The sequence below is a fragment of the Pelodiscus sinensis genome, chromosome 2 (assembly GCF_052426305.1).
Source record: "Pelodiscus sinensis isolate ZL-2025 chromosome 2, ASM5242630v1, whole genome shotgun sequence".
NCBI lineage: Eukaryota > Metazoa > Chordata > Testudines > Trionychidae > Pelodiscus > Pelodiscus sinensis.
Genome location: NC_143053.1, coordinates 199,717,926 through 199,854,746, shown reverse-complemented (window position 1 = coordinate 199,854,746; position 136,821 = coordinate 199,717,926). Strand labels below are relative to the sequence as shown.

At 44.6% G+C, this 136,821-nt stretch overlaps 1 protein-coding gene and 1 long non-coding RNA gene across 3 annotated transcripts; one reads left to right on the top strand and one right to left on the bottom strand.

The window, feature by feature from the left end:
- Positions 1–41,477: 41,477 nt before the first annotated feature.
- SNX10 (sorting nexin 10) lies at positions 41,478–102,147 on the top strand. 2 transcript variants are annotated; one of them, XM_089776654.1, is made up of 8 exons: positions 41,480–41,686; positions 64,733–64,782; positions 72,539–72,625; positions 83,192–83,278; positions 85,769–85,869; positions 87,047–87,145; positions 99,150–99,365; positions 99,799–102,147. In XM_089776654.1, the coding sequence occupies exons 5-8, from the start codon at positions 85,778–85,780 to the stop codon at positions 99,878–99,880; spliced, it is 489 nt and encodes a 162-aa protein (XP_089632780.1). In that variant the 5' UTR covers positions 41,480–41,686; positions 64,733–64,782; positions 72,539–72,625; positions 83,192–83,278; positions 85,769–85,777; the 3' UTR covers positions 99,881–102,147. The 2 variants fall into 2 exon arrangements, with proteins under 2 accessions (XP_075778290.1, XP_089632780.1); XM_075922175.2 differs by lacking the exon at positions 72,539–72,625 and having other exon boundaries at positions 41,478–41,686.
- On the bottom strand, positions 99,034–104,503 carry LOC102457509 (uncharacterized). The gene is made up of 2 exons (XR_012901987.2): positions 104,122–104,503; positions 99,034–99,307 (listed from the first exon to the last, which is right to left on the bottom strand). It is a non-coding gene; the product is annotated as an uncharacterized LOC102457509 (long non-coding RNA).
- Between the last annotated feature and the right edge of the window lie 32,318 nt (positions 104,504–136,821).

Genomic DNA, 136,821 nt, shown 5'->3' with positions numbered 1-136,821 from the left:
CCAACTTTTAAGCCAGCTTCCCCCATCACTGGCTCCTACTCCCTTCCCCCCCCACACACCCTCCCCTTGCTGCTTTGGAGACCTTATGCTTATCAGATAGTCAACTTGTTGCTTACATCCCTACTTCTGACTCCTGCTCTGAAGGAACTGCTGGTAAGCCATGTATTGGAATGCACATGAGCAATCACTCAAAGAAAAGAGATTACTTACCTTTAATAATTGTTCTTCGAGGTGTGGAGCTCATATCCATTCCAAATCCCAAACTGCTTCCCCTCTGTCGGAACAAACTGGCAAGAAGGAATTGAGAGTGGGAGGAGGTTGGCTGTACCTTATATACATTACACCAGCAGCACAACACCATGGGGTTGCATAGACTCTGTGGATACTGCTAGGGTAAAAGCTTTATATAGTATAACATCTCGAACAACAGTTACAAAATAACCTTTTTTTTCTTTTTTTTTTCTCCCAGCCCTAGCACTGTCAAAAGGCATTTGCAAACCTGTTTCAGATTCTAATCCTAGCTGTGGGTTGCTGCCAGTACTTTATAATATTGAGCTTCTATAAAATAGCAGTTATAAGACACTCAGATGAGACTCTTGGATCTCAATGAATAAAGAGATAATCTACAATATCTTCCCAAATATGTTACTTTGGAGATTCCTGGGGAAAACCAGAATAGCCTGGAGGTCACCAAATCCAGGCTCTGGTGAAACAAGGAGGGAATGTTTATACTTGGGAATGGGAGAGGTACTACCCTTCAAGTGTTTGCTCATGTCCATTCCACTTACGTGTGTGTGCACCACATGCATGGATTGCTGGAGAGTTTTCCCTTAGTGGTACCTGTCGGGCCAGCCAGGGAACCCCATGGAGTGGTGCTGCTATATCAGTGCATATATATCGCCGCTGGCCCTCCACCCCCTCAGTTCCTTCTTACCGCCCATGATGGTCATTGGAGCTCCCTTCTCGCTTGCCTTTAAGTGTGATCTCAGCAGTATTCATAGCATTCTGAGTAGTTAGCACCTTGTTAAACCTTTTGTTCTTATCCAAGTGATCTTCCCTGTTAGTTAAGTTGTTTGGGTTGGGGCTCGCCTGTTGTGTCCCCTTCCTGCCTTGCCCACGGGACATGCCAGGGTGCCACAGTTTTAAGTCCTGCATTGACTGTTCCAAGCCCTGTAGTGACCCACACGATTCGTGCTTAAAAGTGCTTGAGCACGGCCCACAACCTGGCTAACTGCAGAATATGTTGCAGTTTTAAACCCAGGATTCAGCATGAGAAGGACTTGTGCTTAAAGATACTCCTTATGGAGTTGGTGCATCACCCGGCACTGTCTTCGGACTCGGCACCGGAGTCCTGCAGTACACCACCCTTCGTCTGGGAGACTCTTGGTTCCTCGGGAGGCCTCGTCATCATCGAGGCACCCTATGGCACGGCACTGCTCACTGTCGCCGGTGCAGCACAAGAAGAGGAAAGTAGAGAGGGGCAGGTTGTGCCTGCACCCTATTGCACCCACACCGGTGGTGAAGTTAGTGGCTCCTGGGCCAGAGCATGGCCAGTCAAGTATGGCCAGTTGAGCATAACCAAGGTCCATGGGGCAGGGGAGGAGCTGTCTCAGGTTCAACAGCCCTCCACTCTGGATAAGTTAGAGGAAGTGTGGGAGCTGATTGAGTTGACGGCTGATTCGCCATTGCCTCGCCTGGAGCACCAGAACCAGTCTTAGGCCCAGGCCTTGTCAGTGGCACCTAATCCAGGTAGGCCCACACCATCTTCTGCACTTGCACCCCATGCAGCACATCGTTCTTTGCCTTCAATGCCAACGCTGGCACTGGCAGCTTTACTCTCTCAGGTCCAGAGAGAGCTCGGCGTTGAGCATGCTCATCCCAGTGGCCAAGTTGGTGGCACCAGAGCAACTTGTGCCCCCTCTGCTTGTACAGCGCCAGGGCAAGCCAGCCTCTATGGTTCAGCTTGCGGAGAGACATCGGTCCACGGGCTCAACCTCTGCCCTGCCATGGTCGGAGTCTGACTACTCATTGGAGTCCAACGTGAAGTCGGTACCATCAAGGGTGTCCCCGTCTTGCTGTCGGCACCGCACATCTTCCCAGCACCGATCATGGTCCTGGCAATGATCTCTTCCCCCTCCCCCAGCACCATTTTGTCTTGGTGCTGCTCTAGTTGCCAACGCCGCTCCAGATCTTGGCACCGCTCTCAATCCCAGCATTGCGAGGGCCACGATTGTGTCCTGGGCCTCTTGCAGACTTGGCCTCCACAGTGCCAACATCCATACCAGTGGCTGTTCTGGACCCCCTGGGTATACATCAGGGCCATGGGAGTGTTCCCTCTATGGCAGGATCTGCACATTTGGGAATCTGTGCCTCACCTTTGGCCACCCTCCTGCCCAGTGCCCTGGCATCACAGGCCTTCGCGGTACAGAGGTAGCCCCTGCCCCCCCCCCCGGGCGGAGGGTATGGGCATCGGAGCTGTCTGCCCCCTCTTAAGCATCGGAGTGGCCTTATGAGAGGGAGGATTTATCGTCCTCCCTGGACGAGGTCCTAGGGTTGGTTTCTTTGTCAGCACCAGCCATGGACTACCAGACCCATCAAGAGCTCCTTCAGAGACTGGCCCAGAGCCTTGGGGGGTCTAGCTGAAGCAGATCTCTGAGGACTCAGACCTTACAGTCGACGTTCTCAATGCCGAGGTGCCATCCCTTATTTTTGCCTAAATAAGACTGGGCAAAATCACAAAGGCCCTCTGACAGATGCCAGCATCTAGCATGCCCACAGACAAGAAGACAGAGTGCCATTACTTTGTCCCTCAGGCGGGCCATGAGCACCTGTTCTCCCAGCCTCCACCCAGTTCAGTAGTGGTGCAGGCCGCTAATCACTGAGTGGCAGGGCCAACCTGACCCTACCCCTAAGAACAGAGAAGTCAAGTGGTCAGACCTTTTGGATCACAAGGCTCACACTTCGGAGGGGTCTCCTACTCTGGATCGCTAGCCAGCAAGTCCTCCTGAGCACATATGTTTTTAACTCATGAGTGGCTATGGACAAGTTGGGGTAGTTGCTGTCCCAAGATTCAAGGCAGGAGTTCAGGGCCTTGTCCAAGGAAGGTAGCCCGGGACACTACTGTGCACTTCAGGCAGCCTTGGACTCAGTGGATGCGGCAGCCCATACTATGGCAATGGGCCTGGTCCTGCATAGGGGCGCATGGCTCTAGGTGCCTGGTAACCCTCTGGAAGTACAGAACACAATTCAGGATCTGCCCCTTGAGGGTGCCGGTTTGTTCTCCAAGTGAATAGACACCAGCCTTCATGGGCTAAAGGACTCCATGGCAACCTTTAGGTCCCTGGGCATCCATACCCCTGCTCCACAAAGGCGCTCCCTCTTTAGGGCTCCATATTGCCCTTTCCAGCAGGGCCACAGGCCGGATTTCCCTAGGCACAGAGGCCGAAATAATAATAATAGAAACGACAGACATCTCTCCTGCTCCTCCTCCGACCAGAGGGCAGGCCCCTCTGATGGGCCTAGGGCCCTAGGCAGAACCTTTTGAAGATGCAAGTGGGGACAGTGAACCAGTCTCACACCAGAGGCCTTTTATTGACTGCCTTTACCCTTTCCACTGTGCCTGGTTGCTCATCACAATGGAGCGATAGGTCCTGGACAAGGTGAGAAGGGGATACCTCATCCCCTTCTTCTCTTGCCCTCCCTCCCATTTCCCCTCCCTTTTCAGGGACCCCTCTCACGAGCATCTTCTCAGGGTGAAAGTACAGGAACTTCTCGACCTCGAGGTAGTAGAGGAAGTGCTGTGGGATTGCAGGGCTTCTATTCCTGCTACTTCCTGATCCCAAAGGCAATGGGGGGCTTCCATCCTATTCTGGATTTCAGGGATCTGAATATCTTCATAATAAAGTCCCAAGTTCAAGATGGTTACCCTAGCTTCTAGCATTCCTTCCCTAGACACGCAAGACTGGTACACTGCTCTCGATCTCAATGACACCTATTTTCACATTTCCATCGTGCCTGCGCACACGTGCTTCCTCTACTTCAGGGTGGACCTCGGCTGTTATCCATTCACTGCCCTCCTATTTGGCTTTTCCACGGCCCCCAGGGTCTTCACAAAATGTCTGGCAGTGGTTGTTGTACCAAATAAAAGCAAGCAGGATCTTATGAGGGGGATAAGGCAAAAAGCCACATTTATTGTAAAGATAATAATAAAAATAAAGAAAAGATAGAAGCAAACAACGTTGTTTAACTACTTATTCCTATCACTACTTAACCCTTATACACTTGTGTGTGTGTGTGTGTGTGTGTGTGTATATATATATATAAAACCATTCATTTATACATCCATTCATTCAAGTTCTGTGTATAGTTACCAGCCTGGAAGTTGCTTGTGACAGGATACTGGCCAGGTACTCTGTACACAAGTGATGGTAGTGGGGAGCGAAGTCCTGATCAGATGCGCATCTGAAGCTCCTGGTAGGCTGGCAGCAGAACCTTGGACTCTGATTCCATAGTTTTTTAGTCCAGTTCTTATAGGAATTTCTTCCTATGCCAGTCTATGGAAATTGCTGTATCATGCTGATGTCTCCAGGGTGGCTGCCAGGTGCTCATCAGTGATCTCATCGGGTGGACCTCCAGTTTCTCCACTTGACACCTTTTGGTTGCACTGGCACCTGACGCCTTCTTCAGCCCTTTGTTGCTGTATTCTCAGGCTGGCACCTCTTAGAACCATTCACTCATCATCCAAGCACTCTCTCATACATTCATACAGTATTTTGTATAATAATAAAAGTTGTAGTTACAGAAAGTTTCTGGGTGGTATTGCTTAAAACATTCTCTGAGTGCTGAATAAAGTTACAATGTTTTAAAGCGAACAGGCCTCAATTAAGTAACAATGCTCTTAGTCAATTACAGGGCTTGGCTCCCATAGCAGAGTTAGTGGCTTGACAATGCATTGTTACAATGTATCTCTGCAATGTCAATTTCAAGCAGCCCCTTGCACAAGCTTGAGCATGCCCTGGAGCACAGGGGGAGGGGGGGGGGGCTGTTTCTGGCTACATAGGATTATATTCTTAACAGTTCTAAGTTACATGACCTAATACATTATATTCTAAAGGGACAATAATAATAATAAATCTAAACATTTAACAATCTTAACAAATAATAATAAGAAGAAGAATTAATAATAAATCTAAACACTAAGTTGTGGGGAACAAATTATGGGGAGTCACTTCCATTTGGAGGAATCATTTTCAATACATTAATATGTTATCCCTACATGGTGACCGCTTTCCTAAGGAAGCGGCGGGTCTAAATCTACCTGTACCCAGATGATTGACTCATAAGAGGCTCGTCCCAGTCTCAGATGATCAGCCATATATTTCTCATAAGAGAGACGTTCCTCAGTCTGGGTCTCATATTAAACAAGGCCAAGTCTGCCCTGGTTCCCACTCAATCAATAGAGTTCGTGGGAGCCCTGTTGGATGCGACAAAGTGCAGAGCCTCCCTGCTTTTTGGGCGCTTCATGACAATAAGGGACGCTGTTCTGCAACTACAGTCATTCCCCACCACGATGGCCTGTTGTTGCATGAGGCTTCTGGGGCTTATATGGTACGGCACACCAGGTTCAGAATGAGGCTATTTCAACTGGTTGCATCGGACCCACAACCCAGCTTTCCAGCATATGGACATTGTGGTGACAGTGCCCACGGACGTGCTGACATCCCTCAACTAGTGGCTGTGCGTGGAAGTGGCCTGCAAAGGAATACTGTTCCTCACCCCTTCTTTGTCCATTCAGCTGGTGACGAACGTCTCCAACACAGGCTGGGGAGCCTACTTTGGAAAGCTCTGGACACAAGGTATGTGGGGCCCTGCGGACTTCTCCCTCCACATCAATGTCAGGGTGTTGAGAGCTATCGGCCTCACTTGCGGCATGTTCCTACCGCAGTTCCAAAACAGGTACATTTCAATTTTGACCGACAACACAGCTGCAATATTTTATATAAACAGACAGGTGGTGCTCGCTCCTATCCCCTGGGCGAGGAGGCTCTCCTCCTCTGGGATTTTTGCATAGCTTACAATATTCATCTGGTGGCCACCTATCTCCCCGGGGCTCAGAACGAACTGGTGGACTGCCTCAGTAGGTCCTTCCAGGGGCACAAATGGTCTTTGAGTGTGGATGTGGCCCTCTCCATCTTCCGCAGGTGGGGGTTTCCCCACCTGGACCTGTTTGTCATCAGCATCAACAGGAAGTGTCCTCGGTTTTGCTCCCTGTTTGGGCACAGCCTGAGATCTCTGGGGGGATGTGCTGATGATCCCCTGGCCTTGAGGTCTGCTGTATGCTTTCTCCACCCCCATTCCTGCTGATTCCCAGAGTGATCCTCAGGGCCAGGGAGTTCCACGTCTCTGTGATCCTGATAGCCCTGGCCTGGCCTCAGCAGCATTGGTTCCCAGACCACCTCGCCCTTTCAGTGGAGTGGCCTCTGGCTTTTCCTCCTGTGTCCGGACCTGATCTCACAGGAGTTCGACAGGCTCAGGCACCCAAACCTCTGCTCTCTGCACCTGATGGTGTGAAAGCTCCATGACTAACTTCCTCAGAGGCATTGTTCGGAGTAAGTCCAGGCAGTCCTCCTAAGGAGCCGGAAGCCCTCCACCTGGTCTTCCTACATGGCGAAGTGGAAACTCTGGTCAAGTAAGAAGGGATTTCCCCCCCGCCTCCACAGAGGCTCCGGTCCCAGTTATCCTGGACTACCTCCTGGGGCTCAGGCTTCAGGGCCTGGCTCCCTCCATACAGGTGCACCTAGCAGCAATCTTGGCTTTCCGCTCTGGTTCAGGAGGAGGAACAGTCTTCTTGGACCCCATGGTGCATTGATTCCTCAAGGGCTTAGATAGGGTTTACCCTCAGGTGTGGGAGCCAGTGCCCTCCTGGGACCTAAATTTGGTGTTCTTGCAAGTATCGGAACTCGGGGCCCTAGTAATGGATTCCCCCGTATACTGTCTTCTTTCGGGATGAAGTCAGGTTATGACTCCCACCCGGCTTTTTTGCCCAAGATGGTGTCTTCCTTCCATGTTCACCAGCATATCTTTCTCCCTGTGTTTTACCCTAAGCCCCGTAGCTCTATGACAGAACAGGCGTTACATACGCTTGATGTGAGGCATGCTTTAGCCTCTTATTTAGAGAGGACCAAGCCCTTCTGCAAGTCCCCCCGAATTGTTTGTAGCGTTAGCAGATAGGATGAAGGGTCAGCCAGTGTCGGCGCAATTTCATCCTGGATTTCAGATTGCATCAAGGTGTGCTACGAGTTTGCACAGGTTCCAGCCCCGCCCATTAGAGTGCACTCCACGAGGGCACAAACCTCTTCCATGGCTTTTGCGGCCCAGGTGCCCATTGTGGAAATTTTCAGTGCTGCTACCTGGTCTTCATTGCACACTTCTGCAGATCATTATGTCATCACGCAGCATGCCAGGGAGGATGCTGCTGTAGGCAGGACTGTGCTACAGTCCATCTTGAGATAGGCTCTGACCCCGCCTCCTGGGGCGCTAGCTTTGGAGTCACCTAAGTGGAATGGACGTGAGCTAGCACTTGAAGAAAAGACGGTTACTTACCTTGTAACTGTTGTTCTTCAAGATGCGTTGCTCATATCCATTCCAATCCCGCCCACCTCCCTTGCGTCGGAGTGTTCCGGAAATAAGGAACTGAGAGGATGTAGGGCCAGCAGGGATATATATATGCACTGATATAGCGGCACCACTCCAGGGATCTCCCCAGTTGTCCCAGCAGGAACCACTAAAGAAAAACTGTCCAGCAATCCATGCACATGGTGCACGCACACCTCAGTGGAATGGACATGAGCAACACATCTCGAAGAATAACACTTACATGCTAACTTTTTTTTTCTAGACATCCCAGCATTCAGTAACTAAAGTGTTAAACCCAGAATAGAGGGTATCCAGGAAGTGTTAGCAGGGAACTAGGAAAGCCAATAGGAAGAAAGTGTGAGATCTGAATGAAGGATGTTAAAATTTTAATCAACTAGTCGACAGATCACTAGTCGATAACTGGGGGAGCCGTAGTAGGGTTAGCTCCCGACCCCAGCAGCTAACCCTTTGGTGGCTCTGCCTTTTAAATGTATTAAAAGCCTGCTGGCTCTTAATACTTTTAAAAGGCTGAAGCACAGTGGGAGCAAGCCAGGACAGCTGATTCCCAGTTTGCACTGGGTCCTCCCACTGCGCTCTGGCCTTAAATATACAAAGACTCTTAATACATTTAAAAAGCAGATGTGTGGTGTCTGGGACTGGGTGCGAGCCAGGAATCAGCTAAATCCCAGCTTGTGCCTGGTCTCCGCTCTCTCCTGTCCCCGTGGAGCTGATGCTGGGGGGGAACCGGCTTTTAAGCTAGCCCTCCCAGCACCAGCTCCTGCTCCTCCTCCCCTTGCTGCCTCTCATGGAGGCAGCAAGGGAGGAAGGGAGGGACTAGTTGCATCTCTAATTTGAACTGAAAGCAGTGATATCCTTGCTGCAGTTCTGTGGGGGAGGGGGATTGTTGTTTGAGAGAAAAACACTGGGGAGAGAATGAGAGTCTTTGGAGCCAAACATGGAGTGTCCAGCAATATTCATGTCCAAAAAGGATGCAACCCTGGAATAACTAATCTGAGTAGATGGGATATGTGCAGTTAGATGTGATCAGGTTGTGGAAGGTGGTGGGGTGTGTTTTTTTTTTCTTTTTCTTTTGGCTTTTTTTTATTATTAATTCTGGTTTGTGAACTCTGTGCTACGTCCGTGCTGAGTCCATGCCCACCTCCCACTCACACACACAAACTGAATCCCAGGGGTAGCAATTTTGTTCTTAAACCTCTTCTTTTTGTTGCTCTTTAACACCTACCAACCAAATATACTTTACCAAATATATCTTTGTTTGCTAATAAAATCACTTTTTTTTAAAGATCTGTTTCATGTGTCCTACAAAGCAGGAGGGTCTGTGTACATGTGCCTAAGACTGAGAGACCAGTTATTAGAAATTCGTTTGTTTTCAAACTTTCTCCTGAGGGAAAGTAAAAGAGCTTGGGGCACCCCACAGGAAGAATTTCTCAAATGAGTGTTCCTGGGTTTGAAAAAGTGGTTTTGTACTAGGGGTGACAGCATACTCTGAGCTTCAATGGTATCTGTGATGATGGAGAGTGGGTTTTTTTTTTTTAAAGTCTCACAGGCCCCAACCTTCTGCACTTGGTGGGGGCCAGACTGGGGATCAGCTTTGACAGGATCATAGAAGATAGGTGTTTCCTTTGACATTTAAGATACAAAGTCACACTGGCATTTGAACTATAATTGTCGGATTGAAAGACCACACAGGTCAGATTGCATATAATCACACCATTAAATTAGCATTCTTTAAAGCTCTCCTTTTTTTCACAGTCTCTAATATACTTGCTTCTGCCATTTTATTTCTTAGCTATATTTTTTTGTCTTCTGCATCCTCTTCTATACTTCATTTTCTTTCTCCTGAATGTAATTTATTTTGAAGCTGCTATGGAGTGCAAGAATATTTTAGGTCCTTAGACACAGGGCTGATGAGCAACTCCTGCCTGTTCATGGTGGAGACCATTTAAGGGAGTACAGGCAGTCCCCGGGTTACGTACAAGATAGGGACTGTAGGTTTGTTCTTAAGTTGAATCTGTATGTAAGTCGGAACTGGTACATATTGTAGGGGAAACTCTAGCCAAACATTTCTCCAGAGCTCAGTTTTATTCTCCCACACCACTTGCCTCAGTCCTTTATTCTCAAGCTGAGATGTCTGCTGAGAAAAGCCACTCCACGTCTCCCTGGTCTGCTGGGGGTTGGGGGGGGGGGGGATGCTAGCTTCGTGTCTCCCTGGTCTGCTGGAGGGAAGCAGCTAGTACGGGGTTGTCTCACCCCGTTTGTAAGTAGGGATCTGATGTAAGTCGGATCCATGTAACCCGGGGACTGCCTGTACTAGATTTTTCACTCTGACCATGTCTGCACTAGAAGATTATCTCAAATTTATTAAATTTGACTTCTGGGCACCTGATTTTACAAATTAAAAGTTCCATGCCCTTAGTATAGGGAAGAATCGAAAGTAGTCTGGGGCAGGCTCTGTTAATATGGACACACTACTTCGGACTCAGGAAGCACTTTAAGGAGCTGCAGGAGGCCTTCTGGAGGCCACTTAACTTGAATTAGTGGCACTGGAGCGTCCACACTAACATTATTTTGGATTTATGATTTGGGAATAGCATTCCTCATGAAAATCAGGAGTACAGAGTTTGAATTCTGCAGCTCCTTCTAAAATAACAGGCTTTGTAGTGTGGACTCATGGCTTACAAAATCAACCTTTGGGAGCTAATTTTGGAATAAGGTCCTAGTGTAGACCAGTCCTCAGGTAATGTTTGCAGTGAATTTAAGTAGCTTTATCATCTACCACAGCAATTTTATTGAGAAGCTCTGGAATTTGACACACTACAAAGTGAGCAACAACTCAAGTAGACATCAATACAGTGATATGCACAGCATAACTGAGCCTGGGATTTTCCATTAAAATGGAAGCAGGATGGTAGGAGTCTTTAAATCCACACTTTGACATGAGCAATATCTGTTCTGTCACTTTTGTTGGCTGCTTTAAAATCTAAAGTGGACAAACTGAGCTACCAAAGTGAGGGTCTTGCAAAACAGATAGTTATAAAGTTCCAGATTAGATTATTTGGTTGAGTATTTTTGAAGATGGCTATTTACACAAAGCAGACTGATAGTATATATTTAGCTGTAAATGTTTAGGACAGCTACTACAAAATCCATTGATCATTGAAATCAGCAGCTTTGCTTCCCCCCCCTCCCGCCCCCCACCTGTTAGCATTTCCTACACTTTTCCTTTTGGGTGTATGTCCTTTTCACATTCTGATAGCCCCATCACACCTCTTCTCTCTCCCTCCCCCCAGGCTGTCCTTAGCCCTTTGCCAAAAATCTTTAATTATAGCCATCCTCCTTCAGAAGGGGAGTTGTGTTTATACTTACCTCGAGGATCTGTTCCTTTTTCTGACAGTGTCAGGGATAACCTATTTAGAAACTATGTATTTTTAATAAAATGGGATGCATTCAGACATCTTTCACTGACGATCATCAACTTGTCTGTGCTTGGATGTGGAGTGAGAGAGACCTTCATTTTGGCAGATTACTTGCTCTGCAGCATTCCATTACTCTGGTTTTGAACTTTCCTCTGTGCCTGACATGGACTCATTGTCTTGGCCACTTTTCAACCTGTGTAGAGTCTCAATATCTTTAAATCCGGAGCTTTGCCAGAAAAAAATGCCAGTCTAGACGCGGATCTTTCTGAAAATAAAGCCTTTTCCGAAAGATCCCTTATTCCTCTTAAAATAAGCTCCGAGCTGGAAAAAAGCGGCAGCCATTTTTATGCAAATGAAGCGGGGGAGATTTAAATCCCTGCTTTATTTGCAATTGCGATGTGTCTAATTTGCATCCCTTTTACGAAAAAGGGATGCAGTCTAGAGACAGCCCAGGAGACTGCAGATTCTCAGTGTGGCTTTTCCTTTCCTGTGAACTTTTCCTTTTATAATCATATCTTATTAAGAGATACCATCCATTTGAACTGATCTTCCATGGGAGCCTGGTGACAGCACATATATTATCTTGATATTAAAAAAAAAATGTAAACCAATACTTCCAAATCATTGTTTATTTGCAGCCCTCTTTTCCTTCCTATTTTGTTTACTCTCCTAAAGAAAGCTGTTGTTCATGGATAGTTTGAAATACACTAGCTGCTGAGTTGGGGCCTTCAAGCAAGTAAGATAATGTCACTCCTGTGCAGCTTTTGCAAATTCTGTTATCAAACTAAAGTTTAACCAAATTGCAATCCAACTCATCTGAACTTGTTTTTTTCCCACAAAAGGTCATGATTCTAGTCTAAGGGCATATCTACACTAGGAAATTATTTCAAAATAACTAAATGGGACATAACTTCCGCTTTAACAAAATCAAAATAGTATGTCCCCATGATGAAGGAGCATTAAAATTAGTCAGAATTATTTCCAAATACTACATCCACACTGACGGAAGCCTGCCTCACACTTCGAGAGCCCCTCACAGCACTCTGGGGAGGGCACCAGGAGAGTGGAGACTTCTTGTGGCTGCTTGGTTTGGCAAGTTGTGACACGTGCTTTCAGGGGCTCTTCTCCACGGCCGTGTCTCACATGCTACTCTGCCACTGCCTCCCCTCTAACGGGACAAAAGGGACACAGTGTGCTCTGGTTGCCCATGTGGACACCACAGCACTAAAAGCCTGGTGCCAGAGCTGCTGAAAAGCAGTGCTAGGCACACTGGCCTTGTGCTGCATCTCATGGCACTGTTTGTTCAAACCACCCACATGCTGCTCCAGCAAGACGAGGACCATCTTGGACTGCAGACCCTAATCACCCAGGTCCTTGTGCCCCTACTGCTGTGCATGCCCCTCAATCCCTTAGAAACCATGGATTGCCACTTCTGATGGAGGGAGATAAGTTCAGACTGGTGGGACCACATCGTCCTGCAGCTATGGGACGACCAATAGTGGCTGCAGAACTTCCATGTGCGGAAGGCCACTGTCTTTGAGCTCTGCGAGTGGCTTGCCCCTGCCCTCATGTGACAGGATACCCACACGAGACCCGCCATCCCCCTGCAGAAGCCCGTCATCTTGTAGAAGCTCACCACGCTGGACAGCCATCTCTCCATCGGGAACCAGTTCAGTATGGGGAAATGTGGATAAATCCCTGTAATATTATATTTTGTATTAAGATCTTGTCCTTTTAGATATATCTTTGTGTTCTTATAGCATCTCTGTAACATTTCTCCTATAACTTTGTATTAAGACATATAGATCTTGTAAGAAAAAATGTCTTTTGAGCTCTCCCCTTTCCTTGATGGTCCTGTTGAAATGAATGAGGTGTGAATGGAGAATGAAAGGGGAGCACCTCCAGCAGCAGTTGCAAGGGTGGAGAAGGTCTGGGAGCCAGATCCAAGACAATACCTACAAAGTGAGCTCATTAAGAAGACTGGACATACAGATGCTTTGGGAGTCAAGCAGCAAGTGCCTGCCCTTGGAAGGACCCTCTTTGAAGCAGCATTAGGAAAGGCAAGGTGATGACTAATTGGCTGCATGAGAGGGATAAATAGGCATCTTGCAGAGGGGCCCCGGGTTTTCGTCTTGTCAACCCGGGAGCATTGATCCAGATCGGCAGAAGCCCAGCTCCACCCCTCCCCCATCTAACTCACCTGGCCAGTGCAGTCAGGGGGAGCAACTTTTGGTAACAAGATGGAGTGTGCTTGTGTGTGTGTGTGTGAGTGCATGAGTGTAATGTATCCTATGCATATGATAAGTATTGACTGATCTATGTATGTTCAATAAATGTGGCATGTTGCCTTATCCCCCCTGAAAAAGATCCCGGGTGCTTTTAAGCACAACAGAAATCCCCAGTTGGGGCCATACTCCTACAGGTAGCCAAGACTATCACCCAGATGCTGCTACAGAGGGTCATCACTCCGAGGAACATGGACAGTATCATCGCTGGCTTTGCCACCATGGCCTTCCCCAGATGCTGGGGTGGGGGAGGGAAGGGCATACATCCCCATCCTGGCCCCTGACCACCATGCCTTAGCCTACATAAACAGGAAGGGGCACTTCTCCATGGCACTGCAGGCCCCTCTAGATCACAAGGGGCTTTTCACTGATGTCAGTGTCAGATGGTCAGGGAAGGCGCAGGATGCCCACATCTTCTGGAACTCCTGCCTGTTCCTTTCACAGGCCTTGGGAGGCAGGCCAGTCCTTGCCCACAGACAACCTGCCAATCTGAAGCATATTCTCACCAGCAACTACACACCACACTACAATAACTCTAACTCAGGAACCAATCCATGCAACCAACCTCGGTGCCAACTCTGCCCACATATATACACCAGCAACACCATCACAGGACCTAACCAGATCAGCCATACTGTCACTGGTTCATTCTCCTGCACATCTACCAACGTAATATATGCCATCATGTGCCAACAATGCCCCACTGCTATATACATCGGGCAAATTGGACAGTCTGTACGTAAAAGAATCAATGGACACAAATCAGATATTAGGAATGGCAACATACAAAAACCTGTAGGGGAACACTTCAATCTTGGTGGACACACAATTGCAGATCTAAAGGTAGCCATCCTGCAGCAAAAAAACTTCAGGACCAGACTTCAAAGAGAAACTGCTGAGCTACAGTTCATCTTCAAGTTTGACACAATCAACTCTGGATTAAACAAAGACTGTGAATGGCTTCCTAACTACAAAAGCAGCTTCTGCTTTCTTGGAATTCACACCTCCAGATCAGCTACTAGAAGTGGGCCTCATCCTCCTTGATTGGATCCACCTGGTCATCTCCAGCCTGATTCTGGCCTGCATATTTATACCTGCCTCTGGAAATTTCCACTACATGCATCTGACAAAGTGGGTCTTTGCCCACGAAAGCTTATGCTCCTACACTGCAATTAGTCTATAAGGTGCCACAGGACTCCTCGCTGCTTTTGCAGATTCAGACTAACACGGCTACCCCTCTGATACTTGCCTGTTCTGAAAGATGCACACTGGCACTTTTTTTTCCCGACCACACCATCAGAAGCAGTGAGATTGACATGCCCATTTGCATCCTGGGCAAGACAGCCTGCTGCTTCCTCCCCTGGCTCATGTAACCTTGTAGGGCAGCCTGGACCCCAACAAAGAGCACTTTAGTGCTAGGCTGAGCAGGTGCTGCATGGTGGTGGAATGTGCATTCGGCCACTTAAAGGAGAAGTTCAGGAGTCTCCTCCCCCATCTGACCTCAGTGAGTGCAACATCCCCTTTGTGGTGGCATCCTGCTGTATGCTCCACAACCTCTGCAAGAACAAGGAGACTTTTCTGCCAGGGTAGGGGGCAGAGGCTGAATCTGCCAGGGCATACAAGCAGCCGGGTGCCAGCATCATACGGAGAGCACAGCAAGGGGCTATGCTCACCAGAGAGGTCTTGAGGGAGAGTTTGGTCAGTTGTGAGAGACTCCTCAGTGGCTCTCCACAAAGGGTCCCTGGATTCCCTCTGTGTGCCTTTCCTCTCTCACCCCTCCCTTTTCTCCTCCCTCCCCCATCCCGCTTACCTGCAGAGCAAATAATAAAGCCTTCTTTTCTGAAACAACAGGACTGTTTATTAGGGGGGCTATACAACAGCGGAGGGACTGTGTAAAGAACCTGAAATGGGGGAGGTTCAGGCATGGGGCTGGGACTAGCACCTAATTCCAGTTGATCAGGAGGCTTCAGCTGCCCAAGAGGTCCCACTGCCACTCGTTCTGGGTCCCTAGCGGCTTCTGGGGAGGTTATAAGGGGAAGCCATGGGAGTGGAGGGCGAGAACGTGGCTAGGTGGCCTGCTCCATGCATGGAAACTAGGACAACTAACAAAGGATGAATATAGGCAAGCAACACGGGAATGCAGGGGCAAGATTAGAAAGGCAAAGGCACAAAATGAGATCAGACTAGCTACAGGCATAAAGGGAAACAAGAAGACCTTTTATAAATACATTAAAAGCAAGAGGAAGACCAAGGACAGGGTAGGCCCACTGCTTAGCGAGGAGGGAGAAGCAGTAACAGGGAACTTGGAAATGGCGGAGATGCTCAATGACTTCTTTGTTTCGGTCTTCACCGAGAAGTCTGGAGGTGTGCCTAACGTAGTGAATACAAGCAGAGAGAGGGTAAGTTTAGAAGATAGGATACACAAAGAACAAGTTAAAAATCACTTAGGAAAGTTAGATGTCAGCAAGTCACCAGGTCCTGATGAAATGCATCCCAGGATACTCAAGGAGCTGATAGAGGAGGTATCTGAGCCTTTAGCTATGATCTTTGAAAAATCATGGCAGACAGGGGAGATTCCAGAAGACTGGAAAAGGGCAAATATTGTGCCCATCTATAAAAAGGGGAATAAGAACAACCCAGGAAATTATAGACCGGTCAGTTTAACGTCTGTCCCAGGGAAGATAATGGAGCAGGTAATTAAGGAAATCGTATGCAAACACTTGGAAAGTAATAAAGTGATAGGGAATAGCCAGCATGGGTTTGTGAAGAACAAGTCATGCCAAACTAATCTGATAGCTTTCTTTGATAAGATAACGAGCCTTGTGGATAAGGGAGAAGCGGTGGATGTCATATACCTAGACTTTAGTAAGGCATTTGATACGGTCTCGCATGATATTCTTATTGATAAACTAGGCAAATATAACTTAGATAGGGCCACGATAAGGTGGGTGCATAATTGGCTGGATAACCGTAGTCAGAGAGTTGTTGTTAACGGTTCTAAATCCTGCTGGAAAGGGATAACAAGTGGAGTTCCTCAAGGGTCTGTTTTGGGACCCGTACTATTCAATATCTTCATCAATGATGTAGATATTGGGATAGAGAGTACTCTTATTAAGTTTGCAGATGATACCAAACTGGGTGGGGTTGCGACTTCTTTGGAGGATAGGGACATAATTCAAAATGACCTTAGCAAGTTAGAGAAATGGTCAGAGGTAAACAGGATGAGGTTTAATAAAGAGAAATGCAAAGTGCTCCACTTAGGAAGGAACAATCAGTTCCATACATACAAGATGGGAAGCGACTGTCTAGGAAGGAGCATGGCGGAAAGGGATCTAGGGGTCATAGTGGACCACAAGTTGAATATGAGTCAACAGTGTGATGCTGTTGCAAAAAAAGCAAATATGATTCTAGGTTGTATCAACAGGTGTGTTGTAAGCAAAACTCGTGAAGTCATTCTGCCGCTCTATTCTGCACTAGTTAGGCCTCAGCTGGAGTACTGTGTCCAGTTCTGGGCGCCACATTTCAAGAAAGATGTGGAGAAATTGGAAAGGGTACAGAGAAGAGCGACAAGAATGATTAAAGGTCTAGAGAACATGACCTATGAAGCCAGGCTTCATGAACTGGGCTTGTTTAGTTTGGAAAAAAGAAGATAAAGGGGGGACATGATAGCGGTTTTCAAATATCTAAAAGGGTGTCACAAGGAGGAAGGCAAAAATTTGTTCCTCTTGGTTTCTGAGGACAGGACAAGGAGTAATGGGCTTAAAGTGCAGCAGGGGAGGTTTAGATTGGACATTAGGAAAAAATTCCTAACTGTCAGGGTGGTCAAATATTGGAATAAATTGCCAAGGGAGGTGGTGGAATCTCCCTCTCTGGAGATATTTAAGAACAGGTTAGATAGACATCTGTCAGGGATGGTGTAGACGGAGCTTGATCCTGCCTTGAGGGCGGGGGGCTGGACTCGATGACCTCTCGAGGTCCCTTCCAGTCCTATTATTCTATGATTCTATGATTCTATGAGGCCATATGCTCCATCATCAAGGTGAGGTGGAGAAAACTGATCTTCTACTCCCAGGCAGCAAGTCTGCTCCTGGTTCTCCTCCTTGAGCCCCCAGACAAAGGACTGCAGGCAGGTCATCTGCTCCTGCATCAGGTCCTCACATGTTCTCTTCTGCCTGTGCAGATCTCATGGAGCTATGCAGATGGTGTGAGAGGTGGTACATGCCAAGCTCACAGCTGGCCCTTCTGTGAAGAAAAGTTACAAGGGCAGTTATCCCAGGAGACACTGTGTATGAAGCCCAGCCCTAATCTCTGAGCCCAAAGGTCTCAGTTCAGACAATGGCGATGTGCTTCGAGCAAGGCCATATGTTGCCTAGCCAGCAGGCACTTCCCTGCAGGGGCACAGATGTCCCAGGGAAGCATCGCTACACCCACGACCCAGGAACAAGCAGGTATGGGAAGGTGCTGGTCAGGCCAGGAGCCTGCAGGCAGCAGCGGGGGACAGGGTGGCTTGGCTTCCTACTCTGTTCTGCACATGCCAGATCTGGCACTGGCGGCATCCCATAGAGAAAGAACTTCAATTCCTGCCCACTGGAGGAGGGGAGGTGTGTGTGAGCAGCAAAGGCCACTTGCCAGAGAGAGTGCTACTGGGTTCCCCCCCGTCTCCTCTCCCTGGTAGGTGCTACTGAGTTCCCCCTCTTCCTCTCCATGCATAACATCAGTCTTCTTCGCATCACCATGTTTGACCAGGAGCAGTGCTGCCCAAGTGCAGGTATGAGTCTGTGCTGTGTGCAGCACTGCAGTGTGGCTCCATGATCCGACTCCTTAGTGGTGGTTTGTAATGGATGTCCCATCATGGAGGCCAGAGTAAGGCAGGCCTCTCCAGGAACCTGTGAGAAGGACAAAGGGATTCCTGTGTGAGAGCATCATGTGGCTGAGTGCTCCGGAATGGCACGCCACTTGCGAATGCAGGAGCAAATGCTGTTCCCGTATGTGTATAGGGAAAGATATAGAACTTGTCTGATGTGCCTTCCCTGGGTTCATCTGAAGCCTAGGAGACATCCTTAGAGGGGGAGATGAGGCTCCAAGGTGAGGAGCAGCTCCTGGCTTGTGGGCATGGTCACCTGGCTGGCTGCCACCGCCTCTTCCTCCTCCTCCACTACCCCACCCTCGTGGAGGCTAAGGCCGGGCATGTCCTGGCCAGACTTGACAATGGGAGGCATGACTGGCCCAATCCCAGGTTGGCATCAAGCCATTCACAGTAGTGGCATGTTTGTAATGCCGCCCCAGAGTGTCCGCTCTGCTTCCTGGCTTTGTGATAGACCTGCCAGAGCTCCTTGACCTTCATCCGGACCTGGTCTAGGGGCCAGTTGTGATTTTTGTCAGTCAGGCTAGTGGCAATCTAGCCATAAAAGTTTGCATTTCACTTTCTGGTGTGGCAATCTTGGAGGCTGGTCTCCCCACAGATCTCAACGAAGTCCAAGATCTCCACCAGTCCAGGCCGGAGCTCTTCTGTGACCCTGGCCAGTAGCAGCTGAGGGAGCAGCAGGAGCGGTGGTACCATGGGAGGCTCTGAAGCAGCTTTGGGGTCATCCATCACTCCTTCACTGGCTGCTGTCTCTCTCACAGCTGGCAAAGCTGGCCACATGAACATAAGAACATAAGAATGGCCATTACAGGGTCAGACCAAAGGTCCATCTAGCCCAGTAGCCTGTCTGCAACAGTGGCCAGCACCAGGTGACCCAGAGGGGATGGACCGAAGACAATGATCAAGCAATTTGTTTCCTGCCATCCTTCTCCAGCCTCTGACAAACAGAGGCCAGGGACACCATTTCTATCCCCTGGATCATAGCCTTTTATGGACCTAACCTCCATGAAATTATCTAGCTTTTCTTTAAACTCTGTTATAGTCCTAGCCTTCACAGCCTCCTCTGGCAAGGAGTTCCACAGGTTGATTACACACTGTGTGAAGAACTTTCTTTTATTAGTTTTAAACCTGCTACCCATTAACTTCATTTGGTGTCCTCTAATTCTTCTATTATGGGAACTAATAAATAACTTTTCTTTATTCACCCTCTCCACACCAGTCATGATTTTATATACCTCTATCATATCCCCCCTTAGTCTCCTCTTTTCTAATCTGAAAAGTCCCAGTTGCTTTAACCTCTCTTCATATGGGACGCATTCCAAACCCCTAATCATTTTAGTTGCCCTTTTCTGAACCCTTTCCAAGGCCAAAATATCTTTTTTGAGGTGAGGAGACCACATCTGTACACGGTATTCAAGATATGGGTGTACCATAGTTTTATACAGGGGCAGTAAGATATTCTGGGTCTTATTTTCTATCCCTTTTCTAATAATTTCTAACATCCTATTTGCCTTTTTGACTGCCACCGCACTCTGTGTGGAAGTTTTCAGAGAACCATCCATGATGACTCCAAGATCTCTTTCCTGATTTGTCGTAGCCAAATTAGCCCCCATCATACTGTACGTATAGTTGGGGTTATTTTTTCCAACATGCATTACTTTACACTTATTCACATTACATTTCAGAAGACCTTCTGCTGCTTAGAATTTCAAGCTCCTGAGGAGAAGGGGAGCAATGGAGATGGCAGGTGTGGCCAGAGCGGTCAGAACTGTAGCTGTGAAAGGCTTCTGGAGGCCAATTATTTTGAATTAGCAGCAGCTAATACTATTTTGAAATAATTCCGAAATTAGTGTTATTCCCTGAGGAAAGCAGGTATACAGATTTTGAAGTAACCAGCCCGTTATTTTGAAATAACGGGCTTGGTAGTGTGGACGCTCCGCTTATTAATTCAACATAAAGGAGGTTAATTTGAAATAACTCCCTAGTGTAGAGCAGGGCTAAGGTGCCGCAGAAGTACTACTCGCTTTCGGTTTGCTTTAGGCAGTGATGGGGAAGATTCAGTAGATGGCACTCTCTTCTCTGGGAGTCAGATACTTGCCAGCTCCCAGTTCCTGGTTTCAGTTTTCTGTCGCCAGTAGGTGCAGTATTAGTGCACGTACTGTAAAGAACAAAAGAGAAAATGGCCACATAATTTCTAAGCCATATGCTGGTTATACATCATGTTTCTGTTGCCCAAGAAACCAACAGCCTGCACTTCTTTCTGTCAGCCCTCAGAAAACTGCAACATCCTTGGCTCTTCCAGGACCTCTAAAGCTTGGAGGAGTTGATGTGCCAGACTTCTGTAGAAAGCAGTTCCCTAATGTGGATTTCCTCCTCTCTCTGGCTGCTTTTGCGGCGGGAGGCGGAGAGTGTGTAGAGGAATGGAAGGTAAAAACAAAGTAAGGTCTAAGCATTCTTTCTTTTGCTAGGGAAATAGGGTATGTCTACACTACAGCACTAATTCGAACTAACTTAATTCGAATTAGTGCATCTAGATCTAAAAACTAGTTCGAATTAGCGTTTTGCGAATTCAAATTAGCATGTCCACATTGAGTGGACCCTGACTGAGGTTAAGGATGGCTAGAAGCAGTGCCGGCAGGGCATCAGATTAGGACTTAGAGCGTGGAGCTGCTGTCTCAGGCTAGCCGAGGACTGTGCTTAAAGGTACCCGACCCCCACCCCGGACAGACAATTCTCAGGGGTTCCCCGCTTGCTTGTCTAACTTGATGAGGGACAGCAAAGCAGTCCTGGCTTGGAGTGCCCTGAATGCCCACACTCGGCATATCACAGGACTTGGCCATCAGCCCGGCTGCACTTGCCGCAGGCTGCCATCCGGGGGGGGGGGGCAATTGGGGGGCTGCAGGAGAGCTTCCACCCCAAGGAGCCCGCAGAGCCATCCCAGTCCTCCCCATCGGGGGCTCGTACCCCATTCCTCCCTCACCTCCTTCCACTTACCCCTCCCTAGCCCCCCTTCCTGATGTACAAAATAAAGGACACGTGTGTTCAAAAATAGACTCTCTCTTTATTGAACAAAACTCGGGGAGACTGGGAAAAGGAGGTGGGAGAGGGGAGGGCAACTAAAATGATCAGGGGTTTGGAACAGGTCCCATATGAAGAGAGGCTAAAGAGACTAGGACTTCTCAGCTTAGAAAAGAGGAGATGGAGGGGGGATAGGATAGAGGTCTATAAAAGCATGAATGGTGTGGAGAGGGTGCATAAAGAAAAGTTCTTTATTAGTTCCCATAATAGAAGGACTAGAGGACACCAAATGAAATGAATGGGTAGCAGGCTTCAAACTAATAACAGAAAGTTCTTCTTCACAAAGCAAATAGTCAACCTGTGGAACTCCTTGCTGCAGGAGGCTGTGAAGGCTAGAACTAGAACAGAGTTTAAAGAGAAGTGAGATCAATTCATGGAGGTTGGGTCCATGGAGTGCTATTAGCCAGGGGGTAGAAATGGTGTCCCTGGCCTCTGTTTGTGGAAGACTGGTGATGGATGGCATGAGACAAATGGCTTGGTCATTGTTTCGGTCCATCCCCTCCGGGGTCCCTAGTGTTGGCTACTGTCGGCAGACAGGCTACTGGGCTAGATGGACCTTTGGTCTGACCCAGTACAGCCATTCTAAGCTCAGGGCTCAGGGTCAGGGGTCTCACTGGACCACCCTGATTTTCATGCAAACCTGCTCCTGGGTGGCCAGGCTGGCATCTCTCCTGCCCTAGACAGCCACTTTCCTGTGCCTAGTGTGGAGGTCGTGGATGAGGTCCACGATCTCTGCACTAGACCTGGGGGCGCCCGCCTCTTGCGGACCTGGGCAGGCTCCCGGGAGCCACCAGCCTGGTCCCAGGAAGAGGCGGAGGGCTGGGTGGCAGCGGGTGGCTGGTTCGTGCTGTGCCAGGTGCAGGGTCTGCTGGCTGGGTGCTGGCAGGCTTGCACCTGGAACGGGCACTGTAGCCAGACCATGCCTCTTTAAGGGGTCCGGGGCCGGGAGGGGGGCAGACGAGTTTCCCTGGTGGTGCCCAGAGTGGCCACCAGGGCAAGCTGGGAAGGGCTAGCTGGGAAGGGCTAGCCTCCCACTAGTTCGAATTAAGTGCTCCGCTAGTTTGAATTAAGTTCAAACTAGCGGTTTGCCTGTGTAGCGCCTATCAAAGTTAATTCGAACTAACGTCTGTTAGTTCGAATTAACTTTGTAGTGTAGACATACCCATAGAGAGCTTCAAGTCCACTGGTTAATATTCATGCATCAGTTCATGCACTTTCTTAATGAAAAATGTGTTCTCTCTTTCTAAGATATGGCATTGCAGTGTTTTGGGAGTCCAGAAGCATCTAGCTTTGCAGGGAAATTTCCCTCTCTTCAGTGATTTCTTTCTGTTATTTTTTTAAAAGAATTCTATGCCTATGCAGATTTCTAATCTCCAGTACTAGTGCTGTATGTTATTAAATTTGTTTTTGAGATTTCGAGTCAAGAGTTTTGACGGATTACATTTTGCTCAAACAACACATGCATTGCTGATAGCTGTGGGAGTCAGTAAGACCTTCCATTCAGGGACTGGCATCACCAAAAGGTCTCAGTGGACTGCCTCCACCTTCTGGCAGGGCAGAACTATCTTCAAGCATGCAGACTAGTACAGAAGACCTGGAAAAAAAAGGTAGATAAAGAAAATGTTAAGTATTTTGACTAATACAATTTGTTTAATTGTGCTACATAACCTCTACATTGCACCACACTATCGCAGCCTTCTCCTTGCTGTCCCTTCTCAGACACACTTTTTCCATCTGCTATTGCATACTAACCCTCTACCCTTGATATCATTCTGCCCAGAATCCCCACACTTTAATCTTTAATGCATTGCATAACAATGAACATAAATCATCCTTATCGTAACCCTTGACCTCCTATGCTTCCACTTCTTGTCATCCTGTCATCCCTTGCTGTGGTTACATCTTATTTACATTGGAAGTTTCTCTTAGCAAGGTCTGAACATCATTTATTTATCTGCAAAGCATCAATGGTTCTGAACTAATGATAATGGCTTGTCTACACTTAAAATGCTACCCCGTCAATCTAGCACTATTTACACCAGGGGTTATGTTGGCTTAACTACATACCTCAGGGTTGTATATTTTTCAGACCCCTGATGATGCAGCAGGATCAAACTAACTTTTTGGTGTCGGCCAGGCTTTAGTTATGGTTGCAGTGGTCATAGTTCAAATTCATGTAGGTGTCACTTGACTGTGCTCAACATTTGCTCTAAAGCAGCAGTCATCATACTTCAGTGGCTCAGGGCCAAATCAACATTACCTAAAAGAGCTGGAGTAATGTATTCTCACCGCAAAGTGACTGACAAAGTATTTTATCAACTACAGTTGGCCAATATCAGAGTAAAAATATCCTGATTGGTTAATAATTAAATCGCTTCATGTTCTAATATGTGCTGCAAAGAGCCGCAGGAGACACATTAAAGAGGCACCTGCAGCTCCTGAGCCTTGGTTTGAATAGCACTGCTCTAAATTAGCCTTCAGAAACCACGCAGTAGATGATCAAACTGACCTGTGGCTACAGATTTGTTAATGGGTGATCTGGGCCTTTGAGAAGGCTTCAGGTGCTGGCTGTGACAATGACTGGTTCTTGAGCAAAGGCCTGCTGAGAGAGGAAATGGGAATTAAGCCAAACCACATTCTCAGTATGTGGTATTTTTTTATTGTCTTCTCGTGACAAATGCCAATTTCTATAAAAAAACATTCTGAGACATCTGGATGGTAAGAGCTATGCTATGAAGCAAATGAAAATACAAATTGAGTTGCATGTCATTTAGAGATGGAGACAATCTCTCTGAACTGTGTCTTTGTAGCTATTTGTGCATTAGCTAGCATAGTGAGATCTGACCTGACTGGGATCTCTGAGCTATTATGTAAATATTAACTAGAAATAATGAGTAATCTAAATAATAAGTAATAAGAAATAATCTAATCTGCTCACTGTTCTTTGCAAGCTGCTCCTGTCTCAGGCCTGACAAACTCACTTCACCTAATTACACTGCTTTGATGTTATTTATTCATAAAGGATGGAACGTGAGGTCCCTGCTGAAAGCTTGTCACTTAGAGGCATTCATAATTATTGTGAGATGGGGGTACAGGTAATATTTAAGGAATACTGCTATTATAATGAGAATTATGCTCTTATGGTCTCAAAGTAAAGTGCATCAGCAGGAAATAATGGTAATCAGCAGGTCTTGGTAATGGCCCATTCAAGCATAAAGGACTTGTCAGCCCTCTCTGGCTAGCTGATTATATAATGTATTGCTCAATTGTCTACCTTTGCACCAACCCACAGAAGTAAGTGGAAAACCATCAAAGGCAAACTATAAGCATTGAAAGTATTTGGAAAACAGGAATGCTCTGACCATGAATAAAGATAAAAGACTGATTCAGTAAATCACATGATGGATACTCTTCTGGTTCCATTCCCTGAGGGGGTTCCCTGATGAGTGGGGGAGTGCTTCATGAAAAACTGGGTCCTTCTAGTTTCTTGGGGCTTGCATGTGCTGCAAAAGGTGAGACCCTACTGGACAGGTGACAAAGTTATTAAGAAGTGAGGGCCCTAGTTTGTGTTTTATTATCTTGTTTTATGTGGTTTCTTTCCCATCATTCAGACTTGTTTTTCTCTGATTGTCTACTCTTTTCAATGACAATAAAACAAAATGAAATTAACTCAAACCCTATGTGGGATACATAGGAATGGGAAGCTCGTGAAACTTGGAGGATACTATTTCTGTGGACACAGAGAATATGAAACTTTCAAGCAGTATCCAGAAATCAGGGGCTTGATACCACAGGGGGACACTTTCAAGGAATTAGGGGACCTGGCTGGAGGTGCATCTGGTGTCAAACTGCAAAGCAAAGATAGGACTGGTATAGCCCAAAGGGTAGTATTTGAGTGTCTGACAGGCTATTGTGTCAGGAACTAATAGCCAGCTAGCACAGGCATGACTCCCTCCTCACCTGATAGAGGCAGTTGCCAACAAGGTGACACTTCTTGTGGCATCCAGAATTAATAATATGTTCCCAAAGAACAGATTAGTAATTGCATGTGCTCATCTACAAACTGTCCTTATGCTGAGGTGTGTCTGCAAGAGGCAGAAAAAGGTCCTGTTAAAGAGAGCAGTGAGCAAACCAAAAAGTATGTGGCTGCAGCATTGCTTCAACTGATGTGAGTTAGCTGTCTCATTGTAAAATGAAAACAAGGCTCAGGTGGTTGTTACCTCAAGTAGCTATGTGAGGATGATACTATAACCAGGGTTGATTCACCTAGATACATCAAGGTAAAAGAATACCTGGACCTCTAATAAGATTTTAACACTAGCTCCAGTAAAACAAATCAACTCCACTAATTCTTCAGGCTCAGAATCAAATACTAAAAAAAAAAAAAAAAAAAATCCCCTCTGGTTTATCAGATGATTAAAAATGTGCCAAACTGCCAGAGTCTTTTTCACACTAAGGATTAGTGCTGCCAAATATTTTTCCTAGAAGACCTAATGAAGAAAGGGCAGTAGAGTTTGGAGATTTGTAATCTGAAATAGGCAAATAAAACCATGAACCAATTAACTGTCTGAAAGAATGGATAATTTAAGGAATAGCATTTACACACCCAAAATATTTGTTGGCCTGAAAGTCTTGGCTGGCTAAGACAATATCAAGCAAGTCTCTAAGCAATTTAGAGTAGATAAAGCAACAATCTGTGTTATCAAAGAAATGCAAAGTGTACTCTCTCCTTTGATGTGAGGCTGCATATCAGAGGATATCAGACAATAGGATTCCTGGCTTTGAAATGATTCAATATTTAACTAAAGGATGCATTTGGTGGTGAGGTACAAGGGCACCTCAGACAATTTAGGCTAAAAAAGTTTAGTCCTATCAGTACCAGGAAGAGGCAATAAATTGTGCAGCATCATACATGCCCTAAAACAGGCGCAGAGGCCCTTTTGCCCACCCCTCTCGTAGAGCAACCTGGTCAGTAAGCATGTATATGTTCCTCTCAGTTCCACCCCTCCCGGGAATCATGCTCATTCCAGACTCAGTGTGTCACCCTGCACCTTCTTAACAAGTCTTCCTGTTTTCCTTGATCTCTCCTCAGAAAAACTTTCTCCCTCCATCTGTCCCCCACTGTAGGCTCCGTCTGTGCTTTCTCCACAATAACCCTTTAGACTCTGACACCCCCCTGAGTTTTCTCTGCTGGGACAGTGAAAGTTTGTCTTAGCAATAGTAAGTAGATAGGCACTATATTATACTTCTAGAAATAGAACTAGCAGAATCTTGCGGGGATAAGGCAATATGCCATATTTATTGTGAAGGCAGAATTCACGTATTACCCCTAGCTACTAAAGTTATCCACCAGACATACACACAGTTCTACAGATGGGATAGAATTACCAGCCTCAGTTGCTCATGTTATTCCATTGACTAGGACAGTGTTTCCCAAATGGGGTTCTACAAAACCCCAGGGTTCCATGAAGTGAAAATAAGGGTTCAGTGAGAAAATTCTATTACAATAATATTTTATGATTTTTTAAAAAATTAATGTGATTTTTGTTTTTAATATGTGCAATTAAACTAAATGTTGCTCTCGTGACCTTGTTTAGCATTTGTTTATTATTATCATTACTTATTTGTGGTCTACTTTTTCAGCTCTATATATTAGACTGTTATTAGGGGTTCCGCAAAATTCTTTCAAAGGGTTCCATGATCAAATAAAATTGGGAAACACTGGGTTAGGTGATAGAGATGTAGCCATGTTAGTCTGGTGTAGCTGAAACAAAATACAGGACTATGTAGCACTTTAAAGACTAACAAGATAAACCATCTTGTTAGTCTTTAAAGTGCTACATAGTCCTGTACTGGGTTAGGTGGTCTAGATATGAGGAGGGGAGCCAGGTCATGTCAGTGCTCACTGTTGCTCCTGGAGGATGATTGTAGAACTGAAAGACCCAATTCTATAGTTTTGCACCAATCTTTTTTATATGTTTAGTCCATAGATCTTGTGCTGTCCCACTGCCCCAGGACATTGTATGACTGTAGATGAGATTTTGATCTTCTTTTCCCGGTAGGGCTTTTGTTTCTCTTTCTCGGGTGGGTTCTTCTGCAGGTCTCACTTACATTGTTCTTCAGCCATCAAGGCAGTGCTGGCAGCTGGTCTCCAGACAGGCTGGCTTCAGGGTCTGATTCCGTTACATACACACCCACATTCACACTTTTACATAGACACACACTTAACTTTTAACAGAGTTATACAAAGTTTAAAATGAGGTTCCAATTACAATATGCCTAAAATGGGGTTTCAGTTACAGTATATAAAAAAGTTTTTAAAAAGTTACGACAGATTCTCCAAAGGCAATTCTTAACAGGTTACTAACAAATTAATCCAAATCCCATTCATAAACATTGGGTAATTAATTAGGTTATATAATGTCACAGTGGTAAATTTAATTTAGTAAAAGAGTGATTTAATTCTTCAGCCCTACAACTAGTGAGGTGGCTATCAGGGTAGTAATAAGGGCTATATTAAATCAGATCAGTTGTCCATCTCTAGCCCAATGTCTCCTGTCTCTGGAATGCAAGAAACCCTGTAGTAGAAAATCAGGTTAACAAACTTGCCATGTTGAAGGGATCTTCATTTAGAAATGCATCTGTAAAGCATTCAAAAGCAGCTCTTTTGTGAAGGCTTGTGAGGTAGGTTTAATCATCATGGGATTCTGCAGATTGAGGGCAACATTTTAGCAGAATTTTTTTTGCAGATTCCATTGGTTCCACTGCCTTAAAGGAAGGATGGATAAGTGTGGTAACATGGGCATTTAGGCTCCCTAACAGAACACCAGACTGGCAGCCTTAACACCAGCAGCAGTACAGAAGGCAAGATGGCAATAACATACCATGCCACCCTTCCTTCTGTGCTGCAGTGATGCTACTGTCTGCGTTGGGCACTTGGCCACCCAGCTCAGAAGGCAGCCCCACCACCAGTAGCAGTGCAGAAGCAAGGGAGGCAATACCATATTGTTCCAACCTTCCTTCTGTGCTGTGGCTAGTGATGACATTGACTTCTGAGCTGGGCAACTTACCAGTGGCCACTGCTCTGTTGCTGCCCAGATTCAAAGGCAGTGCCACCGCTAGCAACAGTGCAGAAGAAAGAGTGGCAATACCATACCATGCCACCTTTCCCTGTTTCCTGCTGCTGGCAGTGGCACTGTCATCCAAACTGGGTGCCCAGAGAGTAGCCACTGCTCTCTAGCTACCCAGCTTGAAGGCCGGGAAAAATCACAGACATATTTTAATATTTTCAAACCCTGCCTGGAAGAATATCTAAGGATTAAAAAAAAGGTCATCGCTGGGAAAAACTGGACTGCTAGTGACCCCACTTATGACCCCCCTACACTAGCCTTGTGACCCGCGCTTTTGGGTTGGGAGCCCAGCTGGAGAAAGGTTGCACTTGGAGATTCCTGAATGGCCCTGAAGTCCAATACTGTCAAAAGTTTCTGGCAGACCATTCTCCACAATTTCTACTGAACAGGTGGTTGTTTGTTAGATTTATAGTGTCTTCCCTCTCCTGCAGATCTCCACCAGTTAGTCATCACATGCATATGCATCATCTGTGAGAGTCATCATATGCATATGTGGTTAGACATCTGTAGCACCCTCTTTTGGGTAGTGTCTCTATGCTGCCTCATTCTCCTTCAAAGAGGGTGCTTCCAAAAGGAGGCACTTGCTGCAGACTCCCAAGGAGTCCATATGTCTTCATCTTTCAATGAGTCCACTTCACAGGTCCCATTGTTCTTCCAGCCCCTCTCCAACAAGTGCCCAGAGGCGCTTGCCTTTCATGCCTTATCCATTCACATCTCATTCACTGAACAGGGCAATCAAGTAAGCAAAAGGGAGTACAAAGTCTACAAGATACAAGGGTTCTGTGTAAGACTCAATACAAGGTTTCTGTGTTCTATATGAAAGTGTACAAAGTTTCTATTAAAAGGACTTAATGCAACAAATCTAAAGACTTATTAAAATGCTAAAAGGACTTGATACAAAGTTAAAATAAAAATGTCAATGAGAAAATGGTTAATACAAAGATTGAGATGTATCTACACTGGCCTGTCAATAAGATGGTTTGAGGCACCTGCTTCGGGCCCTATGCTTTTGCGGGGGGGGGGGGGGGGGGAGGAGGCCTATGGAAACTGCTGCAATTATCCTATGGAGGGGACAGTCCCCCATATGGAGGTTAACCTGCAGCCAGGAGCCCAGATGACACAAGGTATTCCCTGGGGGGGGGGGGGGGGGGTCTGTGGCCGGCAGCAGGAGTCAAGCCCCCGTGCAGCAGCAGGAGCCATGGGAAGCAGAGAGACTCAGGCAACAGCCTGCTCCACTCCACCACCATCTCCCAGCCGGGTCACTCCACTCCACTGCAGCAGCAGGAAGTGGAGCGATTGATGCAGGGGAGCAGAGCACGTAGGGCTGCTGGGTTGCTCCAGTCCCCGATTCCTGCTACCACTTTGTTTAAGGAGGAGACATTCACACTGACGATCAAGTGGCTGATGGGAAGTCTCATTTCTTTGGAAGAGGAGTTTTAATTTCTCCAGTGGCTGAAACTCCTGCCCACCTTGGGAGCCCCAGCCCATGTTATCAGGGAGCTGCCTTGTTTCACCACTTCAGTGCCACCCTAGTAGCTGATAGGCCACCCTTGGGAGGGGAAAGTGGGTGCCGAGGAGTAGGGCAAAGAGAGTCAGGGATGCAGCACCCAGGCTACGTCTACACTGGCCCCTTTTCCGGAAGGGGCATGTAAATTTCAGGAGTCGTCGTAGGGAAATCCGCGGGGGATTTAAATATCCCCCGCGGCATTTAAATAAAAATGTCCGCCGCTTTTTTCCGGCTTTTAAAAAAGCCGGAAAAGAGCGTCTAGACTGGCCCCGATCCTCCGGAAAAAGTGCTCTTAAGAATAAGAGCCTCCGGAAAAGGGCACTTTTTCCGGAGGATCGGGGCCAGTCTAGACGCTCTTTTCCGGCTTTTTTAAAAGCCGGAAAAAAGCGGCGGACATTTTTATTTAAATGCCGCGGGGGATATTTAAATCCCCCGCGGATTTCCCTACGACGACTCCTGAAATTTACATGCCCCTTCCGGAAAAGGGGCCAGTGTAGACGTAGCCCCCAGTGTTGGCAGGAGAGTGGAGATGAAAGTAAGCTGGCTGCCAGAGTCACAGGGGGTTAATGGGTTTCTTTCTTACAACTGAACTGATGGACAGGGTTCACCTATTAGCTCTGGTTGCTTTTACACTACTCCAGCCCTACATAGAAGCATGGCAGCCCCTGACTGGCCCTGCACCCATCTGGGGCACTGAGGTAGTCCAGGAGGAGGCTGTAGTAAGAAGTCCACAGCTGTAGGACCCTGGATTATTAAGGAAAGGCTCATGGATGAGGACAGCAGATAACTGGAGCACATCTATCTGCCAGAGGCCCACGTAGGGTCTATAAGAGGGGAAACTGAAGACAGGACAGCTGTTTGTTCTGAATGATGAGGGCAGAGGACGATTGTTGTGGGAGAACAGCCTAGGCTCTGTTTGGGACAATGACAAGAGGACACTATGCAACTCAGCCTGATCTGACCCTGGCAGGATGCTGGTAAGTTGAGAAGGAGCTGGGTGTGTCACAGGATATGGCTGGAGAAACACACTGCATTATGTAGCTTTCTTGATATGCTGGTTTCTTTTTTCTTGAAAGATGCACCAAAACCCCAGTTCAACCAGCCAGCCAAACGGGGTCTGCAGCTGCTTTGTGCTGGCAGAGCCTGTTGCTAAATCTGTCCCCAAATATTTACAATGTGTTCACTGTTTCCAGAGGGTGTCCAAAGGAGCCATTTATGGGCAGCTGGGGGGGATGGGACAGTAGCCCCCCTCCTTATTTTGAACCCCTGGATTTCATATTTGAGGTCTGATTAAAGCCCATTTTCTGACTCTAGAGGCAGTTCTTATGTGCAACATAGTTTGAGCTACTTGCAGCTCTGCCTTTGGGGAAAGGAGTTTGTTATAACAAGAGGGAGGAAGGGCAATTAAGATAACAAAAGGCTGGGTATTCAAGCAATTGAAGGATTGTTAGATCATCATGAAAACATTGCTGGATACTCCACTTAAAAATGGGGGGGGGGGAGAATAGGAATGAGTGTTGTGCTGCAGGGATCTGCATTTGGATCACTGCTGTTAAACTTCTCATAAATGTTCTTGAAAAAGGAGTAAACAGTGACTACTGTACTTCAAAACTGACTGCAAAGAGTTACAAAGGGATGTCACAAAATTGGGTTATTGGGAAACACAAGGACAGGTGGAAGTCAGTGTTGATAAGTGCAAAGTCATGCACGTGGAAAAATATAATCATAACTACAGATACAAAAATGATGGGGTCTAAAATAACTTATCTCAAGAAAGAGATCTTGGAATCCTTATGACTAGTTGTCATGGCTCCTTCCCCACTCTGGCATGATAAATTCAGAAGTGGCGGCCAGCAAGTGTACCCCAAAGCCTTATCTACCAGGCTTTGGTATAAAACTTTCCCCAAAATCTTAAAAACCTAGATTTTGGGAATAAAACTTCCACTGCCACCACCCAAATATTAATAATGAGATTAGGGGAAAGATCATTTGGGAAATCTCATCCCTATTATAAAAATCAGGACACACAGTAACAAATGCCAGGTTAATAAAAATAAAGGATAAAACTTGTATTATTACAACAATATTCCTGTTGCAAGCATAAGGATCAGATGGAAAGGTAACAAAATATACTCATGGAGGAATTATACCATGGGCTAGAACTTAGTTAAAAAGAAAAGCCAAACATCTCTTAAGCAGTGCCAGATATCAGATCCCATACCCAACCCTTAAAACAATAAAGCCTAATGAAACTATGTAAACTTTACCCTACTTACAGAAAGTGAAGAATTGTTTCTTGGAGAGAGAAAGACATGCTTGTCCCTCCCTGTATCTGCAGAGGACTCACCCAGACAGACAGAAGGAGAAAGGAAAAAACCCAAATTCCTTTGTCCCAGTTTGAAAGTCCCACCTACATTCCTACTGGTCACTTCACCTGGCTAGGTGTAGTTAACTCCTTAATCCCCAGGCTGCTGGCTAACCCTCATAATCATGACACTAGTTCCCTGAAAACATCTGTTCAATGTGCAGTGTAACAGACTACTAGGAATCATTAGGAAAGGAATAGATAAGACAAAATACCATATTACCTCTATATAAAGTGTGACGGGGCAGGGGCGCCCCGCACTGAGATGACCCGCCCAACCGCGTACGCGGCGGTTCTCGAGGGTCAGGCCGGGAGCCCCGAGTGGGGCGCGCCGCGAACAGCCGCCCGTGCGGCCCTTGCACGCCCCGCCAACCACTGTGTCAGCTGTTCGGCAGCGGCGGCCTTCCGTCTAGAAATGCCGGAGGATCCCAGAGAGGCGGCCAGGCGGATGATGCCATCGCGCTACTCAGGCCGCCGACGGGAGACGTTACCACGCCACGCCGGGTGGGGCCGCGGCGGCGGAGCAGATCCGGGGGATTTAAACGCCGCCGGCAGGGAAGGAGGGGGAAGCAGACCGTGAATGGCCTCCCTCCCCGGGGCCGTTAGGTGGAGGGGCCCGAAGCTGAAGGGGTAAGCCTTGCTCAGCAGGGTGAACCGGAATGGGGAGAGGAAGCAGCCCAGGGCGGGCGAAGGGAGCCTGCGGGCTGACGAGTTGCGGCTACGGCCCCGTCAGCCGGACCGGACGAAGGTTCCGTCTGAGTCCTTAGGGCCCTGGGCTGGGGTCCGTGAGAGGGGGCGGGCCCGGACCCCCCTGTCCCCACCAGGAGGAAACCGCGCAGCCGACGTTTCGGGGAGACCCGGCAAGTTAATGAGCTGATTAGTTGGGACGCACATAGGTGACCGCGAGGAGGGGTTTGAACTAACGACCCCGTGGGTGTTGGGAAGGGGGAGTACCCCAGAACAAAGAGGGAGGGGTACCCCACTACAAAAGTCATTGTACACCCACATCTTGAATACTGTATGCAGATCTGGTCACCCAATTTTAAAAAGATATATTGTATTTGGAAAAGGTACAGAAAGGGCACCAGAAATAATTAGGAGGGGTAAAGAACATCTTCCATATGAGGAGAGATTAATAAGACAGGGACTTTTCAGTTTGGAAAAGAAATGACTAAAGGGTGGGGGAATATGTTAGAGGTCTAAAAAATCGTGAATGGTGTGGAAAAATAGAATAATGAAATGATAGTCACTCCTTTACTAACATAACACAAGAAGTTGACCCAATTAAATTTATAGGCAAAATATTTAACACAAACAAAATAGGCAACAGGGGCTGGATCATGATGATTGCCTCTTCTGTTTATTTCTTCTGAAGCACCTGGCATTGGCCACTGTTGGAAGATACGATACAGCACTAAAAGGACCTTTTGGTCTGAACCAGTTTGGCATTCTGATGTTCTTACAGGCTAGATCTACACTGCACGGTTATTTTGAAATGAGCTATTCCGGAATAGTTATTCCAAAATAGTTTATTTCAAAATAGTACATGTACACTACAGGGAAGCCTCAAAATTAGTCTGAGGCAGGCTTCCCTAATGTAGACGCGCTATCTCACTTTAGAGCCAAAGGAGGCAGTGGGGAGGAATAACTCAGAATGGCTTTGATGAGGTGCTATTTCAAAATAGCAGCAGTCAAGCGTCTACACATGCCTTATTTTGAAATAGCTATTTTGGAATAGGCGTTATTCCTTGTAGAATGAGGTTTACAGATTTTGGAATAAGCCGTCTGTTGTTTTGAAATTATTTTGAAATAACGGAATGGCTGTGTAGGCACTCACATTATTTCAAAATAACACTATCTCGAAATAAGGGTGCAGTGTAGACACACCCATATACAGCTGAAATATATCTGCCCCCTGCTGTAACCCACTAGAGCCCACTCCTCTTCCAGAGCTGAGAGACAGCCCAGAGTCCTGATAGGGTCTCTCCCCTTCCACTCAGTAACAAAATAAGCAGGGCTTGACAAACCGCAGCGAAAGCTACTTGCCAGCCCCGCACCACACATGTGCCAGACCAGCACTGCGCAGGCGCACATGCGCGCAGCGCCGGTGAATGGGGCGCACAGAGCGACTGGCTGAAATCTACTTGCCACAGGTGAGTAGAATCAGTGGTTTGTCAAGCCTTGAAAATAAGAATATATATTAAAATTTTAAGGTTAACCAGTGTCCTGTAAGTGACTTGCCACAAGATGTCAGGATATGCTAGTGTTAGAACGGAGTGGGCTTAATATTTAATGCTCTTTCTTTTATATATGAATTAGATACAGTGCTCATGTCAGCTAACTACTAAGCTGTCTGCCAAAAATAGGTCCTTTCTGTGTCATGCCCAGCCTCCCTGCCCCTACCCCTCCATTTTTCTGAACTGCTGCCCCAAGCCACCTTGACTATTGCCAGGGGCACCCTGCCCCCCATCTCCCTCAACCCCCTCAGCCACTCTGCCCCCCCAGCTTTAGCCCCAGGCACTCCCTGTCCCAATATTCCTGCCCCTAGCCAGAAACCCAACTCCCAGTCTGCTCCTGAACCCTCCCTTCTGGCTAGACACCCTACCCCTAGTCTGCTTCTGCATCCTCTTTCCTGGCCAGACACTGTACTCCCAGCCTGTTTCTGCACCCTACCTCCCATCCAGACTTTGCACCCTTACCTACCTTCTGCACCCCACCTCCCTCCCAGATCCTGCACCCTATCCATATACCACTCACTGGCAGCCCTGTCCCGCACAGTGCACCCCTCATTTTTGTCCCCACCTCCCAGCTTAAGGGGGTCCATAAAATCTACTAACTCTGGAACCCCAGAAAAATAAATCTGGACTATGGGAACCCCTGAACCTCAGTCCTCCTGTCCCTTCTTTTCCCCTCGTCCTGTGGGGCTGGAGTGCCAGAGGAGTGATGTGTCTCAGTTGGGGGCCACATCAGTGAGGCTTGGGGGTCTTGGAGGAGTTTCTTTGCATCTCACTGATGTGGTCCCCAACTGATTTTTCTGTGAGTCAGTGGCCCCGACACAAAAAGGGTTCCCTACCTCTGCCATAAATAAAGAAAACATTGAAACCTTTTGTGTTGGACATAAATTAATATTTTACTTTACATAACATGAAGTCTGATAAGCTAACATGAGAAAGGTAAAGTGCTTAATCTGTTTAATAATTTAAATAAAACCGTTATCCCTAGCTGCAGCACTAGCAAAATGGCTCAGGCATAATTATATAATTAACAGTCCATTTCCATTAGCAACTGGTGGTCCGTGGAAAGGTTTATATTGAGCTAGGTGGTCCACAGGCCAAAAAGTTTGAGAACCACTGGACTAGCCAAATGCAGTACTGTTGAAGGCTGCAGGCGAGGCTCAGATGTTTGAAGAAGTCTCATGGAATTTATTCTTTTAAAGATTTCATGGAAACATCTTAGTGGCTGGAACCCCATACTTATGGTGAACAGATGTCTTATTTTTAAAGGGACAGTCCTGAATTCAAGCCCCTCTGCTGGTGTCCGTAATTTTTTTTAAAAATGGCAAATTGGGCAGTATTTTCTGTCTCTTCCCTTCTACCAGTATTGGTGGTTCCTATTTTTGGCTAGATCCATGCTCGCCAGCCTTCCACCCACCGTGATAGGTGTGTGTACGTCTGTGTGTGGTAAGGGACCAGTGACTTATGAGGGGGTGAATGTGCAAGACTGTAAGTCTGGCAAAATTGCAGCATTCAAGATCAGCTGCTCCCCCTGTTGGTCCATCAATGTAGTCCCTGCTCTGTGCCAGCTCTTGACCACTAGGTGCTGCCCCCCTCCTGCCCCATTTGTAGCCAGGACTGGCTGGTGAGTGCTGGCAGATGGTGGCTGATTAAGGGAGCCAGGCACTGCCATAGCCAGCTGTGGCCACGGGTACCATCACACAGCTTCCTATGGTGCTCAGATCCTCCTGTTGCTTCCCATCCCTCCCCACTCTCACTCCATTATAACCACCAACTACCCTTCCCACAGCCTCACACAACCTGCAGCTTCTGTTTAAACCCATCTAGCCCCACTACTCCACCCCTAAATAAACACACCCAGTTAGAATTATTAATAATATTTGAAATTATTAATACAGGAAAGCACCAAACACTAGTTTAACCATAAATTCCTATATTAAATCCAAAGGCCTAATGGTATTTGTATAATTGCTTTAAACATGTCTAAAAAGCCTAATCAGTATGCAATTTGCTACATTTAAAAAATAACAAAACATTTCTAAGCATTTGATTAAGATACTTACACATGGGCTAACCCATGGCTGCGCAGACCTACATTGGTTGGCTCCAGGATGATCAGGCAGATATTACGAATTAAACCTGTAAGGGCATGTCTATACTTACCAGAAGATCAACGCTCTGGAGGTCGATCTTCTAGCGTTCAATTTAGCGAGTCTAGTATGGACCCCTAAATCGAATACTGAGGGCAACTCCCATGGGCATCCAGTACTCCTCCTTTAGCGAACAGTAAAGGAAGCTGACAGGTGCATTTGCTTCCGTTGACCTCCTGCAGTGTGGACGCCGCCAAGGCTCATCTTAAAGTAAGCCAACTCCAACCACGCCTTTTATGTAGCTAGAGTTGCGTACCTTAAGCTGATCTTCCTGGTCTAGTGTAGACCAGGCTTAAGTGTTTACTCTTTTACACACTTCAGCAAACAAGTGCTGTCATTTCCAAGGCCTTCAGCTAAAACCCAGTCTGAGTTCACCTTTATTTCCAAATTTAATCCAGATTAAGATTTACAACCTTCTTTCTTCTCAAGGCCTTTCCTTCTCTATTAGCTGTTGGTTTTTCCATTGCATGTGGGTTCACATCAGCTTTAACAATGGTATATGGTTTGGGAAGGTCCATGCTGGCTCATTTTAAGATTATCTCTGTTTATTTAAAACTATCTGCAGTTACCCCTATCAGCCAGAAGCCTTCTTTTTAGAAATTTCCCCTTATCTCAGTTATTCTTTGAACCAGACATCTTCCCTACTTTATTCTTTTAGTCTTGTCACTTGTTATTTTCAAGGACTTCCTTCTACTTGCTAGTCAGGGCTTTTCTTTATAACACATAGGATATGTCTACACTACAGCGCTAATTCGAATTAACTTAGTTCGAATTAGTTAATTCGAACTAAGCTAATTCGAATTAGCGCAGCTAGACTTAAAAACTAGTTCGAATTAGTGTTTTGCTAATTTGAACTAGCATGTTCAAACAGAGTGGACCCTGAACAGAAGTTAAGGATGGCCGGAAGCAATGCCGGCAGGGCATCAGATGAGGACTTAGAGCGTGGAGCTGCTGTCTCAGGCTAGCCGAGGGCTGTGCTTAAAGGGACCCGACCCCCACCCCGGACAGACAGTTCTCAGGGTTACCCGCTTGCAAAGTAGTCCTGGCTTGGAGTGCCCTGAATGCCCACACTGGGCACATCACAGCACTCGGCCATCAGCCCGGCTGCACTTGCTGCAGGCTGCCATCTGGGAAGAGAGGGCAATTGGGGGGCTGCAGGAGAGCTTCCACCCCCAGAAGCCCGCAGAGCCAGCCCAGTCCTCCCCATCGGGGGCTCGTGCCCCATTCCTCCCTCACCTCCTTCCACTTACCTTTCCCTAGCCCCTCTTCTTGATGTACAAAATAAAGATAACGTGTCTTCCAAAATGGCATCTGTCTTTATTGAACAAAACTGGGGGAGACTGGGAAAAGGAGGTGGGAGAGGGGAAGAGAGAGGCTGGGAGAGGGGAGGGCAACTAAAATGATCAGGGGTTGGGAACAGGTCCCATATGAAGAGAGGCTAAAGAGACTGGGACTTTTCAGCTTAGAGAAGAGGAGATGGAGGGGGGACAGGATAGAGGTCTCTAAAAGCAGGAGTTGGGTGGAGACGGTGCATACCGAAAAGTTCTTCATTAGTTCCCATAAAGAAGGACTAGAGGACACCAAAGGAAAGGAATGGGTAGCAGGCTTCAAACTAGTAACAGAAAGTTGTTCTTCACAAAGCAAAGAGTCAACCTGTGGAACTCCTTGCTGCAGGAGGCTGTGAAGGCTAGAACTGGAACAGAGTTTAAAGGGAAGTGAGATCAAGTCATGGAGGTTGGGTCCATGGAGTGCTATTAGCCAGGGGGTAGGAGTGGTGTCCCTGCCCAAGGTTGTGGAAGGCTGGAGAGGGATGGCACAAGACAAATGGCTTGGTCACTGTCTTCGGTCCATCCCCTCCAGGGTCCCTTGGATTGGCTGCTATCGGCAGACAGGCTACTGGATGGACCTTTGGTCTGACCCAGGACGGCCATTGTAAGCTCAGGGCTCAGGGTCGGGGGTCTCAGTGGACCCCCTTGATTCTCTTGCACACCTGCTCCTGGGTGGCCAGGCTGGCAGCTATCCTGCCCAAGCCGGCCACTTTCCTGTGCCTAGTGCGGAGATCGTGGACGAGGTCCACGATGTCCGCACTAGCCCAGGCGGGTGCCCGCCTCCTGCGGTCCCGGGCAAGTTCCCGGGAGCCGCCAGCCTGGTCCCGGGAAGAGGCAGAGGGCTGGGGGGCATCGGGTGGGTGGCTCGATCCGTGCCAGGTGCAGGGTCTGCCGGCTGGGTGCTGGCAGGCTTGCACCTGGCACGGGCACCGTAGCCAGCCCGTGCCCCTTTAAGGGGTCCGGGGCCGGGAGGGGGGCAGCTGAGTTTCCCTGGTGTTGGCCAGAGTGGCCACCAGGGAAACCTGGGGAGGGCTAGCCCCCACTAGTTCGAATTAAGGGGCTACACACCCCTTAATTCGAACTAGCTAGTTCGAACTAGGCTTAATCCTCGTGGAATGAGGATTACCTAGTTCGAACTAAGCGCTCCGTTAGTTCGAATTAAATTTGAACTAACGGAGCGCTAGTGTAGCGCCTATGAAAGTTAGTTCGAAATAACGTCCATTAGTTCGAACTAACTTTGTAGTGTAGACATACCCATATATATTTCCTTAACCACAAATGTAGGCTAACTCCAATTTTTTAATTTAATATTTATCCTACACATCTCAACTCTCATTCCCCAGATAAACCCAAACCATGGGTGGTGGGTGAACTGCAAGTGCAGGGAGGACTGCCCCTTCTGCCTGAAGCCAATGCCCTCCTCCCCAAGGGCTGCTAGCCTCCCCATCCCAACCCTGGTCCATCCAAGCACCTCCCTTCCCTGGAGTACCTAGTGTCATGGCTGCAGTGCCAGGGGCCCCCTCAATGTTGGGCAGTTCGTCACCCTAAATTCCAGCCACAAGCTGGCTACTCCAGCTCCAGCCCCAGGCCTACCTGGAATGGAGGCCTGCCTGGACTGAAGTTTGGGGCAACCAGCAGACACGGACTAAGTTATTTTGAAATAATGTTACTGTGTAGACATACCCTAGAGGTGCGTCTGCACTGTACCATAACTCGAAAGAAGTGATGCAATTTGCGTAGCTGAAAAATTGCGTATTTTATTTTGATGCTATTTCGAAACAGCTTATTTTGTCATTTGGCCCTGTCTACACAGCATCACATTTTGAAATAAAGCGCTATTCTGAAACATCCCTTACTCCTTGTAGAATGAGGTTTACAGGGACGTCGGAATAGCGAGACCGAAATAATGGGCTTGCTGTGAAGACGGGGATAGCTATTTCAGGATACAGCATTATAGTGTAGACATACCCTAGGGGTGTGTCTAGACTGGCAAGATTTTGTGCGCAAAAACTTGCCAGCTGTCTACACTGGCCGCTTGAATTTGCACAAGAGCACTGATTTTGTGCTTCTTGTGCAAATACTTTCACGCTCCCGCTTAGGAAAAAGCCCTCTTGCGCAAGAATACTTGTGCAAGAGGGCCAGTGTAGACAGGGAAGAACTGTTTTGCGCAAAAAAGCCCCGATGGCTAAAATGGCAATCGGGGCTTTCTTGCGCAAAATCGCATCTAGACTGGCCACAGATGCTTTTGCGCAAAAGCATCCGTGCCAATCTAGATGCTCTTTTGCGGAAATACTTTTAACGGAAAAACTTTTCCGTTAAAAGTATTTCTGCAAAATCATGCCAGTCTAGACGTAGCCTCTATGTGGTGCCACACCAGGACACCCTGTTTTTAAAGTTACAGACTAACAGGGCTACCTCTCTGAGACTGCTATGCCACTCAGCGAGTGTGACACATCTATGCAAAATAGTGATAGAAATGTAGCCGTGTTAGTCTGGGGTAGTTGAAGCAAAATGCAGGACAATGTAGCACTTTAAAGACTAACAAGATGGTTTATTAGATGATGAGCTTTCGTGGGCCAGACCCACTTCCTCAGATCAAATAGTGGAAGAAAGTAGTCACAACCATATATACCAAAGGATACAATTAAAAAAATGAACAAATATGAAAAGGACAAATCACATTGCAGAACAGGAGGGGGAGGGGGGGGGAGGAAGGGGGGTAAGTGTCTGTGAATTGATGATATTAGAGGTAGGGAGAGTGGGATGTTGGTGAGTTAATGGTATTAGAGGTGATAATTGGGGAAACTGTCTTGGTAATGGGTGAGATAGTTCAAATGTTTGTTAAGTCCTTGTTGGAACTGTCATTCATGTTAAAATTCGACACTTGCCAACAAGGACTTAACAAACATTTGAACTATCTCACCCATTACCAAGACAGTTTCCCCAATTATCACCTCTAATACCATTAACTCACAAACATCCCACTCTCCCTACCTCTAATATCATCAATTCAGACACTTACCTTCCTTCCTCCCCCCGCATCCCCCTCCTGTTCTGCAATGTGATTTGTCCTTTTCATATTTGTTCATTTTTTTAATTGTATCCTTTGGTATATATGGTTGTGACTACTTTCTTCCACTATTTGATCTGAGGAAGTGGGTCTGGCCCACGAAAGCTCATCATCTAATAAACCATCTTGTTAGTCTTTAAAGTGCTACATTGTCCTGCATTTTGCTACATCTATGCAAGTTTTTTCCCCCCGAGGGAGGAGGGTCTAAGATGCAGATTTAAATCAAAGCCCCTCGTATCCCACACCCGCCTCAGAGAAGACACCCAGCTAGAGGTTTACCCCCATCTCCAGCAAGGCAGATCGGTGAGGCAGCAGCCGCAGAATAGCGCGTCTGACTGCGCCGTCGCAGTCCCCAGTGTTGGTGCCAGCAGTGCTCGCGGGGAAGCTACAGCTGCAGCGGCCTTCCCGGTGTGTCCGCCTCCTCCCCCCACCGCAGCCACTGTGCCGGGCCCGATTCCCGGCAGCCGCAGCTCCTCCTCCTGCTGCGGGTCACATGAGCGCCCAGGCACCGCCCCTGGCCCGGCTGAGCTAGGTGAGCTGCGGTGCCGCCGAGTCCGTGCTTCTGCCGGGCGGAGCGCGGGAGCCGGAGGTGCCGCTGCTGGTGTGAGTAGGGTCGAGCTGGGCGCGCGATCGCTGCGGTCCCGGGGCGGGCTCCCAGCGGGGAGCAGGCGCTGAGGGGGAGGGGGTCGCTCTGCGGCTCGAGCACCCTGTGGGGAGGTGGGAACACCGTGTCCAACGGGGGGGAGGGGGGAGTTGGGTTTGGGGACGGCCTCGGGCTCCAAGGGAGCAGCCTTTGCTTTGGGGCGCCTATGCCGGGCATTGTGGGCTCGCCTGGTAAAGCTGCTGAGAGTCGGCTGCGGGGGCGGGGGGTAGAAGTAGGGTGAGCTTGAGCACGGCCATCGCTGAGCAGTTGCTGCCTTGGGTTCATGGGCTCTCCCAGTCCAAATAGAGCACTCTTCCTCCGGCTTCCCTTGCTCTGAGTTTCTTTACATCGTGCCACTTCATAGGGACGGTCACATGAGCTGCCATGGGCTTGGCATTCTCCCTCAAGCCCGTGCCTCCCCTGGCGATTTCAGGTAACTCCCCCGCCAGCTGTAGCAGTGGTGGTGCTGGGGGGGCGGGGGAGTACTGTAAGCTGATTATTTGTATTCAGTCCTGAACCCAGCTAACCACAGGTCTACCCTAGTACTTTCACGGCACAGGCATAACTAGTACTCCTGCGATGAGTGGGAGATTTCACCCATAAATTAATGAATTAGATTTGAGCTATTGCCAGCTTTGGGAACACTGACTAGAGCAGTTATGAGCTCACTGATATGATGGTTATATGTGTACTGGGGACTTTTTCCATTTGAGATCCCACATTTGGTATAAAACTATTACTTATCCCCTTTTGGAATAGGGCTTTCTTGCAAAGTTGTTAGCGATCACAGGACTTGCTTCTCCAGCATAATATAAAAAGTACTAACTGGAACAATAGAGAAATAATTTCTTCTTGTACTAGACTGTTAAGCAAATTTATACAATTCACAGCACTGTTGTTATACTTCATAGGGCATTTTTCTTTATTAAGCTGCTGCTGTTGGGTATAAATAGGTAGTCATTTACTATACTCAGCATTATCTAATAAGGCTTTAACTTGACCAAGTTTTTCTAAAAACATAGTAAGTGTTCATGTCACCCAGGCTGCCAGATGGATTTATAGAACTTGAGCCTTATTCTGCTCATGCGTGCATTAGTGTAAATCAGTAAATAGTAAAATTGCAGTGCAAGTGAGATAAGACATAGATCACTTAAACTGTTATAATTATTAGAGTAACATCTGGGAGCCGTACCCAGGCACCAGGACCATTTTGTTAGGCACTGTACAAATGCAGAAAAAAAGAGTTCCTGGCCCAAAGAGCTTACAGTTTAATATAATAATGTATCCTGCGTTTACACAAGCCACCTGTTATTTCGAAAAATATTTTTCGAAATAACAGGCACGTTATTTCACCATTGCGGTAAACTTCATTCCACAAGAATTAAGGGATGACTCGAAATAGCATGTTATTTCGAAATTTGGCGCTGTGTAGACGTGCCAAATTTCAAAATAGTGCAAATTGCATATCTTCTTCTAAGTTTAGGGTGCTGTGTAGATGCATCCTAAGAGACATCTGATGGATAGACTGTCAACTAAATTCATTACTTGCTATAACCAACTTTTCCTACATATTGTATTTTGCCTCCACCCACACATTTCTGCTATCTTCTTTCTCATCTTTTTGAAATAGCCATGCACATGTTCATTTTTCTATCATTTTCTTATAAATCCAGTATCAGACACTAATGTTAGTTTGTTTTAATATGGCATATAATGTATCCATAATTGTTCATAAGACTGACAATTAAGAAATTCTGCCCTCACTTTAATATATTTCAGATTTCTATGTTTAAATAGGTAACACAACTGTATTACTTGCATGTATTTATATTGATTCTAGGTGAATTCATGGGGAGAGGTTCAAAGTTCCAGATATGGCATTTAATAGATAATCACCATTACAATTTTGCATGTGTATACTAATGCCTCCATTTTTTTCACTTTGGGTATCACTTGAGTTTAAATGATTGGTGTCTCATGAACTGCTAGTGTTAAACGATTAATGCTTTTTTACTACCTGAAAGAAGTTCCCAGCTTTCACATCATAAAGTATTACTTCTCATATCTAGTAGTTTTAGCATTGTGATGGCTGAAATAATATCTTCTTTCAAGTGCATGCTTGAAAAAGATAATTAGAAACAAATTTTAAGGTGGATTTTGCCCACAATTTTAGGGTCATCCCAGTGGAAAAGCATTATTTCTTTTTTTGTCTGTGGTACCTTAACTATTATACCTAAATCTGATCCCTTTAGTTTTCTGGTTTCTTCTTGCTCCCTAATTTTGTGATGTGACTGAGTAAATATAACCTTTATCCTCTCTAGTCTTTCTCTCTGGTTGTAAACACTTGAAAGTTATTTTAAATTGTTTGTGTATTAACTGATCAGGAACAATTATTCCAAAAGCAGCCAGTCCTTACTGCTTATGCCAGTTGAAGCTGCTTCCTTTTGATTCATCATTACAGGGTGCTGTGTTTTATTGAAATATGTGTGCAGCTTTTAGGTTAGAAATCTTATGGTGCTATGTTCCACCACTAGGCTTTAGGCACTTGGGGATTTTTCTTGTGACCGATTGTAGGATACATACTAGGAACCACTGGAATTCTGGGGCATTGAGTGAAATGAAAAAAAAAATCCGATGATTCCTCTTCTTTCCTTTCATCCCATCATTCATCTGATGTTTTGCAAGCCATTTTGTTATTTTTTAAACTGCTGTCAGGCAGCATGGGGGACACGTGGCTGAGTGCTGTAATCCAGATGGTAGTTAATACAAACTGGCAGATGAACCTGTATCATGTTTTGAGTAACTGCCACAGTACCACTGTGGCTGTCTCTCAGTATGGCTACGTCTACACAGCTTCCCTCTTCTGCAAAAGCCTATGCAAATGAAGCATGGATTAGCATATTGCTGTGCTTCATTTGCATAAATAATTAAGACCCGTTTTTGTGCAAGAAGTTTTTGTGCAAAAACCCCCCTCTTGTGCAAGAGCCATTTTTCCTGAAAAAATGAGGAAGAACAGCTCTTGAGCAAGAGGGTTTTTTTGAACAAAAGGTGCTGTGTAGACAGCATCTTTTTGTGCAATAACGACTCCTACTTAATTATGCAAATGAAGCGTGGCAATATGCTAATCTGCGCTTCATTTGCATAGGCTTTTGCAGACAAGGGAAGCTGTGTAGACAGCCTATGAGAACAGGAGGAGGATGAAATTGAGCAGTGATTTCCCTACCTTTTCCAAGAATGGCTTTTCTCAGTGGTTGTCAGGAGTTATTTGCTTCTATCAAGAAACTCTGACTCCTTTTATAACTTATTTTAATGAAACTCTCTTAATTCTATTCCTAGTTACCTTAGTATGGGTTTATCTTACATGTTTACCATACCTCTTTGTAATATCTTCCCCTTTGGGGAGGGAAGGAAGGAAGGAAATGTTTATCTAGCTGATTTAAAAACACAAACATGTTAGAAGTTGCTCAGAGGCAGTGTTCCCCAGAAGCCAAATACGTGGGTGGCCACCCAAGATAGATTCAGATGCTGCCCAGTTGATTAGCAGAGCACCCACAGCCAGCAGCATGTGTTTCTACTGTTGGTGCACATGCACATATGCCTGGGTGAACATAAAGTTTATTCTACCTGTGGAAAAATTAGAGGGAACATTGCTTGCGGATATGGAATGTTTTAAGTAATCCTGGTCCAAATGAAGAAGTTGGCAGAGGGCAGGAGACTAATTCAATGTATCATGCCTCTGCAATATATGTCCCGGTGATATCATGTCTACATATGAGATCTGTAGCCTGCACAGGGCTTTTGGTGTTGGATTCAAGGAAAGGTGCTGCATCTGGATAATTTAAGATCAAGTGATCTTTTTCATAGTTAAATATTCTGCTAAAACATATTTAATCTCAGAAAAAACAATGTTCATCTTATATTTTTGGATACTAAAATTACTTGGATCCAGATCCTTAAAAGTATTTAGGTTCTTAATTTCCATTGAAAGCAGTAGAAGTTGGGATCCTACATTTCTTTGAAGATCTGAGCCTAGGAGAAAACTGTAGCTGAATCCTCCAGGAATTCCTGGCTCCTAACAAAAGAAATCTTGATATAGAGCATTAAATTGTGCTCATCTTACTCACTCAAAAGGCTACAGTCAAACAGGTATTAGTAAGGATTTAGTCCCAAATCATTTAATCATTTTATCGGAGTATTTATATTGCCTGGACAATATAATAGTTAAATTCTGCCCAGTATTTAAAAATAGAAACAAGTAACCTTCCTCTTTCATCTCCCTGCCTATAAAAATAGCTTGGCTAATTTATACAGTTTTTAAATATGTATTTGTTTGTGTGGGTGGAGAATTTATTGAAGCAGAGCTAAATTAAGGAAATTAGTTTGGCATTTAGTTTTAGAAATGGGTAGGCTTGTGGTCACTGCTGTCACTGAGTTAGATCTATAAGGAGATGCATATCTCTTATGAAAACATTCCTCTGTGGATCAATAGGTTAACTGAGATCCCGTGGTCAGCTATGAACAGTCCTAATGGATGGTCTGGAACTGTGTTTACAGTGTGGGTGCTGAGAGCCACTGAACTGAATTGTAAATCCTGTAAATAATGGAACCAGCAGCAGTGCAGGGAGGGCAGGCAGCTCCATGGGAACCAGTGCTTGTGGGGAGCAGTGGCAGCAGCATGGAGGGGGGGATGTAATTATGAGAGTTAACATGGTGTACGTGGGTACATGTTAACAACCCTATAGAATATCAAGATATGACCTTAAACTAGGGTTGTCAGGTGTCCGGTATTCACCTGGACAGTTCGGTATTTTCGCCTCCTGTCCGGTAAAAAAAATTCAGAGAATACCGGACACCTAAAATGTCCAGTATTTTCTGAATTTTCCCCCAGCCAGTAGGTGAAAATGCCGGGCACCTGGCAACCCTACGAACGCTCAGCGCCCGGCCTTCCCTCTCCCCCCCCCCCCCCCCGAGCTTCCCTTGGCTCCCAACACCCCCAGCCCCCATGCTTACCTCCGTCCCCAAGGCTGCAGGCACAAAACAGCTGCTGGCCAAAAGACCTTAGGGGAAGCAATGCTTTCCCCTGGGTCTTAGTGCTCAACCGCTCCCGTGCATTCACTGTTAAAAGGGGACATGCTGTTTTTAATGCTGTTTTATTTAAAAAAATTTTTTTTGGCTTAAGTCCTTTTTTGCTCAACAACTTTGGTCTCCCTCCCTTTTCCGACCCCCCCCACCCCCGTTCAATAGAATTTTTTCCCGTTTTTTTGTGTGTCGGGGGGGGGGGGGGTGTTCGGTATTTTTGTTTCAACCATCTGGCAACCCTACCTTAAACTAAATTCTTTTTTAAGGGAACATCCATGCAGAGAGTTGTACACTGTTGCAACGACTTGTTAACAGTGACTTGTGATTCTGAGGAAACTGGCTGCTGCATTTGATATGAGCTGGAGCTTTATTCTTAAATATGAGGTGAAGTAATTAAATCTAAAGGTAACGAATTCATAAATCTCTGAGCAGCCTATGTCCAATGAGATGTGACACAGATCTTCTGTCCATTTGCAGATGGAAATTCATTTTTCAATCTCATAGCTATTTGGGCATCCATTGGCCCTCAGGATTGCAAAAAGATCCCAAGCCCTAAAAAACAGGTTGACAATTTAAAGACAGATCAAGCCTTCATCAGTGAAGGGTGTTACAGAAGAGGCAAGTTCTTTGAAGCCTTCTCCTCTTCTTACCAGCATTATCTTAAGATTATCTGTAGCCAGCTGCTCTTCATCCAGGTCCTGGTTGCTTCCCAACATAAAGGTAACTGGGAAATGGTGCTAGGCACAGGGTACAGTCCCAGTGTGCATCCCGTCGGAGCCTGGCAAGGTAGTACAGGCACCCTGCCTTCAGTCCCCTTGGGGTTTTCCCCAGTAATTAATTTGCAGTGGGGAGAGAATTTATTAAGTTATTTATTATGGTTTCATTTGGCCCTTCTGACCCATATTCTTCCTTCTCTGGCCTTCCAGTTCACTTCAGGTTCCAATTCCTCTGAGCCCAGGAGCTCTGACTGCTGTGCTCCAGTCTCTGGCTTCTTTGGAGAATCTGTCTCACAGTTTCCTTTTGCTTTGGCCCTTAGACTTATAAACTGCTTCCCCTTGATTCACCCCACAGCCCTCCTTCCTGGTGTTGTGCTGTTATTCACTCAGACTTCCTCATCTCACCGGTGTCTGAGTTCTGATTCTGCTTCAAAGAAGTTCCATGGTTTCTGGACCAATTTTTCCTTGGTTCTGGGGCTGTGCAGTGCTGTAACTTGTTTACTGTTCTTATTTAATTGTCCACAGGAACTTATCAGTGTTTGTACCACAACAATAAAGACAGGTGAAAATTAGTGCAAAAAAACATTTTTTTCTGGATAAATATATTAAGATTATTTTGGTGGGTGGAAAGATGGGGAAAATATTTAGTAGCTTTGAATTCTATACATCAGTGTTGTTTGCTGATTAAAACAGAACTGAAAATACACCATCTCTGAGTTTTTAAGAAAACAATATATCTGTAAGCCCCACATAAAACTTTTAATTTAAATAAACAGTTTACTGTTCTAGACTTATAAATATTTACAGGCTAATAGTTCTATTTAATTGGGCCACATCATTTGTTGCACATGTAATTGTGAAGTGTAGTCTGTATTTTTGTTTTAGCATGTCAGATCTTTAAAGTGTTATCTGCTAGCAGCTTGAAATGTGGATGTGGTATGTGTGAGATTCATTAGTACATTCAGATGTGCACGCACTTCAGAGCATGTATACCTATTCTCTCATTGTATGTGTTGTCTAGATCAGTGTTTCCCAATTTTATTTGGCCATGGAATCCTTTTAAACTTGAAATAATTTTGCAGAACCCCTAATAACAGTCTAATATATGGAGCTGAAAAAGTAGACCACAAATAAGTAAGGATAATAATAAACAAATGCTAAGCAAGGTCATGAGATCAAAATTTAGTGTAATTGCACACATTTAAAAACGAAAATCACATAATATTAATTGTGTTTTATTTTAAATCATAACATGTTATTGTAATGGAATTTTCTCACGGAACCCTTATTTTCACTGAAAGGAACCCCGGGGTTCCACAGAACACCATTTGAGAAACACTGGTCTAGACTAATGCATAGCTTTATGTCAATAGGCAGCTTTGCTTATACACACACAGACTCATGTAGTATACATATATCTCATGCAGTGTATTATATTTTCCCAGTGAAACAAGTTTGTTTATATTTTTCTGTAAAAATTTGTTTAAATTGAAAACGAAGGGGCTTACCTATGACAGATATCCTCAGCCCACTAACTTGCAGATTGTGGTTCCCATCCAGGAACCCTTTCCTCTAGCCCTGTGCTTCTGCTTTCCTTCCCCAACTCAAAGCTCATATTAGTAGATACCTGATTAACACCTGACCCCATTCCCAGATTGCCTGTTGACCTTTCAACATCTGTTTAGGATTCTTAAAGAGGCCATGTCATGGAACGGGTTGGCTGGTACACTCGCTCTACTACCTGTAAAGTGGAGAGACTACTTATTTGGTTGTAAAGGAGTTGTAGGGTAGGATACTGTCTGCATCTTGCTTGCATGTCAGACTCTAGATGCAGAAGCTTCTGAGGGAGAGATTGAATACTCAGAGCAAGAGGATTGATATTTGAAGAAGAAGGCTCATACCAACCCTATTATTGTCTTGGTCTGAAAGAAAGAACTTAAGCCATTTCAAATGAATTTGTTTATTCCTGCATCATCTTAGAGGCAGCATTGCTTTGTTTTCAGTGGTATACAGTGCCATAGAGAGGCCTCACAGGATGCGTACTGATGTACTTACATTGTCTAAAAACAAATACATTGAAACAAAGGTTTTGTTAAGGAGATCTTTTATAGACTCTCTTGAGGAACTCAGTGTGTGAAATGAAAACATGCCTGATGAGCATGATGTTTTTTTCATTGCTGTTGTCTGGTACCATATGTCTTGAAGTGTCTGTCCTTTAGTATTTTGGGGTTTTTCTGTTCCCCTGCCAGAGTGGACAGATGGAAGAGAAACACTATTTTTATAACAAAGCATCTGCTTTACTGGAATGTGACCAGTGATTCATTTACAAGAGAACTATTGTGACCTTTCTGTGCATGTGCAACCAACAGACTGTTGGAATCTTAACTCCAGCTTCCTACTGCTCACTCCCTTCCTGCTGCCTTTCCCTCAGGTTCCTAACACTTAGCCAATGTTTTTATGCACACAATAACAATAATTATAATATAATTGAGTGTCTGTTTAGTAAGGTTGTCAGTTTTAATTACTTGTGTAGTAGGAATGTAGAATTTGGATTAGTCATAATTTTGGTATCTGTTGTAATGAAATCTTGGACACGTGCTGGGAATTAAGGATGTTAAGTATCAGGTAATTGACTAATCAAATAATTGATGCATTTTTGCATCAACTATTCAATTAGTCGATAGGGTGCCTCCGCCTTTGAAGTGTAGCAACAGACTTAGCTCGGCTCCCCACGGAGTTTCAAAGTGGCAGCGCCTCAGCAACTGGAGTCCCCAGCTGATCCCGGGCTCCATGCAGTGCTGCTGCTTTGAAATGCCATGAGAAACCTGATGCCGGGCTCCCTGCGGCATTCAAATTAGTAGCGCTGCACAGATCAGCTGACTCCAGGCTCCGTGCAGCGCTGCTGCTTTGAAGTACCCTCCTTTTCTTCCCCTCCTTTGCTGCCTCTGTCTGATAGAGGCAGTAAGGGGCGGGGGAAGCGACTACTGTAGTCGACTATCCAGTGTTTCTCAACCAGTGGTACGAATACCCTTAGGGGTACTCGAGAGAAGTCTGGGGGTGTATGTCAACACAGCTGACATTTGAAGAAAACTTTTTTTTTAAAGTTTTATAGCACTTTATTATTTTTGTATTTTTTACACCCAAAAATATCATCGCCCACCTGGCTATGATTAAGTTGTTTAAACAAATATGTTGCAATGGTAGAAAAACATTTTGTGTGTCTGAAAACTGTAGGTATTGGTGGGTACTTTTTAAAAAAAAAGGTTGAAACACACTGGACTATCTTGTTGACTATCCAATAAGCATTTACTTATCGGATAGTTGACTAGACCTTCACATCCCTACTGGGAATGGTAATTTTCATCTCTCCTGAGATGTTTTACTCAGAACAGGGGAGAAAGAGGTTCAGAAAATCCAGCATAAAAGGGTAAAGTCAAAAGCTGAATGGAAAAGAATAGTTTACAGGGGAAGGGAAATAACTAATTAACGTAAACTTTGTCTGTTATAGAGCATTTTGGTGGTGCCAACGTGCCTAATATGGCTGTGACATCCACACGTGCAAGAGATTGCAACAGCGCCTGAGTATTTGCAGGTGCCATTATGATTGAAATTGCTTTTAGTAAGACTAAATAGTCTTGTCCACACTAGTGGTGTAGCTAGGAATATAAATTTGGGTAGATATTGAAGTGGATAAGCAATGATCAAAGGTCTGATGTTGCAGCACCCCCCAGTAGGGCGGGTAATAAGTCCCAAGCTGCCACCTTTTTCCTTAGAGGAGACCTGAAGTGCTTTTACCTTGGCTACAGTGTGTCATTTTGTACTATTCCTTGCACTTCTTTGCCTGTTTCAGACAGGGCTGAGTGTAGCTTGCCTTTGTCTCCCTTCCCTGTACAGGTTGGACCTCCCTGGTCCAGCACCCTTGGGACCTGAGCGGTCCCAGATGAGGAATTTTGCTGGACTAAGGAAGATCATATCTGGCTCCCCCCATCCCTGGACCAGCTGCCAGTCTCCTGGCTGGCTCCCCCTTGCCGCCCAGCCTCTCTGCCCTACCGGTCCCTTCAACTCCTTCCCTTTTATGCTGGGCAGCCCAGCTTCCTGCATGCCGGGCCGCCCCACTGGAGTGCTGAGCTCCTAGCCCCACTGGGCAGCCCCGCTGTGGAGTTCTGAGCTCCTGGCTGTCAGCAGCGGGAACCCAGCCCTGCACTGGGACTCTCTGGTCCTGGAACATCTGGGATCCTGCCGGAAAACAGCTGTTGCCTGACCAGGGAGTCCTGGATTACACAGGTTCAACCAGTAGTGGCACTAGGCACCTGCCACTTACTGAGGAGGTACTGCTGGCTAGAACAGTGGTGTTGGATTTACTAATTTGGGTTTATCTTAAAGGTAGTGCTTAAAATAACCAAAAAATAAGCCACCCACACTGAAATATTGCGCACACGGGGGTCTGCACCCATTTGAATCACTTTAAGAACTGATTTAAACTAGTGAAAGTTTCTTATGTAGACATGGCCCAATTTGCTACCTTCCCTGAACACACAGGAGTCAACTTGGGAAACTCTGGAACACCATTGGTTTGAGATGTACCCCCCAGTTTGCATGGAAGCCACTTGTCTCATGTCTTGAATGCTGTACTTTATTATACGCTTGAAAGTGAGTGAATCTGACTGTCCATCCGTCCGTTTGTTCAGCAACTCCTCCTAACTGGTAAGAGCTAGGGCCACCAAATGTGGTATGCAGCTTCCTCTTATCATAACTTAAAGTAGTGATGTAAAATCCTGTTTAATGAGTTAACCTTGGAGAGCTGGAGCTATAGAAGAATTTTGAATGCTTCTAGGATGACCGCAACGAAGTCACATCCTCCCTCAATTAGTAAACAGTTGTCATGATGAGAACTGACACACATCACAAAATCAGTCCCATCATCCATGCCTACCATCTCTAATAGTTGCCTAATTATCAGCATTCATCAACCTTTCATTGTCCTGGCCTTTTGAGTGTTCTCACCAAAATTAGACTGAAATAATGGGTAGGCACCCAGATGGAATAGCAGAAAATATGAGCTCTCTTGATTGAGCTTAGGTCTGCTATCTGAGGACTCTACAATGGAAAGATGAGAGAACAAAACAGTGCTTTTGTTGTGGGTTGTGTAGGAATGTTTTCTCCTTTAAATTATGGCCATCTTGAAGCTTCTCAGCAGTATGGAATGTGGGTCATTCTGCAGCCAAAGATGAATTATTAGACCGAGTGTAGGTGACACAGACTTGCTTAATAAATCCCAATTTCATTTGCAGAGGCATGCAGTATCAGCTGGTTGTCACAGTCACCTGTCTGGTGTGTGTGTCATTATTTTTTGGGGGGAGGGCTAATGATGATCCAAGTTTGATTAATTAAATGGCACTTTGATTTTCAGGATCTTGTGTAATGCATGGTACTCTCTTACACACATTTTTTTTAGGTGATTTCTGTTTATTTTCCTGATAGAACAGTCCTGGATAGCTCCAGGTGAATGATGAGCATGGTTGATTGGAAATAGGCATCATGACATTAAAAAAAGGTCTTTCTATACAATGAGCATTTCATTAGCCAGTTGGGTGAAGTCCTGCATGTGTGTGAGCAGTTGTATCCAAGCATCTTGACGGTGCCTGTTTGAAGTCAGAGTTTCAGGAGGAACTCGGTTCTCTGCTTTAGCATGCTTTACTAAAAGCCAGGTTTTGAAAGTGTCCCTCATTGCTAGCTTGTGGCTAGTGCTTAATTTGTCACGAGAGGTTCTGGGGTTCAAGACTTTTTTTAACATTCATAACTGATGCAGCAAGCCCTTAGGTGCCTGGGCCATGAACTGCAAAGCCGAGCAGGAGCAAGGGAGGCTTCAGTGTGTGGCCAGGAGAAAGGGTGCAGGAGCAACGGTGTATACAGGAGCAGGGTGGGGTAGGTGTCTGGGCCAAGCCAGATGAGAGAGTGCAGGATTAGGATTGAGGTAGGGTGTCTGACCAGGAGGGAAGATGCAAGAACAAAGGAGGGTGTTGGAGCAAGCTGGAGGTGTGGGGTCATGGCAGGGAGGAGGGACTGAGTGAGGGGGATTGGGATGTGGGAGTCTGGGCATGTTGGGGGATGCTTACCTGGCTTCCCTCCCACTTGCAGCACCGCCATAGCCTTGCAGTCCCAGGCTCACCCCGGATGCCGGAGGTGCCACTACCGTGGTCCCAGGCCAGCCCTGGAGGCTGGATGCACTGCTACCGTAGCCATGTGGTCCTGGGTCGGACCTGGAGGCACCGCTGAGGAGCCTCAGCCCAGTGCTGCTTCCTCCCACCACAGCCTAACCTGCTGCCAGGGAAGAGGGAGGGTTCCAGTGGAGGAGGAGGGATGGGACTGAGTTCCCGTCACATGTACAACTGAAAATCGTCTTGCGTGCCACTTATGGCACGTGTGTGCTGTAGGTTGCTGACCCCTGGCCTAGAGTCCTGGACAAAATCCTTTGTCTACAGGAAGAAAAATGCAGATCTAGGCACAAATGCCCCTCTATGGTTGTCTGTTTACATTTTTAATTCTAAGTTACTTCTTTGTTGCTGGAATTAACTTATTTTATGTTTATGCAAGTAGTTTTTTGTTTCTTAATATATGAGTGATGAGGTCTCTCTCCATCTACCACAGCTGATCCTCTAGGCCATGGGAGTGATCAGAGGATTGGAAAACATGCCTTAATGGGAAAGTTTGAAGGAGCTCAATTTGTTTACCTTTTTAAGGTTAAGAGGTGACTTGAGCATAGTCAGAGTACCTACATTTGAACAGAAATTTAATAACAGAGGGCTCTTCAGGCTAGCAGACAAAGGCTGTAATGTGACCCAGTGAGTAAGAGTTGAAGCTAGACAAGTGCAGAATAGAAATAAGGCACAACATTTTAAGTGAGGGGTAATTAACCATGGGAACAACTCAGATGATTGTGATGGAAATTTTAGTATCAAGACAGGGTGCTTTTCTGAAAGATATGCTGTAGGTTCAAACAAGAATTAATTCAGGGAAATCCTATGGTCCATGCTAGTCAGGAGGTCAGACTATGTCCGTGGTATCCAACGCATTAGCCGCTAACCAAAGGAGGCTATTGACCGGTTGAGTGTGGCTATTTGGCATGACTATAGTGGCTACTGTTTCAGAACTGGTTGGACACCATAGGACTAGGTGGTTTTAGTGGCCTGGTCTATGAAAGGAATAGCTTGACTTCAGCTGACAGGTAAAAGTGAGTATTTTCTCTATCCCACTTGAGTGTCAGGCTAGAGCCAGAAATGGTCAGAGGATCATGTTCGTTACTGGTATGACACCAGTCGAAGTCAATAGCTTACATGAGACCTGTAGTTACTCAAAATAGTCTAGTGAGGTCTGGGTGTGGAGTACTTGGAGGCATATGTGAATGAAACATAAGAGGAAGTGAAACTGAAACAGTAGAACTTATTTGTGATGTGAGGAGTTGGTGGTTAATGCAGAATAGTCCTTGTAAGTGTGAATTTATGTTAAAATTGAGGCTAGTGATGCTGGATCCCAAGCAAGTATAAGGAAGGCTGCAGGCCCAGCAGAGCAGACAGCCTGAGGCAATATCTTGAGGTGGAGGACAAACCCCTTCCGGCTGAGGGAAGCTGCTAGACGGCTCTTAATATATTTAAAAAGAAAAGGCGCAGCCGGAAGGACTTGGCATGAGCTGGGACAACTGATTCTGGCTTGTGATCAATCCCCCTGGCTGCACTTCTACCTCACCTGCTCCCCTGTGGAGATGGTGATGGAGGGAACCGGTTTTTAAGCTGGCTTCCCCATAGCACTGGCGCCTGCTCCCCTTCCCTGGCTGCCTCTCGCTGATAGAGGCAGCGGGCTTGGGGAGAGTGAGTGAATAGTCAAGTGACTTCTCGACTACCCAGTAAGCATATGCTTGTCAGGTACAGTAATTCCTCATTTAACACAATAGATTCACTTCTGAAAATGTTTCTGCTAAGCAAAAACGTGCTATGCAGGGTCAATTTTCCCATTAAAAATAATGGAGAAGGTGGGGGTTGTATTTCAGGTGGTGGTGGCAAGGTCAATTTTTGCTGGGTCATCAATGTCAACATTGGATGATGTAGATGGAACAGGGCTATCTTGTTCATCAGCTGATTTTTTTTTTTTAGGTTAAACAGGAGAAAAAACTTTTGATAGAGGGCTGCTTTTTGTTTTTTGTTGTAAAGTTGCTTGTAGCAAGATATGGTGCTTTCTAAGCTTTTTGCTGCTTTTGAGCTCCATTTACGATCAGGATCATTCTCATAAAAAATGTTCATTACATCACTTATCAACACAAGTCACCGCGGTTTGTTAAAACACAAAGATAAACATGTGAGTGAGCGGAGGAATGCTGTGACCATGTATATTCATCCACTCATGCGTATTACCACTGTTTTCACCAACTTATACCACCACGTGAAGTAGTCCGCCACTAGTTTATTTTCGCGTTCCCTAAAAAAAAAATCGTGCTATTGTGAAAACGTGTTAAGCGGGCACATGTTAAACGAGTAATTACTGTAGTCAACTAGTTGCTTACATCCTTGGTGCCAGCTGGCTTGAGCTTATGGAACTTAGACATCTGGGCTTGTGCTAGAGATCCGGCTGTGGGGTTCAGCAAGGTGGGAGAGTACCAGGGCTTGATGTTCAGGCTTCGGCTGCACCCCTACATTGCAATTAAACAGCCCCTTAGCCTGGGAAAGAGCCTTCGTTCTGGAACCTAGTAAATTCCCTGCGCATTTATAAGTCTTCTGTCGTTTGGAATCCATGTGTTGATGCAGTTTAAACATTAGTGGTTCCCTGATCATGGTTATAGTAAAACGGCAAGGATCATTTTACATTTGTAGATGCTCAAAATATCTCGTCACCCTTACAATTTTTCAAAGTCAGGGAGAAAGAAAAATACAGTTAGCATTAAGTATTTTTAGAGATTTTAATTATGATCTATCATATGGACCCCTTGAAGCAAAATTCCCTAAAAGTTACTAGAAAATGCTTGTGTTGTATGCAGTATATTTTGATAGTGAATGGTTAGCTGTTACCAAGATCTGAAAACAGAATTGCTCTCCCCTAGCAACCAACTGAAGTTGGTTGTTAGGTTGGCTCCTCAGAGGTATCCAGAGATGGATGATAGATACAGAGCAGAGGATTAATTTTGTTTGTTTGTGGGAAGCATTACAAGATGTTTTGTGGAATGTGCTAGAGGTTTGTGAATAGTGTCAGAACACATAAAAGCACCAGTAGATGCCACCAGCTAACAAAAGGCAGATCATGCAAACTGCAGTGTAATCTATACAAATACAACCTATGCTGTTGGGAGAGGTGGGAGGTTTTTCTTCTTTAGTCTGGTAATTTCAGAGACAACCAGTCCTTGAGTGAGAGGCTGAGCTTCAATAGGATATTAGGGCAAAAAGCAATTGATTCTTTGATCACGTCTGTTGGCTTGTTGCTCATGCCAGCTCTGAGTTAGCATGCTAGCAGCTTTGGAGTTTTTTGTGCCGCTATAGTTTTGCATTAAATTTAGCAACTAGTTGGATTTGGGAGTTTAGGGCATCTGTTAGGGCTGGGTGGGCAAAGGGGCTCTGCGGGCTGGATCTGGCCCACCAAGTGGGTTGATCCAGCCCACAGAGTTCCTGCCACTCCCTGCCCCCAGGCCAATCAGGGCTTAGAGACAGGGGAGTGCACAGCACTTAGGGCTGTTGCTACATTTCAAAGGTGAAAGTGCCGAACCTTGGGGTCAGCTGGGGACTCCCCTGCTGACCCTGGGCTCCGTGAGGAACTGCTGCTTTGAAATGCTGCAAGGAGCCCGCCACTGGGCTCTCCACGGCATTTCAAAGCGTCAGCACTGCATGGAACCCAGGGTCATCTGGGGAATCCCCAGCTGATCCCGAGTTCCCCATGCCATTCAAAGCCTCAGTGCTGCACGGAGCAGCTGACTCTGGGCTCCATGAAGCATTGCCACTTTGAATAGTGATAGAAATGTTCTCTACAGTAAACCCACCGACTCATACAGTTACCTACATGCCTCCAGCTCCCATCCAGAACACACCATACGATCCATTGTCTATAGCCAACCCCTTTGATACAACCGCATCTGCTCTAATCCAACTGACAGAGACCAGAAACTTCAGGATCTCTACCAAGCATTTATAAACCTCAACTACTCACCCAGAGAAATAAAAAAGCAAATTGAAAGAGCCAGACGAATACCTAGAAACCATCTACTTCAAAACAGACCCAAGAAAACCAACAATAGAACACCACTTGTCATCACCTACAGCCCCCAACTTAAACCTGTCCAACACATTATCCATAAACTACAGCCTATACTGGAACAGGATACTAAACTCCAAGAGGCTCTGTGAGACAGACCCATAGTCTCCTATAGACAACCACCTAACCTCAAGATGATTCTTACCAACAACCGCAGGACATGCTACACTAATACCAACCCTGGTACCTTCCCTTGCAACAAACCCCGTTGCCAGCTTTGTCCACATAGTCACTCTGCTGATACCATTATTGGACCTAACCAAGTGAGTTATAAGATCAAGAACACATATTCCTGCGTATCCAGAAATATAATTTATGCAATCATGTGCCGAAAGTGTCCATCTGCCATGTACATTGGACAAACGTCTCAGACACTTCACCAAAGGATCAATGCCCACAAAACAGATATTAGACAGGATCACAAAGAAAAAACAGTTTCTTGCCATTTCAACCAGAAAGGAAATAGAGTCAACGACTTGATTACCTGCATCCTGCTTCAAAGACTTTTTCAGACCACACTTGAAAGAGAATTCTCTGAACTGTCATTCATGCTTAAATTCAACACTTTACGCCTAAGTTTAAACAAAGACATTAATTATCTTACCCATTACAAAGATAGCTTCCCCAATTATCACCTCTAATATAATTAGTTCAGACATTTACCTTCCCCCTCCCCCAAGACCCTTCTGTTCTGAAATGTGATTTGTCCTTTTCATATGTGTTCATTTTTTTTAAATTGTATCCTTTGGTTTATATGGTTGTGACAATTTTCTTCCACTATTTGATCTGAGGAAGTGGGTCTGGCCCACGAAAGCTCATCACCTAATAAATCATCTTGTTAGTCTTTAAAGTGCTACATAGTCCTATTTTTTGTTTCTGCCACTTTGAAGTATTTGATAGAGGCAGCAAGGGGAGGGAGCAACTAGTCAACTATTCTGTTGACTATCCAATAAGCATTTGCTTATCGGATAGTCGGCTGGTCCTTTACGTCCCTAGTCTCCTCCCGCCCTGTAAGGGGATTGGCACTTAGTTAACCACCAGATGCTGCTCTGCTGGTGGGTGACTCTTAAGTGTGGCGCTCCCTTTCAGGGTGGGGGTAGACTTTGTGTGCTCTCTTTGTCCTCAGGCCCTGATTGACCTGAGGAGGGGAGCGTGTGAAGTCTCCTTCCACCAGCATGGGTGCAGGTGCCTAGAGGGAGCTGCCAGCTGTTCAGAACATCTGGCGGTTTTCTCAGGGGGTAGGGGCAAAGACTTCACAAGCTCCCTCGCCCCCAGATGTATCAGGGTCTGTGAGTGAGGAAACAGGGAAGTATCCTGGCACCTGCCTCTCCGCTTGAGGTTCAGCCCCTTCCAGGGCCACTTCTAAAATTTCTGAAGTGGTTTGCTCACCCCTGTTAACGTCAAGCTGTCCTGTGGAAGCTCAAGAGCAGGAATATTAACTTTGGATGAGACAGCTAAGAACTGGGACACAAACAACAAATCAGTTGGGTTAGATTTCACCAGCCAGTTAGTTATCAAGTGTAAACTCCTCAAGCAATGTAACAGCCTAACCATTTTGTTAGTCTTCAAAGTGCTACCAGACTATTTGTTGTTTTTCCTGTTAGACTAACTCGGCTACGCCTCTGAAGCTTTTGAACATTGAGTTACAGTCCTTTTGGGTATGCTAATCTTTCTCGACATCTGGGTGAGCTTGCCTTTGGTGTAAGAGACTACCTGAAGTCAAAGGACTGGTCACTTAAGTGCAACTGACCTGGTGTCTCACATTCAATACAAATAATTGTAGCCAATCCTATAAAGCAGGGGTTACAAACTCACTTCTTTAAGGTGCTATTAGACTATTTGTTGTTTAAATTTTTCAGTATCTTTCTTTCCCACAGGATCTTCATTATCAACATTAGTTATCACTGTAGATGTAGAAAGTGTGTGTGAGAGGCTGAAGCCCTAGTGACCCTATGACATACCCTGGAAGCAGTTTTTTAATAAATCCCTGATTTCAGCTTGCTTGTCTTCTGCCTCTTTTGCATAAACGTAGAATATGCAGTTGAACAAAATGCTGGGCAGTATACTAGTCCCAGTTACTAGATTGAAGATTTGTATTGGGAGATGTCAGAAATGCTGGTTAATTTGAGTGTTTTTGTTAATAGCGTGCTGGTTAACAGCTTTTACTATAATAAGTGTCCTTTTCCTGTCTGGTAATATGCATAGTTTCACTCTTACAATGCAAATGCTCACATTACCTTACAGTATAAGATACAGCTGTTATAAATCGGGTCCTACCAAATGTCATGGTCTGTGAAATCTGGTCTTTTGTGCTTTTACACTATACTATATAGATTTCACAGGGGAGACCAGTGTTTCTTAGATTGGGTGCCCTGAATCATAAGGAGGTGTGTGGAGGAGGTCACAAAGTTACTTTAGAGAGGGTTGCAGTATTGCCACTTTCTGTGTTGCCTTCGGAGGTAAGTGACTTGAGAACAGTGGCTACTGGCTGGGTGCCCAGCTCTGAAAGCAGCACCCTGACAGCAGCAGTGTGGGTGGCAAACCATACCATGCCACCCTTACTTCTGCCCTGCTACTCGCTGCAGCCCTATCTTAAAGCTGTGATCCCAGCCCACAGCTACTGGTCTCTAGCCATCCAGCTGTGAAGTCAGTGCCGTTGCAACAGCAGTGAAGAAGTAAGGGTAGCAATACAGCAACCCCCACTACAATAACCTCGTGACCTTCCCCCCTCCCCCACTCCTAGGGCTGCGAAATTGACCAAAATGGACCATGTGTATGGTTGGGCCCTAATTATAAGTTAGATTGGTGCAATTTACACACATTCAATAAAGGCTAAACATAATGTTATAATTCTAATACCCATTTTAACAGTACTAACCCAGGTGAACCAGACTGATTTTTCAAGATGTGTTTGTCAGTATCCAAGTGAGACATGGGGACCTTGATGTAAGGGGTGGAACGTGGTCAAGGAATGCACTTTTCTGTGGAGGGGGCGCAGGGTTTGGGACAGATTGTCTGCTAAAGGAAGCTCAGGGCAGTGGATTGGGATGCAAGGTTTGGGAGGGGGTATGGGTACAGGAGAGGATTCTGGCCTGGAAGAAGGGTGTCAAAGAGGGTGCAGAGTCTGGGAAGGGATTGTGATTTGGGGGGGAGGGAGGTGCAGAGGGTTTGGGTGGTGACCTGGGACAGGGAGTTGGGGTGCCAGAGGCGCTTACCTGGGTAGTTCCCAGCCAGCAGCTCAATGGGACTCAGGCAGGCTCCCTGCCTGCCGCAGCCCTGTGATGCTCAAAGCGGCATTGGGCTGCTCCCTGCCAGAGCATCCTGGTGGGGTGGCCAGGATCTGACCCATGGCCTGGATCTTGACCACCCTTGGCATAAGCTGGCACCTGGTTTGCCAGTGTCACAGTCAGCTACCCATCTATTAGCATAACATACTGATATTTCTAAGAATGTTCAATAGGATACTGTCTGGGCTAAGCATTCTCTGAGAGGGCCCCTCTAGTTTGGAACTCACTCTGTCCCCCTCTTGATTTATAATACCCCTCGTTTATTAACATTCAGGTCACACTACATAGTGTGCTGTAAGGGAATAGTAAAGCTTCAGCTGATGATCTTAAATATATTTTTGTTGCTATTTGGTTTATTGTGAAACTGTTGTTTAATGGCTTGTGTTCAAGAATCGTTAAGGAGCACCTAGAGGAGTGGTCTCTAATCTTTTTACACCTAAGATCACTTTTTAAATGTTAGAACAAGCCAAGATCTACCCCATCCCTTCCCCAAGACCCCGCTACTTCTTTGAGGCCCTTCCCTCACTGTTCTCCTCCTCTCCATCACTTGCTATCCCCAGCCCTTACTCACTCTCACTGGGTTGAGACAGGAAGTGTGGGCTCTGGAGTGGGATTGAGGGATTTGGGTGTGGGAAGGGGTGAGAGGTGTAAGCTCTGGGAGGGAATTTGGGTGCAGGAGGAGGTGGAGAAGGGGCTGCTGGCCAGGAGAGGCGAGTGTTGTGATCAGGTGAAGGGTAGGGGTACTGAGCAAGCCACAGGCTTGTGGATGTGAAGGTGCAAGGGTTGGGATTGGAGTGTGGGAGGGGGTATGGAGAGGGAGCTTGGAGTATGAGGGGCTCATGACACAGATTTGCAGTGTGTGGATGGTGCAGCGGTGTTATGGCAGAAGACTGAGGATGTGGGGATATAGGAGTTTGGGGATATGAGAGGCTCAGGAGAGGGGATTCCAATGTACAATAGGCTCAGATTTGGGTTCTGGGCGGGGGAGGGTGCAGGACTATTATGATGCTGTAGCCAGATGGGGGCTTGGCCCCAACTGGGGGCTTGTGGAGAGGCTTCATTTTGAAATAAAATATTATGTCAGACAGGTTTCAGGGGCGGATAACCTGTTTTGAGTCAGGGATCACGGACCCACAGAAAAGTCAGTCGGGGCCACACAAGTGAGATGCAAAAAAAAAAACCCCTCCAACATCCCCCCCAAGCCTCACTAATGTGGCCCCAACTGTGCTGGTGGGGGCAGGGTGCTGGGGGGGGGGCAGATGGCCAAGGGGGAGTGACAGGGACAACTGGTGCCAGTATCTGGGGGTCCCGAAGGTGTGCACCATGTCTGGGGTTTCAGGAAGCACGTGAGCTGCTCTCCCCTCCCCCGTACAGCTGACACGTTTCCTGAAACACCAGGTCTGTCATGCGCTAGGGACTTCCTTCCTCCTTCTGCCTTCCTGTGCGGTGGGCAGGGAGTGGGAGTCCTGGGACTATGCCAGCTTCAACTGCTCAGGAAGCGTGCACGCCCTGCTCCTTCCGCTTCCTGAGAATTTGGAGCCGGTGCAGTCCTGAGACTCCCACTCCTTCCCCCCCCCCCCCCCCCGCCATGCAGGAAGGCAGCAGGGGGAAGGAAGTCGCCAGTGCGTGACAGACCTGGCGTTTCAGGAAATGCACTGGCTGTTTGGGGGAGGGGAGAGCAGTGTATGTGCTTCCTGAAACCCGGGATGTGGCTCGCAGCTGTGGGACTTTACCCCCACCCCGCAGAAAGCCGGTGCTACCTCCATTGTTGAAGGTAGCATCAACGGGGGCTGCTTCTTGGAGATGGGGGGGGGGGGCAATGCCTTGTGATCACTGGTCAAGGCCCCCCCGATTGACCAGTCAATCACGATCAACGGGTTGGTGACCATGGACCTAGAGCAAGGCATAGGTGCTTCAGTATAATAGATCTCTATCTAAATTTAAGCAAATACTCAGAGGTATTCATTCTGATACCAAAACAGAGAAGGAACAAAAATGTCTATTTAAATCAATGTGTTTCTTCTTCCCTGCAGGGCAGAAAACATTTACCAAGCCTATAAATCTCACATTATCTCTTGATTTTCCCCCCACCCCCTCCATCACATGTACAGATCTTTCTTCCTCTGTTGTGTCAATGGAAACTTGCTATAAAGAGCACATGTATTAGCAGATTTCTGCTTTGTTTCTGCAAGCCATTTCTCAGTCACACCTGGGTTTTTTAAAAAGAGGATCTTTGCTTATGCAGATTTTGAACTGTTGATCTGCTTTAGTGATTCTTGTGCTTGCTAGAAAAGCACAGAATATAGAATCATAGAATACTAGGACTGGAAGGGACCTCGAGAGGTCATAGAGTCCACTCCCCTGCCCTCATGACAGAACCAAATACTGTCTAGACCATCCCTGATAGACTTTTATCTAACCTAGTAAATATCTTAAATATCTCCGCAGATGGAGATTCCACAACCTCCTTGGGCAATTTATTCCAGTGTTTGACCACCCTGACAGTTAGGAACTTTTTCCTAATGTCCAACGTAAACATCCCTTGCTGCAGTTTAAGCCCATTGCTTCTTGTTCTATCCTCAGAGGCCAAGATGAACAAGTTTTCTCCCTCCTCCTTATGACACCCTTTTAGATATCTGAAAACTGCTATCATGTCCCCCCTCAATCTTCTCAAATCCCTAAATCACAACATAAGCCAGTGTATGCTGGTAGGTCATTCATAACATGGGAAGATTTTTTTTTAATAACCATGTTCTAGGCAGGGTTACCTAGAACATGGTTTAACACATAATTATGAAAAAGGAAACCCTATATGAATCCTAATGCAGATATTCTTGGACTTATTCTTTGATGTAAAATATGATTCCAAAAATAGTCTGCATACCAGTTCATATAGGAGTGCTTCTTTACGACCCGTATTCTGCCTATTGGTATGAACTTGTGAAGCATGAGGATTGCTGACAGATTCTGTAATTTATAGCACAGTTTTTTAACCTTGGGAGAAGCAGGGAAAGTTCCACATTACGATTCCTACCTCTTGTTTTGCACAGGATTTATTAATATTTCATGTATCTCAATTCCAGTATGTGTTATACTGTCATTGGGGGCAGGTGGGGAAGAAAGTAACCCTTTCCACGCTCTGAGAAGCTATAGTTCCCCAAAGGGCCATTTATAGCTGGAGATAGCTGAGGTGCATCACGTCCTCCATTCCCTAGTCATAGTCACAGGACTGGGCAGACGCTGCAGGGAGAAAAGCACAGGCAGCACCTATAACAGCTCTGTGTCCACAAAAGGACTCCTGCATGCCAGGGAAATCTCCAGGCAGGAATGCCTTCACTGCATTCATGCCATCTGAGTGGTGCGCAGGGAGCTGGGCTGGGCAGAGAATCTGTTCTATTTTGAATCTTTAGGATATGATTAAATTACAATAAACTGACTTTTTCCATCTGAAGTGTAAAATTTAGATATGGGGTCCAGCCGCTTGCGTGTTCAATTCTCATAGTCACCCCCTAGCTGTAACCCTCGGCACCATATTATATTGAACCTGGCCTGGTCTGTACTCTTGTGGCAGAAGGATTACATATCCCTTCATTTACTGTGAAATAGGGCTAACTAGTTTGCCCATTTTGTGTTGCAGGTTGGTTTTTATATGCTGTTTTGAGGATGACACCAAAATACGAAAAACAGGTAAGTGATTTTAACAGTAATAAACAAGTGCCAAGATTGATGGGGAGTATTGATAGACTGTTACAAAACAAAGGTCAGTAGACCGGAGCTTGGACGATCACAGGGGAAAGCTAACTTGCTGGGTAACCATTAGAGTAGTAATTTGCAAACTTTTTCCAGTCCGTTCCTCCCCCCCCCCCCCCGAAGTTAATGGAATTTTCCGTATCCTCCCTCCATTACTGCATAGCCAAGGCTTATTAAGCAATGGAGCTTGGATGAGAAGCTGGAGCTAGAGGCTGGCTGGTCTAGGGGTGGAGTGGGATGGGGGTGAATCTGGGCCAGAGGCAGACGAGGGCCGGGGAAAAGGTGAGATTGGAGCTGAGGCAGAGGCTGCCCTGTGGGGGCTGTCTCAGGCCTCATTGAACATGCCCCTCTTGAACCTTCCTCTATGTCCCCCTAGAGGCACATGCCCCACAGTTTGGGGACCACTGCATTAGAGTTTAGTGAGCAATGGGAAACTGACAGTAGAAGTGTATGTGGTACTGGAGGAAGAGAGAGATGCATCTGTGACAGAGACCAGACACCTCAAGGATAAAACAGTGACAAATCATCAAAACCAATAATGGCTTAAAACTGGGAAAAAAAGGGGGGAAAAAAAGTTCAAAAACTAAGATATGGTGGAGTTTCTCCAACTTTCAATATCTATAGCAGAGATCTCCAACCTTTTTAAGCATGAGATCACTTTTTGAAATTAAATGCAATCCAAGATCTACCTCAAATATAAATACCTTTGACCCGCCTCCTCCTCACTCCTTCTCTGAGGTCCTGCCCCTTCTCACTCCATCTTCCCTCCTTCCCCATCCTCCCTCCCTTTCAACAGGCTGGGGCAGGGGATTGGGATGGAGGCTTTAGTCTTGGATTAAGGGATTTGAAGTGTGAGGGGCTCTGAGATAGCCTGTGGCAGGATGTAGGAGGGGGTCTAGGTGCAGGCTCTGGGAGGGTGTTTGGATCCAGGGGTGCTTGGGGCTGGGGCAGAGGATTGGGGCATTGGATGGGGTTCATGACTGGGTGAGGGTTTTGGGATGTGGGCTCCAGCTGGGCACTGCTTACTTCAGGTGGCTCCTGATTGGTGATACAGTGGGGCTAAGGCAGGCTCACCCCTGCCTTGGCCTTGCACTACTCCCTAAAGCAGCCAGCAAACTCCTTCCCAAGTCCTGTAATGCCCTATGTCTGCTTTGTGGAGAAAGGATACAGAGTGGGAGAGGGGGCACCTTGACATCAGTGCCCCTCTTCTCCCTCCCCTGCCTTGCACAGCAAGCAGGAGGCTCCCCAGGGGGAGGGGCAGCTCCAAGGCAAAGGGCAGGAGATGAGCAGCAGTGAGGGGAGAGGCAGCTGAAGTGCCGGCACTTGGTAGCCTTTTGGCCAAACCAGTCAGGATCACCTGTCAGAGGCTCCAAGATCTACCAGCGGTTCAGATCTACTGGTTGTTGACCACTGATCTATAGTGACTGAAGAACCCCTCTGCTCCCCCTCCTCCCACTGCAAACCCTTTTGAAATGGAAGGGGTTTGGACTGATGGGCATGCATCCAGATCTTGGGGAACAGTCACAAGGTGGGAATCTGTCGAGGATCCCTCCTATAGCTAGGGGTACATGGATACTGTTCTAAGTAGTGATTTGCATACTTATTTGATCGCACCCTCCTTATGCGCGTCTGTAGTAATTTACCCCCCTGAGCACCTGGCCAGCAGCTTCACTCTCAGCTGCCCGTTCTGAATGCAGAGTGACAGCTGCTGGCTGGGTGCCCAGCTCTAAAGGAAGTGCCACTGCCAGCAGCAGCACAGAATTGTGGGTGGCATGTGTAATATTGCCACCCTTTCTTCTCTGCTACTGTGGGCAGCAGCGGTGCCTTCACTGCCGGGTACCTGCTCTGCAGTTACCATGTTCTGAAGGCAGTGCAGAAGTAAGGATGGCAATACTGTGACCATCCTCCCCCCCTTCCCTCATAGCCTTTTGACTCAGGAGTCCCACTTTGAGAGATGCTTTGTACTTCTGTATATTTTTGGTGTAAAAATACACAAAAGACCACATTTCAGAATCCAGGATGCAATTTTTCACATCCATGAGTTTGGTAGACATACACTTACAGGTGGTGTTTGGTTATGTTTTGTAATCTCTTTCTGGGCACCAACATTCCTTAAAACAAATTATATCCGAGAGCACTGACTTTTTTTTTTTTTTTTTTTAAGTGGTCATAGGCCAAAAATGCATGATTGAGCTAGTTCAGCCTTTGATAACAGTGTAAACATCCTGGAAGAGATCCTGAAGTTTATAGATTTTGACCTTCCTCCTTAGCTGGGGGAGAGGGGAGGAGGATTTTTTGGCAGGATAAAATGTAATGAACATTACAATCTTGTATTCATAATTAAAGGGCCACTGTCCAATCAAGTTCAGATTATTAGGCTATTTTTAATACAAACTCCCAAGGTTTTAAAAAGCCTAAGGTAAATAAAAAAACATTTCCATGATTATTCAGCCCATTACAAACACAATTTAAATATTCCTCTACAGTATTTACAACACAAACATTGAATTTTGTTAGTGGATGAGACTCTTCAAATGAAACCAACTCATTGTCCAGAGAAATGTTAAAAAGCAAAACGTCATGAGGTATAAAATGTAAATTCAGATTTAAAAATTATTTTCCAATTGAATTAGATAAGCTGATGCTAACTGGAAGAAAATTAATCAACTCAGGTTGGACCTCCCTGGTCCAGCACCCTCGGGACCTGAGCTGTCCCGGAGTAGGAGAGGTCAGTGCTCACCTGCTGGGTGTCCCGCTCTTAGGCTTCTCTCCCTGGGGCTCCCTGCCCTGCCACTAGCCCTGCTAACACTGGCCTGGTCCACTCCCTTTCCTGGTGCCCTCATGCTGCTCCAGGGTCTCCTGGGGTTCCTGGCTGGGACAGCCTGGCTGCTGCTGGCCACACTGCTACAGGGTGCTTTCACCTGAGGGTTCCCCGGCCGGGACCTCCTGGCCACACTTTCCTGCTGCTAGGGCCCACCATGCTGCCACTGGAGATTCCCTGGGGTTCCCCCAACTAGCTGCCTGCCTCTGCTAGTCCCGTTTCAGCCAGGGGAATTCCCCGGCTGGGACTGCCCACTCTGGCCCCACTGCCACCAGGGGTATCCTGGAGCTGGCCCTGCTGCAGGGAGTCCCCGGCTGCCTGGCCCAGCTGCTGATAGAGAGAGGTATGAGCCAGAACATGATTGAGATACTTTCTCCCTCCTCTTCCCCCCTCCCCACATTATTATTATTATTATTATTATTATTATTATTATGAATGATTTATGGTTGGCTGAATCTACTGCAACAGTAATCTTGTTCTAACTAGCAAGGCTGTTGCTAGGTTTTGATGTGAGTTTATGCTGCTTCCCTTGATTTACTTGGATTGTCCTGGCCATGTCTGTCTTTGAATTACTTGTGGAGCTGAAGGTGTTAGAAAAGCACTTCTGACCTCTGAGAGGCTGATATGCTCTAGCCTGCAGCACTACATCAAGGTGTTGGACTTGAAGCTCCCATTCCCCAAAAATCACTGACGGGATTCTGGCTTTGGTCAGTTTGGGGCTTGTAGAAGATAGGCAAGAAGGTTTGTCAAGGCCTGCTCCCAAGGCCTCCCTCGTACTCTGGCACGATAAATGCAGAAATGGGGGCCTGCAGAAGTACCCCAAAACCTTATCTTTCCGGGCTTTGGTATAAAACTTCCCCCCCAAAATCCTAAAAACCTAGATTTTGGGGGTAAAAATCTGCTGCCACCACCCAAGTAATGATAAGAAAGCCAGGGAAGAGATCACTTGGGAAATCTCAGCCCTACAGTAAAACCAGGACATACACAACTTAACACTACCAGGTTAATAAAAAAGAAAGAGGAAGAATTTTTATTATCCCTGGAATACTCCTGTTAGAAGCATAATGACTAGATGGAAAAGTCACCAATTAATATACTCATGGGGGGACCCCCCCCCACGGGCCAAGAGCTTAGTTACAAAGGAGAGGAAAACCCATTTTTAAATGCACAGACATCAGATTCCCATTGCCAAACCATAAAACAATAAAACCTAACGGATTTATCTAAACTTTTCCCTACTTACAGATAGTGAAGAATCTTCTCTTGGAGAGAGAGAAATGTCTGTCCCCCTCAGTAGCTGGAGAGAAACTGCCCAGGGACAAAGAAGGGAAAACCCCAAAATTCCTTTGTCCCAGTTTGAAATCCCTATCTACATTTCTATTGGCTGAACAGATACCTGGCTAGGTAAAGTTAACCTCTTAGTCCCCAGGCTGCTGCCTATCCCTCATGGTCATGACAAGGTTAGAGAGGATTCTTGGAGGAGAAAGAGTTGCCCAAGAATGTAGCTTCTGCTGTGGCTCTGAATTTAAAATATAGTAGGAGCTGGGTGGGCAGGCAGGCAACCTGGCTCAGTCCCAGATTACGCTTGGTCCAGGAGCTACCGCCACTGTGGCTTTGCATTTTAAGGAGCCCATCCAGCTCTTACTACATTTAAAACGCAGAGCCGCAGCAGGGATAGATCTCGGATGCAGCACGAGCTGGGATAGAGAGCTTTAACTGACTTCCCCTATTGCAGTGGTTCTCAAACTTTTTGGGCTCTGGAGCCCTTTACATGCGTAAAAATGTATGCGGCGCCCCAGCGGTCCACTGATTGTATGTGTTGTACCTATCGAAGTTTCCAGTTTGTCAACCTCGCAGAGCCTCTGGAGATGTCTCCACGGAGCACAGTCTGAGAAACACTGCCCTATTGTATCAACTACACTATTTGCACATCACCCACTTCTTAACATCCCTTATATGGGGTGCCTTGGCAACTGAGCTGATGCTCCAAAGAAGACTAAAGGTGGTTCTGGGCCACAAAATCACCACCTGGAAATTGGAGATTGGAGTCTTGCAATGTTTGGTTCAGGGACCAACTTTATTTAACTGCATTCGCCAATGACTGGCCCAGCACCATTTCCAGGTAGTTCATTTATGCTGACCATGTCTGCTTGGTGTCAATGCACCATGACTTTCAAAAGGCTGAAGACAACATGAACAGTGATATGGATGTGTTAGGTGATTATTGCAAGAAATGGAGTCTAAAACTAAGTACGTCAAAGAATGGGACAACATGCTTCCCCTTACACCATGCTTAGGGCCAGCTGAAGTGTAACATCTTTTTGAATGGGCAGTGGTTCACTTGCACCATCCAAAGGCAGTGTATCTAGGGGACACCCAACATCATATACTCATGTACAAATATCATCTTACTAAAGTAGCTCACAAGATGAAGAGCAGAAATTGTCTCCTGAATATACTGGTTAAGTCCTACCTGGGAGCAAATGTGCAAAAATTGCATAGTTTGGGGGCATGATCTCTTTCACTCAACTGGCGAATACTGTGTCCTAGTTTGCTTAAACTCTGCCTGCGCTAGACTAGTAGTCAACCAGTTGAGCCATAACATAAGAATTATCACAGTCATCTAGTAGCCAACAAAACTTATTATGGTTACCAGCCCTAGCCAATATTTCTTCACTTAATATCTGGCATTGGAGTGAAGGCAATAAATTGATCATCAGAGTATAGGAAATAAACACACTTGCCATTTTTCAGGAATAGAAGAATGCACCCTGCCATTCTCTGCGTAGCAGGACTCCTACCTGGACAGTGCAGCACACTTTTCCTCCAGCTGATGTCATCTTCAGAATGGTGGAGAGCAAGTCTCTGCCACTGCCAGTAGTTCCTACATCATCAGGCTGGATTAATGGCTCCTGGCTTTGGGCACCTAGGCTGCTTCTGGAGACAGCGTACCAGATCTGAGTGTGATGCACTAAGCCAAAACCAACCACGATGGAGGCATCCAGGACAGCCCACTGGGCATGTGTGGAGGATGCTGCCTGTGTGCTGGGTGGTGGTTCTTTTTGTATTGGGCTTCCCAGAAGTCTTCTCAAGATGAACACTGTTGACTCAAGAGGCCATGGATTAACTCAAGTCCATTTAGTTTCCTTAAAAAACTAACACCCCCCAACCTTTCCTTGCCTATATGCAATTGCTACATTATATACAAACGCAGGCACACATATGAGTCAACTAACAGTGAATCTGAGCTGTAGAAATCATTTTATGTATAAAGTCTAATTTGCAATGATAACTCTCTTCCAAAGAGGAAGCTTTCACATACCTGAAGGTCAACTAATGACTAGTGGGGTATTTTAAATCTTGCTTTTACAACACTGCTTCATTCCCACACAAATCCTATCCCTACTTCTGCTAAGGAGGATAGGTGGGATGAAACTTAATCCAAAACTCTTCCCTAATTGGCCAGAGAGATTTTTGATGACCAATTAAACACTCCTCACTGAATTCTTCCAGCCCTTGCTAACCTAAACAATGAGATTAGGGACAGGGAAATTAACTTGTGTCAGTTCTATTACTAGAGAATATTCTCCCTGAGTCTCAGTCTTGGTGTGAAATGGGATCCCAATTATTTACTGGTGCAGCTGTACTGGTGGGAGCAATGGTAGAACTGTAGTGTAGCAGGAACTTCCTATTTTTACCACCATGGAATCTATGTATTTCCTTTGTTACTTGTATTATTGTAACACCTAGAAACACTCATAGACCAGGGCCTCACTGTGCTGCACATTGTGCAAACTGAACAAAAAGATGGTCCCTGCCCCAAAGAGTTTATAATCCTGTAAGCGATTCAAAACATCTGGCTCTGCTCGCTTCCTGCTGGCCATAATCTTTAGTTCTCAGAGAATTGATTGAGAACAGTTTCCTTGTTAAAAAATTACCTTAATAAAGTTAAGTTAATAAATCTAAGGAGAGATAAGAAAATGGCAGGAGAGTTCCCCATTTTAATTGCTTTCCACTTGAGACTGGGTTTTAAGTGCCCATTGTGATCTATAATAGTTGATGGATCTTTCTCATAAAAAGGCCTTGGCAAAGAGCCATTGTGACATTAAAGTGAATTAAGAGAGTCACTCATGCATACAGCTTTACTTTACAATTAAAATATGTATCTATGGTTATGGATTTGAATGACAACTAACCTATTGGCTTAAATTAACCCAACATTTCCATTTAACAAGGCAGGGCAAAAACAGAAACTATGTGAAAGTTGAGTTGATACAACTGAAGAATAAACCTAGTTTTGCTGTAGGGTTCCTGAAGTACCATGCTGATATTTTTTTCTGTTGACTGGCGAATGGATAGTTTCTACATTGCCTAATGCAGGGGTGTCCAAACTTTTTTTCAAAGAGGGCCAGATTTGAAGAAGTGAACATGCGTGAGGGCCGTCCCCGCACTCTCAGCCCCAAGGCGGAGGGCCTGCAGGGTTGGAGGCGGGCGGAGAGCGCAGGGCACGCCGGCCTCACGGCGGCCCGGGGGCAGGGCGAACCCGCAGCCGAGCGGGGCTGCGGACGTGCCCTACAGGGCAGGCTCTAGGACCGCGGAGACCATGGGCGGCGGCGGCGGTGCGGTCGGAAGCGGCGCGCTGGGCGCGCCAGTTCAAAAGAGTGCCGGGGAGCCAGAAGAGGGGGAGGGAAGCGGGGGCCGTATTAAATCGGAACACGGGCCGCAATTGGCCCGCGGGCCGGACTTTGGACATGCCTGGCCTAATGCCTATCCCAAGCTTGCATTGTCTACCCTTCTAGCTAAACCTCTGTCTCTGGGCCTGCTAGACAAACCCTTCCTCTTGGGCCAAATCCTTTCTTTTCCTTGTCCTAGGGAAAGTGATTGCAACTCTCCTCCTAGTAGTCCCCTTTTTGCTACCAGCTCCCTGATCATATAGAAGCGCTGTCTGTTCCCACACAGGTGAGTATCCCTTAGGTTGCAAAATGCGAGACATTTATGAGAGCGCACTTTGCAACCTGTCACATTGATCACACCCTTTGGCCTATGTGAATCCCTTCAGCGTGAGTGTGGGTAACACATCTCTATCACAGCTGAGGACAACTATTTGTTTCAGAAGCCAGAGAAAGTAACAAGTGAGGCAGTCATTTTAGATTTGATTCTGACAAACAGAAAGGAATTGTTTGCTGAGCCCCCACTGTCAGCCCTGCAGTGGTGCTACTACTGCTGGAATAGTGGCTGTGTCCACAAGTCAAGAAGGATGTTGATAAATTGGAAAGGGTTCAGAGAAGAGCTATGCACATGAGTAAAGAATTAGAAAACAAGCCCGATAGTAATAGACTCGGGGAGGAGCTCAATCAACTCAGCTTAACAAAGAGAAAGTTAAGGGGTGACTTGCTTAATCTGTAAGGACCTACATGTGGAACAAATATTTGATTATGGGGTCTTCAGTCTATCAAACAAATGTATAACATGATCCAATAGCTGGAAGTTGACTCTAGACAAATTTAGACAGTGACTAAGGTGTAAACTTTTAATGGTGAAAGTTGAAAGTTTTTTTTTAAAGGAGCAATTTACCCAGGGCTGTGGTTACTGAACATTTAAAAATTAAGATTGGAAGTTTTTCTAAAATTATGTTGCAGGAATAATTCTGAGCAGTTCTATGGCTCATGTTATACAGAAGTTCAGTCTGGATTATTCTGGCCTTGAAATCTATGCAATTCAGCCGAGGATATTTAAAGAGCTAGCTGAAGCAATCTTGGAGCCACTAATAATTACTTCTGAGAACTCATGGAGGATGGGAAAGGTCCCAAGGACTGTAGAAGAACAAACATAGTTGTGACATACCCAGACTAATGAGCAGCTATGTTCCCCTGCCTTCCAACCTGGGATGCACTTTGCACTGCTTTGCTGCTGTAGCCTCCAGTGTGGACTGCTCACAAATAGCCTCCAGCATGTAAGTCACTCTGGGTGTGTAGCCAGCCACACATTGGCTCTTACCACTTTGTTTTACTGCAGGCATAGGTGGTGGGTATCATAGGCACAGGAAAGCAAAAACAGCCCATGCTCCACCTCCAAGTCTCCTCCAGCCTGCTGTTCCCATGCCACAGGCTTGGGCAGGCAGGCTTGGAGCCATGCCATGCTGCCTGTCCTCCCGGCATTGGGGCCACTTTGGCCATGCTGCTCCCTGTCCTGCGCTGAGGCTGGCAACTCTATGGGGTGAGGGAGGAGGCTTCAGACTGGGGGAGGCTGGGACTAAGGATGTGAAGGACTATTCGACTATTCGATAAGCAAATGCTTATCAGATAGTTGAGTCGATCCCCGCCCCCCCTTGCTGCTTCTGTATCATATAGAGTTTAGTCAGACATCTATTCTAGATGGTCTAGGTATACTTCACTATGTAGGTATGGACTAGGTGACTTCTCACAATCTCTTCCAGCCATAAATTTCTGTGAACCTATGTAGGGATGTGAATGGTTAACTGGTGAGCATCACCATTTCCAGGTGATGCCTACTGGTTATGGTTAACCAGTGGGGGGCGGGAGCAGCCTCTTCCCTGCCATGACCTGGGGGCAGGTTCAACCTCACACGGCCCATTGTTGGGGTGGTGGTGCTCCAGCCAAGCCAGAGCAGTCCCTGCCCATAGTGGGGGAGGAGGGGCGGAGAGGGCGGCTGCTCCATCCTGATCATGGTGGGCAGGGGAGCTGCTCCTGTTATAACTAATTAAACGGGATGTTACATTCCTAAATCTATATCCAGGTCTTTGGCACAATTTGGAAAATTAAGACACAATTAGGCCCTGTCTTCAAAATAAGACCGTTCTTTTGGAACCAAATCCTCCCTTTTCACCTATCGTTTTATTGTATTTTAGGTGGAAAAATAGCAGATTTCCATTATATTTGTCGAAGTAGTTCCATTGGCTACTTTGGAGGACAATATGAAACATTTGAATTTTAAAAAGATGAATTAGATCTGCTATACGAGAGACTCGCTAAAGTGAATTGAACATGTATTATAACAGTAACAGGAGTGCTGGAATGGCATTAGAGAACTGTGATGGCTATAGAGCCATTTTCATCCTGGAAGTTAGGTCACTATTTTGCTAATAATAGGCAAACGGATTGGATTTTTTTAGGAACTTTCATGGAAAATGACTAGACTGGCATTGGTGAATAAGCAGATGAGTATGTTGTGGTTTCAGACACTTTAGAACATGAGGTTATCACCTGCTATTTTCCTCACTACAGTTGTTTGACTGAAACCACAGTCAAATTAAAAATACTGCTGAACAATGAGAGATTCCCCCCCTCCCCTTCACAGTAATTTTTACCATTTTAAAGATAACCATTTCCATGGCAGATATTCTACTTAGGAGTACAAGTGTAGTCCCTGCATTACTACTTCATGCTGTTTATACTTTCTCAGAGACCGAGTGCTTTTGCTCTCAAACTTTGTACATAGCACCTGTTTTGCCATTTATCAACGAATGAAATAGGCAGCAGAAGCAAACCATAAGAATGTTTCTTGCATTTGCTTCAGTTCCTTTTGCAATATATTCTCTCCCTTTTGACTAATTATATCAAGAACTCTCCTGATACCTTCAGTGTTCAGTGGCTATGTAGACGTTAGTTTTTTCTCCTACATAGTTCCCACCATTGCCAACACCAGTGCAGCTCCACCAGGGGAAGCAGCTGTGATTGCTAGTGTGTAAAAGCCACCTGAATTGTGTCCATTATGTCATGCAGATGCATCCCAATGTGCCTGGAATGAGGGCCAGATTAAGGGTGGGGGGCTAGCCGGGCAGCTGCCCGGAGCGCCAACCTATGGGGGGCGCCTGATTGAAGTGATAAGGGGCGCCACGTACTCGGGGGCAGGGCCGCGCATACGCCAGGCGCACAGTGCCCCTTACTACTTCAGTGAGGCGCCCCCATAGGTTGGCGCCCGGGGGCAGGGCCGTACATGTGCTGCACGCCCGAGAGCGCAGCGCCCCTTATCATGTCAATCAGGTGCCGCACACCCAGGGCTGGGGCCGCACATGCGCCGCACGCCCGCTGCCCGGGACACAAGTATGGCTTGGTCCGGCACTGGCTGGAATGCTCCCTTTCTAGACAACATGGTAGTAATAATGTCACTGGTTCCTTGTTTCTCTCAGCAGTGGGGCTGTGCCAATCTTTGCAATGGAGAGAAATATTTTTAGATGAAAAGAATAGTATAGACATTTCTTGGAGCCAAGTCACTAATACTGAACATTTCATATATCTTAGGAAATGCTGTACATTTTTCTTTCTCTTCCATTTACAGTAAACTTCTGATAATCCGGCACCTTTAGGACCCGGGGGTGCCGGATTATCAGATATGCCGGATTATCAGAAGGGGGGGCTATAAGGGGTCTGGGGTGGGGTGGGGGGATGCCACCTCAGACCCCTCATAGCCCCCTCTTCCGATAGTCCAGCTCTGCCCCAGGCATCCCCGATTCAGCCGCTGCTGGACAGTTTCTACAGCGGCTGAATCGGGGACGCCTGTGGCAGAGCAGCTGGGGTGTTGCCGGGTTGGTCCGGTAGCGCTGCCCCTCAGCGCTGCAAGACCAACCTGGCAGCACCGCAGCTGCTCTTGGGGATGCCTGGGACAGAGGCAGGGAATTTAACTATTAAAACAGATATCAACAGAAGACTATTATATTGACTATTTTTTTGTTTTGGCTCCCACCCGTGGGCTGCGTGTTGAACCTCACGTAAACCCAAACTGCACTGTGGGCCGCAAACAAACAGGGCACGGGCTGCGTGTTGAGTAGTTCTGAGTTAAACAATATTTAACATCCCTAGTTCACACTATGTTCATTAAAATGGTATAATGAGCTGTGTTTTGAATTAGCTCTTTGCTACACTTCCTCATAGAAAACTAGGTTTATAATAAGCTATACCACAGTTACTCAGCTACATAACCACCACCGAACCCAGTTCTTATTTTGTTAGGTATACAAATAGAATATGAAATACATTCTACATTATATTATATAATACATAAAATACATTAACATACATTCTGTAAAACAATATACAACTAGACTGTCTAGCTGGTGTACTATTGCCCTACTGAGAGATCAAAGAGGTTAAGGATGAATTAAAAATTGGGCATAAAATGGTTGGGGTGTTGGTTTGGGGGTATTTGGAGACTGAGTAATAGAATCTTTTGAGAGAGAACATGTAGGTGTCACACCATAGCACCTGTTAGTGAATATTCATTACAGGCAGTCCCCGGGTTACGTACAAGATAGGGACTGTAGGTTTGTTCTTAAGTTGAATCTGTATGTAAGTCGGAACTGGCATCCAGATTCAGCCGCTGTTGAAACTGATCAGTTTCAACAGCGGCTGAATCTGGACACCAGTTCTGACTTACATACAGGTTCAACTTAAGAATCCCAGGCGTCCCCAAGTCAGCTGCTGCTGAAACTGATCAGCAGCTGATTCCAGGAAGCCCGGGGCAGAGCAACTCTGCCTCGGGCTTCCTGTAGTCAGCCGCTGGTCAGTTTCAGCAGCGGCTAACTTGGGGACGCCTGGGGCAGAGCAGCTCGGGTGCTGCTGGGTTGGTCCAGTAGCCCGGCCACTCCTCGGCGCTACTGGACCAACCCAGCAGCACCCCAGCTGCTCTGCCCCAGGCGTCCTGATTCAGCCACTGCTGAAACTGATCAGCAGCGGCTGAATCAGGACTCCTGGGGCAGAGCAGCTGGGGTGCTGCCGGGTTGGTCCAGTAGCGCCAAGGAGCGGTGCTGCGGGACCAACCGGCAGCGCCCCACCTGCTCTACCACAGGCCCCGGGCTTTGCTCCACGTCTCCCTGGTCTGCTGGGGGAGCCAGCAGACCAGGGAGACGCTGAGCAAAGCGGCGGAGGACCCGGGGCCGGACCCGCACCCGCGGCGGCGGCCGCTTCCAAATCAGCTGGAAGCGCCGCGGGACCGGCCCCGGGTCCTCCGCCGCTTTGCTCCCCGTCTCCCTGGTCTGCTGGCTCCCCCAGCAGACCAGGGAGACAGGGAGCAGCTTTTCTCGCCCCGGAGGAGGCGGGCGGTGGGACCAGGCGTCCCGCTGCTCCAGTCCTCCGGGGCGAGAAAATCCCCGTTCGTAACTGCGGATCCGACGTAAGTCCGATCCGCGTAACTCGGGGACTGCCTGTATTTACCCAAAATGGTCAATACTCTGGAACAACAGATTTTGCAAGTAACATTTTACTTGCAAGACTTTTTTGATCTGTTGCAAAGGGAGGGGGAGTTACATTATTTCCCAATAAACTTTAATTTGGGGAACGTATGTATAAGGAAGTGTTATGACCAGATGATTATGAAGGGTAAAGGAAAGGAGTCAAAGATCAGATTGCAAGAAGACTTCAATTTCTTTTGCCTACAGTGTTGGAAGCCTTTAGGGGGAAGTGAGAACAGTAACCCAGTTCCTGATGAAGACCTTTTCTTTCAGCTAGCTGAAGCTATGCATTTGGGAGATGAGGGAAGAGAGAACAGCTTGTTGGAGAAGAGTAAAAATGTACATATCATTAAAATGGAGCAGGGAGCTAGACGGGTGAGGAGCAAATGAAAAACTCAAACAGAAGACAAAACAAGATTAAGAAACAGAAAATCTATCAGGAGAAGAGCAAAATGTAGGCATGGGGAGGAAGACACAGACAGTAAAATATGATTTGACTGGAGATTGAAAATGCAGTGTAGACACTGGGGCTGAGTTGTGAACTTTTCTCCTGTCTGGTCTTTATATATTGAGTTCTTCTGTTCTGGAGAGAGAACACTGCTCCAACCTCCACCCCCAATTCTCCTAGTGCATCTTCCAGCTGTGTGATGTTTTTCCAGTTTAAAACTGTGGTTACCCCAGAGGTGATATGTCTTCAAACCTAAGAGCCAGATCCTGAACTGGCTAATATCATTATCATAGGTCTGTTGACTTCAGTGAAGCTGTGCCAGTTTACACTGCTGAGAATCTGGCCATTAGGTTATGGTCTCTGATGCTCTGCATTGTGTCACTGACACCTGTGTAGAATGCTGCCAGATCAGAATAATCGTGTGTTACAGACAGTTTGTGCTGCTGTTAAAAGCTGCACAAGATGCTGGGCAATGGAGCATCAGGTGCTGAATGTTTGTCTGGTGCTGAAAGAGGGAATGGAATTACCATGAAACAATTTTTCCACGTGGTGAATTATTTAATCCAGACCACAAATGTGCCTCTGCTGCACATGATGCACAACTGCCATGTCAGTCTATAGACCTCTTTTCCTCTCATAGCATCCACTTGTTTAACTAGTTAGCAGTTTGGCGCTGGGGGTATATAGATGTGCATGGTTTGGGGGCAGAAAGGAATTCAGCTGAAGAATAAAGAAGTCTTTTCTGGTATCTGCGGATTGGGGATAGAAATATTTTTCAGAACTCTGTGTGTCAGTACTTTTGGTTTCTGAAAAGTGTAACTTTCTATAAGTTCAGAATTCTAGGCCAGACCTTCAGCAAATGTCACTCAGTGTGGCTCTCTATTGAACTACAGATTGAACCTCTCTGGTCCGGCAACATCGATGGTCTGGCATGATTTTAGTTAGCTGGATGCCCACTTATAATGGGTGTGGCCAAGTTTCCTGTGGTCCTATAAAGTTTGTTTACAGCCACCATTCCTCAGTGTTCTGTGCTGTAATTTAGCTCTAATTTTTCCCTTACATGTTTAAGAGACCTAGTAAGCAGTGGAAGTGTTGGTATTGCTGCTAGACAAAATTGACCTCCCATAATTTGTCAAATTCTCTGGTTCGGCACTAGTCAGGTCCCAAGGGTGCTAGACGAACGAGAGAGGTTCAACCTGTAAAAATCACATCAACTGATAGTCTAGCCTTCTCTATGCAAAATATGTATTTTTTCTAAATAGACCATTGCATTTTTAACACCACTTACTTCTAAGATAAGTTCATGATTGTCAGTAACTCTGTTCCTCTTCCCAGAATTGTTTCACTTACCTGCAGAGTTGATGCAATTATCTGCTTCCTGTTTTTTCTCCCACTCCTCAAAAGTACAGCTTAAAGGGATTTTTTTCCTTTATTTATATATGTGATTTAGAGCATTTCTAAAGCATTTCCAATGGACTCAAGTATCCATTCTCTGTCTTGAAGGCTTCTCTAGCTTTGTTTTTTTCTTCTGATTTTTACTAAATTGATAGGAAGAATCAGTGCAATCCCTTAGTATGGATGAAATCAAAGTGGTATTTACAGAGGTGTTTATATCAGCATACCTTGTGTTGGTGCAAACACTATTATATGCACTTTTATACCAGTATAACCACTTACACTAGAGACTAAGGCAGTGGGGGCAACCTCCAGCCCACTGGAGTTCTTCCTGTGGCCTGCAGCCCCCATCTGCTGCCCTCCCGCACACACCTCTTGCACAGTGGGGTACTGGAGCCCAACACTTGCTCCCTCTCCCTCCCAGCATTTTCAGACACACAAATCAGCTGATTCATGTTCTGTCCCTGCTCCTCCCCCTCCTTCCCAGGCTTAGAATGTGGCAAATCAGCTGTTCTTGGCACTCCAGCTCTGGGAGGGAGGGAGAGGAAGGAGTGAGGACAGAGCACAAATCAGCAGATTTATGGTGCTCTGAAAGTGCTGTAGGGTGGGGGAGACGCAAGTGTTGGGCTCCAGTGCTGCAGTGCACAAGATGAGTATTGGGGAGGGGCTTCACAGACCTCATGCAGCCCACTGAGATAGAGGGCCACTCACCTGACCCACTTCCTAATTGTGGTTGCCTATTGCTAGACTAGATGAAAGCATTGCAAAAACTTCCATAAACATACTGCCAAATATTTGTATTTTAAAGGAACTACTTTAATATTCACATATGATTTTAGGGTTTGCTATACCAGTTTCCCTGATGTGATGTAGGATCTACCAGAAATGTTAAGTGAGAGTGTTGGCATTTCTTCAGTCTCCCACAGCTATTATTAACAGTAGAAGCAAAATGCAGGACAATGTAGCACTTTAAAGACTAACAAGATGGTTTATTAGATGATGAGCTTTCGTGGGCCAGACCCACTTCCTCAGATCAAATAGTGGAAGAAAGTAGTCACAACCATATATACCAAAGGATACAATTAAAAAAATGAACAAATATGAAAAGGACAAATCACATTGCAGAACAGAAGGGGGATGCGGGGGGGTGGGAAGGGGGAGGAAACCCCGCATCCCCCTTCTGTTCTGCAATGTGATTTGTCCTTTTCATATTTGTTCATTTTTTTAATTGTATCCTTTGGTATATATGGTTGTGACTACTTTCTTCCACTATTTGATCTGAGGAAGTGGGTCTGGCCCACGAAAGCTCATCATCTAATAAACCATCTTGTTAGTCTTTAAAGTGCTACATTGTCCTGCACTTTGCTTCAACTACCCCAGACTAACACGGCTACATTTCTATCATTATTAACAGTACTTATTTATAGTGTAGTATTGTCCAAAGACCCCTGTCCTAACTGAGATTCCATTCTGCTGGGCACTCTCTGTACATTGGATTACATCATAGTCCATTCCACAAACCAGCCAAGGAAGTTGAGGGGGGCATGTGTCCCTTATTCCCTGAGGACAATGCACTGTACTGCCACTTTCTGTGTGCAGGGAGAAATGGGCTCTAAAGAGCCATTAGACGTTCAGGCGGATAGGCAAGGGGGAAAGAGACTATATCATCACAGGTTTGTTGACTTCGGTGGAGCTGTGCCAGTTTACACAGCTGATAATATAGCCGTAAGTTTAAGGTCTCTGATTCTCTGCATTGTGCCATGGACACCCATGTAAAATGCTACCAAGGCAGTATAGTGGTATGATGCATCCCATTTGCACTGGTATTAGAATTTGTGGTGCATCAGGGAGCATGTGCTGTGACAGGTGGCTGTAGACATCCCTCCACAGAGCACCTGTGAGAGAAACTGACTTTACAAAGCATAATCTGTCCTTGTGCTAGGGATGTTAGATATCATGTAACTGAACGGTTGTGTAACCACATGAAATCTTAGTGGTTACTTGACTATTCGATAGCCCCAGGAGGCTGGAGCCAATACGCACAGGGTGGGGGATAGAAGGGAGACTGCTGCAAAGCAGCCTCTGTCCACAGTGAGCCTAGACCTGCCACAGACTGAGGCTTTTCTGTGACAGCAGCAGTCCTTGTCCACTGAGGGCCCAAGTTCCCTGCAAACAAAGGCTGCTCCATGGACAGAGAATGCTGCTTGTATCAGAGGCAGCAGTGCAGGGTGGCAGGTGGGAGCCGGTCCATCAGGGGAGCCAGTTCAAAAGCCAGCTTCTGACGCAGACCTGCTACCTGCTGCCCTGTGTTGCTCCCTCTGAGATGGGTGGCAGCAGTGGGGGAGTCTGAGCTCCCCGCAAACAGAGACTGTTGCTGTGGAGTAGCCTCTGTCTGCATGGAGCTTGGACCCCCAGCGAAACAGGGGCTGCTACTGCTGTGGAAAAGCCTCTGTCCAGGGCAGATCCAGGCTTGTTGTGGACAGATGCTGCTCTATGGGATGTGGAGCAGCCTTTGTCTATGGGGAGCTAGGGCCCGCCATGTACAGAGGCTGCTTCGCGGCAGTCTCCCGTGTCCCTCCCGGCTCTCCGCATGTATTGGCTTCAGCCTACCCCACCCCCTTCCCGCGCTGCTGCCTCTCTATCAGAGGCAGCAGCATGGGGTTGGGGGAGAGGGGGATGTGGATCTGGTGCTTGTGGGGAGCTGGCTTTTAATTCAGCTCCTCACAAGCACCATTCCCGCTCTCCCCCGCTGCCTCTGTGAGGCAGCAAGAGCAGAGGAAGCGTGAGCAGGCAACATTAATCGATAAGCCTAGGCTTATCGGTTAATCATGTAGTCATCTACACGATGACATTGCTACCTTGTGCTGCTCTGGAGCAGCCAGTGATGTGTTGCTCCTTACTCTGGTGTGGATCGCAAAGATATGATCTCTAGCTCATAGGAAAGAGACAATCCCGGCCTCTTTGAGCGGGTGTTAAGCATTTATAGATCTTAATTTCTGAGATCTTGATTGTGAAAATATTGATTTTTTTAAAAGAAAAATTATAGAGTGATGAAGAAATGTAGACTTTTTTTCTAATAAAATATAATAATCATGTGTTCTATACCATGGACTATTTGTAGAGCCTCTTATGTAATGGAATGGGAGTTGTTTGAAAAAAATAGCTGCACAAGTATTTTTAATCTGTAATTTACAAGTTAGCTAATCAGTTTGTTGTCACTCAGATCACTGAGTCCCCATGAATATAGTGTGTTGAAAAATCTACAATATTATTTAATTTGAAAATGTCCCTTTTGGTCTAGCTGTGTGGCAAGGAGTTTCCCGGACATGTACTGTAGTTCAGATGATTCATTGCTTTTTGCTTCCCCTTTTAAGGGATTGCAACATTCAATAAAACAGTGGTTCAGCTGAACACCGTCATTAGTGAAAAAACAAAGCAATCAAAGCAAAGCAATCAGAGTTCTTCTAAAATTAATTGATTTATTATGCATTTGCAGGAATTTGTAACTGTCCTGGTACGGGACCCTAGGATCCAGAAGGAAGATTCTTGGCATTCATATGTGGACTATGAGATATTCATTCATGTAAGTATAAAGGCAACACGGTAAAAATACTTTGCACTTATGTAGCACTTATGTTCTATTCAAGGCTGTGATCACTTCAGATATTGTAATAAGTTTAGCCTTACAGTACTAGCAGATATTATGCTTCTTTTACAGATGTGGAAACAAAGTAATGGATCAAGTGACTTGCCAATAGTCTTGTAACAGAATTGGGAGTTCAATCATGATATACAGTTTCCCACATATGTGTTTGAGTTAGGATGCTCTGTCCTCTGATGGACACTGTTCATGTTTCTATTTCTTAACAAAAGACTGCTATGGCAGACTATGCATGGTCACTAGTCTGTTCATAGAAACAAAAATCATTGGATTTAAAGCTTTTGTGTTTGTGCAATTCTGTTTTCAATGAATAATCCAATTACTTGCTTCATAAGCAAAATTCCCAAAGTTGTTTTATCTACCAAGCTATAATTGTCATAATTGTGTACATTTCAATGTATCTAGCTAGACATTTACATTGTGCCTAATCTGTGTATCTGGGTACTTAAAGTGTTTTTTCAATGCTTATAATATTAGAGTACTGCATTCTAAGAAGGATACATATGAAATTGTGATTGTAACATTTCTTAAGTCTGCCATACATTTCATTCAATTCAGTATTGCTGATTAGTCTTCCATTAGCATATTTTTGGGTGAAATGTAGAAGGGATCATAATAATTTCCTCAGTCTAGATCCTGAGATTGTTACTCGCAGTATGAAAAATATCTTCCATCCTCTCATGTTGGCAAGATGACTGGACTCAACCTATTACTGTTTGGACTTTAAAGCACCCCCTGCAATATTGACTACCAGAGAGACATGGATCACTCTGGTAGAAAAAATTTGTCTCACACGGAGGTTGAACTTTGGGGCGGCCATTGTTGCAAAGTTGACAAGAAGTTGGTAATGTGGACAGAGTGGATGCATAAGAGGACAATTTGGGTGTCTCAGTTGATCTCAGAGGTTCAGTTCTGCCATTCCAAGCACTCCAACCTTATCTTGTCCATCTGCATTCCATTACCTGCAGTACAAGCATCTCTTGAAGGACATATTTGGTCCTGTTATGCTGGAAGCACCAAAGATTCCAGAATTATTGTAGATATTGTGAGTGCTTCATAGTTCACCTAACTAGTTATAGCTTGTTACAATTTTTTGGCGCCAAAAACCTTAATTTAGATTGCTTGTGACAAGCAATGAAGAGATTTGTAAATATTCTTGAATCTTAGCCAATGGAGAAATGCCATGCAAAGCATTAAAAATGTTATCATGTGCATACCATTCAGGTTAATCCAACAGAAAATCGTTAGTTTATACTGGTCCCTGCACAGATTACATGGCATGAGCCTTACCAAAAGAAACTGCTGTTGATGTGGGTTTCCCAATGTGCAGATGTGGGTCTCCCGACTCGCAGGATACAATCCTTTTGACTAGAAGTAGGCAGAAGAATGATGTGATAATGGATATCTCTTTAAAAATGACTTCCCAGGACTGTGTTGTGGGGATATATCCCATCAGCTTGGAAACTCTCAATTTCGTGGAAAACTTGCTTCTCTACAGCAGTGCTGGTAGCTAAAGAACTCTCATTGTTTAGGTGGCAGAGCAGGCTGCCTCCAGGGTTAGAAACTTGGCTCAACAACTTGGCTAATTTGGCAGCTAAAAAGCAGGTAACATTTTTAAGAAGAGGGACCTCAGACAGATGGGGTCAGATGTTTTAGGAGTTTTTTATTAATTCATAGCAGACGGAAACTGAGATAATGCTCTCATCTGCTTCCCTGTTTTGTTCCCTCTCTTTTTCCTATTCTTTTTTTTTGGGGGGGGAAATATAAATTTAAAAAAAAATCTCACATGTTTAGTCAGCTATCGATGTGAGTTTGAGAGCATAAAGTCATGTGACTGCTAAATAAACCATGAGCCTGTCAGCACTTATTACATGTGTGTAGGTGGAAATCATCCCTCTGTAAGGGCAAACAGGCAAATAACTGGTAACTAAGGGCGAGGTCCTTATATCTGCTTTTTCCCTATGTAGCAAGTATTCATGCTGGTCCTAGTGATTTAACTGGGACTGTGCACTGAAGGAAGTATATGTTCAGGAGTGAGTGCTTCAGGATCATGACCAGAGCTATTTAAAAAAACCAGATTTTTTTGTGTGCAAATATTGGAGTTTTCCGTTGGAAATAATTTTGACCAACTTTTTGATCTGCTATAATTGATGTCTTCATCATAGTCATTCTTTGCTTTCAAAACAAAATGAAGAAAAATAAGTTCCTGGAGCCCAGAGAAGTTAGAAACTGGTCCTGATCTGGTTCAAAATAACACTGTTTATACAGATCTTGTATTGAACTAAATAGGAATCAGTCCTTTAGTTTTCAGAAACAGAACTCTCAGTACATTTTTTTTGGGGTATCAAATATCTATGCTGCTTTCTTAAGACTTAAGGATTTACAAGTAAAGCGATTCTCATTTCCCAACAGACAAATAGCATGTGCTTTACAAGGAAAACAACTTGTGTTAGACGACGCTTTCGAGAATTTGTATGGCTTCGGCAGAAACTTCAGAAGAATGCTGTGCTAATGTGAGTAACACTTCTATTAAACTTCCATCACATGAAAGTTTAATACTCTGCAAATGACACACACACAAGGGTAGGATTTTTGTCTGTTGTGAGCTGTTACTACACAATCATATAAATTAGAGTTGGGAAAGTCTTTACTCCATATACCTCCAACCCTACCAGTGTAAGGTTGGTCTCCACCATATAGCTTCTAGTGCTTTGCAGGCAGGTATACATGATAATTAAAAACCCCACAGCTGACCTGACCTCTGGGACTCAAAAATTGCTGTGTAGATGTTCAGGCTCAGGCTAGAACCATCACAGGGTCCCGGAGCTTTGGTTCCAGCCTAAGCCTGAATGTTTACACAGCAATTTTTCAACTGAGAGCCCAAGTCAGTTGACACAAGCCTCATGTTTTTATTACTGTGTAGACATACCCTGCCTGGTCTGGAATTACACTCTCAAGCAATGGGGTTTCCACCTTTATCTTTTGGTAACTATTCACCAAACTAGTAATGCTTTAAACATCTAATCTTATATTTTGTTAAATACAAGTTTGAACAGCTAGTATTTTTGATAAACAATTAAAGATAATAGAAATGTAATTTTTTCTGAACCAGTTGTTAATCCATGGAATCTAGGTGTCTATATACCTAGAGTCTCATCATATCTTTATCACTGGGGTATCTGAGTACCTCCCAAAATGATAGTGTGTACACAAAGATCAATTTTTCTCTCTCCATTCAGCAGAGACTGGAATAGCTTTATATTTACAAGGTGGTTATTTTGATTTTGTTTTTTTGCTTTTGCCTGATGATGTAATTATCTTCCTAAAAATTAAATTTTTGTTGACAATTCACCTGATTTTATTGGAAACCTACCCATTTTTTCCCTCCTCGTCTCAAAATCCCAGCCCTTGGAGTTAGGTGATTATGTGAAATTTTCAGATTTCATTTAAAAAATTAGTAAATTTCTATCTCTCATGTCTTCAGGGAAAAGCTTGAAAATGTGACAACCCCCCCCCCCCCCAAGGAAAAACCAGAAAGTAAATTGAAAGAACCCCAAATTCCTTACTTTTAAAATTTCATGATTTTTAAGTTAAGCTCATGATTTGTTGGAACCTAACGAATGCTTACGTTTGCATAAACTTTTTTTCTTCACTTTTTTTTGTTTTAACTCTATATTTTATTTTTTAAAGCCAATTACCTGAACTTCCATCTAAAAGTCCCTTTTTTAATATGAATAATCCCCATCATGTGGACCATCGTCGACAGGGTCTACAAGAATTTCTTGAAAAGTAAGTACTGCGTGTTAGCGTGTTTTTTTATTGTTTAATGAAGTTGCTAATTTGCTGTATTAACATAGCTCATCTCCGGTACATGAGAGCCATCTTGTGGCAAGCATTATATATTGCCCTTTTAGATTTCCTGTCTCTCATTGACATGTTTTCCTATATACTACTTCAGCTGAACTGTTGCAATAGAATTGCACCTGAAGTTCTGCATATTTCAGTCTGTTGATTGGAAATGGGCATTTTTAAAGCATCACAATGTTTAAATTATTTTGTGGCATTATTTTGATTGAAAATACTCTTCTGGCAAAATCTGTTAGCTTTCAAGAACGCACTAGCACTGGTTTACAATGGTGAGGAAACCAGATTTGAGACCATTCTAGCAAACTTTGTTTAAACAGTGGCTTGGGGAAACTCTCTGCAATGAGGAATCTGATAAAAATATCCCTCTAGTGTTATGGCTGGTTCAGTTGGGGCTGTGGTTAACACCTATGCTGGTGTCCCTTAGAGTAGATAAGGCACTCTCAGAGTGTGCCTCGTTTTTGCCACCATACCAAATAAGCTTGATTCCAGCAGGCATAACTAAAACAATGGTCAAAATAGTCTTCCCCCAGCACCAACGCTCCTTCAGCTGAACTGCTGATAACACCAGAAGAAAAATTTTGGATAAATTTCCCCAGTGTAGACTTGGACAATAGAACCAGACTTTGCCACCTCTTGCACGGGTATCCCAGAGGACTAGCGGGGAAGGTGGGCTGGTGCCCACAGCAAGGATTTAGCCCCATGCACTCACCTGCAGCAGCAAGGGAAGTAGATCGACATGGCCCTAGCTTGCTCCACTCCTCCAGCTGCATAACTCGGGGGAGGGGCAGAACTGCCCCCACATTCACCTGCAGGAAGAAGAGCGAGGCGGCCAGAGGAGCAGAATGAGCTAGGCCTGCATTGTTCCTCTTCTTCCACTGCTGCTGGTGAGTATGAGCAGGCTGGACCCCTGCTTACAGGTGCTTCCCCACTCCCCCAGGCCACATTGATTGGGGGACGAAGTGGGGCGGGGTGGAGCAAGGACAAGGAAGAGGCATGGAATGGGAAGAGCACGGGCAGGGAGAGGTGGGGCTTGGGTTTCACAGGGATGATCCCAGCCCTTCCCTGGGCTGGGGGGGGGGGGGGGTCACATGACTAGTGTTCCACCCCTGTGTGTCCCCCTCACCAGTTGCCCCTGCCAGGTGCTTTATGGAGGAGGTCAGTATTTTACAGATGGTGAAACTGAGGCACAGAGACCTGCCTAAAATGATTGAACATCTAGCTGTAGAGCTGGGAATAGAACTTAGGTCACATGAGTCGTGGTGCATTTCTAGCCAGTAGATCAGCCTTGATAGAACTCCTGTTATTAACAACATGTTGGTACCATCTAGTGGATTTTTCTACCATTTGTAAAATGCCCCACTATTGCTAGCACTGGTGCGGTTCCATTCCCTGTGGCAGTGATGGGAGCACTAGTGAAGTCAGGCTGCTTCCAGGTGACAGCTATTTAACCATGATTTTGTTTAGAGCTGCTTTGAGCGTGGTTAGATGACATGAGGGTTAGAACGCCAGTGTCCTTAGCACTTACTAGCTTGGCGCTGTGCCAGTAGTAACAGAGGCAGGAATTTTTAAGCACATTACCATGCCTTTGGCACATGTTTTTCCTGGCTGGCATCACATAGCTTTAAGCAAAGTCCCCTTTGCTCCCGCTGAGTAGAGCAAGGGAAAATCTGTGTTAGCAATGTGCTCTTACTGGGAACAGGGTGTGTGTCTATAGTGACCCCATTAGTCATTTCAGCAACAGTCTTATCTGTTCCTGCCCAGAATCATATCTAGTTGTTATTGGCCTGGACTTTAGTTATGATGCTGCTGGAGGGTAATGATACTAATACAAAAAGCAGAGGAGGATTTAGGGATTTCTCCTCAACCTCAGTGATTAAAAACAGCTCAAGAGTAGGGAATACTGATAGGCCGAAGAAAGCCTGTGGTTGTTCACATACCCATGTCTGAGCTCTCAGTCTTTTCTCTGCTGTGGTGGGATCATTGTTACTTTTAAAGATACTCTAATTTTAAAACGAAACTTGTAGAAATGGTTGTCAGCCCAGATTGCCCGACAGTAACTTATTACAGCACCCAAAATATTTCCACCCAGTAGTTTCCAGAAATGGCATTAAAATAAAGATGTACTTTCATTCAGCTGTAGTTTAACTGAGTCTTGTGATAGGAGAATGTTGAGCATTTCAATTCAAGGCCATTGCTCCAAGAACATTAAAATGATTAGTATTGAATGCATCTAAGTTTTTAAATGTTTTCTCCCCCTGCTCTAGCAAAGCTTTAGATGTTTGTGCTTCATTGCTGCATGAAAGGTGCCACCATTCTTCCAAACATGCTCAGCCAAAGAGGAAAGCTAAACTTGAAAGGAGTTTTAAAAATGCATAGTTGTGCTAGGATGAATTGGCGTAGCATTGACATGATGTGGTGCTGCCCTCTGATGGCTGGAATGTCAGATGTCCCTGTTTGTAGTAAGGTTCTTTCCATTAGCTGAACTAGGATGCTACTCCAGATGCCTCTGGCTTGGAAATTGTGGTTTTTTTTCCCCTTATTTTTGGAACAAAATGTTGTGACTTTTTTCCCCCTGAAGCTGCATTTATGTGACTTATTGACAAGCATGAGATCTGCATTATTCCAGCCCTGGATAACTGCAGATTTTTTTAATATGACACATGCTCCATCCATTTAAAATAGTCACACTGACATATGGTTAGACGGGTCTTTCAGATTCCTCTACCTTGATATTATGTACATTTATGGACTTTTTTTTGACATTGCTTAGTACATTAGATTTAAATTTTGGGCCCCTCAGTGCCTATAGCACAGAGCCCTCACCAGCTGCCCAGGGCTGCCATGTTGTCCATCTGTAAATGACTTCTCCCTGATGGAGACAGAACATCCTTTGAGGCAGCAAGGTAGCACTTACACAGATGCTCATCCATTATGCATCCCCATGCAGCAATTTGGTGCCTCTTATGTTTTGGGGGAGCAGTAGGGAAAATCAGTTGCAGAGAAACTGAATGGGATCCTACAGACCAAAACAGTAAAAGTGAGCTGTTAGCCAGGACAAGGCGACGGATGTCTGTTAGGCAGTATGACACACAGTCCCCTAATGAGCATTTGCTTATGGGAGTGAGCAGAACAGAGATCCAAAGCCAATCAGTTTGAGGAAGATGTGCCCATGAGTAAAATTTTCAAAAACTGTTCATTGACTCTTGGCTTCCTAAGTGTCTTTTGAAAAAAGGGACTTGAGCTCCTCAATCAATTCATCACTTTTGAAAATATAACCCACCATCCCCTAGCTCTTTTCTATTTTTCCTACATCCCATTTCTGTGTGAGAGTTACTGCAGCAGCTCCAAGGGCAGCCAAAGGAGACAGGAGTGAGGATTAAGCATGTTACCTGTCGTATAATTGAATAGTTGTGTAACCACACAAAATACCGGTTACACAACTATTCGATAGTCCCCAGGGGCAGCCAGTACATTCTTGGCCCCACTCCTAGGGAGCCCCTTTCCTTCCCTGGACTGCTGCCTCGGTATAAGAGGCAGCAGTGCAGGGTGGCAGATGGGAGTTAGTCCACCAGGGGAGCCAGTTTAAAAAAAAACATGTAGACCGGCTGCCTGCTGCGTTGTGGCCTCTGATACAGAGGCAACAGCACGGGGTGGCAGCAGCCACTGTTCTTGGTGGTGGTTCAAGCTCCCCACGGACAGAAGCTGCCCTGGGAGATGCAGAGCAGCCGCTGTCAATGGGGAGCTCAGACCTCTCCTTCCCGTGGACAGTGGCTACTACCACGCATTAGCCTCTGCCCACAGCAGACCTGATAGAGGCAGCAGGGTAGGGGGGCAGGGCAGGCAGCACCATGGAGCTTGTACTGGAGGGGAACCGGCTGTTAAGCCGGCTCCTCCCTAGCACCCTCTCCTGCTTTCCCCCTCCCTTGCTGCCTCTGATACAGATCCAGCAAGATGGGGCAGAAATGCGAGTAGTTGACAAGATTAACCAATACGTTTAGGCTTAATCTTTCAGTCAACTACTCGTTGACATCCCTAGTGAGTATTTGTGGAGGGCTGTTAGGGAAAAGAGGCTCACTTTGCCGATCCCCACTCTTGATGCATTCTGTACAACCCACCTGGAGAATGGATGTGGAGCTCTGTTGTTTCCTACTACCACACGCCATCCCCTGGATTAGTTAGCTCTGTGAACAGCCAGTTACTTAGATATCTGGGGTTTCAGCAGCTTTTCCTTCTACATAAACTAGGGCCAGGATTTGGCCTGTAGTTTGAAACAGAAGTAAAGCATTGTAGTTCATTCTGGAAGCTGGGGTTGGATGAATCTGGCTTTATCCTATATTCCCTGGACTGATCCTGCTTGTCCTGTGGGCAATCATTATTTTGATTGACAAAAGAGCTATAGAACTTGATCCTTGTTACTGTTAAGATTGGTGTTTGAGAACTTTGCCTGCATTAGCGAGATGTCAGTTTGCTGATTTTCAATAATAAATTGCTTTTTGGGAATGATGGAAATTACACATTTCCCCTTGGAAATATTCTTGAAGCTGCTGTATTATAGAGCTCTTTAATTCTCTCTTAAATTCAAACAGAAAAGCTCATTACTGAATTGAAAAAAATCAAGAAATTATCTTTATTAATATTAAGTTTTGTTAACTCTCTTCCTTTTCATCCTTTTGTGGGGCCTAAAGTTACCTACAGTCATAATTTACATTTCTATTTATTATAACTCCAATATGTATTTACGAAAAGCAATTTAGTTTATTTAAGTTTCATTCCATTATTTTGCTTTAATTACATGAAACTGGAGTTACTTTCTCATACCAGCGTGTGGCTTAGAAAAAAAAGGTAAATACCTATTAGTAATCTCTTGAGAGTGGCTCTTCCTGGTAATTAAAACTGGGAAACACGCATAATACTACATCTCCTCATGAGATTAATATGGAAATAGATTTAAACAGTGTTTTAAGAAGTTCACTGCTGATTCGCCAAACCAGTTCTTAATTCTCCATCCCCGTCTTGTGTGCATAAATATTGTGTGTATGCCCATTGGATCTGGTACATTGTTACCCATCTGTGCAAAGGGGGTATTAAACACTACTTTTCTGATCTGATTGTACCGCACACTCATTTTGCACTCATGTAAATGAGTACACAAGGTATAAGGCAATATTGAACCAGGCCACTGATTTTAAGGTTTGCTTACATAATAAGAGATGCAGCATCAGGCCCCATCATTCTTATTAGCATTATTCTGAATAGAGTGCTCCAGATGTTTCAGATGTAGTGAGTTGTGCTGAAGTGTGGGATCTGGAAGAGCCCCTTCTATCTTCTCTGTTGTGTTAAATTCTCTTTCATGTTTCCAACTAGCACCTGCTGCTTTTCACACTGGCTTGTTATGTTTCCTCATTCTATCCATCTTACCTGTCTTATCCTATCTATCTTATCTCTCTAGCTATCTAAAGAGTATATGGAAATATAGGATATTTTGCAGAGGAGGAAATAGAATTTTATTGACTGTGGCCTGTATTTCCCATCTCCCTGTTTGAAGCTGTGTGCGCTCAATAGAGGGCACCAAAACACAGGCTGTGATCAGTTGTTTCTGGTAGGTTTTATTTTTTTCCCCTCTCATGATCTGATGTAAATTGGCAAAGTAAATTTGCTGAAAACGAAATCAGAGTTCCACACACATTCAAGTGTGCATCTGTCATTGTATTAGGTTACAGTAGATACAGGAAATCTTTAGTTAGGATTAAGTTGTACTGTTCAGCCATATGTTCTCCTCCAGCAGAACAGTGTATAATATACCTAATAAAATGACATTGAAGAAAACCAGATTTTGGCCTTTGTCCAAATAAGAAACAACACGCTTTGCCTTCTGTAAATGTCCTCTCTTTAGCTTGGAAGAGGGAACATTCCTCACGTAGAATGCAGCATCTCTCCTCAAAGACTATATGCTTTCTTTTGTGTATCAAGTGGAATTTTATTGGAGGTCTGTTGGGTCTAATTTCAAAGGTCAACTCAAATCTAACTAGATTGCAGTTTACCTAAATCCACCCTGAAACTGAGTGTGCAGAGTCATTTTCATAACTGACCGTGGCCCTTATAATCAGGCCTTCTCAGGTCAGACCTACAGCAGCAGGAGCTGGAACTAGCATAGCAGCCTGTCCAGGGTGCTTCAAACTGACTCAGGTGTTTCTGCCATTCACTAACCTGGTACATGGCCACTCCATCCTCTGAAGCTGCCCCAAGAAGCCCAGGGTTGCTCATGCCACAGTGAGACCTCAGTCCCCCTCAGTACCGGGGCAGGCATGCGGTAAGACAGACCCATTGGGCAGGCATAGGGCAGCTCTCCCTTCTCTCCTCTATTGCCACCTCCCATCTGGCTCTACAGCAGAGTAGATGGGGACATGGGCCTGGGGACAGTGCAGGGTGGGCTTATCAATTAATCTTATCAACTACACGCACTCCCCCCCCCTTTTGCTGCCTCTGTATCAGAGGCATCAAGTGGCAGGGGGAGACAAAGCTGGTACCCGTGAGGAACTGGCTTTAAGCAGGCTCCCCACAAGCACTGGATCCGCCTGCCCCTCCCTCACCCCTGCACTGCTGCCTCTGATAGAGAGGCAGCAGTGCAGAGCGTGAAGGGGGCAGGATGGAGCCAATATGGGTGGGAAGCCGGCTTTCAACTAAACTCCCTACATAAGCCAGCTCCGCGGACCTGACTGCCCCTCCCCTCTTGCTGCCTCCTACAGAGGCAGTGATGGGGGGCAGACAGGAGCCATTGCTGTGGGGAGCTAGCTTAAAAGCTGGTTCCCATCAGCTCCACAGAGGCAGCAGTTGGAAGGGGAGATTGGAGGCAGGGGAAGTGCCGTGAAGCAGCCTCTTTCTGCAGTGACACAGGCTCACCTCAGACAGAGGCTGGTCCACAGCAGCAGCCCATGTCCGCAGGGGGGTCTGAGCTCGCCGGGGACCAGCCTTTGTCCACTGGGAGCTTGGACTCTCTTCCCCCAGACAGAGATGCTGCCACAGACCGGCCTCTGTTTGTGGGGAACGTAGACCCCCACGGACAAGGGCTGCTGCCTCTCTACCAGAGGCAGTAGTGGGGGGCAGCAGGCAGCCAGTCTGCATGGGGAGCTGGTTTTTAAACTGGCTCCCCTGGCACACTGGCTTCCACCTGCCACCCCGCGCTGCTGCCTCAGATACAGAGGCAGCGTTGTGGGGTCGCAGGGAGCTCCCCGAGAGTGGGGCCAGGAGCGCACTGGCTGCCGCCCCCACCCATAGTTACATGACTGTTCAGTTACACGGTATCTAACATCCTTGGGGGTGCCTGTCTGCTTCTGTGGCCCATGAAAGCCTTGAAGTTGGGCAGGAGTAGTGAGGTAAAGGGCAGGCAGCACCTAGTGTGGGAGTTCCAGGGGGCCATGTTGTGCCTGTTTGCTCACATCTGAACCCCACACTATGTGTGCGTGTATTAAGGAAGGAAACAACTTATGCAAACACAGCATCCCTCTCCTGGTAGCAGCTGCTCCACCATTGGCCCATTCAGGCAAAGGACTGTTTACTGCTACCCTGCCGTGTTGTCCCTATGACTGCTTGTGACCCTGTGCCTGCCCCCAGTCTGCTCAGACCTAATTTTAAAGCCTGACCTGAACCTACTGTAACCATGTCAACTCATTTTATCCCCAACCTGGCCTCACCCTAACACCTATAGTTAGGTCTCATCAGGTTTGGGTCAGGTTGCAAGGCTTTGTATTTTATGCTCACTTTCTGTGAAGGTCTGCATAAACTTTTCTCAAGACTGCTTACAAGCAAAGATTGTATAACAAATAAAAAAGGTTTTATTCACACATAGGGCCTCTTTCTGCAAATCCTTATTTATATAGGTAGTTCTTCTGTGGGAGTAATGGTTATTCATGTGAGGAAAGGTTTGCGGGATTTGGGCTAGGGATGTGAAAGACTAGTTAACTAGTTGATAAGCAAAAGCTTATCGGATAGTCAATATTCTAGTCAACTATTCACTTTCTATCCTCCTTGCTGCCTCTATCAGAAAGAAGCAGCGGGGGCAGAGGAGAAGAAGCTTCAGAGCGGCAGCGCTGCATGGAGTCATGGTCAGCTGTGGACTCCCCGTTGATCCTGGGTTCCATGAGGCACCGCTTTGAAACGCCTTGTGGGGTTGGGGACTTCCCTGCTCTATGCAGCACTGCCACAAGGAGCTGGGGGCCATCTGGGGACTCCAGCTGACCCCAGCTCCACACAACGCTGCTGCTTTGAAACACCGCAGAGAGCCGGGGCCCATCTGGGGAGTCCAGCTGACCCCAGCTCCACACAGTGCTGCTGCTTTGAAACACCGCGGTGAGCAAGGGGGACTCAATCAGTCCCCTGCTGGCCCAGTGCTCCCCGTATAAGGGCTTTCGCCTTTGAAGTATAGCAAAAGCCCTTATAGACTAATTGAATAGTCGATGCAAATTGCATAGACTATTCGATTAGCCTATTAATCTAAATTTAACATCCCTAATTTGGGTCTTAATTTCTATCCTAGGTAGGCATAGGAGAAGTTTGACTTTCCTTTAAATCTGCCTAGTCAATTTGTTTCAGGAGATACTAGAATTATCAGCCTGAGTTGTGACTTTTTATAAATAACTGTGGGCCAGATTTTGATCTATTCACTGTAGATTTGCACCAGAGCAGTTGAGGTCAGAATTCATTCCTGTGTTGGTACTTTCAGTAATGAACAGTCAGATGTTCCTTGAACATTGTGAAAATTGCTGATTGCCTAAAAAATTGTACACACAGTTAGTCTGTGCTAAAGCATCCTAATTGTATGTTTTACTTCACCGTACTTCCCTACTTCTTTCTGCCTCACTGTTTGTCTCATGTATATGTTATGTCTTCTCTTTGAGATGACTGTAATCTCTTTGGGGCAGGGATAGTCATTTTCTGTGTGCTTGTATAGGACCTAGTACAGTGAGGCTATACCTAGTTGAGGCCCTGAGTGCTACTCTAATAATAATAATGGGTGACAAATCATGCTTAATCTTGTTTTGGAGGGATGAATATTTTGAATATAAAAACAAAAAGCTAGAAATGCAAAGTGCAGACACTATTTTTTATTTCGATTGCTTTTTAATCACATCCCCAAGCTATAAAAGTGACTGGTGCAGAAGGAAAAAAAGCAAAATTTGTAATTTCTCACTTAAAGGGTAGACAAGGCATTCCAAGGGCATACCTAGGTGAAGAGTGCTTATATGACTGCACACACGTTGACTTACAATGGTTAAAGAGCTCTAAATGTTTTCCTTATAGATGCATGATGTGTCATTGGTTTAATGAACAGCTTCTTTAATTCTTCGTCTCTGTGTTTCTTCACTAATTTAACCTCCAGATGGCACTATTAAGCAGAAGAGAAATAACTGTGAAATGAGTCCAATGTAAAGTAAAATTGGAAATTGAATTATAGCTGCCAAAAAAGGACAGTAGCCTTGAGGTTCTGATCAACCTGTACTCTTATCACTTTTGTTTGTTGTTCCTATGTGTTAGGTTACCAGCAAGTTAATAATAGTGCTTCAGCAGTTCAAGGCTTAGTAGAATTGCACTGGACATGAAATAAAGCTAAAATGAATTTGTGTCCGATATCATTGACATTAGTGCTCATTACTTCTGTGGTGTAAAGCCTCAAACCGTCTAAAATCAATTTTAAAGATTACCCATTATTTTATAAAGAAAATAAAATACATTTCAAACAGCAACAAAGCTGTAAGTATAGTGTAATCTCATGAACAGTTAGTTACTTGTGCTTTAGCTTGGGTGGCAGAAAGCTACAACACAGAAAAATCCTGAGGGAAACTAAAGTAGGCACGTGGAATTTAATGGGCTGGCTTTTTATTATATTACTCTGAATTGGAAATGCACACGTTAATGCGAAAATGTGAATCTCCTCATTACCTGTTTTTAAATCTGGAAAGTAAACTCTAGTAAGATTTATTTTAAGGTAACAAACAAAAGGATCGAGTTTATTCCTCCAAAATGTACACTACAAATCTGTATTTTTTGTGTAGAATGATTAAGGTTTTTTTCTTTTTTGTTTCACGATGCCTGTGTCATTTCTTGTTTGGGATTTCACATTGACCAAGAGTTGCCAATGAATGATGGCTTTTCAAACTGTATTCATGAAGCTATTGCTACTGAGGAGGGAAGTGTGTGGATTAGTAAATTCTGGGGCTTGATTCATTTTTGTACTCTATTAGGTGGTTTCTTCTAGATTGAGGGTTGGTTTTTTTAAATGTACTGTGCATTCATACTTTGAAGGCATGGATATTAAGATACTACATTTGATATCTATTTTAAAGAAAATTATTGGTAGGTTTATCAGTAAAATCAGGGTTTTATTAATGTTTAAAATGTGCTTATCTTGAACAATATGCAGCATCTGCTCTCTTTCATATAATTTCACATGGAATGTGGTAGATCATTATAGGCCACTGCAAATATTTTTCATCATGGCACACTTATCAATTTCAGATGTGTGTGTACAGTCACATACAATATCCCCAAAATTAGTTATATCTGGATCTTGTCTTAGTTTTCTTTGTTTTAACCCAAAAACCAAAATTAAGTATATTACATTATTTAAATATTACCTCTATGTTGGTCACAATGGAGAACAGTTTTCAGAGTTCATTTATATATTTAAAATATTATAGTCCAAATTTGTGATTAGTCTTGGAAGAACCAGTCTGTTGTAGACTTCATGGATTTATAATACAATTGACTTTTATTCATTTATTTTGTTTTCACCAGTTTGTATGTTATTGCCTTGTATCCAATTATATTCAGATGATATTGCTAAATAAAATCGTTGCAAAAGATATTGATAACTAAAAACTAACCTATATAAGTTGAAAGTAGGCTAAGATTACTTCTGAACAGTTCTGGCTTGCTTAAATATTTGCAAGCAGTATTAGTTGTTACTCTCATAGGCCTTTATTTTGCAAATGCTGAATATTCCCACAGAGTTCAAAAAGACTACCCCCATGAGTAAAGTTGCACATGCACACCAACATTTTGTAGGAAAGATCTCATTGTTTGGTGCTAATCATTTTAGAATTGACATAGTGTGCAGTTCATTCTTTATACAAATATTGCAAGAGTGTTGCATTTTTCTGAGTAGCAATACTAATCAGATTTCAGTTGTTTGTGGAATTAACTTCTAATTTTCAGATTTTGTAAAATGCATTGTATTTGGATTACACAGTTCATGTGATTAAACAGGTTATGCCAAATACACTTGAAGGCTTATTTTCAGAAATATAAACTGTAGTTAAAGATAGACTTTTTTCTAAAAGTAGTTACAGTGAAAAGTATTTTCAGAATTTACTGAATTTTACAAGCAGATTTTAAATTAGTGTACATCAATGGCATTTTATTATCCCTTATATAAACATATATAAAAGTGTAAATATGTACCCTTAGTTTTTATTGATGCACACACATTCTGTTTCTCAGGTATTTCAAAGTCCTGACTTTTCATGCTTCTAAATTCCATTTTCTTCCACTCCCCGAAAAGAAATGAGGCAATAGAAATTATAAAATAGTTTAGTATTTTTTTTTAAATATAGACCGTGCTTGAATGTAGACCAAATTTCCATAAGTGCATGTGCTTTTGCCCCCGTTACAATCATTAATCGAATCGCATGGTAATAACAGATGGTTAAATGGAAGAAACACCCTTGAAGTTATTCTTATAACAGATGTTCTTAACTATTAGCTTCATGTTTTTACTCACCTAAAATTCTAGATAATGTAATAAAAAGGTAACACATACCTAATCATTTTATTATGTGCAGTGCATTCTGAGGCTAATTTGAGATTAATTTAAAAGCAGGACAGCATTGAGAATTGTTCTAGTAATTCTATGCCTTTCTCTATTTTAAAGGATCCTACAAAATGCATTATTGCTTTCGGACAGTAGACTTCACCTCTTCTTACAGACTCAGCTAAGTCCAGAAGATATCGAGGCGTGTGTATCTGGACAGACAAAATATTCTGTTGCTGATGCGATTCATAAGTTTGCCTCCTTGAAACGACGTTTTCCTATTGAAGATAAAGAGAGAAAAAGAGGGGAAAATGATGCAGAGTCTGATTCAGAGAGGTTACTTTCTTACTTCCCTACTTTCTGATATTCATACATATATATATATATACATACACAGACTTCACTTTTTTGTTGATGTAATACTAAGATAATGAAAAAATTAATTGACTGAGATTTTATTGAGCTGTGACAGCTCATCATAGAAGTCTTCACACACACCTCCACACTGAATTAATGAATGCAGTAGAAATTCAATTATCTGCATTCTGATTATGTGAATTTCATTTAGTCAGACTTGAATTATTCGCGTTTAAATTATCTTGCTAAAAAAAATATCCAACTGCACTCCAAATGGCTAATTAAAAGTCCAAATTTCCTGTCTCTCTTTGTGACTGGAGATAATTAAAGTTCTCCTCTGTTACTCAGGCTTTGAGTGTGTTGTGAAAACCAATTTCCTTTCTTTATTTTTTTTTTCTCTCCTTCTCTGTAGTTCATCCTCTGGGCTTGGACACAGTTGTGATGACAGCATTTCACATGGATGTAAAGCAAGCACAGTCCCTGAAGAATCCTGAAAAATCATTTGTATATTGCCGTCTTAGGAACTGCAAAATAATGTCCCCTCTCAATTTACCACAGCTTTGAAACAGTTTTTCTGTTTGTTGCTTTTTTAAACTGCACTGATTTATTTTTACATGTTGCCTATTACATTTAGGGTTATGCAGCCATTCAGATCTTGATAAAAATTGGGCTAGTGGTGCTCTTTTGCCTGATGAAGTATGGCTGATGAAATATTTCCCTTGGTGATGATGTAATTTAGATCTTAAAAAATGAAGGTATTTTACATTAGTTTAAAAGTTGTGTATCAAATGAAAATACACTTAAAGCAACTTTGTGTACTTTGTACTGGAGAAGTTTGACTCTAAACAGTTGTGTGACATTGATAATGAAGTCATATAGACCACAGGGTATTAACTTTTAAAAATAGCGAGGTGACTTAAGAAAAACAAAATCTGTACTATTTGTTGCTTACAATGGGAGATATAGACTATCTTCCCACAGTCTTTCTTCAGTGTTTATGGAAAACTTGCTCTTATCATTCCCAAGAGCCAGAGGACAACATTTTCAAACATAAGTGCCTAAAAGTTAGGCGCACAAATAAATGACATGTTTTCCAGGGGTGCTGAAAACCGTCAGCTCTCATGGAAAGTAGTGGGAGTTAATGGTTGCTCCCTCCCTGTGAAAATCATGCATAAAATCCAGCCCCACTGAACTCAATGGGAGTTTTGCACTGACATTGATGGAGCCATCATTTCACACTAAGTACTGTATCTAACTTCAGAGACCCATGTTTGAAAATGTTAGCTAGTGTTCTAAATTAACATTTAAAATGAAGTGAAGCTATTTTTCCAAAAGGATGATCATTACATAGATATCATACATTGTTCGAATATGGAATTCTAAGCTGTAGGCTACAAACTAGAATTTTAGAGGTTTTAATTTCACTTTTACTGTAGTCAGTACATAGAAGTATTGGCATTTTTTTTCCTTTTGGCAAATGGCAGGCTTAAACACAACTTTTTAACCACAAACACATTTGTTATAATCTACTTTGCTCTTTATAGCAACAACTATGAGTTGTCTTGTCTCAGAGCCTGTCAATAGAAATTGTTTCAATGTTTATTTATATTATATGTTTAACTCCTATTAAAGAAAAAGCAGTAGGTCAAATCCTGTTCACATTGAAAGAATAGCAAAACTCCCATAGATTTCAGTGCTGCAATTTCAGGTTCAGTATGGATTGTCTCTTATATAGACACTATGGCTAGTATCTTTTAGCCTGTGAATTACAAAAACAATACATTATAATTAGTCCAGCTAATAAGTTAGTTTGGATGTGTTTTTAAAGCATCCAACTAGGAATCTGTGAAGTTTTAGAAAGGTGTGTCTTAACAGCTTAAGACTAACGTACCATCTCTTAAGTAACTACTCTGAACCAATTTTCTCTTTGATAGCACTTTCATAAGTATCTGCTTCTTTTGCTCAGTTTTTTTGAATTGCACAAATGTATTTCTTCACCATCTCTGCTTCTATGTAGAATGGACAACAGAATATTTTCATATAACATTAATCATTTTCAATAACAATCAAAGCAACAAGTTGTTATGGCAAACTAATTTGAAGGTAGTTACTATTATAAAGAAAAGACTTTTCTTTGGAAGATGTTGCCTCATTGCTAAACTTATTTTTTAGCAAAACTGCCCATAACTTCTGTGGAAAAAATCTTGAAATGACCAAAAACTGCAACTGGAATAATTTTTAGAGAAGGACATTACTGTTTACCATATTGTTGGATTTTTGAAGATGTTTGTTTTGTTTTGCTGTTTCATGTTGATCATTGTAGATCATTGAATGCACTTTATATTTTGTGGCCTGCTAACACACATCCTGATTGTCTAAAAGTAAAGCAAATGTAAGAGTTGAAGAACCATTGTAACTACTTTCAGTAATTTAGTTATTCAGGGATCTTGTCTTTTTTTGTATTAAGGAAGATTTGCAAAGTAAACTGTTGCAGGGATAAATACTTGCAATTCAGAATAATTGTATTGTCATTAGCTTTATCACACTCTTCACAGTTACATCTGTACTATTCTGCATGGAAATTTATTTAAAATGTTACTCTTTTGAGTTCCCTATATACCTAGCACTCGTGGAAATATTTGTGTTAAATGATAATGAAGAATATTCTGTTTTAGAGTTTATGGACCAAGAAAACAGCTGTAAATGTTTTAGGATATATTTCTTATTTTGTGAAATTTAAATATAAAACTCCTTAAACATTTTGGTTAGCCTTTGCTGTGTTTTTAGCACTACGTGAATATTATTTTGATTTCTACAAGAAACTCTTCATTTGGTGCTTTTGATTCATGTTTTTGTTGTTTTTTTGACAATAAGTGACATTTGTCTGGTTTCTCAAGCCATCAGGATTTCTAATGCCTCACTCTCTCAGCATCAAAAATTTTATATTGCTTGAATTGCTCCTCCTTTGCTGCTTTGTTTTACTTAAAATTCTTACCTTTCTTTATTTTATAAGACAGTTTAGTAGGAACAGAACATTCTTAAACGAGTTATTTTTGTCTTATGTTTTAACTTGTAAATAAGATTTATTTAATTTTAAAATCCATTTACATTTATTTTTTCATTACTTTTAGTATTCTACACACTTTACAGTTTCTCAAATATTTTGTGTGCGCTATATATTGTAAACAAATATCCTCAGTCCCTTATATTTTTTAATTGTAACACATTTAATTAACTTCAGGATATTCTAAATCAGTATTCCAACAACCTGTTACTTATTATGCATCTGAAACATTTCTATAAACAAAGTAACAAAAATCTTCTCTTAAAAAAATTAATTCAGTAATAGACATCACAGCTTTTATATACATTAAGTTTTATTTTCCCCAGCACACATTTCTAAATTCTAAGCCTATCTTTTCCTAAGTCTACATTTTTGCTTCTTGAAATATTTTTGTGATTTGTTGAAGATACTTTTTAATATAGTTCCAAAAAACCTATCCAATTATATTTGTGACAATCTGTTTGTAAAATACAGGAAGCATATACAGTAAGAAACCTTTTCAAAGAATGGTAAAATAAAACCCTTACATTTCTAAGTAGTTATAACAATGGTAGGATCAATAACGATGATCAATGTTTACCACAAAAGATTTGTTTTTTAAAATTACTTTTAAAATCCTACATCTTTTTAAACACAAAAATGGAATTCAGTACTTTCAGTGTCAAGACTGATTCTTCTCATGAAAGGCCTTAAGAAAATACTTCAAGAAAAGTAGACTTATCTTAACCTGCTAAGGAATATTTTTTTTAATTTTAAGTTGCTTTTTTGCCTATCTGAATAAACTATATTTAGAAGATGAATGAATAATCTTTTATAAAAGGACCCTAACTCAAAGTATTTGGGAACATTTAGAGTTCTTGAACTGACACACATCCATTACATATATGTACATATTTTTAAGAATTCCTATCCTATTAACTTTCCAGAAGCTATTGTACAATAAAATAGCAAAACTGCAAACCATATAATTTGTATTGTGTGGTTTGCAGTTTTGCTATTTTATTGTGTGATTTGTAGAAAGTTAAATAATACCTTATTGATACCTTTACAATTTAAGTTTGCAATTACAATATAGATTTAACCCCATCATCTGCAGTTTGGCATCAAATACAAAACAGTTTCTGGACCATGAGGAAACCACTGCATGTATTAAGGCACAGATGAACACATTTACTGAAGATCATATTGAAAAACCTGCAACTAAAACTTTACCAACCCAAATATTTTATCCAGAACCTTGCTATCTCTTTGTAGTTTTATCTTAGTAACCAGTTCCCCTTGCCTATACAAGGCTCCATTTCAACCCTTTCCCTAACTGATATTGTAGCTAAAACTTTTTCTAATTGTTAGGAACGCAGTTCTACCAGTTTTGACATTTGCCACCAATTGATCTAGCAGCGCAAACACTTCCAGTGTTTCTTTCCTCTCATTGCCTGTGCTCTCTCCCAAGGCCACAGTGAAGCTTTCAAATTACCTTTTCCTGCCATGAATTTCTAACTTTATAAATCCCCCTCACTAGCCATCTGGCTCCCTGCTAAGAGGCGAAAAGTTACTCCAACAAGTGCCTAGTCATCTCCCCCTTCTCCCTCCCCCCCCGCCCCCGTGCCTCCCGCCTTTGCTCCTGGAGGCAACATTGGCACCACTTTCAGTTGAGTTTTGCTAGTTTCTTACCTCAGGGCCTTCATCCTCTCTTCCCCCCCACCCCACTTGCTGTAGTTTTTCCTGCAGCTGCAAGCAGAGACTGACTGTGTGTGCAGGGGGCTCTCGCGGCAGCTCGCTCCCTGCCTCCCTCCCCGCCTGTGTGTGTGTGTGTGTGTGTGTGTGTGTGTGTGTGTTCCAGGCGCCTCCATGCGCCCAGGCTCTGCCGGGGGCTGTTTGTCAGGTAAAGAAACTAGCCGGCCTTGATCCGGTAACTCGTAGCAACCGCAACCCATGGCAACCGCGGGGGAGGGGGATGGAAGAGGGAGGGGAGGGAGACCCAGCACTGTAGCTTCTCAGCCGCCCCAAGCACCAGCACCCCAAAGTCATGCCTGAGAGCTGGGGCTGGACCACCACCCCCCACCAATGCAAACGCCCCAGGAGCTGCAGGGGGCACGCGGCGTGTGGAGGAAGGAGAGTGGGGGTTAGGGGGGTGCCTGGGGAGCTCTGCAGGGATCGGACATTTCCCGGGCGCAGCTGATTTATTTTAAATGTATCCCCCCGCCCGTGGCTGTAAAACAAAAGGCTCGGGGGGCTGTGCGTGTGAGCCAGCCTGGGAGAGAGGGAGGCTGCAGCGCTTGCCCGTCGCGGGGCGGAGGGAGTTCTTTGTTATGCAAAGCCCCAGGCGGCGGCCGGGCTCCGGGCAGGCTGGCGGTGGCTCCGAGCCAGGGGGGACAGGGGCGGCAGCTGGGAGAGCGGGATGAGAGGGGAGTTTGCCGGTGTAATCCCTTGGACTTGGGGGCGCCTGCTCCTGGCTGCAGTTCCATTTCGGAGCCCAATCGGTGCGATTGCCAGAGCATCGCCAGCGCTTTCCTGTTTGCTGCCCTCCAGCTCCCCTCCTCCCACCAAATCTTCAGGGCTCCAGCGAGCTGCAGCCACACTTGGGGCCCCCAGGAATTATCCCCCATCCCCAGGAGTGGAAGGGCTTCAACCGATGGTCTGGGTGGTGGCTTTCCTCCCCTCCCCCCCCCCCCGAAGTAAAACGTTAGCAAAAGAGCCTCGGTAGGCTGCTCATCTTACAAGCCAGCGCAATCGTGTCTGTCCTGCCTTTGCATTATCTTAGCAAACTTGGTGCCTGCAAGGGAGGGCGGTGTCTGAGAGTCAGCTGGGAGGAGAGCAGCGCCTCTGTGCAAGAGGGAAGGGGCAAGCAGCTGCTTCCCACCTCTATGCTTGCCTGAGTCTATTGGGCCTAGAGCCCAGGTGTCCAACACGCTAGCCATTATCCACGTGTGGCTATTTGGCCGCTTGAGTCTGGCTAGCTCAGTAGCCTCAGAACTGGTTGGACACCACCGGCGTGGGGTATCTCTGCGTGTAATGCACCTGGCGGCCGGAGGAGGCGCTGCCAGGCAGAGACCCTGCCAGGGTAGTTGAGATGTAGGGGCCCAAAAGCTGAGCCGCAGCTATATGTCCCCATTCGACTCCACCAATCTGTTCCCCAAGCCCTCCCAACAAAGCACTAAATGTGTGTGTGTGTGTGTGTGTGAGAGAGAGAGAGAGACAGGGTCATTCTGGAAAAACTTAAAAAACAACGAATAGTCTAGCAGCACCTTAAAGACTAACAAAACATGTAGATGGTGTCATGAGTTTTTATGGTCACAACCCACTTCTTCAGATGAATCCTTCTGGTTTGTATGGGAGTCTTCCTAGGAGGCAGAGATTATAGAATAGGTTCTAGGCACAGAAAGCTTAATGAGTTGATTGCATAAAACAAAAAGCCCCAAACCCAGTCAGCTCCAAACCTGGCCACCTTTTTAGCCAAGGAAAATGATCAATTGCTACAAAGCAAAGGACAGATAGATTGGCCTCCCCCCATGAGCAGTGGCAGTTATCGCTGGGGTGTCAGATTGTGTATCAGAGGAGGCAGCAGCTTTCTGAGGGGGACCACTCCTTAACCAGCATCTCCCCCAGCATCTCTAAAGCTCTTTATTTTTTTTTTAAAACAAAAGCAATTACAGAAAAGTGCAAATCTAAAGCGTGACATTTAACACTTCGCTGTGGCAGGCAGGCTGCTTTTAAATGGGGCCTTTCTGCGGAACAACAAGAGCCAAAAGGCCCTGTGTCATGGAGTAATGTAAGACACAATCTCTCCTGCAAATGCACAATGAATCGGGAAGGATTTATGTAATTAATTGACCAGTCTTAACCTGTTATCGTGATGTAAGGAATTTGGAACTCATTAATTTGGGCCCTGACAGATTTCATATTAGAGCTGGCAAATATGGATTGAACCTCTTATTCTTGCAGCAGCTGAAATTTCCATGACAGCGAGGATCAGTGAAGAAGACCTATTGCTGGAGTCAAACTGCCTCTTTTGTAATCAGCAACCCTGCTCTGCATTAAAGGGATAATGGGTGAGAGGGGAGACAAAAAGGTGTGTGGGGGGGAAGGTAGGAGATATTTCCCTGGTAGTGTTCAAAAGAGTGGCCCTTTTGCTCACTCTGCTAATATTTATGTGGGGCCCATGCAATTGCTGCTGAAAGAAAAACTGTAATATCAGTCATAAATGAGAGTGCAGCTCCCCGTAGCTAAAGGGAGAGGGCAAGGCTACAGGCTGAAGATGTTCTGGAGGAAGTTTAAGAGGGTGGGGGCATCTTCAGATCATTTGCAGACTGAATCAAAGGCTGCAGAAGAAGATTCTAGGTTTACCAAAAGGGAGTTGGTGCAAATCTTTAATTGTAAGTGAGCATACCAGGGCAATTCAGAATGGAGACTGGCCACCTCTGGAGCACTCTTACTGCTGTCTCCTAGATAGTGGGCTACACGGAGACTTGTGCAAAAATAATGAATCTGTTGGTGCCTGAACTTCAATATGTGCCCTAGTTCCACTGGGCATAATTTATGAGTTATCTCTTCAGCAATGTTCAAAATGATTTTATGGTCAGGAGACCTAAGCTAAATTTCTGGCTTCTCCACAAATTCTGAATTCTCCTGTGCCTCAGTTTCCCATTTGTAAAATGGAGGGTAATAATACTACCTTTCCTGCCCTTTGTCTGTTTTCCCTATTTAGGGACTGTCTTTTACTATCTATTTGTACTGGCTCTAGCATAAAGGGGCCTCAATCTCCATTGTGATCTCCAGGCACTAGTGTAATAATAAGGTATCCAGACTCCAATTTATAACTGGAAGGAAACAGTCTTACACCTTTTATCTTTCCTTGGCAAGCCATAAATTACCGTGCAGAAAACGGATACAGTTTTTAGAAGTAACATTAAATGCACTGAACTAGACCCCAGCTACTTAAAAATCACATTTCAGTCCATGAAGTCTTTACCTCCTATTATTACTATAGATTGAACCTCCCTAGTTTGACACCTTCAGGACCTGACTGGTGCCAAACCAGAGAATTTGCCGAACCACAAGAGGTCAATATTGTCTAGTAGCATTACCAACACTTCCATGGTTTTGTGGTCTCTTAGAAGACATTTAAGGGTAAATTGGAAGTAAATAACAGCACAGAACACTGAGAGCTAGGACTGGTGGCTGCAAATAAACTTTATGGGACCACGGGAAACTTGCCACACCAATGATAAATGGACATCTGGCTAACTAAAATTATGTCGGACTATCACTGTTGCCAGACAAGAGAGTGCCAGATTAGAGAGGTTCAACCTATAATACAGTCTACTGACACGTTAGAAAAAAATATTTCTCCCTTTTTTCTTGTTTCTCTAGGTTGTGCATTTGACAGCAAGTTGTATCTAGTCACTTTCAGTGTTTTTCCTGCATAATCAATGAGCTGGGTCTCTCTTCTGCACAATAGTGAGTGCGAAAGAAGCATTAAACAAGGCATATATGGCTGTAAAACCACAACACATAGCAAGGGGCAAATGTGGTACCAAAAACAGTGCACTCTTTAAGTGGCCCTATATTTACCATGTATTTGGATAGTGCCTAGCATAATGGTGGCCTTCAGACTGCTCACAAAAATGTCAGATGATAATACTGGTAATAGTTTGAACTGATTTTATTTAAATAAAAGATCAGAGTGCATGTTGATCATTTAAAGTGTATCTTCTTCTTATTGCTTGCTGCTACATTAATCTTAACATATGCCATGGAGATCTTATTTACCCACAGGTAAAATAACATTTATCTTTTACAGATTTACATTAATCTGTCCTCAAAGTTGCTTCACTGATTCTTTACTTGCTTTTCTTAGTGAACAAGAGCAGCGTGCTACTCAGTATACACTGTAACAATACATTTTACCAAATTTTTATTTTCATTAAATGTTGATTAAGTGTAACTAATTTCCTTGTTAAATTATATGCTGGCATATGGTGAAATTTAACATTATTTAAAAACAAAACAGAGCATGTTTAAGGGTTTGTTTATTGGTAGGTGCTGTGTTTTTAAACATGTCCATCCTCTGCTTCTTTTGCATGAACAAATTCAAAGTATGAATCATTTACATTCCTTTCTTAATATTATCTAGTATTTTGGATGCTTGCAAAATGAAAGTTAGTGGTGGTTATTAGTGACATTTGGTTAAAAAACAAGCATCAAGTGTCATAGAAACTTCAAGATCAGATTTTTATTTGGTTTTTGAGATGGCCAACATACAAGGCAAGGCAAAAACTGTATATTTCCATTCAGTATAGTCAAACTTTACAAACTAATTCATTTTTTGCTTCAGATATTTTGTACCTGGAGAATACACTTAAAGTTTAATTTATTTACAGAGGGTAAATATAAATATCTGCATAGACCTGATGGAGGATGAAATGGTGGCCCCGCTAAGGTCAATGGCCAAGTTTTCATTGATTTCTGTGGGGCCAGGATTTCATTAAAATGGTGTATTGTTATCATTGTTTTAGTGTCATCTTCTTTGCTGCTTAAATTCAGATTGAAAAAATGGCCTTTCCTGCAGGCAACTTAGATTAAAAAATACATTGTCTTTGAACCAATAAGTGTCCTTTTTGAATATAGTTAATTTTTGCGTGTAACTGGATGAAAGTTTGATTTGAGCTTAGGAACATTTTCAAATATTATCAGGATGTATTTTTTTTTTTTGATCCTTCAAGGGGGATAGCTCAGTGGTGTGAGCATTGGTCTGCTAAATGCAGCGTTGTGAGCTCAATCCTTGAGAGGGCCACTTAGGGATCTGCGGTAATTCTGTCAGGGATGATACTTGGTCTTGCTGTGTGGGCAGGGGACTAGACTCAATGACCTCTGAAGGTACCTTCCAGTTCTATCAGATAGGTATATCTCCATATATTTATTTATGCAAAACACAGTAGATGAACATCTGCTCATTTTGTTTTCTAATTCATATTGTAATGTATTATAACATTTTTAGGGGTGTACTTTTTCTCTTGGTCCTGTTTCTTGAATGCCAGATAATAAATAGTAATTATGATGAGTCAGGCTGTAAACAGCATTCTCATTTCTGTTTCTCATATTTCTCCTCTCATGCTTCATCTCTCTGTGCTTTTCACTGTAGTGTGTAGCTGCCCATTGTTAGCATAAGATCATCCCAGTGCCACAGACCACGGACCTCACTAGTAAATAAGTTTCATCTGGTTTGACTAATTCAGTGTACCCCAGCTCATTATGGTTATAAACTGTATTTAAAAGGTATCAAGTAATTACTCACTGGAAATCTAATAATTCACTAGGTGGTCAGTTTTGAGAATGGAGAGAAGTAAATAGTGGTGATCCCATGTGTGACAAAAACCACGGATACTTTATTGATATTCACATCAGCAAAGGAAGGGCAATCCCACATGAATAGAGCCCTGCAAGGATACAAAATTTGTGTCCACATCCATACCTGTATCTGCAAAAATGAGCCATGGATATCCACATTGACATCCACAGATGCAGATACCTGCAGATATAAAGCAGATATCCACAAATTGCAGGTTTCTTGATACAAAATTTGTATCCTCATCTGCATGTGTATCCACAAGAATGAACCGCAGATATCTGCATCTGTATCCACATCCATGCAGATACCCACGAATATGAAATGCAATGCTATGGATTTGCAGGGCTCTACACTTAAATGGGAGAATAGCATGAAGTCATTCTGCATCTTGAAATAAGGTTACTAAGCTTTGAGAGATTTAAGCAGAGACAGAAAGCCATTTTGATGTCCATCACTGAACAAGTCACAAGGGCCACAACTCTTGCAAGCTGAGAAAGATGGGTCCTTCAAGAAGGGATTGCAGTCTCTGAGAACTGAATATAGATGAGAAACCTGCAAGACCGGGGAACCCTTGTGCTTCTGTGGAACGTTCTAACAGAAGGAAAGTCAGCCATGGCTGGGAATAAGAGTGACTGGTGATAGGAACCATCTTAAACAAAACCTGTATCTTGCTAGATTAAGTGTTAGACTTTTAAATGCTTTTTTCACTTTTATTTGCTTGTAACTATCTTTATTTTTATGTCTTTCCCTTAGCATCACTTAACCTATGTCCTACTGTTAACAAATCTGTTTTATTTTTACTATAAACTACCTTAGTGCTATTTGAAGGGAAAAGTGTATTTACCTCAGTCAAATTAATAAGCTGTAATGAGCTTTTGTTTCTTTATGAGGCAAAGGAAACGTATTACATCACTGAATTGTCCAGGAGAGGGCAGGGCAACTGCAGAGGACACAGTTTGGGGGAAAATTGGGACTGGAAGTGAGTTAGGGTTACCTTGCAAGTAGTAACTAAGGCTGGTGGTAGCGGGAGTGAAGTCAGTTGTAGTATAGACAGACTGCTGGAGCCAGAGTTGCTGATCGAGGGTTGTACAGCTCATAGATACTCTGGTATGACCTGCATGTTTGTCTGCTGGTTGCTGGTGTCCTGGCTGGGAACCACACTACCAGTGCATTTCATGCCCACAGGATTACAAGACAGATGGAGACACAACCCCTCACTAGTCGGGATTGCACCCCCTACCCCCCACCCTATGCCAGTGCTATGCAGTGTAGCAGGAAACTTAGGGTACAATCAGAATGTCCTGCCCCCCCCCCCAGTCAAGCCCAACAATGTGTGTGGGGGGGAGTGGCAAAAAGGGAAATTGCACCAGGGCCTGGAGCTCCTGTCTATGGCATTATCAACAGCCAAAGCACTGGGTCCCTTTGAATTGCTACTGGAGCGATGCTCTGGGGCTCTGTACGGCTCCAAGGGCTTGAGTCGGGGTGTGTGTGTGCTGTGGTCTGAATGACACTCAGGGGATGTCTACATAGCAGCATTATTTTGGAATAATTTACTATTCTGAAATAACAAAAAGCTTGTCTAAACAACAAGCCATTATTTTGAAATAGTGGCAAGCTGGAGGACTTCTTACTCCAACTCCTGTAACTGTCATTTCACGAGGAGTAAGGGAAGTTGAAGGAAGAGTGCTCTTCCTTTGACTTCCCGTTGTGTAGACAGCGCCAAAAGCCAAATGAAGCTATTTCGATTTCAGCTACGCAATTGATGTAGCTGAAGTTGCGTAGCTTAATTTGACTATTGCTCTGCTGTGTAGATGTGCCCTAATGGCTCATTGCCCTTGGCCCCATCCTTTCTAGGGGTGTGGACCCACCTGCCCACCTTGTCCCAGGACCCACAATCCCACTGCCTCCAGTGGGCTAGTATGGAAACGCTATTGCAGTTTTAATGCATACACTAACTGTTTCACATTAACTGCCCTGTACAGTCCCCATGTAGACAAGCCCTCAGTGTTTTTTGTAGACACAGAACTATATTTTGCTTTCTGTGGTGTTTGGCAATATTTGGGGCCCACTTCTTCTCCCTGGGGAATTTAGTATAAGGCTAGATGGGTTGTAAAGCAGCATATCATTGAATACTCTCCCCACCATTATCAGAATGAAATCTTGACTCCACAATGGAAATTTTGCCATATTGATTTCACCGAGCATCAAGAAACAGCTTCATCTATACTGTACGTTACGTATAGCAATTGCTTGACTAGTTTCATAGTACAGGGCAGTAAAATGTATTATACGCACTGTTCATGTTAAGCTTCTCAATTATTGCTACTTCTTGGTGGTGATAAAAGATGGCACTTCAGTGTCCTTTGTTATTGCTGCTTCATAAAGGCTAAGGAAATGGGGAAAGAAAAAGAATATGACTCTTCATCTATCTAGATCAGCAAAATCATTCTGGGTCCATAAAATAGAGAACTGTTAAAGAAAGCTTGACTGCTATATACTGTCAGTTGATCTTGGTGATAGCGTTTTGACAGCAGATCTTAAACACCCTTTCAGTTGCGACTCTTCACAACATCATTGACATATGATGCTGAAGGATGGATACTGGGGGATTAATAAAAATATATTTCCTGTAATCCATCCAAAGATCTCAAAGCACTTTGCAAACATTAATTAATTAGTCTTCAAAACACCTCAGGGATACTATTGTTTTATAGATGGGAAAACAGAGCCATAGAGTAAGGGTAGTTAAATGACTTACCCATGGTTGCACAGAAATTCTTTCACAGACCTTGGAAAGGAAAAGTAATGTCTGTTTCCAAATCCTGCATTCTACCAGCCTGTCCAATGGGAGATGCTAGGTGACAAGCTTTATTTTAAATCTGTCCCCAAAAAAGTACTGGTCAGAGTTCTTTTTAAAATATGATTTTTGGGGCTTCAGTTTCTGAATGCCAAACTCAAGACATCTCAAAAATGCCTAATTTTCAGAGGGCAATGAGCTCAAAATCAGGCCCCTTTTGGTGTCTTTCAGGTTGGTACTCAAACACGAGGGCACCCAAAGTCACTAGTCACATTTGATAACATTGGTCGAAGTGTTTTTCAGCCTATACCACCTAACATAGACTTAAGTGTTTATTCCGGGGAAGGAAGAGTCAGCCAACTCATCTTGTTCATTACAGTCCGAGAAGGGGAGAGAAAAGAAAGGTCATGAGTGTATGCTTGTACAAATCCATTAAATGGGTAGTATCGACAGAATTTCCTTTTAGGGAAGCTAGTACCAATGCTGTAGTCTTGTTAATGTCTTTGGAATTGGTGCCTGAGAAAGTAGAATAGACATTGATTAGAAGTCATAGGAAAGATACTGATGTTGGGCTGATCCTGCAATAATTAGTAGCCCCCATTAAAATTATTGGGCCTAGCATAAGTAAGTACTACTCACTGTGTAAATGTGGCAGCAGGGCCGGCCTTACGGGAAAATGGAGCCCAGAGTTAATGTGTGTTTTGGTGCCCCTTACCCTTATGGGCATAGCACTGCCCATTCCCCCTGGCACCCATGGGCCCCCAACCCCTGCACCTCCATCCTGTGCTCTCTTTACTACTAGCCCCTGCACTGTGCCTCTTTGCCCATAACCTCTGCACAATGCCCCCTTCATCTCAACCCATACACTTTCCTCCCATATGTACCCCCAAACCCAGCCCTGTGCTTCCAGCATGTCCTGCCACACTGCCCCCCAGCCCAGTACCTTCCACCCCCTTTGCCCAGCAACACCCATGCCCAGTTGTCCCTCACTCTCTGGCTAAGGAGTCCTGGGCAAAGGCCCAGTTTGCCCAGCCCTAAGGCCGGGCCTGAGTTGCAGAATCAGCTCTTAAATATACCTTATAATAAATCTGGGCCACATTGGAATGTTAGTTTCAAGCAAAACTCCCAATAAGTGGGTGTTCTGTTGTTCAAGTTATGCTATGCTATGGCCCTCTATTATTATTTCCCCATATTATAATAAAATTAGTTCATCAAAATTAACCTCATTTTATAGCTTGTCATTTTAGATATAAAACTTGGTAGCACATGACAATCGATTTAACGAAATATCTTGAAAAAAGTGTTGAGATCTAGATTTTGTTTTCTGAATAGGTCTTTTCCCCTTAATGCCCTGTGTAGAGGTTTCTTACCAGCAAAAATTATGCAAACTGCTTGCATTTAAAAACAAAACACAATTTTGTTTCTTATTTCACATGTCTGTGTGCATGTTACCAGAAATCACGTGCACTCAGAGTAAGATTTTTGTCTTCCATTGCTAACCCAGTGGCTATCAAGCAATTACAGAGAAACACATTTTCTTGTTCAATATTTAAGACTCATTTCCTCAAACTTGACAGTCAGAAAGAATCCTTAAGCCTGTGTCTAAGGCACACTTGAGTAGGATTTTACAGGATTAGCCCTGATTTTATATTCTTCATGTAAAACAATACAGCTTTCACCCCCCATTAGCTCGAACCTATAGCACGTCTGGCATAGAGACAGCCTGAGACTCAAGGAACCACAATTGACTCCTTTACTCCTACCCATCCTCTGCTATACGCAGTGGCGTCAGGGGCTGCATCTGAGGACCTCAGATGCTTTGCCATATGTCTGTCTGTCTCCTTAACTAATCACCAGGGCCTCTGAATGCATTACAATAAATTTAATAAAGGCCAGGATCTGTAAATAATTGAGCTCTTGTTCTGTCCCTCTGTTCCATGATCCTATAGTAAGAGACTCTTTCTCTTCTTTCCCTTGACTAACATCCATTCACTTAGTATGAATTTCATATTAGGTACCCCTCCTTGTTTCCCATTTGCCTGGGTAGGGTTGGTTCTTGTTGGAAAGGCCTGGGTCTTACATTTCCTTCGAAAGACCACAAGATTCACATACTTAAGTGCTTTGCTAGACCAAGGTCAGAGTGCTCAGCATTGGCAGGATTGGAACCAATAAGATCAAGAACAGCACCTAGAATTCAGTCCAAAATTCTTTAGGAAGTCAGTGTAGGATGCAGAAAGCATTACAAAGATATGTTTGCATTGACCTTGTTACTTAACAGAGGAGAGTAATTGCTATATTTTGTACCAGCTGAATTTTATCCTGAGATGGTGCATCACAGTACAATGCATTGCAGTAACAATCAGGAGGTCACAAATATGTGGATCATTGTGGCTTGGTCCATGTCGTGTTGGGCTTGGATACAGAGATCCCCTTGAGACTGTCACCTGATGTCACCACTGAGTCCACCTATCTGTTCTCTGGGGCACCCCACTACCCTGTCCTACTGAGCTAAACCCTCCAGTCTCTCTCAGCAATGGCACAGATGTGGGGTCACAGCCCACAGCAGAGCAACACAAGCACTGCAAGCAGCTCAGCTTTCGGAAGGCTCAGTCACAGGGACATAACATAGCACCAGCTGCACAGCCTCAATAGGACCAGAACCCCAGATAAATCCATCTTAATCTGTTTAAAAGTTTTATACAGAAGCAACCTCATAAATTGTTCACCCCCTTTATGAATGAAAGAGAGAGATGCATACCTGCTTCCCCCCATAACAGTTATCTATACTGGGCTTAATAATAAACAAAAGTGATTGTATTAAGTATTAGCAGATGTACCCGGCATTGCTCGGGTCTGTTACTTCAGTGATTGTATTTTTTGAAAATGAAGGCTAGAGTGAGAGTTTGGGAGTGAGGAGGGGCAGGGGAGGGGTAGCTTAGGGCAGAGGATTGGGAGGTGGAGGGGCTCAGGGCAGGGATAGGAGGTTATGAAGTCAAGGCAGGTGGGAGGTGCAGGACTCAGGGCAGGGGGTTAGGAGGTGGGGGGGTTACCAGGGCTGCCTGTGGCAATGAGGATGGCACTGCTCCTGCAGGGACTCTACCAGGGGTTGGGGCAGGACTCCCCTGCAAATGGAACCCCCTAGTTGTCCTCCCCACAGCCTGCAGGCTGTCTGGGGGGGGGGGGGACCCTCTCCAGCACTCCACCCCCATGGCCTGCAGAAGGGTCAAGTCTCTAGGGAATGCCCCATCCTGCAGTGACACCCTTGCAGTCTGTCTGGGGAATCGAAGCTCTGGGAGCTGCCCCCTCCAGCAGCGCCTTCTCCCCCACAGCCTGTAGACTGTCTGTGGAGAGGCCAGGCTTTGGGGGACTGCTCCCCTCTGCAGCTGCCCCCCTCCAGTATCATGTCTCTCCTCTCTATGTGCCCCTCCTTTTTGCATTCCTCTTCTCTCTGCTCCCTCCTTTTCCATGTTATGGGAAACAGTCCCATTCCTCGCACTTCCTGTTTCCAAGGCACAACCAAACCTTGACTTTGGTGTAAGTTAGGGTAAGAGGAAGCTGCATACCAAATTTGATGGTCCCAGCTCTTACAGGTTAGGAGGAGTTCTTGAACAAATGGACAAACAGATGCACGCAGATAGATAGATAGATAGATTAGATTAGATAAGAAGTAGGATTTAAGCAAGTAATAGCAGACAGATCAAAGTAAGTTACTAAGCAAAATAAAACAAAATATGCCAGCTAAGCCTAATACACTAAGGGTACATCTACACTACAGGACAAAGTCGAATTAAGATACGCAACTTCAGCTACTTTAAATGAGTAGCTGAAGTCGAAGTAACTTAACTCGGCTTTTGGCACTGTGTACACAGCAGGAAGTTGAACAAAGAACACTCTTCCTTTGACTTCCCTTACTCCTAATGAAAGCGGGGTTACCAGCATAAGGAGGAATAAGGATCTTGAGCAAAAAAGGGTTTCTTTTTGCGTAAAACCGAAGCGTCCACACTGCTTGTTTTTGCGCAAAAACCTCTTATGCAAAACAGATTGGAAGAGATTATGCAAATGAAGCATGAGCAAATGCTAATTTGTGCTTCATTTGCATTGCCTCTTCCGGCAAAGCATGTACTGTAGACATAGCCTAAGACAATTTGTTACAGATCATAATTTCTCATCTTAGTTCTTATTTCAGGCAGTCCATCTCAGGCCGGAGATGTCCTTTCTCACCTGAGTCCAGCAGTTCTCTTCCACCTCTCTCGTTACAATCTTTTTGTTTCCAGGCATTTTCATGTATACCTTGGGGAATGAGAGGGAGTCTGTAAAGCCAGCTGAAAACCATATCTGTTTACTTTCCTTACCTGATATAGAATTTCCCTAGGATGGGAAGCTTTTGTTTGATTCCCTAACACCTCTGTGGAAAAGTAAAAAAATCAAGATGAATTCCAGCATCAGGTGACCTGGACACATGTCTTTGTAGCAAGTCTGCAAGAAGACAGTTCTCCCCTGTTCAATTCTCTCTTGCTAAGGGACTATTATCTCCATGTCTAGCTTCTTCATTGTCATTCCTGATGGGCTGGAAATAAGCTTTTCCTGCCATGAATGCATTGATGATAAATCTAGAGTCAATAGTCCTAATTTCAGGAGGAAGATGCTTCTGGTTTAGAATGACCTAGAGACTGTTCACTCCTTTAATGAATGGAGGAGAGAGACCCTCAGTTGTTATTTCACCCAGTCCTCTGAACTATTTCCCTGTTCCACTATTCTCAGGTCTGTTTTGCTTTAAAAACAACAAATAGTCTGGCAGCACTTTAAAGACTAACAAAACATGTAGACTCACATTGTTAGTCTTTAAAGTGCTACCAGACTATTTGTTGTTTTTTAAGTTTATCCTGTACAGACTAACTCTGCTACCCCTCGGCTTTTGTTTTGCTTTAGTTTAGCTTCCATTGGCTAAGCTTCAACCACATGCTAATTCTGGGATCTCCTTTGGGAGTGGTGTCTATCATCTGGGTCTTGTCTGCATATTTCTGGTATGTGTATCCAGTCTCCCTCAGGCTGAAGTCTCAAAGCTCTCCTGTCATGTAGGAAGCTACTAATAATATATGGATGTAGAAACTTGAAGTACGGGGAGTTCAAGGATTTGACTTACCTAAGGTTGCACGGCAAGAGACAAATCCTCCCTTTATTTGCAAGACTTAGAAGGTCTCAGTATGAGTGTTTATGTCAGAAAGACAAGAAGGACTTCCTGAGATGTGCCAAAATTATCTTCAGTTAGAGATGAAGGTGCTCAGTTCCCCCCAGGAGGCCCTCAGCAACTTTCAGGATCAGATGTGTAAATTATCAGTTCTTTTGAGCACACACCTTACCCCTATATTTGCCTGTACAATGCACATGTGATGTTATGCATGGTAAATAATAAATAATAACTTTAGACACCTGCTGCACATGGGATTATGAACCAATTCTCCCTCCTGATTAATTTCCTGTTCCAAGATGCCAACTGTGCAGTTTTCCTGGAATATGTCAGTAGCTGGTATGACGACCTCTGCTACTTTCTTTTACACTATACAGCATTAACTGTTGGGGTACTGTCATCTGCCATACACAACATATTTTACAGCTCAGAAGAAGAATTTTAATAAGACCTCCAAGGGGCTTGCTGCCATTTTTTAGCAGAAAGGTTTCCTACAAAGAAAGTGCACTGAAGCTCCCCAGAGACAGCAAGAGAAAACACTCCCACTGAGAAGAGCCTGTGTCATCCCATTTTATTGTCTATATGTCACTACAACACTCACCTGATTCTGACAAGCTGTTCTTTTCTGCCTTAGCTAGAGCTGCTTAATGTCATTTTCTTGGTTGAACATCTTCATTTCAGACTTGTTACAAGGCATTAACTAGTTTCTAGGTTTCCGCATGTTGGCTATATGATGCTTTGAATAACATTCTCCTTCACATAAAGGTAAACCACACGCTTACTTGAGCCACATTTTTTGTAGCACATCGCAGAAGAAAAATCTCTGTGATATGTCTCCATCCAGATTAAGCATTTTAGGATCACATAAACGAATCTGACAGGCAAACTAGCTAAGACTATTTCAATGAGTTACAAATAACTGAGAAAAGAACATTGTCCATGTAGTGTCTCCAAATTGTATACATTTAGGCCATTAGTTTATTACAGTAATATGATTCTCTGTTATTAGTAAACCACCAGCTAGTCCTTTTTTTACTACAAAACTACTGAGAATATCTTTTGTAGAGCAATGGGTAGCAATGGGCATAGAATTTTTGCATGTGTATATCGTGATGAAATCATGTCTGTATTATTCCTAATGTTGTTTGTTTTGTTTTGGACTTCACACTGTTACAGGAGAAGGGCTCACTCTGAGAGTTGGTAACCAATAACCTGGACCTGCAACCCTTACTCAGAAAAGCAATCCCACTGAGGCCCCACCTATGAACATATAATGTGCATGGTGCTCTTATATCCTATTCTGATACATTTACTTGCTCAACAGCGCAAGATTTCACAAATAATCTTATTAGCATCAAGGGGTCTATTTCTGGCGTAAAGTATTGAACCATGAATAAACATACCAGGACTTGACTCTGTTTGGGCATGTCTACACTAGGAAATAATTTCTAAATAACTAAATTTGAAATAACTCCCAAAATAATAAAATTGAAATAGCATGTCCACACTACAGGGAAGCTTCAAAATTAGTCCAAGGCAAGCTCCATTAATGTGGATGTGCTACCTTGACTTAGAGCCCTAGGAAGTACTGGAGAGTAATTACTCTCAATGACTCTGGGAAGTAGTTATTTCAAAATAGAAGAAGCGGAGCACCCACGCTACCGCTATTTTGAAATAACTATTTCAAAATAAGTGCTATTCCTTGTGCAAGAGCCAGGCCAGCCAGCAGCCACAGACCCTCAGCCAGTGACCAGAGGATGGCAGCCAGTGGCAGCCAGCTCTCCCCCGCCCAGTCCCCCAGCACCCAGGGGCCAGCCAGGGGCCATAGACGGTGCACGCTCTCCTGGACTAGTGCGGAGATCATGGACCTCATTGAGGTTTGGGGGCAGGCCCCCAACATCCATGATCTCCGCACTAGGCAGAGGAATGCTGCCGTCTACGGCTGCATGGCTGCCACCATGGCCAGGAAAGGCCACAGGCGCACCCAGGAGCAGGTGCACCCGAAGGTTAAAGAGTTGCAGCAGGCGTACACCAGGGCCACCAGGGGCGGCGCCGCAGCAAGGGCTGCCACCTACCCCTACTTCCCCGCCCTTGATCAACTCCTGGGGGGATGGGTGGTCCACACCAGCCTGGGAGACAGCGAGCCGCAACCAGAGGGCCCTGACCCGGGCGCAACAGAGGGGCCACCGCCAGCTGTTCCAGGACCGGAGTCGGCAGGGTCATCCAGGGAGGCCATACTGGGTAAGTGCCAGCACTGTCCCCTGCCTGGGGGGGAGGGAGACCAAGGACCGTGTGCGTGGGCCATGCCTCTCACGGATCATGCAGCCACCTGTGCACGTGTGAGCACGTGCCATGCCAGCCTTGAGCAGGTGGCTCCAGCTGCATGACACCCAGGGGCTGTGGCCCAATAAGCACGTGTGTGTGAAGAGATCTGACACGCTCCTGACCCTGGGGTGGGATCCAGCAGGACGCTCTCCCTTCACACGCCTCCTCTACACAGAGGCAGGTGACATCTCCCCCTGCCCCGGCCACACTATACACGGCACAGGGGCATGGGTGAGGTCTTGGAGCAGCTCCTAGTCCTGAGGAGAACCAGACATCCTGACCATGGCCTCTGTGCAAGCACATCAGCTCTGACGGTGCAGGGCATGGTTGCCCTCACATCGCGGGGGGGAGGAGGCAGGGGGCTGAGCATCATCCACTGTGTCCCCAGGGAAAACTGACCACATCTCTTCTTTCTCTACAGCTGCACCAGCTGCTCGTGCAGGGTGCACCACCCTGCCCGGGACATGCTCCTGCAGACAGTGCAGCCAGGCTGCTGGCAACGTGTCCACGAGACGCAGCGCAGTCCCTGGGGATAGGTCTGGTTCCATGTTGCAGAGTGCCGTGGTGTCCCGAGTGAGGGCAAGCAGAGCACTCCGAGACACAAATGTTTTGCTGTCCCTCAGCGAGGTGGACCAGCAAGCAGAGAAACCTGAGAACTGTCTGTCCGGGATGGGGGGGTCGGGTCCATTTAAGCACAGACCTCAGCTAGCCTGAGGCAGCAGCCCCACACACTAAGTCCGACCCTGATGCCCTTTTGGCACTGGTTCTGGCCAGCCTTACCTTCGATTCAGGGTCCACTCAATGTGGACGCGCTATTTCGAATTAGTTTTTGGGTCTAGATGCATTATTTTGAATTAGCTTATTTTGAATTAACTAATTCGAAATAAGTTAATTCAAAATAATGCTGTAGTGTAGACATACCCCAAGGCTTTAATTAAGTGAGACTGTTGTGAGTACGTTTGCAGGATGGATCCCACCTTCAGTGATGAACCTAGTCTGCAAAACAAATGCAGTGGGATTTTAAAACTAATAGGCCAAATGCTGCAAGAATGGCTTCCCTGAGATGCAAAGTACCCTCAAATCTTTAACTTCAATAGCAGCTGTGGCTGTTGCTACACTGGAAATCTTATAGGCACACGCATAGCTACGCTAATGCAGCTGCAGTCCTGTAAACACTCGGGCTGTGTCTACATTGGCACCCTTTTCCGGAAAAGGAATGCTAATGAGACACTTCGGAATTGCAAATTCCGCGGGGATTTAAATATCCCCCGCGGCATTTGCATGAACATGGCTGCCACTTTTTTCCGGCTCGGGGCTTTGCCGGAGAAAAGCGCCAGTCTAGATGGGATCTTTTGGAAAATAAAGCCTTTTCCGGAAGATCCCTTATTCCTCTTAAAATCACGAATAAGGGATCTTCCGGAAAAGGCTTTATTTTCCGAAAGATCCCGTCTAGACTGGTGCTTTTCTCCGGCAAAGCTCCGAGCCAGAAAAAAGCGGCAGCCATGTTCATGCAAATGCCGCGGGGGATATTTAAATCCCCGCGGAATTTGCAATTCCGACTTGTCTCATTAGCATCCCTTTTCCGGAAAAGGGTGCCAATGTAGACACAGCCTCGGTGTAGCTGCTCTAAGCCGAAAAGCAGTAGCTCTCCCACCAATATAGCGCTGTCCACACTGGAGCTTGAGTCGGTGTAACTTACGGGGGTGGGGAGGAGTATATTCACATGGCATCAGTGATTTTCTATATATTTTAGAGAGTTTATTTTTCTGTTTGATCAAGAATTCCTCCTAAACTGTAAGAGCTAGGACCATCAATTTGGGTATACAGCTTCCTCTTATCGTAACTTAAAGCAAGGTAAGGGTTTGGTTGTGCCAGGAAAACAGGATGTGCCTGGAATGGGATTGCTTTTCATAAAACCAAACAGAAAAGCGACAGAATCACCAGATCAAATATAGTCCTTAAAATGGACATAACTGAGCCTATGTTGAAAGAGACTGAACCAAGATGAATCAGAAAAATAGGATGAAGATGGGATAGGATTGCTTGTCAATAAATCTTACAGAAAAGAGATAAAACAGACACATTTGAAGTAGTGCTCTGTTTTGGCACAGCTACCTCAATGCTTAAGGTTTGAAAACTAGAAGACAATGTTATTGGAAACCAAGTTGACTATAGCCCTTTTGTGTTAAAACATAGTGAATAATAAGAGTTCATTGAAGAAAAAAATATACTTGATGGAATTCCCATTTAAAAAAAATTTAAAAAAAGGATAAAATTTTAACAATTCCTTTTTATAAAAGATCCAAAATAAAAATTAACTTTATAAAATAACATTGTATTTTTGAAAAATACAATCGTTTCAATAAAGCATGTACATTTTCATTTTATTTTCCAAAAAATGAATTGAGTTAAGAACTGAGCAACACTGGATAAATCTAATATTGACAAAAGTGGTAGTGTAGAATTCAGCCCAGTGCTTCAGCACCTCTTTGGCTTGGACCAGATGGGCTCAACAGAGAAAGGCAGTGCTCCCTGTAAACAGTGTGCCTACTACGCAGCCGCTTAGGAGAATTCAAATGCTGCACAGCTGATTAGCATAGTGCTCACAGCTAGGTTTTGTTTCTACTGGTACTGCACATTCACACGTGCCTTGGTGCAGTGGTTCTCAACCTTTTTGATAATGGGGACTGGCAAATATATTCACAAACTTTTGGCGATAACATATTAATTGCATAGTCATTATGTAACTACTGAATATGCAAATACACAAATAAAACATTACTGGTCTGCCAAAAGCCCAGCCCCCAGAGCCAGCCCTAACCCCTACAGTCCCCCACCCTTCACTACTCCCCAGAGCCAGCCACTGACCCCAGAGTCCCCTGCACCCAACCCTCCCATGCCAGCCACCTACCCTCAGAGCCCACCAGTGCCAGTCCCCCCTCCTAAATGCCTGAGTGCCAGTTCTCCTGTCCCTTAAAGCCACCAGATCACCCAGTACCAGCCTCCTGTTTCCAGAGCCCCATTGCACCCAGACCCCCAAGGCCTCCTCTAATGCTAGCCCCCAATATTGGTCCAGTCCCCAGAACACCCAGTGCAAGCCCTGGCCTCATAGCCCCCCCACTACTAGCTCAGCCTCCAGAGTCCCCAGGCACTAGCTCCACCCCCGTCACCTAGCCCTGCACTGCTGCCCACATGGTGGCAGCTCTGGGGGCTGGAGCTGGGGTACACTGCTCAGCGCCTCCCCTCCCACTGAGGCTGTTGGGAGAGGTGTGTCCTTCCCCATCTTTCAGCCAACCAGCACTGGGTAAGGGCAGGGTCTCCTCCCAACTGCGGAGCTGCTCCCCCCTTGGGCCGAACACAGGGAGCAGCCGGTGAGTGGGCCCATCCCCTATCCTGACCCCCTAGCTCTTGCTCTGACTACTGCACCCCATCCCCTGTCCTCAGCTCCTCGTTGCCCCCCAAACTTGCCTCTGGTACCCCCCCCAATACTGTGCCTTGAAAGGCTTGAGCAATGCTGGGTAAATCATGTGATACATCAACTGTTTTCCAGATTTAGCTTTTAATAGGAAATAGTGATTTTTTTTGTGCACTCAGATAACAAATTCCTAACTACTGCATCAGGTATTTTGAGTTTTTGTTTCATTTTGATTTTAAGTTGAACCTGAGAAGCTGATGTACATGAGTTGGCCTGTTCTGAATCTTTGTCATCTCAGACAGCTCTGCTTATTGCCAGCTCATTTCACAGAGATCTATTTCAAATCAACTCATAAATTATTAATCATACAAGTGTAGGTCAGAGAGACACTAACCCTGACAATCACACCCTAATATTCTCTCTTTAGCATCAGAAATAAGAAATGAGAGAGGAATAATCAATATTCAACAACCGAGGTATATCTTACATAGATATGGTTATATGCACTTAGAAAAAAATCCTATCTTTACAAAACCTGTCAGGCTGGCATTAATCTTGCATGATGAATAATGTGGCAATTTATGAATTTTTAACACCTTTAAGATGATGAAATTGTGGGAGGTGATATCCAAAAGTAAATTTGATCAAACCTGAGACTATTTCTGATCAAATGGAGAGATTGAATAATGTGTAGAAAAATATTTAAATGTCAATTTAGTTCACACAAACAAGAGACTTCAGACAGGTTTGTTACTGTGGAGAAGTTCACAAATAATTCACTTCAAGTTCTAGTTATAATTTAAAAGTTAAACAGCAAAAGCCAAAACCTGTAAGGTGTGAGTTAAGAGTGGGGGTTAAGGATGCTAATGACTCACAGGAAGCACACAGTATTGGACCAAACTGTGCTATATTCACTCCCATTCTGTACAGATTGAACCTCTCTAATATGGCAACCTTGGGACTTGACTGGTGCTGAGCCAGAGAGTTTGTTGGACTGTAGGGGTGCGTCTAGACTGGCAAGATTTTGCGCAAAAACTTGCCAGCTGTCAACACTGGCTGCTTGAATTTGTGCAAGAGCACTGACTTTGTAATGTTACTTTCACGCTTCCGCTCGGGAAAAAGCCCTCTTGCGCAAGAATATTTGCGCAAGAGGGCCATTGTAGACAGGGAAGAACAGTTTTGCGCAAGAAAGCCCTGATGGCAAAAATGGCAATCGGGGCTTTCTTGCGCAAAATCGCGTCTAGACTGGCCACGGATGCTTTTGCGCAAAAGCATCCGTGCCAATCTAGACGCGCTTTTGCGGAAATACTTTTAACGGAAAAACTTCTGTTAAAAGAATTTCCGGAAAATCATGCCAGTCTAGATGCAGCCTAGGGGTATGTCTACACTAGCTCATTAATTCGAGCTAGGTAGGAAAATCAGGCAACTGGAGTTGCAAATGAAGCCTGGGATTTAAATATCCTGGGCTTTATTTACATGTTCTCGTCTGGCCGCCATTTTTAAATCCCCCTTAGTTCGAACTGTTACACCTCATTCTATAAATATCCCGGGCTTCATTTGCAACTCCGGTTGCCTGATTTGCCTACCTAGCTTGAATTAATGAGCTAGTGTAGACATACCCTCAGAGGTCAATATTGTCTAGCATTACCAACACTTCCCCTGCTTACTTGCTGCTCAGAAAATTTAGAGGTAAGTTAGAGTCAAATAACAGCACAAAACACTGAGGCTGTCTCTACACTGGCGTGATCTTGCGCCAAAGCGTCCGCTCTTGCGCAAAAACTTGCTGCCTGTCTGCATTGTCCGTGTGTTCTTGTGCAAGTAAACTGATGTTCTACTGTATGAAATCAGGGCTTCTTGCACAAGAACTCTGATGCTCCCACTCAGGAATAAGCCCTTTTGCGCAACTGTTCTTGCGCAAGAGACCAGTGTAGACTGGCAACATGAATTTCTTGTGCAAGAAAACCTTTGGTTAAAATGGCCATCAGAGCTTTCTTGCGCAAGAGAGAGTCCACACTGGTATGGATGCTCTTGCGCAAAAGCACATGCCAGTATAGATGCTCTCTTGCACAACTACTTTAACGCAAGAACTCTTGCGCTAAAGAGTTTTTGCGCAAGATCATGCCAGGGTAGATGTAGCCTGAGAGTCTGGGCTGGTGGCTGTAAACCAACTTTATGGGACCATGGGAAACTTGGCCACACCCATGAAAAGTGGACATCCAACCAACTAAAATCATGCCGGACCACGGATGTTGCAGGACTAGAGTGTGCCAGACTAGAGAGGTTCATTTATTAGCTGTCAGGAAATTACTAACATTTTTTGATTATTAAAAATAGTTGCAAGTTTTCCAGGAACCACGGAACAGTTGTACCTTTTAATTTTTCATTTTAAGTAAAATAAAAATGAAGAGCAAAAAATTTGCTTATTAGCAAAAGGCATCAGCCCTTCTGATGAAAACATATTATTCTGTTAAACAGAAAATAAAATGTGTTTGTTTCCAGAGATCTGAGGAGAATTAACATGTGTCTGATTGTTAATATTTGATCCTTCTTTAATTATTTATGATGTCAAGGAATGAATCTGTCAAGTAAATAATGAAATGCGTACATGCAGCATATGTAATTAGGTTAGATGCATAAATCCAAAGTGTTCACTTTGTAGTTGTCAGTGCAAAATTTATTAATAATGAGAAATGCTAAATGAAGAAAATCTGTAAGTTTACTTATTAGCATAGGTTAGAGAAGTTACTGAAAAAGAAAGTGACCATTAGTCCTCTTAGGTGCAGTTTTAATTTTAAAATGTTGGTAAACTGCTGTTTATTTTGCTCTTCCCTGCTTTGAACTTGTAACAGGAGCATTCTCTAAGAGGGATATTAAGAATGCATATTTTACCCTCATTTTGTAAATAAATGTACAGCTAGCTGACTATAGCAATATATAAGTAGAGATTTTCTGCATTCACCCAGCAATTAAAAATTAAATAGACTACTGCATGTTTAACTTTTTACGAAAGTGAAGTTCCAATAAACACTAAAATAAAGTGCACTGTATTTGGCTGTTAGAATGTTAGAATCAGAAATGTGCCATAAATGCATGTATTTCAAAAACAACAACAGGAACAATACAGTACTGCACACAAATTCATGAGTGGAGTGATGCTTGCTGTGCTGTATACTTGCTTGTGTAGTTTCTGTGCACTGGACAGAATATGTCACACATGAGAACGTGTGTCTGTGTGATATGTGTGTAGTTCATTTAATATTCCTCTTAACTATGGCACAATGACAATCCTCCTTTAGCATACAGTCCAAGTTTATACCCAGTTATAACCTGACTCCACAAGCTATGGTTAACTTAACGAAGACTGGAGCATCTGGATATAGGTATTAAGTTGTGGGGTAGTTGTGTCTACACAAAGAACTTAATGTAATCGGTTTATTTGATGTCACTTTGATGTCTAGCTGCCTCTCCCTTTTGAGGAGGAAGACAAAAAATAATTCTATTTAATAACAAAAAGCTATGAGTTCATGTCTTTTGGGATACAAGAAAAAAGTGAGAGAAGAAATATCTTTTTGAGACAAACACTTGTCATTGTGGGACTCGAGATGAACATGAATCCCAAAATGATTTTTTGAACTTAATTGCTAAATTTATGATTTAAAGTCTTTCAGTATGATGTTTGAAGTACATAATTAGCACATAAAAATAAGACAATTATCTGCACATAAATGCTAACAAATCAGTGACATTTCCTTGTATTTTAATATACAATATATCATATGAACCCCTTTGTTGACCCAAGTAATATTTTGGGATCTAAAATAAAAAATAACTCAAGATTGCCACAAGATAATTAGAACTATTTGACCCTATCTAAATGATCCTAACTAAGAGCATATGTTTTTTTTCAAGGCATCAAAATATCAAGACCACTAAAAGAAAACTGGTAGCGACCCATTCAACTCTACAGCAGAAAGTTTGTTTGCAATCCCAGCGTTATGCATCAGAATAAAAAATCCTGTTATCTGCCATTAGGGCTACTTCCAGGACTAATGTTTCTTTGCCTCATATCAGATACTACACTATTCATAGAGGGGTAATTGTGTTAGTCTGTAGCTGCATAAACAAGTCCCCTCTAAGGTGTCTCAGGACTCCTCATTGTTTTTATAATATTCACATCTGCTCACCAAAACTAGAAGTTGAGCTGTCCATCCATAAAATCAAGAACTGACATTTAGTGATACAAAATGGTTGTCCTAAGACTCTGAGGGACAGATCACTCATATCAGACTCCCATTTCTGCCTGAAAAAGAACAATTAAGTTATCCTGTCTCTATTCCACTATCAGTGCAGGATTGCTCCCAACAGAATAGTCCCTAGTGCTTGACACAATCTAGTTTTAAATTACTCAAGTGCAAGGACTTCTGTCACCTCCCTTGGAGGGTGGGGGGTGGGGACTATTAGTATTAGGGCATGTCTACACTAGGAAATTATTTTGAAATAACTAAATTCAAAATAATAACCCCTGAAATAACAAAATCAAAATAGTGTGTCCTCACTACAGGGGAGCCTCGAAATTAGTCCGAGCAGGCTCCATTATTGTGGATGTGCTACTTTGACTTAGCCCCAGGATGCACTTAGGAGTAATTACTTCAAATTATTCTGGGGAGTAGTTATTTCAAAATAGCAGCAGTGGAGCGTTCACACTAACGTTATTTCAAAATAACTATTTCAAAATAAGCATTATTCCCAAGGAAAACAGTACAGATTTCCAAAAAACTGCCTGTTATTTCGAAATAATGGGCTTGGTAGTGTGGATGTTCTGCTTATAATTTCAAAACAAGGGCTGTTATTTCAAAATAACTCCCTAATGTAGAACAGGGCTTATTGTCTATGGTCTCACTGGCAGGAAATCTTTCCTGTTACTCTGCCAACATTTTCCTGTGCTTTCATCCCACTCTAAATTCCTCTTCTTCCTTGGTAGTTTCACTATTCCCAAATAGCTTCAGAGGGATAGCTGAGTCCCAAATAATAATGTTACAATTAATTGGCAAAGCTATTAAAGTCTCCTTAGTTGTTTGAAACTTTCAGCAGGAGTGGTAGGACCAGAATGCCCAAGGAAACCCTTCCAAGATCATTCTAGGCCTTGTTAGCTGGTATTGAGCTGATTTTTGTTTTACCCTATACAGTGTGTGTCCTGTTGTCAAACCCTTCACCTGTGTTATCAGGCTGGCAGAAGGGAGAGCCAGACAGCCAGGTCTTGGATTAACTGAGGAGTCATAGCCTGAAATTTCTGTCTGCAATAAGTAACATATTGATGGGGGTGCCCATCCCTTATGCAGCAGTTCAAGGTGATAAATCCTAGCAGCAGAATGATATGCTGCTGACATTTCTATGATATTAATTAGATCCACCTTGTCAGGCTGGAGGGAATTTGCTTAACATTCATTAGGTATCTCTTACGGAGAGATAGGCATCTCCCCCTGCTTTCCTCGCCTTCCTTTCGGCTTTGATTGACAGATGAGGTCAGGCCAGAGACAGGTCTCGCGCTCGCTCCCCCCTCCCGCCGTGCCTGAAAAGCCGGGTCCCCGGACTCCACGAAGCAAGGGGGCAATGGGAGGAGTATGAGCTCAAGACACTGAACAAAGGCTCGGGGCTGGGCTGTTGTGGGCTGCTCATTGGAGCCCGCGCGCGCCAGGCAGGAGAGGGCGCGACGCAAAAGCCATTTGCATCCCCCCGCAGTCATTTTTCCAGGCGGAGGTAATGAAGTTGTCAGCGGAGCCCTGCTATTCAAATAGGCCTGCCAGCGTCTCCCCCCCTTTCCCCCCCCACGCTGCTGAGTTGCAAACTCCTCGCAGCCGGCCTCCTTTGCTGGCTCCTGCCGCTCGCGCGCCCCCTCTCGCTAGTCTGCCCAGGGAGCAGCCGGGATGCTCCGGCCGGCCACGTGCGCCGCTGCAGGCTGCGGGAGGGGCGCGGGCCCCAGCTGGGTGCGCTGTGGCGGACGCGAGCAGGCTGCTGCTGCGCGCCCTTTTCGGGAGCCACTACTGGGAGCATGTTGGGATCAGTGGGGCCACGAACGCGCTGCTGGCTGGAACTGGGGAAAGAGGGATGTTCAGGGCAGTAGGAGAGGGGGAGTAACCTAGAGTCCCTGTCGGAGCTGAGCACAGTCCCACGCATGGTGGTTTGTAGAAATTTCGATTCACCTGTCCTGGGAGAGTCTCCGGGGCGCTGCATAAGACCACGTGCTGTGGGAAAGCCGCAGCCAAGTGATGCCCAGCGCGCTGCTCAGTGTTGGTCTTTTGAGTGAGGGAAGGGAGGATGTTTTGGCTCACTAGGCCAGAGCTGCACCCTACAGCCACACACAGGGCCGGCTTTAGGAAGCGCCGGGCCCAATTCGAACAGTTTCGACAGGGCCCTGACAGCCAGGATTTTTTGTTAAGCCAAAAAAAAAAAAAAAAAAAACCAAACCCAGCACACAAAAAAAGAATCACAGCCCCTTTAAATCCCCAGCTACAGGGCAGTCATGTCTTGCCTTCCCGCCAAACCCTGGGGTCAGGGAGACCCCTGAGCTTGACTCACCCCTCCTGTGGGGTAGGGAAGCTGCTGTGCTTCTCCTCCGGAGCCGACGCCCCCGCCCGCAGCACGCCCGGCACGCTGGCACACTTCTGGCTTTAGGGCGCGGGGCCCGATTCGGTGGAATCGGCCTAAAGCTGGCCCTGGCCACACAAATGCTGTAGGATTACACATACTCAAGCAGATCAGACTGGGCACTAGCTTTTAAAGATCAGAATCCTGTGCTGCAGGTGGAACTTCCCCTCAGGTGTCACACACACACACACACACACACACACACACACACACACACACACACACACACACACACCACCCCCCCCCCCCCCAGCCTGCATTATCCCCACCCATGACCATATTTGAAAAACTCCCTCCTGGCAAGTTTGCTTTGGAATTCTATCTATTCATATCGGAATGAGGGAGTGGCAGCCCTGCTGGCATTAGAAACCAGTTACTCCAAATCTGAAGCCAGCTCCTCGGCTGGTGTCAATGGCATAGCTCCCTGGAAGTCAGTGGGATGACAGTTATTTACACCACATGATCAGGTGCTTGATATTGAGACCACTAAAGGGCAGACTTTTAAAGGTAGCTCAATATCTCTTCCATTTTTGTATTTAGTGTGTGTTCTGATTACAGAATTGCAGGTGCTTATGATAGCATTTAGACAACTGACTAATTTGCAGGTTCAGTCAGGTTGATAAAAATCTACATTCTTTATTTTGGACCTGTAATTGATAGAGCCTGCAAAATTAGAGGCTAATAAAAATTGATCCCACTGATAAGTATTTATCTGTCTCATTTTTGGATCACCAATGTATTTATTATTTTCAGAAAATAATACTTTCTGTGGCATTATGAAAATGATCCATGATCTTTTATCACAGAAGACTCCTGACTAATTTATTTTGTAAGCATTGCTTTAAAAACACTGGTTCAATCGTTTTAAAAGGTACAGAAGACTAAAAAATTCAGTTAGCTGGTGTTTTGTTCTGTATTTGTTCTTACAATGAGATTTTTGCATAGCTGTAGAAATTTGGGGGGGGGGGGGTCCATGGACTTACATAGCAGTTTAACGAGGAATGTTTATGCCTTTAGAATTTTCATTTTCTAAATGAATTTCAGGTTATTAAAATGTGAATACCGTGTATACACGAAAACAACTATTTCATCTGTATTTTTCCAATACAGAGTTTCTCTGCATGCAGGGACCTGCAGCTTAAAGGCTCCTACACTATACATTGACATGACGCACTGTAAATGATCCATAAATGGAGGAGTCCCTAAGTGTGCATTGACTCGATACACCATAGCAGCTCCAACAGAGATTTTACAGCACAACATGCCAATGATCCATGGATTAAGGACTCCCTAAATACCCATTCACGTGATAGACCAAAACAGCTCCAGTCTCTGGTGTCAATTATCAAGGGATAATGACAGTGACTTGGGCATGTACATTGAGACTGGAGCTGTTATGGAAATAACAAAATTGTTCAGCTCTAGTCATATTGCCCTTTTTGGGTGCCCTAAGAACTTAGTGAGGAAGTGATTCAAATTGAAGATGAATCTTTGACAGTTGAGTAGCAGTAGGGCGAGAACAAACTCCCCTTCATCCCCAATGCAGAGAATAATGGGCAGAGGAATGAGAAAAGATAAATGATAACAATACTTTACACTTATACAGTGCTGTTCATCTTCAAACTGCACCTTCAGCAATAACTATTAATCCTCACTGACACCCTAAGAAGTTGCTAAGTAAACAGTCTTATCCCCATTTTACTGATTGAGAAACTAAAATGTACATAAGAACATAAGAATGGCCGTACTGGGTCAGACCAAAGGTCCATCCAGCCCAGTACCCTGTCTACCAACAGTGGCCAATGCCAAGTGTCCCAGAGGGAGTGATTGAACAGGTAATGATCAAGTGATCTCTCTCCTGCCATCCATCTCCACCCTCTGATAAACAGAGGCTAGGGACACCATTCCTTACCCATGCTGGCTAACAGCCATTTATGGACTTAACCTCCATGAATTTATCTAGTTCTCTTTTAAACCCTGTTATAGTCCTAGCCTTCACAACCTCCTCAGGCAAGGAGTTCCACAGATTGACTATACGCTGTGACTACGTCTAGACTGGCATGATTTTCCGCAAATGCTTTTAACGGAAAAGTTTTTCAGTTAAAAGCATTTGCGGAAAAGAGCATCTAGGATTGGCACGGACGCTTTTGCGCAAAAGCACTTTTTGCGGAAAAGCGTCCGTGCCAATCTAGACGTGGTTTTGCGCAAGAAAGCCCTGATCGCCATTTTCTCCATCGGGGCTTTTTTGTGCAAAATGGTTCTCAGTTGTCTACACTGGCCCTCTTGCGCAAAAGCATTTGCGCAAGAGGGCTTTTTCCCGAATGGGAGCAGCATTGTATTTGTGCAAGTACACTGACGATCATACATTAGATCGTCAGTGTTCTTGCGCAAATTCAAGTGGCCAGTGTAGACAGCTGGCAAGTTGTTCCACAAAAGCAGCTGCTTTTGCCGAAAAACGTGCCAGTGTAGACACAGCCTGTGTGAAGAACTTCCTTTTATTTGTTTTAAACCTGGTGCCCATTAGCTTCATTTGGTGGCCCCTAGTTCATATATTATGGGAACAAGTAAATAACTTTGCTTATTCACTTTCTCCACACCACTCATGATTTAATATACCTCTGTACCTCTATCATATTCCCCCCTTAGTCTCCTCTTTTCCAAGCTGAAAAGCCCTTTTCTCTTTAATCTCTCCTCATATGGGCCCGTTCCAAACCCCTCATCATTTTATTTGCCCTTCTCTGAACCTTTTCTAATGCCAGCCCCACTGCCCCCGTCCAGCTCTGCTTCTCCCGTCCTCCTCCTCCAGATCTCCCCCGGCCAGCCCCTCCCCTCCGTCCCACTCTACTTCTGCCGCCCGTCCGCACACCTCCGATCTCCGCCGGACAGCCCTACTGCCCCCAACCCTACTTCCCGGCAGCCGGTTCTCCCCCCCCCACCTCCTCCCAGCCCACCCGGCTCCCCTCCTGCCAGCCACGCTGCGGCCTAGTATTTTTTTCACGTGGCCCGTTACCGGGCTGTGGCCTATAGTTTGGGAAACGCTGGTTTAACATAGCAAGAAATTTTGTCTGTGCATCTCGTCCTGAAGTGACATGTACCCAGGCAATATCGGGATAGTTGAAATCCCCCACTATTATTGAGTTCTTTATTTTGATAGCCTCTCTAATCTCCCTTAGCATTTCATAGTCACTATTACTGTCCTGGTCAGGTGGTCAATAATAGATGCCTACTGTTATATTCTTAATAGAGTGGGAATTACTATCCATAGCAATTCTATGGAACATGTTGATTCATTTAAGATTTTTACTTCATTTGATTCTAAACTTTCTTTCACATATAGTGCCACTCCCCAGCCTGCACGACCTGTTCTGTCCTTCTGATATATTTTGTACCCCAAATGATTGTGTCCCATTGATCGTCCTCACTCTACCATGTTTCTGTGATGCTTATTATATCAGTATCCTTTAACACCAGGCACTCTAGTTCACCCATCTTATTTTTTAGACTTCTAGCATTTGTGTACAAGCACTTTAAAAACTTGTCACTATTTATTTGTCTGCCCTTTTCTGATGTGTCAGATTCTTTTTTATGTGAATGTGTTTTGTCTGATCTGGCCCATACTTTATCCTCTTCCATCCTCTCCTCCTGACTAAAACCTAGAGAATGTAGAGAGGATAAATGGCTTGCCAAGGCCAGTGACACACCTGAAGTTAGAATGCAGAAATTATTAGATCCCTGTCTCCTCCTTCACCTTAAGACCAAACTTGAACAGGATATGAAGTAGATTATATGAGCCAAAGTTAACACCTGCATAGAGAGCTTTGAAAACCAGTGGAACAAGATGGAAATGGATTTGGAGACAGAAGTCAATGGTCAATAGTGTTCGTCCAGCAAGAAAGCAGTCTGCTATTATCAAGATTCTAGACCTCTTCTGAAGTTTAGTGAATAGGGATTTAAAAGCCCAGGGGGAAAAATTTATTAGTATAAAAAGAGATAAATTGGATTTCAGCAGAGGTAGAGTCAAAGGCTATGTCTATACTGCAGAGTTTTTGCGCAAAACCAGTACTTTTTGCGCAAAAACTCATGGAGCGTCCACACTACAAGCGCATTTTGTGCAAGAAAAAGTACAGTAGATCATCAGAAGACAGGGCTTTTTGCACAAGAGTTATTCCTCTTTCTTTGCACAAGAAACCCTTATCAGAAAAAGCACAGGCGCTTTCACAGAATGGCCATCAGAGCTTTCTTGCACAAGAGCGTCCATGGCAGTATGAACACTCTCTTGCGCAAAAGCACATAGCAGTGTGGACGTACTCTTGCGCAATAACTTTTTACGGAAGATCTCTTCTGCAAAAAGTTCTTGTGCAAAAAGCCTGTAGTGTAAACGTAGCCATAGTGAGGATGATTTCTAATAATATTCTGAAGGTAAAAACAAGGAAGTTTAGGGCCAGATTATCTATTAGGCTGATAAGGTTTGTGTCCAGAGCCTTATGGTCTCCTCCAAGCATCAGGACTCCTGAAGATTTTGGTAAAAGAGACCCCATTTTTAAACCAGCCTCTATGTTCAGAGTTTGTTTTTTGATTATGCTGAACCAGAAGTTTAGAAGGAAAATGAGATTCCTAAGTTGAAAGCAGATGCTCAGGCTATGTCTAGACTTCAGAGTTTTTGCGTAAAAACAGCCATTTTTGTGCAAAAACTTGCAGAGTATCCACACCGCAAGTGGGTTTTTGTACAAGTAAGTTTACAATAAATCAGAAGAAGAGAGGTTTTTTTTGCAATAGTTATTCTTCTTTCTATGAGGAATAAGCCTTTTTGTGCAAGCTCTCTTGCACAAAAAAGTGTGTGTGGATGGGAAACAGGGATTTTTTGTGTGCAAAACAGCCTATAAGAAGCACAGGTGTCCTGGTGGCCATTCTGTTAATGACAAACAGAGCTTTCTTGTGAGAGCATCCATTCAGTGTGGACTCTCTCTTGCACACAAAATGCATCGCTTTTCCAATGCGCTTTTGCAGTGTGGATGCATTCTTGTGCAAGAAGCCTTCAATCTAGATGTAGCCTCTGTTTTATGCATTTTTCTTCTTCAAAAGAAAGAAGGTAGCAAACTGCTCATTGTACACTGAAGAAGGGAATGGAAGAACAAGTGTATGTGTTGGGGGAATGAGTAGGAATAGGCAGGAAGCTAGGGTGGGAAATCAGTAGTTGGAACAGACACTGTAGTCACCTTTATCTTTGCTTGTAATTGCTAAGAGAACCTGAGTTTTCGCACCAGGAAAGCTGCTTCTACAGTCCTAATGCTCTGGTTGTACTGTTTCTCTGTGTCATGCTAAGCTCCAGCAGGTAAAACCTGAGCTGCTTCATATAGTAGTAGAGTGATGTGGGAGGAGATACAGTACAAAATTGCATGGGATTAAGTTGGCACAGTGCAGAATTATTGGTATCAACATTTCAAAGAATAGAATCAGAGAATGAGTGATTAGGGTGATGATACCTTGAAAAGGAATCTAGTTATCTTAGGTGCTTTATGGACTAATGAGTGTAGCACATAACTGTTACAACGATTATATCTTGTTTCTTCTGCATTATGAAAACTCAGGAAGATCTTCAAATATTCACTGGATTCCCATCCATTCCTGAATGCAGCTTTTAAATTAAGCCATTCCTATGTCAGAAGTCCTGGCCACAACCACATCTGAAGTCAGTGGGAGCTGCTAATTCTCAACATCTCTAAAATTGGGCCCTAAATGATTGTTATCAAAGCAGGTAGGTCCAAAGTTTGAATCATCCATTGTATTTTGGACAGCAGACTTCACGCACACTGGCTCAAGAAAAACTTAAAAAACAACAAATAGTCTAGTAGCACCTTAAAGACTAACAAAACATGTAGATGATGTCATGAGCTTTTGTGGGCACAAGCCACTTCATCAAATGACAAGAGTATTAGAAGTCCAGATCCAAGAATAAATAAGGGAAGGGGGTGGGGAAGAAGAAGGAAAAATGGAGAAAAAAAGGGAGGCAGAAAGAAGAAAAAAAGAGAGACAATGAGTAGATAAGCTTCAGAGGGGTAATCTAGTTAGTCTGTAACAGAAAAACAACAAATAGTCTAGTAGCACCTTAAAGACTAAATAGTTACAAGAGTGGAGCTAAGTGGTAGGAGCACATACGTTACCTCTGTCATACTATTTAGTGAACCATGATATGTTTGGGATTTGCAGGGTCACTCGAAAGTGCTGGTACTTTTCTTCTGAGTTCAAAAATTCCCCAAAGTACTCAGTTATTTTAAATAAAAAACTATATTGTGGGTTTCAGAAGGTCACCAGGAAAGGAAATATAACATTTTAAATATAGAAATACAGTCTGAGGCCTACCAACCTCCACAGAGCTCATAATAATTTGAATACATTTAATTGAAAAAGAGAGAATCTCTTTGACTCTGATTATGATTTAAATGAATACATTATACATTGACTACAAGGCCCTTTGGTAAAAGGCTGCTTAGCCACAATATATTGGCTTCTCAGGTCCAGTGAAGTTCATCATAAACGCTCCCATTAAAATATTCTCCTCTTTGTAGTGCTTAAATTTCTTCGCTCCCAGAAGTCCAAGAAAAAGGTGTTGTGGGCATTTTAAATGTGTTTTTGGATATTTTCAATCTTATTTT

Bases quoted from the DNA above. Each gene is read 5' to 3' on its own strand.
- SNX10 (XM_075922175.2), top strand. From the start codon at position 64,759: ATGACACCAAAATACGAAAAACAG. The intron at 64,783-83,191 runs GTAAGTGATTTT...ATGCATTTGCAG, and splicing joins CACCAAAATACGAAAAACAG to GAATTTGTAACTGTCCTGGT. The intron at 83,279-85,768 runs GTAAGTATAAAG...ATTTCCCAACAG, and splicing joins ACTATGAGATATTCATTCAT to ACAAATAGCATGTGCTTTAC.